Source organism: Hakea prostrata, chromosome 3 (genome assembly GCF_041222555.1).
Source record: "Hakea prostrata isolate BN-2017 chromosome 3, UWA_Hpros_2, whole genome shotgun sequence".
NCBI classification, from domain to species: Eukaryota; Viridiplantae; Streptophyta; class Magnoliopsida; order Proteales; family Proteaceae; genus Hakea; species Hakea prostrata.
Genome location: NC_142602.1, coordinates 16,724,168 through 16,832,921, shown reverse-complemented (window position 1 = coordinate 16,832,921; position 108,754 = coordinate 16,724,168). Strand labels below are relative to the sequence as shown.

Genomic DNA, 108,754 nt, shown 5'->3' with positions numbered 1-108,754 from the left:
ATTAAGTGTGAACTTGCAAGATCTTAAGACTGTTGTACTCTTTAAATTTCTCATTAAGAATGTTCGTTGAAGCCATCTATGTAATTCAATGGCTTACTAGTACCTTAAGCTTCTTCAAGAGTTAAGTTAATTCCGCTCAGTATGAAAAGCTCTCTTGATGGGACCAGTGGCTAACATTGGTTCATTCAAGTTGTTTATTTTCTGATCACTGTATAACAAGGACAACACTGTTTTCAAGAGGATCTCTTGTCAAATTAAATGAAGTATTCAAATAAAAGAAGCAACCCAACCTCAGTGAACCTGAAACTGAAATTTAAACCCTAATCAAACTCTGCAATTAGAGACAGATGAATTCTACTACAGAACTCCAATGTTGGATTAAAAGCAATTAGAGTGCTAAATACTAAAATTGCATCATATGGAATATACTATCAAGTGTTGCAGTGTTAGAATTAGAATTTTTCTGTTTACCGAAAGAAAAAGAAATTCTATTTTGTTGAACCTTCCGTTGGTTCCCTCATGGATCTTAAAAATTTCTGTCGAAAAAAAAAAAGAAAAGAAAAATCTGCTCTTACTTCCTCCTTTTTGTTCCAGTCATTTTTTTCTTCTTTTTTCTAATTCATTCACACCCTCCTCTGCAACTTTGTCCTTATTCTTAGTTAGCTATGAAAATAGTTGGGTTTAAAACCAACAACTCATTAGGTAATATAGGGTGCAGTCTTTTTAAAGTTACACTCTCATCCCTTCTAGAACTCATGATGTCTGCTGTATTATAACTTAATATCCTTGTTCATGGTTTGATTGCCAAATATTTTCAGCATATAATTTGGTCTAAAATGATGATACTTAGAATTGACTCGAAGAGTCTTCTATCAGATTTTAATATAAAGCTCATGTAATGACTGTCTATGACGGTAACAACTCACATTGGTTCGCAACTTGCTTCTCCAACATTAATGTTCATGAACTTGTGCTGCCAAGTGCTAACATGGCATCAGCATGCCCTTGGTTTAGGGAAATTGCTAGTTTATAGATGTCCCAATCATGTTCTTTGGTTATGACAAAACAGTTGCATCAAAACCCATGAGCTACAAGGTTCAGGAACTCAGTATGTGTATCCTTTGACAAACATCCCCTTCTTGGCATCCTCTGACTCGCCTTCACCTGTGTACTTTCCAAGTTGTGCTAGGGAGTTGGCCTTTGCTCGTACAAGGAGAGTTTCTTGTGCAGCCTTCACATTCTCTGGCCTTCCTGCCCATGTCTTCAGGCATGTGTTCTGAAGTGCTCTTGCATAAGAAAATGAAACATGCCATGGGTTTGCTCCTTGGTTCATAGCATTCAAGTTCAAAGTTGCTTCGACTTCTGATTGGCCACCTGAAAGGAACTATTTTGCCAAAGAAAAAAGAAAAGCAGTTACAAGGTAAACTTTCAATAGAAGTTCTTTTTTCTTCATTTTTTTTTTTAATGTTTTTGCCCCCTCTATTTTGAAACAATTAAAATATGAAGAATGTCAAGATAAGCATACCATAATTCCTGGGACAGCAGGGGGAATCCTTCTATGAAGAAGTTTCAGAGTGTATTCAGCAACTTGCTCTGGTGTGGCTCTCTCCTTACATTCAGCACCGGGTGTCACCATGCTGGGCTTGAGCAGAATCCCTTCAAACATAACATTGTTCTCTGCCATGTAGAAGAAAACCTCTGCCCACACTTTCAAGGCAACCTCAAAGGTCCTGTCAATTCCATGCTCTCCATCCAGTAAAATCTCAGGTTCAACTATTGGAACCAAACCATTATCCTACATCAACAAAATGAGGAACTAACTAGTTAGTCCTACATCTTCCTCTAAACAAAAGTACCGCCATGCATGATTCCCTCGTCTCCATTCTTAGAAAATAACTTATCTTAAGCTAAAGTTATTTGATTTGTTAAAGTTACAAGTCACGGTTTAGCATATCCTTGTTCATGTAAACTGAAGTGCTCTGTTCTTTATGCTGGACATCTTTTTAAGCAAGTTTAGTTTATTGAACCAGTGAAATCATCAGATTTTTTTGATGTCTAACATTCACATTTTTCCTTTTTGGGATCGAATTTTCCATTAAGAGGATTATATGGTACTTTTCTAATGAATGTTTTTTCAGTGTCTTTGAAATTTTGATAAATCATGGACTGATAAGTTTCTGTATCTTTGCATCCTCATTCTGTGGTTTATCTACTAAAATGCTAGGTGTGGTTGATAGTGCATCAGTGAACACCATGACCTTTGCCAGTTGCCAAAGTTCAAAGTTCACAACCCCCAGTTGTTTGTGGACCAGAAAGAAAACAGAAGGTGAGAGCAGTTCAGTGTATCAGTCTGTTGCTATTTTTTTCTTTCTAGATTCCTTGTCTAGCTACATTGGACTCTAAAATGTGGAAACAGAAATGAACTGAAGGGTCTGAGTTACCTGTGCAATAGCAGCATATCTTGCCAACCCCCAGGCAGCTTCCTTCACTGCAATCGCTGATGGCCCATTTGGAATACTGACAACAGTTCGCCTAGCATATGATCAACAACAAGAATCAGCATTTGCATATAGAAGTGTAGAAGTAAAAAGTAGGATGTTACTCCTAAAGCTTTTATGTGTATTCACCATTTGGCAAAGCGTGCCCCTTGCTCATAGTATGCTGCACAACGAGATGCCAGACCATCGAGTCCTTGGCACCATGATTCATCGTTTGATCCAGCCAGTGGCACCAGTCCCTACGTATGAAAATGGTATAGAATCATAAACATGACAAAGGGGCCAACAACTTTAATACAGAGATTTATGTCTCTATGCATGCCTTTTGTTATGATCATGCATATGGTTCATTTTCATGTAGCAGTTTGTCATCGGTTCATTGTTTCATACATTTCCTTACCTTGTCAACCTTGATTCCTGGCATTATGTTCTGGTCCTTGAGAACATCCACCATTTTCTTACCATCTACTGTAGACTGATAGAGTGTTTCCTCAAACAGGATTGCTCCTGAAATGTACTGGCCCAAACCCGGAACTGAGACAAGGAGTGTTCTGTATGCTTGGCGGTTAGCCTCTGTGTTTTCGAGGCCAATCGAGGCCAATCTCTTTCCACAAGTTGCATTTGATTCATCCATGGCCAATATACCTCTGCCAGGTGATGCAATGCTTTTCTGTAAATACATGACAGTTAGGCTCAGATTTGATGGTAATAGAATGGTTTATTGAATCAGAAAATTAAATTTGTAAGGCTGTCACGGCCAGCCATGACTAAGGCAACTGTTACTTCTAGAGAGCTTGTGATTCTTTATAGTCCTCAAGAAAATTTGTTCTCTTGTGGAGGAGAAACAGGCAACAGTGAAAGGAACATGTCTAGATAGTTCTGAATTTGGTTACTACACATATTCAGTTGGTTAAATCCTGCATCCCTAAACATGGACTAACCTAGATTCCCTGTGTGGGTCTAAGATTCATAACCTGTGCTTCATTAATTTCATTTGCATCTCTGGCTAAGAAACCTTTCTTACTCTAGTCAACTTTAGCTTTATGTGATATGAAAGTTGCTGATTCTTAATGAAGTGGTAGCAAGAAGAAAAAAAAAAAAAAAAAAAAAAAAACTATCCAGATAGAAAGAGATAAGAAGCAATGAGTACCGCAGTTTTGATAAGCTCATCAGAGTAAGCACCAGCGCGGACAGTGAAAGCCACAGAAGTAGGCTGCAAGTGAGAGGTTGACTGGTGTGAGTTGGCTGCAAACCATTCTGATCTTTTGGGAAGGAAAGAAGTCCTGAGAATTGTAGAGGAGGCCATGGTAGATGATGAAGATTGAAGCCTTCAGCTCTAGGCTCTTAAGATGCACAGGTTAAAGATGGCCTTATGAGTTGAAATTACATATTTGAGGGCAAGGTAAGATAGTGTATGTGAGGTAGATATTATTTGTTGGTTTTTGAATGGTCAAGATAAGTCACATGAGTGAAGTGATTTTGGCTGCTTCTCTGAGTTCCCAGTTGTAGATAACAGGACAATAAACCATCTGGTTTGAGAAACACTCTTGCCCACCGGAAGATATCATTTGGAAGTATAAAGCATTATTAAAAGAAACATCAATAGTTGTGTAAAACAAAGTAGTGGACCAGAATCAGAACAAGTTTAGTAGAAAAGCCAAGAGTTGATAATGGAATATGCTGGTTTGGGATTGATATTCAGGATTGGCTTGGGCTTGTTCTAGACCACCCAAGTTGCTCACAGTCCTCTCAATGAATAGATGCCTTACTCAAAAGTAATGCCAAAATGGAGATTGATGGCCATGCTTGTTTCTATATAAAATGCTGAAAGTTCGTTTTCATACAAATAGGATACCATAACCAAAGGCCAATTATAATATGCGATGATTCCTTTAGTAATTATTAGTTTATTTAAACATTTGATTTAACATTGTTCATAACTTGGAGTTCTTCTTGGTACAACTCCCACCAGAGATCCAAAGTCCAAGTTGTAACCCTATACAGTAACGATGGGATTAAATAGTTAATACGGCGCACAAGTGTTTGATCGCATTACCAGTTGTGAAAGGATTTTTACTTCTCCATAGGGATGGGGTGCCTTAATCGTTCCATTAACATAATTTGAATTACAACACAACCTTCCGAATGCAGATCTTCAGTGTTGTTTGCAAGTTCAGAACTCGCTACAGCAAAGGATTCCAGCAAAGTTTTTGCAACAAGAGGTTGGGGTAGGTAAGCAGGAACCCTAAGACATGTCAACAGAAGGATATTGAACGTCAAGAATATCACTATAAAATCGTGAGACATTCTCCCTTTTTTTTCTTTTTTCTTTTCCTTCTTTTTTTCCCCCTCTTTCCTTTTGAATGGTCAATCTTTATAAATCTGGGAACCTGAATCAAGCAGAACATCATAATCATCATAAATCTCACAGATAATTTACAATTCAATTATTTTTGCAAAAAGATGTACTGATAACTCCTCTGCTTATACATTGTTAGAATTTCCCTAAGATCTGGAACACCCCCCCACCCCAAAAAAAGAAAAAGAAAAATGCCCAAGACATAACAGAGAATGCTTTCCACTATTGTCAACCTACTAAAACTCAAGATGTATCGCATTCCATATCTTGGAACCTCTTCAGCAAGTCGCTCTTGTGGACCACGATTTCAGAATCCTCATTAGAATCTGGAGTTGACTTAATAACTGAGATTGCCCCAGCCACGTGCAGCGCTCTGACAGCTTCATCTGTAAATTTTTAGAACAAAGTTTAGTTCTTGCATAAAGAGAGGTTTTCTTCTTTTTTGGGTAAACCCTTGCATAAAGAGAGTTAAAACACTTATTTTCTTGGTGGTACTGCATTTCCAATTCATGAGTGGTAACAAGGATAAAATCACATGCTTCTTGGCATCACTGCAGTTTCTAATTCAAGTTAAGTAACAAGGTTGCTCCTAGAGGGAAATAGAAGTAGCCAAGTCCACAAAATCAACCACAGGATCCTTAAACGCCAGTTATCACTAAGTAGCATATATGCACCTCCAAGCAATGAGATGTTCACCTGCATGGTAAAATTATTTTGAGTATTCACCTGCATGGTAAAACTATTTTGCAAGCCACTAGCTTTCAGACAATCTCAGGTCTTAAGAATGGAACTAGGAAAGTCAACTGGAGACAAGATCGGTACTCGCTACAATGAGATTAACTTCTATGCTTCTATCCTTAAGAGATTAACTTTTAAGTATTTGCTCCATTGAATTTAGGATATTATGAAAAATGAATGCTATTGTCATTTGCTCATGAGAACAAAAGGGTTTGGTCTTCCGACATCAGACAGGAAATTTTCCTTACAATCTTTTTTCTCCATTTGTTTTTCTTAACTTGATCCGTAAAAAGGCCTCTGATCACTCACACAAACTCAGTAAAGCAAATAAACACTAAAACAAAACTCTTAACAGCTGTAAGTATCCTAATGTAACCCTACACTCAACTATTACTCTTGGATACTAACTTCAACCCTGCCCTATATTAGGTTGGTTATAATGATTGCTAAGTGATCTAGTTGGCGTTAGGAAGGGTGGTAACTTGCAATAGAAGAAAGTTCCACCAAGGATCCTTCTCAGAGGATGCAGTTTGGTCAAGATAAATCTAGCTGTGCTAACGATTTTACCATGTTCTGAGCAGGTATGAGTAAAACATCAAATAGAGGGTTGAGAATTTAGGATATTCTACCTCAAGATACAATTCTGCATAAATGATATATAAATTATCACCAACTCATATACAATCTCTAGATGCTACCTATGTATGGTATTTTTGTCGTTTAAAATCTTAAAAACAAAATCACTTAGTTTTGAATTGAACAACGATAAGCACGCATAACTCCAATATACCTTTTTCTCTGGCATATAATTGCAATTTGGATCAATTATGCACAATTAATAGTTAGTTCAAGGAGTAACCATTTAGGCTAAAATTTTGATATGGGGATACAATGCTAGTAAAAAAAATTTCAAAGAGCACAAGGTGGGGAAATGCTCAGAGATATGAATATGTATGTTGCTGGAGAATTGGGAAAAGACATTTGAACATTAACATTCATTGGCAGTGTAAAGGCATGCAAGTGTCAATTCTGATCCTGACCTGCGTGTGAAAGGTTAACAAGAGCCTTCAAAGCTTCTTTCCGTGTACGGTCATCCTTGGCAGTCCCTAACATATTCAAAAGTTCCTGTGCTCCACCCATCTCTACTACTTTCATTCGTCTCTCATCTAGAGAAAGATGATGTATAACAGAAACATGTTGATCAGAAATTCAAACAATGCACTGCAATGTAACTAATCAGCAACAAGCATTTCCTCACGTTTGTTGAAAAAACACCATTTACCACAATATGATGGTATGTCATTATTCACAACTCAAAAAAATATAAATGGAAAATACCATCAATTGCAAAACGGGATAATCTGGATGCTCCCATCCTTTTAAATAATGGATCCTTGACTTGCAAGAGAGACACAGACTGTTGCAACAAATTATCACCTGAATCATCAAAGAGAATAAATTTTCTTCAATCTAAAACCTTGGAAAGTATGAAGCAGAGCAATTGAGCAGCATGAAAAGGCAACCATTGTTCTAGTAAACCAATATGCATACCCATGTAAGGGAAAAACTGGTAAGCAACAACTGTAGCAGTCCCAGCAAAAATAAGTTTGAACAGCCATCCTATTTTCCTTTCCGCATCCTCCTCAAGTGAAAGCTCATCTGGAACCAAGTAATATGCACATCAAGCCTCCAGTAGCTCTCAACAGACAATGCAGCAACTACAAATTTTAATCAACTAATGTGATATCTACAGAATCTCAAGAAAAATTAATAGCAAATATTGTCTTATCTACATTCAATGTATTGCCAATGCATTTGGATACAGATAACCGTTACCACCCAGCTTATGCTAGTATAGCCCATTCCATCTGAATAGATGACAAAGTAGCACAAGGTCACCAACACTTTCTGTACCCCTTCATGGGGCACTGGAAAAGGCATGGGGGGGGGGGGGGGCAGGGGAAAGAAAAAAAAGAAAAATTAAATCTTGCACTTAGATGAGATAATGTTAGTAGAATGCTTGGTGAATGTTAAGGCATAGTTACAGAAGTTATTAAACCTAATAGGTTAAAAATCATTGGATTGCATATAATGTAGTGTACACTTGATTGATCATCATATGAAGTCACCCGATTTCACCAACCCTGGCAATGGTTTGAAAGGAATGTGTCTCACAACAGGGAAGCAGTTCCTTATCAGGTTCTCTAATTATTTTTGTACAACAACGATTCAAAGCTTAGAAAGAAGAAAACTGCGAAAGCGAAAAAAGAAGAAAATCCACCAAATTCGCTTACCTCTTCCATTGAAGGATGAGAACCTACGAGCAGGCGCAATTTCATGATTCCTTCTGCATAAATACTGAAGAAACAATCACCAGAATTCCAATCAAAGATAACCAAATTTGTTTTTCGAAATATCAGATCATTAAATACACAATCTTGCAACCAAGAGCAATAGAGAACAATCCTCTATCCCTAACTTAGAGATTAGGAGCAAATAAAGTATCCATCAGACATCAAGAATGAATCGATCACTTAACTGCTAGGGTTTACAGAGTTGGAGAAACAGAGAAGCACTTACAGAATTGAGCTGTCGTGTAAATGTACGAATCATTAGAGAAGGAACCGTGGCGGTGTTGATGCTTCCGAAGGCAAAGGTGAGAGTTACTGTGATTCACTGCTAGTCGATGCAAAACGAGCATCTTTCCCACAAAAGAAAAAATGCAAAACGAGCATTGTTGGGCTATGGCCCACGGGTGGGTTCAATTTGGCCCATACGGCCCAACCCGCCTGAGCCGAACAGGCCGAGTTTTACTACTCCTAAGGGTGAGTCAAAACAGAACTGGCTCAAGGGCCAAGGTTGGGTAGGGGTGCCAAAAAAATCCTGTTGACCCGGCCCGGCCTGGCCTGATCTCAGCTCGATTTTTTCAACCCGAAGCACATGCTTGGGATACAAAATAATCAATCCTGACAATAAGGTCGGGTCTGGTTTGGGTTTAACCCTCGGGCCAACCTAACTCTATGTTAGCGTAATTTAGTTAAAGTTATGCTTGTAATTAAATCTAATATAAGCGCAAGCAAAATAAGTGTAGCACTTATATGTTATTAAAAGTCATATTTTTCAATAGGAAGGTTCGATTCTACCATATCGCACCTTTATTCTTTTTTACAAAAATAAAAATAGGATCAGTGTCTGGGTTGGTCAAGCCAATCCGACCCTATCAGAGTCAACCAAGGCAGGCTCAGTTGGATTAGGCCTTGTCAATGTTGGGTTGGTGATTCCTAAACCCTGATAGGGTTCAAGGCTGACTTGGCCCAACCCGGCCCATTGACACCCCTAGGTTGGGTCAAAATTAATTATTTGAACCGGCCGGTCCTGTCCTACATTACCTGATTTTGATCCTACTTTTTTATTTTTCTTATTATTTTCTTTTTGCCAAAAACAGAATTCGATCTTACCATTGACTTTGTATTTAAGTTGGTACCCACTTTGTCTAGCAAGGAGGAACACCCCTGTTTTTTTGGTAGAACAGGACCACCCTTTTTGTTTCTCTTCTTCTTAATTAGTAAGACACATTTAGTCTCAAGATGTGCCTTCCATTGTAGTTGAAAAACTGAGTAACCCAAAATTCGACTATTTAAAAAAATAAATTTCAGAATTTTTAATACATTTGGGAGAGAGTGTTGTGTGTGACTATAGTTTTTGATAATCTTTTTAAATAAAAAGATTTTCATTTTTTTAAAGTAGATTTTGAGTAAAAAGATAGAACTAGAGGAAAGAGACATCTTTGTCCAAAAGAGTCCCCTGTAGCAACATGAGACAATGATACGAGCTGCCCGAATTATATGCATTGATACAAAAGCCTTGGTATTCGGCACCTCTCTTTAAGGAAAATCTTCTAGTGAATGCCAAATGAGTCCTTAGATTAGAGTATTACACGTGACAAAATCTCATAACTCATTAGGCACTTCTTGGGAGAGCCTCTCCAAAGAGAGGATCCAAACTCGGATATTCATGAACTCAAGAATGGAAGAAAAAAAAAACTATTCTAAATCAATGCATAGATCGAGACAATAGGAACATAATTGAAGCCAATTCTTTTTCATCATTTTGGCTAAGTGTTGTAAGAATACATGCCACCATACATTCATGTGGAGGGAAAGGGCAACTACGAAACCTAACAAGTGAATCTCTTGAATCTTTGGGGTATTTAATGAATTTCTAAATACAGTAAGTTGGAGTGTAGGACTTGTGAAGCATGATCGTTTATCTATACTGAGGCGGAGACATTGGAAAAAAATAACGTGCTAGATGCTTTAATACAAACAATGAAGGATGGCATTGAACACATCAAAACAAACACAGATCAAGTCCATTAAATCTGGCTGAATGACAACAGAAGAGGAACCAAGTTAGCCATGAAAACTGATGAATTATGTATGACACTTAATTAATAATATATTTTTCTTTTAAGATGAAAAAAAAGTGAATCTCTTAAATATATCGAGACTCGAGATAACGATATTATATACTATTCTTGTGGAACAATAAACTAAACCCTATACGTACGTGAAAACTTGAACATTTTTCAACCCCCACATGCAATAACAAAAAATATGACAACTATATAAAAGAAGAAAGTTGTCCCAATCCCTTGTATCTGAAAACCTTCATGGGCCAACTAACGAGAAAAAAAATGGAGAAAAATATGTAGTTTCATTATTAATTATTAAGATTTTACAAAGAAATGAGATAAGAATAATTAAAAATTTGACCAAGAAGCTTATGTACTCCATAGTCAACTATCGAACATGTAGGAAGACATGGAAGAGACTTCCAAGGTAAATCTGTTTCAAATGAAGAGAGGAAAAAAAAATTAAATAAAAGAATCCAAAAGGCAGCAATTATTTTTTTTTAATGTTATAGCCGTTGTTAATCATGTGAACCATGTCTTTGTTTGATGGCCTAGAGAAGGAGTTAGAAAGAATTTAATTTTTTTTAAAATTTTTATTGACGTATTGACTTCTTTATAATAAAAATCACAACTAAAAAGTGAAATGGTTTAGGAGAAATAATTTTGGAGAACAGGCTCTTGATTTTAAGACATATAAGCCAGAAAGGTACTACATTGCTCTTATGGTCAAAGTCTTACATGCACGCTTTAAAAGCTCAACTGCTTAACTAATGATTTTCAAAAATAATATAATATTTAATTAAATATGGTACAAGTAAGATAAATAGAAGATGGTACCAAAAACAATAAATTAATTAAAGTAAAGAATGGCCTATTTGCGCACTATGTTGAATATGATCGAGTCAAAACCATAAATGTAATAAGTATCTTTAAGAAGGCAGTCAAGTTAGTAGGCACGAGGTCTTATAGTCAACTCTTTTCATTCTTAAAGCCACTCACACGGAGGTGTTTAATGTTTTTCATTGCTTTTCATAAAATCCTATGCGAATAGTCAAGTTGATAAGAGATGATTTGTTTAAGAAAGTTTGAAATCCTGAGTTTGATTCCTTAACTTTGGAGATGCTCACATAGAGTGATTAATGCTTTCAATTGGGGTTAGCATGAACATGTAGAAAATGATTGTATTGAAGGGCTGAACACCCATATTAACAAAAAAAATAGAGACCGAAAATGTTGACTTCCACTTGAGTCTACACATGATTTGTTGAAATGGCAAGTGGTATGTTTTTGTATTCTTTTCTTGACAAAAGAATAGGTTTGTGTATGAACTTGTATATAAATTTTTTCTTTCTTCTGTAAAACAAATTTTTTTTTTTTTGGTAAACAGCATTTCATTTAGAGAACTAAAAAATGTACAAACACACCTGCATGACTACACAAGGTTCAAATCGAACCAAGGAGCGGCAAATGACCAAATTGTCGTACATGCAATAGACAGGGTCAGCCAGGGTAAGGTTGGGTCAAGCCCAAAATGGAACACGTCCACAAAACCCTTAGAACAAGAACACCAAAAAAAACACCAACACCCTCAAAGGGGGACATATTACACGCTTCAAAGGCGGACCCAAAACTCCTACAGATGTAGCGATGGTAGCAACGAAAATGCGGATAAGGTTCGGACCTCACATCCAACGATGCCGTATAGACGTACCTGTCAAACTCAACGAGAATTAAGAGAAAAATCTTTCCGAGGAGAATTAAGACAATTGTATTGACTTATAGTTAGAATTGCCAATCATATCATTAAACATGGACATATCACTTTGTAGTGATGACTTTATTAGCCACGAAAAGAATGGATGTCTTTTTTTTTTTTTTGGGTGTCTAAAGTTCATCCGGCCAGCTTGCGCGCACTCGATCACATCCTCAAAGAGAACTTTATCGTCAGTAAGGATCAAACCCGATCTCTCCACTGAGAAGTATGGATCTTACCACTCTACCAATCTTGCATTGACAAAAAAAACGAATGTCAACTTATTAGAATATTACACATGACAGAATCATACTCATCAAGATAGCCCTCTAAGACAAATACATTTTGTTTTTTTCATATTTTATTAAATCGTGTTTTTTTTAATCATGTATTGGTTAACACTCACAAGAAATCTTTAGAAAGAAAAAAAAATGAAAAAAACTCACAAGGAACCGCTGTAGCCTTTTTCTTTGTCTCCATTTTTTCTCTCACTCCCTCGTTTTCCGGATTCCAATGTGATATTTTTGAGAACAATACTTGGGACAAAAACACATAAATGTATCTTTAAAAACAGTTCTCTAAAATTTAGTAAGTCAAAGTGTTCCCAACAAACAGCATAGCTGTAGAATCTGAATCAAACATTAGCTGTTACTGAGCTGGCATGGAAGTTCATATTATATATCCATATAGAATGACTGGATTGCCCATACGAATATTCAAAAGTACCCTCTAAACCTTTCTCTAAAACCTTTTCACACTTGCCGTCAAATCGAAAGTCAATAACTAGTCTTCACCACCTCCCAAAATAAAAGAAAAGAAAAAAAAAAAAGAAAAAGAAAGAAAGTAGAAAAAAAAGCCTAGTAGTCTAAAAAGTGAGTGAGAAATGGGAATTCCGTGATGGTTAAAGATCGAGGCTGCTGATAAGTGCCATTGACTGACTTTTAAGGCCATCGAATGTTATATTTTTGATAATCAATGGTTTAAACCGATTAATAATTATTAAAAAAATATATTATTGTTATTTTATTTTGATGAATGACGTGGTTATGAATAACGTGGTTATCTTTCTGTCATCTTAGACATTGTGTCTCTAAGTCAAAATACAGAGCTTGATCACACAAATCTTATCTGGTAACATATGTAACAAAGAGAGAGAGTCATTATTGATATTATTAATTTATTATCACTATGCTCTTTCATCTTCGACCATAGATTAACACAGAGTCTCGCTCACTTTCTGGTGATATTAAGAAAATTACTAAAAATTTAATTATATTTGGATACTACTGAAAAGTCTACAGGCAATACTAATCACTTGTATTTTCTACTGAAGAAAGATACTGGTCACTTGTATTGTTTCGCCTGTATTGTCATAGAGTTCGATGATTAATGAAATTAACAAATGAATCATGCAGTATAGTCTATTCCATGGTAACACCTAAACCCATGATAATGAAGTGCAAAGAATTGAACTCATGGCTCTATTGATAATACAAATATCAAGTGCAAAGGATTTTGATACTCAATTGTTTGATTCCTTCCATTGCTTTTAATAGTTTTGGAAGGCATGGGTTGAAAAGTCTATATATAGTCCATGCAGTTGGGACCCTTATGTCTTTTCTGGTGAAAACAAGGTGCAATTTTGTCCACCTCCAATAACTCCAGTACAAATGTAGCATACCATGCCAAACGTGGATATGGAATCTTCTGAGATTTTCTATTCAAATTGGTTGAATTCCATACCAAAAATAAAATATTCATTACATTCTTTCCCCTTCGCCATTAACCCACTTTCATTCCACTATATTGACTTCCAAATTCTTCACTGTTCGGACCATGATGCCCTCACTCCAACAGAATATTCCAGAATCCGGTTTTCTTAACCGTTGATTCCGAAACCAACGGTGCACCCACATTTAAAACCAGCCTAGAGTCAATAGTCAAGGTTTATACAGATATGTACCAGAGCCAGGAGAGACGTCGGATTTGAGCCGAACATTGTATTACGTTGCGGAAGATCCAGGTCATTATAGCTCCTCTATTTCACTTATTACGTAAAAGGATCTCTTTCTCTCTACTAGTGTATATATAATTCCTTTCTCCCTCCTCTGTTCCTCACCCTCCTCCTCTGTGCTTCCCTGTTTCGGTTGTCTTTCTGAGGCGCTCGACCATGGCGAGTCTAGGAGCTTATGAGGGCAGCAACACATCTCTGTCGGTGCCTTTGTGGCTCAACAAAGGCGACAACGCATGGCAGATGGTAGCAGCCACCCTTGTGGGGCTTCAGAGCGTTCCAGGACTGGTAATCCTCTACGGCTCTATCGTTAAGAAGAAATGGGCTGTGAACTCTGCTTTCATGGCTCTCTATGCGTTCGCTGCTGTTCTCATCTGTTGGGTCACCTGGGCTTATAGAATGTCCTTTGGAGATAAGCTTCTACCTTTCTGGGGAAAAGCAGGGGCTGCTCTTGGTCAGAATTTTCTGATCAGGCAAGCGAGATTGCCGGAATCCGCAGAGTATTATAGCGACGGAAGCCTGGAGGCGGCGATGGTGACACCGTACTATCCGATGGCGACGATGGTTTATTTCCAATTTGTGTTCGCTGCAATCACACTGGTTCTCATCGCTGGTTCTCTTCTGGGTAGAATGAATTTCAGAGCTTGGATGGTTTTTGTTCCTCTGTGGCTCACCTTTTCCTACACCGTCGGTGCTTTCAGTCTCTGGGGCGGTGGTTTTTTGTTCCATTGGGGTGTTATTGACTATTCCGGTGGCTATGTCATCCACCTTTCATCTGGAATCGCCGGCTTCACTGCCGCTTACTGGGTTAGTATCTGAGTTTTTTTTTTAACTCGGTGGCCGGGTCACTATAAGTATTGGAAGGATACGTGAATCGTTGACTTTAATGGATTCTGATTTTGTTTGTTTTTGGTTTGTTTTTCAGGTGGGGCCCAGGCTTACAAAGGATCGGGAGAGATTTCCTCCTAACAACGTGTTGCTGATGTTAGCGGGTGCTGGACTTTTATGGATGGGTTGGGCCGGGTTCAATGGTGGTGACCCGTATTCGGCTAATACGGATTCGTCCATGGCCGTGTTGAATACCAATATCTGTGCGGCTACTAGCTTGTTGGTATGGACGGTTCTTGATGTGTTGGTGTTTAAGAAACCATCGGTGATTGGGGCCGTTCAGGGTATGATCACAGGGCTCGTGTGCATCACTCCTGGTGCAGGTAACTCCACTTGATCCAAATCCACCATTTAATAAACCAGTAGATTCAATAATGATGATTGCTTTCCTACGTAGACAGTAGACTAGAATCACCATTTAATATTGAAATTCAGATTCCACAACATGTGGTTGTTGATCATCCTTCATGCGAACGCACTGAATACGAAGTTTCATAACGGGTGGCCGGTTGCCGGGTTCCGGGTTCGGGGTTCCGGGTTCGGGGTTCCGGGTGTGCAATTAATTGTTCATTACCAAAAATAGCCTTCAAACCTAATTAGATAATCTAAACCTCACCCATTTTTCATACAGGTTGGGTTGGGTCGGGACTTAGGGGTGTCAACGGGTTGGCTTGGGTCTGGTCAGTCAACTCTAGCGACCTGAATCCCCAAAACTCAAAACTCTATTGAAAGGAAAAAAATTCTTACCGGTGTACAACAGTGCATTATTTATACCAAATAAAAAGTTAAGATTAAATGTTTACGGTAGATGTCCATCTTTTCTTCACACTTCTCCACTACACAATAAATGTGAGATCTACTTTGATTCATTTTATCAACATCAGAAATGAACCTATTTCTATTATATGGTGGAGAAGTAGAAGAGTAAAATAAATATCTACCTTAACAAGTACATGATCTAGACTTCCTGCCTCCCCTAACAATTCTTTATTACATATTAAGAAGAGTAAGAGGCTCACGGTATGGCTGAGCCTTATTTTAATGTGTGATGGAGAGATGTGAAGATAGCTTAGAGCTAGATCCCAATTTCGAACTTTTATAACTACTTAGGCAATTATTTGGTGATTACCAAAAATATTAATAACCTCTAAACCTAATCTAGTGGGTGAAGGGAGAATTTCTTTATTTGATGTGTTGGTTGTGGTTGACATTAATCATAAACTACATTTAATGGTTGCAGGTCTGGTTCAAGGTTGGGCAGCAATTGTGATGGGAGTTTTATCAGGAAGTGTTCCATGGTTCACCATGATGGTGATCCACAAGAGATCGAAATTGCTGCAGAAGGTAGACGACACTCTGGGTGTCTTCCACACGCACGCCGTTGCCGGAAGTTTGGGAGGAATTCTCACCGGCATCTTTGCAGAGCCAGTGCTGTGTTCCATGTTCTTACCAGTCGCAAACAGCAAAGGTTTAATCTATGATGGACAAATAGGAGGAAAGCAAGTAGGCAAACAGATCGTCGGAGCTCTGTTCATCATAGGTTGGAATGTGGTGGTTACATCTATCATCTGCATAGTGATCAAGATTTTTATCCCATTGAGGATGCCGGAAGATCAACTATTGATCGGAGACGACGCCGTTCACGGAGAAGAAGCTTATGCATTGTGGGGTGATGGTGAGAAATACGATCAAACTAGACATGGTTGGTACCTCAGCGATGATACTACACATCCAACTCAACTGGCAACTGGTGTTACCCAGGCAGTGTAAGATCGAGAGAGAAAGAGAGGAATGGAGAAGAAGAAGCGACAGATGGATCGGAGATTAAATTGTTGTGCTTTTAAGGAAAAATGGATTGGCAATTGTTCATATATTGGTGATTATTATTGTTTGTAAATGCTCTATTGATTCTTTTGCCTAGGTTCTTTGTTCATGTTTTTTTTTCCTAGAGGTTTTGAAATATCTGCTTGTTATCTCCTGTAGTTAGCTAGCTAGTTTTTTTCTTTTCCTTCTATTTTTAGGAGTAATATTATCTTTAGTAGGTTTGATAATCCAAAACATAATTTTCTTATTATGCTTACTCTATATTCTATTTTTATGGATTCACATTCTCTGTAATTAAATCGGTTTTGATTGTGACCACAGAAATGATAAAATGCTAGGTGTCACAATCTTAGTAGTGTATTACATAGAATTGCAAAAAAATGAATTATAGAAGATGTCGATCCATTTATGATGCTTAAATATTTATAAAGTTGCATTGAATCTCTCATTCAAAATATCTTGCTTCAATTTGGGAAGTGGTAGGTGAGATCACATTGATAAATCTTTCAAAGATATATTCTTCCACATACTTAGGAGGATGTCCACATCTGATCATTAATAAAACATATCATAAGTGAACCCCTCCTTAAACATGTGATAGTAAAAAGTGTGAAGCAAGCACGATCCTTGGATTCCAACTTTTTCAAATATGCCTAACTACAATGGTACGGATTTTTCAAATTGTAGGGAACGATTATCATGTGATTTAAACCTCATTGGATAGGCTGTGTTGATAAAGCCCAACAACTCATAAGTAAGATGTTGAATTCGAATCCCTGTAGACCCGGGACCTGTCTTCTATATATATGTGTGTGTGCCGGCAAGTTCTCCTCTAGTTTGGGCTTTGGATTAATACATAAGTATAAGCAAAGGTCAAAGGACTACACTTATAATATTTGTGTGTAATTTCAAAGCCTAATGCACCCAATCAAGACCATCAATTCATAATACTATCAACAACACGATTAAAGATTGAAGAATTTTGTAGAGTATAAGAGTACACTTGTCCAATCATAAAGTAGTACATTCACATTACACAATGAAATGTCACCGTTATTGTCAATGCAGGGTTGATAGAGTGGTAAGATCCGTACTTCTCACTAGAGAGGCCATGGGTTCGACCATTGCAGACGATAAAACTCCCTTGAGGATATAATTGAGGTGATATGACCGTATGACTGAACTGAACCAAGGTCCAAATAATTTTGAATGCAACATAAAAAAACGAAAAAAAACGAAGATCCTGCCAGAATGAGACATTAATTTTAATCTACCATGTCTGACCCATTCAACTACGCAACAAGCTTTCCTATTTAATCTCCCACCTCTCTCTCACAACCAGATACTAATACAAGTGGTATCCATGCCGCTACGTATGCTTGACTGCTTTTCAGATAAAACATCAAATCAGGTCTTTAAGGCTTTCAATCCATTTCTCATGGATATCAACAGACCATGAAAACAGATGATTGATTCAAATGGGAAAGAAAACATTCTCAAAGTTTCTTGTCTTCCTCTTCTCCTTTCTTCCTTTGCTTCTTCTGTGCAGCAGTGAAGATTTTCCTTTCGTCTTGCCTAATAATAAAGCTGATCACACCAAGATCCATGGGTTCGTTGATCCGTTTAAAAAACCTCTTGATGCTTTATATAATAAGGTAAAGACTGGATCAGCTGAGACCAAAGGGTTGTTTGTGTTTGGGAGCTCTCTGGTTGATAATGGAAACAATAACTTCTTGATGAACGCTTCTAGTAGGGCTGATTACCTGCCTTATGGGATAGATTTTCCTGGTGGGCCTACTGGAAGATTCTCTAATGGAAAGAATGTGATTGATCTGTTAGGAGACTTGCTGAAGCTTTCTTCTTCCATTCCATCATTTAATGACCCTTCTACAAATGGTTATAAGATCCTTCATGGTGTCAACTTTGCTTCTGGTGGTTCTGGGATACTTGATGACACTGGCTCCATTTTAGTGAGTTCAACCCACCTCCTTCCTTTCCTTCTTCAAGAGGTCAATCTGTTTTGGCTGCTGACCACGTTGATATATGAACCATCTTTGTGATTTCTTGGTGTACACATACCATTTTACATCACATCACATCACAAGAATCCATTCCTTTTAACCATTTTCAGGGAACTGCGATCTCTTTGACGAAGCAACTTCAGAACTATCAGGATATCGCATTGCCACAATTAGCACATCTGCTCGGGCATGGAAGCACTGATAAACTCATCATCTCTGGTACCCTCTCCAAGTATTTATTTGTGATTGGTGCAGGTGGAAACGATTATCTACTGAATTACTTTGTAAGAAACTCCACTCGATCTGCCAGTCTTGAAGCTTTTACTGAAACTTTGGCTGTAACACTCTCTAGTATAATCAAGGTAATAATTCTCACCTTATAACCCCATTTTCAGTTTATGATTTAAGAGATTTAGAGACAGATTAGCAGGCCAAATCAACCTAATCTTAATTAATTCTTGTTCTTGCAGAAGTTGTATCAGCTGGGAGCTCGAAAATTTGTCCTGATGTCGATATATCCACTTGGATGCATTCCTACTGTTAAGATAAAGAGCAAAATCCGACAGGGTTGCATATCAAAAATAAATCAAGCTGCTATTCTATTCAATTCTCGCTTGAAATCCTTGGTTGATATGATTAAGCCACAACTGCGAGATTCTAATCTGGTTATTGTAAATTCTTACAAGGTTACTGATGATATTATCAAGGATCCCATCCCTAGAGGTAAGCATTAATTAGCTAATTAATCACTTTCATAGGCATTAATTTCTACCTAATATATAATGAAGTAATAATCTAATTTGCTGGTTTCAAAATTACAGGTTTCAAGGATACAAGCAATGCTTGCTGTGAATTAGAAAAAGGTGGGATGGAGATACTATGCAAGAGAGGAGGGAATACATGTGAAGATAGGAATTCTCATGTGTTCTTTGATGGGTTGCATCCAACTGAAGCTTTAAACAAGATGATAGCAAATATTGCTTATGCTTCCAATTCTTCGGATGAAGCTCACCCCATAAATGTTAGAGAATTAGCCAAGCTTTAATCTTGACCATCGGTTAAACCCAGTTTAATTGTGTGTTCGTAAATTCTATTTTGTAGGCTTTAATTTTAATTTTCTGTTTGATGGTTTAAGAACTGAGAATCAACTCACAACCCATTCAACCCCAAGTCTCTAACCCATCTCTCAAGTCATGAAAATAAGCATTCTTATGGGTAAGAAAGCTTTCTCAAACTTTCTTGTCTTTCCTCTGTTTTCCTTTTTTCATTTGCTTCTTCTGTGTGGTTGTGCTGATCCTACCTCTAGGGTCACTAATAAGAGAGAATTTGGAGATGAGATTAATGGGTTGTTTGTTTTTGGAAACTCTCTGGTTGATAATATTGGAAATAACAACTTTGTGGAGAGCTCAAGGCTGATTTCCCAACTTAATGGGATTGATTTTCCTCTTGGCCCTATTGGAAGGTTCTCTAATGGAAAGAATGTGATAGATTACTTAGGAGAGTTGCTTAGGCTTCCTTGTTTCATTCCAGAAATCCCCCAAAGGGCAAATATAGAAGTCACTATGTTCCTATGTATGAAGGAAAAGGAATTTCTTACATTTTCTTTGATGGGTTGCTTCCAACTGAGGCTGTAAACGTGTTGATAACAGAGAGGAGCTCATGCTTACAGAACCCATAGTGTTGTCTGTAGCTTACCTAGTGAGCTTTAATTTCAATGAATTACACGTCCTGCTAGCTAGGCTAGGTCTGAAAAGAAGGAAGATTCTGGTCACTCTATGCAGATATACACAAGCAGTTGGTCTCATTCATGGAGACAGTTGGCCTCATTAATTCATGGAGACAGGTGTCCAAGTGTTTGACGAAATACTTCCCGAGTGTTCGACAAAATGCTGCTATTTATATTTACATAGTACTGGGTCTTCCTTCCAAGTTCCAAGTAGCCTCAGCCCTAAACATGGATTCCAAACAAAGGTCTATCCAACACAAAAAAGCGGCATTGTGGTTCTATAGAATTGTCTCCATATTCTATGATACCATTGCAAACCCTCAACATTACACAGAGGAGATGAGGGAGGAAGCCTTAGAGCCCTTAGACCTCCATGACCGAAACCTAACAGTGGTGGACGTCGGTGGTGGAACTGGATTCACTACCTGTGGTGTTGTTAAGCATGTAGATGCCAAGAATGTTACCATTCTTGATCAATCACCTCACCAGCTTGCTAAGGCAAAACAGAAGGAAGAACTGAAGGATTGCACCATCATTGAAGGTGATGCTGAAGATCTTCCTTTCCCTACAGATTATGCTGATAGATATGTATCTGCAGGAAGTATTGAATACTGGCCTGACCCACAACGAGGCATTGCAGAAGCTTATAGGGTTTTGAAACCTGGTGGTAAGGCATGTATAATTGGACCTGTTTATCCAACCTATTGGTTTTCTCGTTTTGTTGCAGATCTGTGGATGTTATTTCCAAAGGAAGAAGATTATATTGAATGGTTTAAAAGGGCTGGATTTAGAGATATTCAACTGAAGAGGATTGGTCCAAAATGGTTCAGAGGGGTTCGTAGACATGGCTTGATCATTGGATGTTCTGTTACAGCAGTGAAGCCAGTGTCAGGAGACTCTCCATTACAGCTTGGTCCGAAGGTAGAGGATGTGAGCAAGAGTCATTTTCGTTTCCTGATACGTTTTCTTGTTGGGCTCATGGCAGCATTATATTATGTTCACATAACTTGTTACATGCGGCTCAAAGATCATATTGTTCCTCAAGGCAAGCCAATTTGATAATCAAACAGAGAGAGAGAGAGAGAGGTTGTAAGCTGTAATTGCTAATCTATCACTTCTGAATGATATATAATCTTCAAGGGTTTGTAAGCTGTAATTACTAATCTATCACTTCTGAATGATATATAATCTTCAAGGGGTTGTAAGCTGTAATTACTAATCTATCACTTCTGAATGATATATAACTTCAAAATGGACAAATAATTTTAGAACTCTTGGGACCTATCAGTGCTTTGGAGCTCATTGAAAATCTAAATATTTCCTCATGCACTGAAAATAGCATCTTTCATTCAACTATGAAATTTGCAAATTTTCTTCTTCTATTGAAATGTGAATCAACAACAAGATAGAATCTTACCTAGACATTAGTCAATGAGATGCATTTCTCCTCTTATTTATGAAACAGAAGGCCATTATCATGCCTTCTTTTTATGTTCTAATAATGCCTCTCCAAGCATGAAACTGGACAGTTTTCTTGTGGAAAGATCTTTCTGGAAATTACATTAAAAAAGCTAACTAATGGACCTCCCAAACGGATAAATGGAGATGTGAACACAACATTGAATAACTTTGAACAAAAAGGCAATCTCATATTGCCACCTTGAATATTATGTAATAAAACAACTCCTTCCTCGCCTCCTCTCCTTTCGTATACATCCTTCCCCTAATGCCTGTCAGCAGCCATAGAACATCATTTTGTCACAATCTCTCTTCTTTCCCATCTCTATATGTTTGAGTAGAAGGAGGAGAGACAGGCACAGGGCAGGAACAGAGAGAAATGGGAAAACCCATAATTTTACTTCTAACTTTGATCTCTTCTGTGTCTCATCTTCTCTTTACTTTTGTCTCTGCAAATATTTCACCAGGAACTACCATAAGCCCCTCAAACTCCAATTCCAATTGGAAATCTCCTAGCGGCACTTTCTCTTTCGGCTTTCTCCCTGCTACCTCTGCCAATTCACCTTCTTTCATAGCCGCAATCTCCTACAATGGCATTCCAGTTTGGAAAGCTGGAGGCAGTTCGGCTACTGTCGACTCTAATGGAGTTTTTCAGTTCCTCCAAAATGGTGATCTTCGTCTCCTCAACGGTAATGGAAGTGTTGTTTGGGACTCCGGCACCGGCAATCGTGGTATTACGACTGCAACACTCGATGATTCAGGTAATCTTTCTTTGATGAATGGTTCTATTACTGTTTGGTCCACGTTTCAGAACCCAACAGATACCATTCTACCGAATCAGAATTTTACTACTGCGATGGTTCTACAATCTGGGTTGTATTCTTTTAATCTTCTCAGCACGGGTAATCTTACTCTTACCTGGAATAACAGCATACTTTATTGGAACCATGCTTTAAATTCGAGTTTTTCAAACTTGACTTCTCCCAGTTTGACAATCCAATCTGTTGGATCTGTTACGCTTAGTGATCCCTCGCTTTCTAGCCCTGTTATTATGGCTTACAGCAGTGATTATGGAGAAAGCACTGTTGCTTTTAGGTTTCTGAAGTTGGATTCTGATGGGAATTTTAGGATTTATAGCTCTGGTGGGAGTAATGGTGTGGATGTTGAGACATGGGCTGCTGTTGCAGATCAGTGTATGGTTTTTGGGTATTGTGGTAACATGGGCATCTGTAGCTATAACGATACAGCCCCTGTTTGTGGTTGCCCATCTCAGAATTTTGCTCTTGTGGATCCAAATGATAGCAGGAAGGGGTGTCAAAGGAAAGTGGCGCTATCAACTTGCCCTACTAGTACTGTCATGCTGCCATTGGACCATGCCCAGTTCTTGACATACCCTCCTGATACCAAGAGCGAGGTCTTCTATGTCGCAATTAGTGCTTGTCAAACTAATTGTCTTTCAGGAGGACTATGTACAGCATCCACCTCCCTAGCTGATGGATCGGGCGAGTGCTACATTAAGGTTTCAAATTTCATTAGTGGGTATGCATCCCCAGCACTTCCAAGTACTTCTTTTGTAAAGGTTTGTGGTCCAGCACTGCCAAATTCGCCTCCCTCTCATGGTGGGAGTATTACAGCATCGAATTTGCAAATTTGGGTATTCGTCGTGGTGGTTGCAGTTACTCTGCTAGTCTTGATCTTTTTGGAGGGTGGATTGTGGTGGTGGTGCTGTAGGAACAACCCCAAGTTTGGCAGATTGTCAGCTCAGTATGCACCTCTTGAATATGCTTCTAGTGCACCAGTCCAATTTTCATATAAGGAGCTCCAGCATGCCACTAAGGAGTTCAAGGAGAAGCTTGGAGAAGGAGGGTTTGGGGTTGTATACAAAGGGATTCTTGCCAATAAAGCAGTGGTTGCAGTGAAAAAACTTGAAGGGATTGAGCAAGGAGAAAAGCAGTTCAGGATGGAGGTTGCTACTATAAGTAGTACTCACCATTTGAATCTGGTGAGGTTGATTGGGTTCTGCTCTGAAGGTCGACACCGGCTCTTGGTTTATGAGTTCATGAAAAATGGATCCCTTGATAATTTTCTCTTCACTTCAGAAGAAGCATTAGAGAGATTCTTGAACTGGGAGGCTCGGTTCAACATTGCTCTAGGGACTGCAAGGGCGATCACCTATCTCCATGAAGAGTGCCGTGACTGCATTGTCCATTGTGACATAAAGCCAGAAAATATTCTTTTGGATGACAATTACAATGCCAGGGTTTCGGATTTTGGCCTTGCAAAGCTTGTAAATCCAAAAGACCATAGGCATCAAACCTTAAAAAGTATCAGGGGGACCAGAGGATATTTGGCACCAGAGTGGCTTGCTAACCTTCCAATTACTTCAAAATCTGATGTCTACAGTTATGGTATGGTGCTGTTGGAGATGGTGAGTGGGCGGAGGAATTTTGAAGTCTCTGAAAACACAGGTTGGAAGAAATTTTCTTTATGGGCATACGAGGAGTTTGATCGAGGAAATGTGGAGAGCATTGTTGATAGAAGACTGGTTGAGCATGGGATGGACATGGAGCAAGTGATCAGAGCAATTCAGGTTAGCTTCTGGTGCATCCAAGAGCAGCCATCTCAGAGGCCGGCAATGGGGAAAGTGGTGCAAATGCTTGAAGGTATTATATTCATCGAGAAACCACCAGAGCCAAAGCCCACAGTAGAAGGATCAGTGAGTGGCTCTAGCATGAATATCACAGCAAGTACTGCCAGTACCCTCTCCATTCCTGCAACTTCAGTACTAGTCACCTCATCTTCATCTTTTCAAGCCAAGGGGGTCTCATCATAGTTTGGAGGCTTTTGGTGATCTCTTACAGAAATGGCCAAGCTACCCACATACCATCATGCAACTTCATGGGTACTGATTCATCAATTATGGCTGCAACCTTTCTTTGATCATTCATTGTTGTTGTTTCTCTGATTACAAGTGGAAGTAGATTTGCCTATGATTCATTTTGACAAAGCTGCTTAATTCCCAACCAGCAATGTCTCTGTAAAATCTCATGTCAACACCTGATCTAACTTGCCCATTCTCAATCACATGTAACATTCAGTGTTGATTCACAGTCTAGTTTTTTATATGACTTCCAATTTTCAAGTAGAAATGCATGAATCTGTGATTAAAATGACTTTACACGACTAGAAATTTCTGGGTGCAGAAGTTTATCTTTATGGGTTGACCTAAGAAACCAATCAAGAGTCATGACTGATGAATATGAATTTTATTTTTGTTTTATTTTCTCTAAAATTATCCTGGGTAGAAATCATATGGTTATTAATGGTGTCACCTTCCTGTAACATTTATGAATCATAGGAAACTTGCAAAATAGTCAAGTCGTTTCCAGTTCAGGTTGGGTCACTGCTAGCTATTTGATTACCACATCCAAATTTAGAATATCAGAATCAAGAAAGGATCAAATCAACTCTCCTGAGATGACCCAGATAACACCATAATTTCCAGTTTGACTTGGTCAGAATTGGGGTTGGAACTTGGAAGGAGGAATCAAGAGATAAGACACCTTGAATTTGTGAATGATTTGACCCATTTGAATTTTCAACCCTAAAAATTCAATTTTCTCCATTCCCTGAATCAATCAATTGAACAAAAGAAGACTCCAACTTGATCTGTCAATATGACCAATTCAAAGGCACCCAAGCAAACCAAGGTCTCAGAAGTTCTTCTCTAAGTTTCCTTCTAGAACTGGGAATCAAACCATTTTTATTAAACAATTCTTAATAAAATATTATTTTTCGCTAAACCACTTTTAGGCTTCACCTCATTGTCACCATTAACCCCAATTCATGGAACTCTTCCCATAAATATTTTTTGGCTTTACTAATCTCAAATTTTAATTTTATATTTTCTTTTTTGTTTTCTTCTGGCAATTGGATTCACAAGGGACACGACATTGAAAAAGATGGAATCATATTGTAAACAAAAATTACTCTAAAATATTTGAAATTTCAATCTTTTACATAAGAAAAAGAGAAGAACATAGACTAGATCATGTATGCATAAACGTGAAAACCAAGCTAGAATGCTAGTTGTAGAACTAAATAATGTCATTTCTCTTTAAAATTGACTATTAAAATATGAAAATAAATGAAAACAACATTGAATTAATTGAGTAATTAAGTTCTTAATCTTATTATAGAATAATGATTTTGATTTTTCAGTATTGTCATCTCAAATATCCACCATCCACAACTTCATTGATATGTGAAGTTAATGACAATAGTTTAAGGTAACTAGTAGATTGACCACATCTCCCTTCCCCATAGCTTTAATTCGACATTTGTTTTCTTAATCAGAGTTAACTGGTATTGATGTATCACATTAGTTATCTGTATATAGAATAAGAAATATACAATAAAGGTAGAGATGTCATTCAAAGGCAATATTATTTTTGTTATTTACGTGCATGGTTTCATAAGCCCGCTTGCATCTATGGACATATAAGCCTTGGCAAAGGCATGAATCAAATTTCTTATTATCATTTAAGAGAATAGAACACCATTTTGTTATACTGGTTATCATGCTAAGATAGATCCATAATTTTCACTAGAATCATAATTTTTATCGAGAACGAAATGGATATTTTGAGAATGCCCAATGCAATGATGTAATTTGGCACATTAATTCTAAGATCAAAACCAAATAGCCTCCTTCAACCTATTGATTTATGGTCCACTCCAACCCAATTTGCAGATCCTACGGTTGTGAGTCAAATCAAAACCACTAGTTATTTTGAAAAAAAAATTGGAATATCAGTGGAAGGAAGAAAAAAAAAATGGAAAATTAAGATAACACACTGTTTGTTTATCTTATGTGAATTAAATCCCAACACTTAACAGGGATTTCTTTCACTTTCTTTCTTTTAAAAAATTTAATACCAGAAAAAATACTTGTCCGCCAGTCTCTTCCTTTGACTTCTCTCTCTTTCTCTCTCCCCCCTCTGTTATTGTCTAGCGTGACTTCTCCCAGCAGAACTACAAAACCCCTTCTTTCCCATCTCTCTGTCTAAGCTTTTCTTTCTCTCTTCCTCAGAGGTCTGAGCAGGAGGAGCACAGCACAGGAATAGAGAGATGGGAAAACCCATTTTTTCAATTTTGGTTTTGATTTCCTCGTTATTCCTATTTCTCTTTACTCTTGTCTTTGCAAACATTTCACCAGGAACAACCCTTACCGCTAATTCCAGCACCAGCTGGGAATCACCCAACAAAACTTTCGCTCTGGGTTTTATCTCTGCCGCCTCAGCAAGTTCACCCTCCTTCTCAGCTGCAATTTCCTACTATGGCATTCCAGTCTGGAAGGCGGGGGGCGATTCCGGCACCGTCGATTCTAATGGAGTGTTTCAGTTCCTCCAAAACGGCAATCTTCGTCTTCTCAATGGTAACGGCACCGTTGTCTGGCAATCTGGCACTGCAAATCGTGGCATTACAACTGCAGCACTGGACGATTTAGGTAATCTTTCTCTGACGAATGGCTCTGCTACTGTTTGGTCCACTTTTGAGAATCCAACAGATACGATTCTACCCACCCAGAATTTTACTACTGCGATGGTTCTTAATTCTGGGGTGTACTCTTTTCATCTTCGTAGCAAGGGGAATATTACTCTTACCTGGAATAACAGCATAGTTTACTGGAACCATGCTTTGAATTCGAGTTATTCAAACTTGACTTCTCCCAGTTTGACAATCCAATCTATTGGAACTGTTACGCTTAGTGATCCCTCGCTTTCTAGCCCTGCTATTATGGCTTATAGCAGTGATTATGGAGAGGGTACTGATGTTCTTAGGTTTCTGAAGTTGGATTCTGATGGGAATTTAAGGATTTATAGCTCTGCTAGGAGTTCTGGTACGGATGTTGAGAGATGGGCTGCTGTTGCAGATCAGTGTATGGTTTTTGGGTACTGTGGTAACATGGGCATCTGTGGCTATAACGATACAGACCCTGTTTGTAGTTGCCCATCTGAGAATTTTGCTCTTGTCGATCCAAATGATAGCAGGAAGGGGTGTCAAAGGAAAGTGGCACTATCAACTTGCCCTGGTAGCGCTGTCATGTTGACGTTAGACCATGCCCAGTTCCTGACTTACCCTCCTGAGATCAATAACGAGGTCTACTACGTTCCGGTTAGTGCTTGTCAGTCTAACTGTCTTCAAGGAGGAGTATGTACGGCATCTACCTCCCTGGCTGATGGAACCGGCGAGTGCTACATTAAAGTTTCAAATTTCATTAGTGGGTATGTATCCCCAGCGCTTCCAAGTACTTCTTTTGTAAAGATCTGTGGCCCACCATTGCCGAACCCGCCTCCATCTGATGGTGCAAAAGGTAGTAAGGCATGGAATGCGCCAACATGGGTAGTCCTGGTGGTGGTGGTAGTTACTCTACTGGGCTTGGTCCTTTTGGAGGGTGGATTGTGGTGGTGGTGCTGTAGGAACAGCCCCAAGTTTGGCAGATTGTCAGCTCAATATGCGCTTCTTGAATATGCTTCTGGTGCACCAGTCCAGTTTTCGTATAAGGAACTCCAGCATAACACTAAGGAGTTCAAGGAGAAGCTTGGAGCAGGAGGGTTTGGGGCTGTATACAAAGGGATTCTTGCCAATAAAACGGTGGTTGCAGTGAAACAACTTGAAGGGATTGAGCAAGGAGAAAGGCAGTTCAGGATGGAGGTTGCTACTATAAGTAGTACTCACCATTTGAATTTGGTGAGGTTGATTGGGTTCTGCTCTGAAGGTCGTCATCGGCTGTTGGTTTATGAATTCATGAAAAATGGATCCCTTGATAATTTTCTCTTCACTTCAGAAGAGGCATCAGGGAGATTGTTGGATTGGGGGGCTCGGTTCAGCATTGCTCTAGGGACTGCAAGGGGGATTACGTATCTTCATGAAGAGTGCCGTGACTGCATTGTCCATTGTGACATAAAGCCAGAAAATATTCTTTTGGATGATAACTACAATGCCAAGGTCTCAGATTTTGGCCTTGCAAAGCTTATAAATCCTAAAGACCATAGGCATCGAACCTTAAAAAGTGTCAGAGGAACAAGAGGATATTTGGCACCAGAGTGGCTTGCCAACCTTCCAATTACTTCTAAATCTGATGTCTATAGTTATGGTATGGTGTTGTTGGAGATGGTGAGTGGACGGAGGAATTTCGAAGTCTCTGAAGACACAGGTTGGAAGAAATTTTCTTTGTGGGCATATGAAGAATTCGATAGGGGGAATGTATTGAACATTGTTGACAAAAAGCTAGTTGAACATGGGATGGACATGGAGCAAGTGACCAGAGCAATTCAGGTTAGCTTTTGGTGCATCCAGGAGCAGCCAGCTCAGAGGCCAGCAATGGGGAAAGTAGTGCAGATGCTGGAAGGTATTGCAGCAACTGAGAAACCACCTGCGCCAAAGTCCACACCAGATGGCTCTGTGAGTGGGACCAGTGTTAACGTCAGCAGTACTGTCAGTGGCCTCTCCACTTTTGCAAATTCAGTCCCAGTTGCCTCCTCATCTTCATCATTTCAAGTTGGGGGTGTTTCTTCATCTCTGTAAGGTAGGAATATTGATAGAACCTCATCATCATCCCTAGAGTAATTGATCTTCCGACCTAACTTTGGTAATTTGTATACTACAACTGCCTTCTGGCCCCTAATTTTGTGAAGCATTTCTCCCTTGAAGAAAATGAATATAGTTATGTTTTTGTTGTTATATTATGATGTAGTCACAGTTACTTGTAATTCTTGTAATTTGTACAGTGCTATGTTTTTAAATGTTTGAGAGATTGCCATCATTAGATGTACTGTTTTGCAAGTTGTCTGAAACAAAGTCTGTTCAGTTACCTGCTACTCACTCTGTTCAGTTTCATTCATTCTCTAAAATTGGATTTTGGATTATCAATTCCTATTTCCACTGCCTCTAACAGCTAATTCAATCTTTTGTCGTTGTAAATGGAAAACCATTACCAAGAAAAGAGTAGTGGAACATCAATTAGCCGCTGTAATTCCAACTAGGTTAATGTATTCCATCTTATCAAGTCGTTAGCTGGCCACATACTCTGTGCAGGGCTTGCTGGGATTTTAATGTGCTGCAGAAACCTTTTGTCTGGGATATTTATGTGTAAATTTCTCAATTTCTTGACAATCCAACTTGTCAAGCTGCCAGCTGACCATATGATTTAAGGTTGGAAGCACCATTTCCATTCCTCCTTGGAAGGTTACATTGCTTTGTGCATTCTATTCTTTTGTATAGTTTCTAAGATGGTATTGACAGTCTAAATAGTGGATGCTTGTTATGTTCCATTCATAACAAAATTAGTAAGGCAAATTTGTTCAAGTTGTCTGTAGTTATCTTCCTATATTAGTGGTTTAGATGCCAATACAGCTACAGGTCACTGGAGAGACATATCTGAAAACAAAATCTCCCCCTAAAATTGTGCACGTTTGTGCTATTCATTTGTTGAATTTTCTTTGGTTTATTAAAAGCAGCAGCATGGATCATGGTTATATTATAAGTAGTATGAGCAGCAAGGATCATGTATGTTGGAAGTGTCTCCATCAAAACCTGTTACCAAGATTTAAACTGTTTAGTTAATTCAATTGATTGATATGATTTTTTATATTTATCCAAAAATTGATTCTGATTAGGTCAGAGTATACAAGAGTTTGGCATGTGGGTTATTGTAAGTTGATTTGAATTAAAATCCTTTTTGGTATTTTATGATGACCAGTTCTCTGTCTCCATTTTACTATTTGCCATAACCCTTCAGATGATATCCATTGGGTTGGGACCTTTATGAGAGAGATGTGATCTTAGGTCAAAATCATAATATTGATCCTCATGGTATGATTTGGAGATTTATTGGTGACCAACGCCGTATCATCATCAATATTCAAAAGGGTTTTAAGGAAGTTAGTTCAGAGAAAGAAGGAAATCTAATCAACTTAGTCTCTTTTCAATCAATATTTGAGCCTACATGAGCTTGAGTCTAACATAGGAGTTGTGCTTTAGGTGGGGCTAGAATCTAGATCTTGTGGAGTTGTGTTTTTTTCTTTTTTTTCTTGTTGAGGGGTTTTCACTTTTGCAGGTTTCCCTTTCCCTCTCTGCAAAGCCATGAAAGGGCCAGCCATGATCTTCGTTGTCTTATTGCAAAACAGGCCCCCATCTGATAAAGATCTTTTTTTTTTGGGGCTTAACTTTGCACTGAGCTGCCGCCTAGGTTTGTGATTTAAAATGGTGGTCGAGAATCTGTTTTTTTTTTTTTTTTTGGGTTTCAGTCATGTAGTCCAAAAAGTTAAAAAAAAAAAAAAAAATAAAACGAAACGGATGGTCGGCCACTACTTTTGATCCTCACCATTCCAGTTCAGCACGATTATTTTTTGGGCAAGATGATAAAGATCTCCAGTATAGTATCTCAGGATTTCAAAGCTCAGGTCTGTTGGATTATCAACAACACAATGCTGGTTTGAGCAAGGTATTGTCTGTACAGGAAAAACAAGCCTGGAAAACACCTGCTCCAGATTCCAATAGAAGTATAGAACCACATCGTTGATCCTTGAGCCACGTGGCGGAAAAAAAGATACCTAAGACGTATTCTTATTCTTTCAGAACTTGGCGAGAAGAGGTTTTAAGGCTCTTGATTTTTATACTAAGTATATGATTTGCTGGTCCCGATATAAGGTATAGTTTCTAACCAGGTGAGTTTATACTGAACTGACCTGATTTCCTATCACTTTCTCTGTATTTGACCGATATTTTAAATGTTTCACACTGTATAATATGATTTTCGTGATCCTCAAGTTTCTATGGGAATGACTTTATGATAAGGGTTACCTTGTGGTAAGGCAATCAAATCCTTGTAAAAGCTCCTTTTCATCAATTGAATCCAACATAAAAGAAGATTACCCTCCTATCAAAACTAGTTGGGATTCTCTACTCATTGAAGATTGTGTTTTTTTCACATTTCTCTGTGATATGTTTAAGAATAAGAGTTTACCTTTAGTACACTTGACAAATGCTCAAATATGAGCTTACCTTTTAAATATAAGGTATAAGAATGTAAAGGGAATTTGGATCACCTCCCAATCAAGACAGAACAATGTGCTCCTTTGACAGAGAAAAATAGTCTTACGTAGGTCCCACTCCCTATCATGTGATTCAAAAGTATCATAGTAGCCCATCGTTGTCCCTTAAGGGAGAGCCGATTAGATTGAAGAACGTGAAGGTAGCACAATCCTCTATCCATGCGAGTAAAGGATTCGAACTCGTGGTTGACCGCATGCATCCTGGTCTGAGTATTTGACCTATGACCAGGTCTGAATGAAAATATGATGATAGCCAATGGCTAGCCAGTAACCAGCTGCCACAAGTCCCAATGAGAATAACCCCACGTGGACTAATCAAAGACATTGCTGGATGCCACTCATCATCTACTTTAATATCCGTTTTCGCTTTTGTCCGAGGATCTCTTTTGCATCTCTGCATCTCTCTCTCACTCCCCTGGGTGTACTGCAGTTGACAAACTACCTTTTCTTGGGAATCATGGTTTCGTCTTCTTCTTCGAGTCCTTGTATTCAAATCAGATGATTCTTTGAAGCTAGAGATTTAGCTGCAGATCAAGGTTCAGGCTCTTGTCTCTCTCGCCATAATGTCTAATTAGTAGTGGAGATTCAACCTCAAACTCAAGCTCCAAGCTGTTGTCTTCCTCGGCTAATCGAGCCTTTGACTTGCGAAGGTCCTCTGACGGTGATCCGTTTAGTAAACGAAACGGCGGAATATTTAATCGAAGTCGAGCTAAGCTTGCTTCACATACCTTGCCTCATCGTCTAGGTTTCTCTCGTTGGGTCTCAGATGGGGGAACTCAGATGGATGAGATCAAACCGAAGCTGACTCAGTCTCCGAGATATTCTTCGCCTAGGTCTTACTCACCGTTCACTGCATCTCCTCGTAGAAGCTCCCGTCAACATAGCAGCAGCTCGTTGGCGTTTCATTCGGTAAGTACCTGAGGTTTGTACATTTGATATTTCTTTTAAAAGCTTTAAGCTCCTCTTTAATTCATCTTTGGGTTTGTGCTGCAGCTCATAGCCATTTGTGCAGTGACGTTTCTCTATGCAGTTTCTCTGCGAATTCAAATCACAGGCCTCCAGGTGCACCCCTTGCCTCTATAACCAATCTTTATTTTAAAATTTGCATTTTGAGAAAGCTAAGGCTGCGGACCGTGTGTGATTTGATTTGCTTTTCGGTTTTTCTCCAGGGAGAGATTACTGGACTTCATAGTGGGAACAGGGATGTTGGTCTTGATAACATAAAGAATTTGCCGCCTGAAGTTACTAGTTTATTTTCATATTCTGATGGTGGTGCCGGTAGAACTGTTGTTTTGTATATTGTGGTGTTAATGGTTATCGCATCATTTGCTTTGTTCCAATATCTCGACTATCTTCCTCGACTAATCAGGATTGCAAGGGGGTCAAGGAATAATGAGGAGGAAGTTTCCTTGAAGAAGAGAATTGCTTATAGAGTGGACGTGTTTTTCTCTGTCTATCCGTATGCAAAGTTGATCGCGTTTCTTTTTGCGACTGTACTGCTTATTGCATTTGGGGGACTGGCATTGTACGCTGTGAGTGACTGCACCTTTGCGGAGGCTTTATGGCTTTCATGGACTTTTGTCGCAGATTCAGGGACTCATACGGATACCGTTGCCATTGGTCAAAGGATTGTCTCCATTTCAATAAGTTCTGGAGGTATGCTGGTCTTTGCAATGATGCTCGGCCTAGTTTCTGATGCAATCTCAAAGAAGGTTGATTCACTGCGGAAGGGGAAAAGCGAAGTCATTGAGAGAAACCACATACTGATTCTTGGATGGAGTGACAAGTTGGTAAATTATTCAATATTACTTTGGAGTTGATGAACCATTTTCATATTGTAGATGACATTAAGAGATTTTCTATTGTTGATTTGATTGTTGCAAGATAAGAAAGGAACCTGAGAAAAAGAAAATCATACTTGTGTTATATTTTTACTATCACAATCTCCATCATTACAACTTCTTGAATCATGTTAATTGTTATTGACTGATAACATTGTTTTGCTATTTCCATTAAAACAAAATCTTGAGTGCTGATCTCACTAATCCACCAATTTGATGCTTGTTCTTTGTGGATATTTTCCTTGGTCATATCTAATTAGCCAAGAGGTGCCAGTAAGGAAAGAAAATACGGTTATTTCCGATCTCTGTTTGGTTGTGCAAGAGTGTGTCCCAGCACACTTTCACCCCCTTTTCCTTCATCAATTTATATTATTGTTTAGGTTTGAACACAGTGTGTCCTTGCACGCCTACACTCCTTCGCCTTTTCTTTTTCTTTCTTTTCTCAAATTTTTTTTTTTCATTTTATAAGATTTTTAAGGTTGAACCAGAACCACAAACATATAGAGGAATCCTAAATCTTGGTCAATCTTCTGTGCAGACTGCATATATACATCTGCTCCTTTCTTCCAGTTTCTGGACAACCCTTCATTCATAGTAGATTTACATAAATATGATTCACAAAAAAGGTCACACAATAAATAAGGGGAGGAAACTAGCAGAAGCTCTGGGGCAGTTAGGTTTCCACTTCTGTAAAGAAACAGTCCAATAATCATTTTTGCCCTTGACTTTATTCCTCTGTTGCTCCTCGGCCAACTTACTGATTTCATTTGTCATAGTTCCTGGGTATTTTATTTATTTATTTATTCTTGGGCCCCTTCTGCTGACTTGCATTCTTTTTCAGGATTCACTTCTTAAGCAGCTTGCCATAGCGAACAAAAGTGTAGGAGGTGGTGTAGTTGTAGTGCTTGCTGAAAGAGAAAAAGAAGAAATGGAAACAGATATATCAAAGCTGGAATTTGATTTCATGGGGACCTCTGTCATTTGCAGAAGTGGATCTCCTCTCATTTTGGCTGACTTGAAAAAGGTTTGCTATAGCTAACCATGCTTTACCATTTTTATATTCTACTCTCTTAATTCTCGTCTTCACTTGATTAGTGTTGAACTCTTGACTTTTATGGGTTATTCTTGGCTTGTTTATAGGTTTCAGTTTCAAAGGCACGTGCAATAATTGTATTGGCATCTGATGAAAATGCAGATCAGGTTGCAGTTTCATTAACAACGTAACACTATGTGACTTTTCAGAATGAATTTCTACCAAGTTATTATTCTTAAATTTTACAATGTTTTCTTGTCAGAGTGACTCACGTGCTTTGAGAGTTGTATTGAGTCTGACTGGAGTGAAGGAAGGTTTGAGGGGTCATATTGTTGTAGAGATCAGTGATCTTGATAATGAACCTTTAGTAAAGCTTGTTGGTGGGGAACTCGTTGAAACAGTTGTTGCACATGATGTGATTGGACGGCTGATGATCCAGTGCGCTCTCCAACCTGGGCTTGCACAGGTTAGTCAGCTAGCTTCAATGGTAGATATCATAAATTGTGGTCATTGAGGGATAAGTAAATGTCTAGGTAGCTTATTGTTCCTTGACTGTATGACTCTCTAGTGTATGTTCTGTTTTCTCGTTTTGAGTTCTTGACCATGTTCGTCCTAGTCATACTATTAATTTTGTGGTTCCACTCAAATTTGAGGATTTCATCAAGGTAACAACTATTAAATTCTTTGAAAAAAAAAAGGATTTCCCACTTTGGAAAGTATAAGGGTTTTGAGATTAATTGTACATAAGTATGTAAATGAACTCAAACTTGGTTTACTATTATCCCATATTCCCAACTAAATGGGATCAGCTATATGTATCCTTTTTATCTATCAGGTCCATTCATAGTGTTACTAACTAGTCTTAAGCTTTAAATGTCTTTCCTCTACATATCTAGAATCCAAGGACATCTTAGGCCTACCCTTGGCTAATTTATATCCCTCAACTTGAGTTGAACCACTCCTCCCTGTTGGAGCATTTCAAAGGCCTTCGTCGTACATCCTTGCCTTCTCAAACTATTGTCTTGCACTTATTGTTTATGGGTGGTACTCCCAAATTAAGTCGAATTTGTAAATTTGTCTTCTCTCACTCATCCATATCAACTTCCTTATCCATATTTTATACAAACTTCTTATAAATTGCTTCATTTTCTTCTGGAATTCATGATCTACAAGATTTTAGTACCTATTTAGAGGGCTGGCCTTAGTGCGACGGTGAGGGTTGCTCCATTACGGCCTGGTGGTCCCAGGTTTGAGTCTAGAAGCAGCCACTTAGCAAAGTAGGGGTAAGGCTGTGTACATTATTTTAGTCCCTATTTATAGTTAAACTTAATCTGGATGCTTCTTATATGCAGTCCAACTCAAGAGCAATGAGGATGGTGGATGAATATTCATCAAATTATAGAGTTATTGAGACACATTTGTTTTTGCTTGGCAATGCTTAGTGATTGATGAGTTTATTCCTTCTGTGCAGATTTGGGAAAATATCTTAGGATTTGAGAATGCTGAGTTCTATATCAAAAGATGGCCTCAGTTAGATGGTCTCCGATTTGAAGACGTACTGATATCATTTGCCGATGCTGTACCTTGTGGAGTGAAGGTTGCTGCCATGGGTGGCGAGATCATTATAAATCCAGATGATGATTATGTGTTAGAAGAAGGAGATGAAGTCCTTGTTATAGCAGAAGATGATGATACTTATGAACCAGGCCCATTACCAGAGGTCTGTTTTTCTTGTCATCATATGTAGCATAAGTATTACTTTAGTTTCCCAAACAATTAAGTTGTTTTCTGCAACAATGCAAATTTAAATTCGAAAGGCCCTGTCAGTAACAGCATGCACAAACACATGCTTATGCTTAGAGACCAAGCAGAGTCTAATGAAAGTTATCACTGAAAATCAGGAGCACTATGTTTTGGCTTCTAAATGCAGTAGTTTGATTGCTGACTGCAGTAGCACGCATTTTGTGAGCACCCTACTCGAATAAGGGCTGCTTTTTTTTGAAGAATGTTTATAAATTGATGCAGGAGGATTTAATCAAGAAGTAAGAAGCCCCATTGACGTCTCTTTGTCTGCAAAGAATTCTTTGATGAAAATCACTTGCCTGTCCCTGCCTAAACTATACAATTTTTTTAAGATGTCTATGTTCTGTTGTTCATGATAATATATGTTAATTTGCAAAAATTGCATCCACTTCCTTAGGCTAAAACAATCAATACTTGTAGTTATGGCCATGGAACACAGTAAAATACTACATCATTGTACATGACTCTGTGATTTGTTTCTACAACCTAGAGATCAAATGTAAAAAGACACACCTTACAGAATTACCTTGATTGAATACTAGGGGAAACAGGAAGGGCGGGCCTAGCGCAATGGTGGAGTCTCTCCATTGTGCGCTGGAGGTCGCGGGTTCGAATCAGCCTCTCTGCAAAAAGTAGGGGTAAGGCTGCCTAGAAAGTCCCTTCCCCAGACCCCACAGTGTGGGAGCTTCGGCACTGGGTACGCCCTTTTTAATACTAGGGGTAACAACAAAACAGAATTTGATAGGAATAAGAAATCCTGGTATCCAACTTCCTGATAGAGCTTGAAATCAGGTTGCACAAGACTTATATCCTGCTGAATATTTGCTCCAGGATTCAGAATGAGGCAAAGGGTTGGATCTGCACCAACCATATGAAGAACCAAAAACAGTAACCAACCAATAAAAGCAAAAGCTCTTGATCCGATAATCAGATGAAAGCCACTTGTGAATTCTAATTGAATGTCCCCTGAAAGAGTGGAATCTCTCAAAATATGAGCCCGGTCAATGGAATGATTGGTTGGAACTGCAGATTAAATGTGAAACTAGACTTGAAGAAATTGGGGAAATGTAAGATTACGTTAACTTTGCAGAAAACTGAGACAATACTTGGTTAATTAGCAGAAGGCATATCACTGGCAATTACAAAGAACTCTTAAGTCAGATATCAAAGTTTCAAAGCAGTACAGGAATCAGTTGCTGAAGAACTACTGCAAGAAGAAAAGAGGGGTATAATCTGGAGTGGTACTAGGTGATGGGGATCAATCATTGAGTCTGCAAGTTATGGGCGCACTCATGGATTTTAGCAAGTGATCAGATTTGATCTTAGATCTAATGGTTAGATCTAGATATAATGTCTGATATGGCTGATTCTGAATCTATACTTAAAAGGCTAGAATAATGGAAGGAATGATTCATTACAATTGTAACATTATAACTAGAATAGAAGGCAAATAGAATGCTGCCTAGTTGCATAGATCCTGTGCCCCACACAGGAAAGCTTAAAGTTACAGCACTACCCCTTGTTGGGGAAAAAAAGAAAACCACATCTAGGTTGATGCCTCTCAGTGTGCTTGAGAAGGAGGTAAGTAGTCGATGGGGGAACCGATGAGAGGAAGGAGAATTATTTCCTAGAAAATATATTGGATCTGAAACTGTAGAAAGGACACTATCAACTAAAAAGTGAAAAGGTAAATAGAAAGAGAACAATAAGTAGATGAGAAAAGGTAGGGAGCAGCCATCCATGGGGTTGAGAGGCGAAATGAGATTTAAAAAATAAGAAAAGAAATGAATAAGAGAAAGAAGAACAAAAAGGAGTAGAAATGACAAGAACTCAAGAAGTAAGGGGGAAGAAAGAAAATCCCTTAAACCCAAACCAATGGGGAAGAGAAGAGTTTCAGCCATCACTTGTGAGAATCAGATAAACTCATTCTATTACACTTTGTGTTTTTCATTGGGGGTGGTTTCTTGATTACCTTCCTTTTTTTTTTTTTTCCTGCTAAAGTCAGTTTTATTAAAATAAGGGAAAAAGAACGCTAGACAACAAATAAGGGATACTGAAACAATAGTCTTCAATTGCATGAGAAGAACGACCTAAACTTTAAACAAATCTACGTATTGGTATCCAAGCCTTATCCCTATCTAACTCTGACCTAATATATCTTGGCCATTTCTCCACGTTTGCTGATGTTTGTTCTTTTGGACAGAAACTGCTTAGACCAAAAATTTAAACAAATCTACGTACTGGTATCCAAGCCTTATCCCTATCTAACTCTGACTTAATTGATCTTGGCCATTTCTCCACATTTGCTGATGTTTGTTCTTTTGCACAGAAACTGCTTAGACCTAAAATTTAAACAAATCTGCGTACTGGTATCCAAGCCTTATCCCTATCTAACTCTGACTTAATTGATCATGGCCATTTCTCCACGTTTGCTGATGTTTGTTCTTTTGCACAGAAACTGCTAATAAGTCTGCCACTGAATTGGCATCCCTGAAACAGTCAGGGTCTCCACTTTGTTGATGTTCTACTTTGCATTAGATAGCTTGACAGTTGGGGATTCCACTGATGTTCTACTTTACATCACTTTACATCACCATACATTGAAACATATGAGCTTTAGTTTGTTGCCATTTGTTCCCTCTTTGTCCACTAGAAAAGAGGACCAAAATATCTTTTCTTTATGTTTTATGGTTATGAAATACCTTTTAGAATCCCTGATCTATTGGTCAATCTATTATGATTTCACTCCATGTTCCTGCTGTAGGTACACAGGGGCTATTTCCCTAATATGTTCTGTCCTTCAAAATTTCCGGAGAAGATACTATTTTGTGGATGGCGCCGTGACATTCAAGATATGATAATGGTAATTTAATTTAAAAAATTTCGTTCCTCATATGTAAGTTTGCAATAAATATCTGGTGCACCCCGAATGATTATCTTTCAAACTCTAGGTTCCTAATCATTGTGATATTTTCCTGTTTCATAATGTGTCTGTGGACTTGTAGTTCGCTACTTTTCTGTACAAAGCATTCTAGTTCAACTTGTTAAGTTTTTCCCTTGTCATAAATGCTTGGACTTGGTGGTACTCTTCATGGTCTTCAGCATTGTTCTCATCAGAAAGTTGTGGATGTTGCAGTTAGGAGACTGTTTATTTTGATGTGAAATGAGTGGGTACTTAATAAAGAAAGTAAAATATCTATTGTAGGGTTTGTATCTTAGAATGTATCAAAGAAAAAACAGATGTTCACGGCAGAGCCCACTATACTATGTCCATTGTCTATAAGATAATATAAAAAGGGAGTACCCAATGCCCAAGACTCCTGCCACTACAGAATCTGGGGAGGGTCATAATGTATGACTGTATGCGGCCTTACCCCTTTTTTGTAGAGGTTGTTTCCAAACTTGAACCTGTGAACTTTTCTGAGCTGTGGGTCACAATTGAGTGATGTTTCCATTGCTACAAGGCCTGCCTGCTCCATCTATAAGATAATATAGAGGTAGTAATATCCTCTTTATTTTACTTCAAGGTCCACGAATTGAACATCAAAATGAATGGATCCAGTGAAACATCTCTAGGTTGAATTCCTTATGGGATTATTTCTTTCAATCTGAACATCCCCCCCCCCCCCCCCCCCCCCAAAAAAAAAAAAAAAAAAAAAAAAAGAGTACCCTAACTAGTGGTAAAATGTGGGATAGGATCAGGTAGCCTACCAAAGTAATTAGAGGGAGGCTTAGTTACAGTTAGCCAACCAAAGTAATTAGGGGGAGGCTTAGTTAAGTCGAAGTAATTAGTTGTGGAAACTGCCTAATTGTCGAGGCTTGGTTATATCTTTTGTTCTAAGTAAGCTTCTAAGGAATTGAGAATATACTGGCTTGCCAAACTTTGAAGGTTTTTGTATGACATGAACTGGTTCAGTAACCTTAGCCTCGTTACCTGCTTCAGAAGAAAGTGACAGAAAATTGGCAGCTTCTACATTTGCAGGTTCTGTTATTTGGTTTACTACATAAATTGTCATACCTTTTTTCTTTTGGTTGGTCTTTGCATTAATATCTGTGGTGAAGTGCCTCAGACACTGAAGTAATCTTGATTATGTTGATGGTAGAATTTTAGTTTTCTTTTTTTTTCTTAGGTCCTTGAGTCATTCTCAGCTCCAGGTTCAGAACTATGGCTGTTTAATGAGGTTCCAGAGAAGGATAGGGAGCGCAAATTGACTCAAGATGGGGTTGATCTTAAAGACTTGGAGAAGATCAAGCTCGTGCACAGGGTAGGAAATGCTGTCATCCGGCGGCATTTGGAGAGTCTTCCCGTAGAGACATTTGATGCTGTAAGTATGCATTGCCTCTTGTAGACGATGGTGAACTGGTGACGGTTTGTTCCCTGTTTATTGTTTTAACTCCTTATTTCCATGAAATGTTGTTCTTTGGTTTTAATGGCCAATTCTACTAGTTTTTTGTTTTTGTAAATTGTTTGGTGATCAATAATCTACTTTTACAGTAAGTGATGGTTAACTTTTCAGTACATATTGACTCTATAATTTTATAGTGAAATCTAGTTTTTATACTAATCCTAACTCTACAGCATCTAGTAAGTCATAAATTTCTTACCCTATATGTGCACTGGGTTACAAACCTTTTCGGGGATTGTGTGTGTAGGTGGGAGGGGAGGTCAAGCAGTGCTCTCTTGATGAGTTTTCCATTAAATGTTCCCTCATCAATTGAATACTAACCCTAAGGAGACAGATTTTAATTCTCGCAGATGAATCTCTGGAGGACTCAAATGTGCTTTCTGACTCACGATGTCTGACTACTCTTCTTCTGATCCGTGATATTCAGGTAACTATATTGTTCAATGTTGACCTGATTCAGGAAATTGTTTTGTGGTTTTGTGTTGTTGACTTGTAAATATGAAGCTAAGTTAGTGAACCCTGCTTGTTATTCCAGAAGCTGTTGACTAGTGAAAACAATCTTAGAAGTTGCTCCTAGCAACATAAATCTGGAATTTGAATTAAGATAATTTTGCAGTTACTTGTTGGATTTTGGACGACAAATGGAAATGGAGGTTAAAGGAACACAGATATTCTAATGATCACCCCTCCAAAAATGGGGAAATTTTGATTTCCACATTCACCACCAGTTGCTTGCTGTATAAACGATTAATCCTGCAGATAAATCTAGGCATTGATGATCTGTTTTGAATCTTTTGTCAATAACAGCTAATTGCCTACTTCTTTTCATGCATTCAGTCCAAGCGTCTTCCACACCGAGATGCCAAACCACCTCCTACACTTGATTCTGAATTCTCTTACAGCTCTTGGATCTGCGAAGTGCAGCAAGCTTCAAACTCATCAATAATTATTAGTGAGATCCTCGATTCAAGGACTAGAAACCTGGTCTCTGTCTCAAGAATTAGTGATTATGTGTTGTCGAATGAACTAGTGAGTATGGCACTAGCAATGGTCGCTGAAGACAAGCAAATCAATCGGGTACTCGAGGAACTCTTTTCTGCAAAGGTACTTCATGTCCATGTGCAAACTTCTATCAAGTTATGAATTTGTGCAAACTTCTATCAAGTTATGAATTTACTGAATTGGTGATGAATTTTGGGAGAGGACACAACTCTGAGTCAGTTAAACATACCCGAATTCCCTGGGCAGTCAAGCACTGCCGACTAGGGAAAAAGAGATACAAGAACTGAAAAGGAATTTGGAAAGAAATACAGATGAGAAAATAGCACAAAGAAGGAGAAATTTTTTATTATGTCGTTACTTAAAAGGGCGAATCTGGTGCTAAAGGCGCATAAGGGGAGTCTGGAAGGGAGACTTTTCTATGCAGCCTTAACCCAGCAATTTTTGCTGAGAAGCTGTTTCATTACCTTGACCTCAGGCTACAATTGTGGTCTAGCAACCATTGCACCAAGGCCCGCCACTTTTACTACATTTACCCTAGGGAGAAAATTTTACTTACACCATGCTGGTGTAAGTCATGTACTACCAATGCCAATGAAATGGTGAGTGTGTCCAACTTAATGTGCAACTAGTTATTTTATAAGCATTCAAGTTAGTACTATAATGTATTTAGCTTCAGGGATGAATGTAGCATAGTTAAACACTTGGATGGACCAGTTGGGTCAAGAAAAGTGCTACTAGAAATGGTAGGCTTCTGGTTACCCCTTTTTAGGTTTCAATATCAGCACTGAGAATGGTGGTAAACCAGGAACAGCTCAACTGTGACCCAGTAGGTTGTCTGGGAGATGGACATCTCTTCCTTCTTTATGATGAAATATATGAATCATACAGGGAACCGCGCGGGGCGGGGGGGGGGTGGGATGAAGGCACTTACCCTGGCAGTAGAAAGAGTTTTGCCAGTGATTGCAATTAGCAATAAATTTTATGCTTTCTGAACCAGTCACGACAAAGCGCTAAAATTTGGTGTTAGAATATGCAATATATTTCTATCAGCTGAAAGTCTGGTCAACCTCTAAACTTGTCTTGTGTTTGTCTTTTCTAGGCAGATCAACTGAAAGGACATGGAATTTAAGGATTGCCAGACTGTTTATTATTCAAAACGATTATTTCCAGTAGCACTTCAATTTGTTATTTATTTGTTCATTCTCCCTAACATGCAATGGAAAAATGGTATACCCGGTGCATAAGGCTCCCACCATTGCTGGGGAGTGTAATGTGCAAAACCTTACCTCAGCTTTAGCAGAGAGTCTGTTTCCAGAATTTCAGGGAAACTGTTCACCATGCTTTGACTTGGGAAATAACAAAAACTGGAAATAGGCCCACACAACTCCACCTAAACAGCTGAAACTCTTTAGGTTTTTTGTGTGAGATTGTTTGGGAATTCTCAGATTTTACCAATGGGGTTTGTTTGCTGTAGGTGGTTTGTACTATGATTGTGGAACATACTTGTATTTGATATATGAATGTTTTGTTTCCACAGGGTAGTGAGATGTTCATCAGACCAGCAGAATTCTATCTGTTTGAGCAGGAAGAGTTGTGCTTCTATGATTTAATGAAGAGAGGTCGGCAAAAGCATGAGATTGTGATTGGTTATCGCCTAGCAACAGAAGAAAGTGCCATTATCAACCCTCCACATAAAGAACTGCCGCGAAGATGGTCCCATGAGGATGTTTTTGTTGTCATTGCACCAGGAAAATGAACAGGATAGCAACATCTTTGCTCACCATTCGATTTTCCTTGAATTGGCAGCTTCAGAGCTATTTATATTGCCACCCATTCTGCCACTTCTTCCTGTGGCTTGCATCTCTGCTACTATTCAACCTTCTCTTGGCGCATACCTGATCATTGGGTGTGGGAGCAAACTGGTTTTAAATTATAACCTGGAATGGAGTGCTGGGTTTTGAATCACGTGAGCAGCCTCTGCAATTGATTAATAAAATCTAGGGAAACAGAAATTATTGCCGCTGTAGAAGAAAACTTTTCAGTGGAAGTTGTAGCTAGCCCTCTTTGGTGCCTCCGTGTGCACCTGTGGTCTGATTTTTGTTCTTATTCATACTTACCGTATGGTACAAATGAAAGACTACCCATGTTGGCACATTCCAGTGGTTCGATGCCAATACAACTACAGGTCACCGGAGAGACATATCTGAGAACAAAATCTCCCCCTAAAATTTTCATTTGTTGAATTTTCTTTGGTTTATTGAAAGAAGCAGCAGCATGGATCATGGTTATATTATAAGTAGAATGAGCAGCAAGGATCATGTATGTTGGAAGTGTCTCCACCAAAACCTGTTACCAAGATTCAAACTGTTTAGTTAATTCAATTGTTTGATATAATTTATTATATTTATCCAAAATTTGATTCTGATTAGGTCAGACTATACAAGAGTTTGGCATGTGGGTTATTGTAAGTTGATTTGAATTAAAATCCTTGTTGGTATTTTATGATGATCAGTTCTCTGTCTCCAATTTATTATTTGCCATAACCCTTTAGATGATATCCATTGGGCTGGGACCTTTATGAGAGAGAGAGGTGATCTTACATCAAAATCATAATATTTATCCAGATGGTATGATTTGGAAATTTATTGGTGACCGACGCCTTATCATCTGAGATAATGAAGGAAATCTAATCAACCTAGTCTCTTTTCAATCAATATTTTGAGCCTACATGAGCTTGAGTCTAACATAGGAGTTGGGTTTTTTTACTTTTGTTAAGGGGTTTTCTCTTTTGCAGATTTCCCTCTCTGCAAAGCCATGAAACCTCCACGCATTGAGGAAAGCTTGAAAGGGCCAGCCATGATGTTGGTTGTCTTATTGTAAAACAGACCCCCATCTAATAAACATCTTTTTTTTGGAGACTCAACTTCAGTGCTGTGCACTGAGCTGGTGCCGCCTACGGTTGTGATTTTTTTTCGTCCAATACCTACGGTTGTGATTTAAAGTGGTGGTCAAGACTCAAGAGCCTGTTTTATTTATTTTTTAATTTTTTTAGGTTTCAGTAGGTGTAATTCAAAAAGTAAAAAAATAAAATAGAAAAACAAATCTGATGATGGACCACTACTTTTGATCTGACCATTCCAGTTCAGCACGATTATTTTTTTGGCACGATGATAAAGATCTCTAGTATCTAAGAATTTCAAAGCTCAGATATGTTGGATTATCCACAACACAATGCTGGTTTGAGCAAGGTATTGCCTGTACAGGAAAAACAAGCCCGGAAAACGCCTGCCCCAGATTCCAATAGAACCACCACATCCTTGAGCTACGAGCCACATGGTGGAGAATAAAATGAAAGATACCTAGGACGGATTTTGATTCGTTCAGAACTTGGGAGAAGAGTTTAAGGCTTTTCATTTTTATAGTAATATATGATTTGACCGATAATTCAAATGTTTCACACTGTATAATATAATATGATTTTCGTGTTCTTCAAGTTTCTATAGGAATGACTTTATGAGAAGGGTTACCTTGCGGTAGGGCAATCAAATGCTTGTAAAAGCTCTTTTTTAATCAATTGAATCCAACATAAAATGATTACCCTCCTACCCTCCCAGCATAAGAAGTTTGGAATTCTCTACTCACAAGAGTAAAAGATTGTATTTTTCTCACATTCCTCTACACTTTACCAATTCTTAAGTACAAGTCTCTCTTCTAAATGTGTGGTATAAGAACGTGACATGTGGATCACCTCCCAATCATGGTACTCCTTGACAAGAGAAAGGGTCTTATGTGGGTTCCACTCCCTAGCATATTATAGTTAAGGATGTCAATATGGTATCGAATCCGTTTAACCGTACCAAACCGCGCCGCTTAAAACCACACCATTTCAAATTCGGTATGATTTGTATCGAAACCATTTTTTGGAATTTTGTACGGTACGGTTTCGGTTTTAAATGGTATACTATCGGTATATACCATATACCGTACTAAATTACTGAATTCCGATACCGTACCGAATATTGTTTTTGTACCGTCTTGAAGGTTAGTCTTTTGTAATTCTATTTTAAAGTTTAGGCCCTACTAAGTTATTACAATAAGAATATGACAAGACACTAGATTACTTCTCTTTGTCCAGCCCTTTGCCCTTTATATGTCTTCTACATCATGCACAACAAGAAGGAGCTTGCTCCGAGGAATTTGAATTCTAGAAGTGAATCTAGGTTGGTTGAACAACTTCAAAGATTTGATTGAAGCCTACTATGGTATCATTCTATCTTGACCCATTTAAACTTTAAAAGTTGATCATCAAGTTATTGATTAAGATCAAGCACGAAGGCACAAAAAACAACACGATAACATAGGTGCATCCATTGACCAGATCAAGTTCCCAACAAGTTGCCTAACCAACACAATTTACTCCATTGCAAATTGCTTGCAACCATGCTCTTCCAAAGATTGTTTATATGATATACAAGTTTCTTTTCAAATTTATATTTATTCTTTAATTACAAAATAGAAAACATGAGCCTTGAATCCCTTGATGTCATACATGGAACGTAAGCAACTAATCACTACCTCCGTCGAATGGATTAAATGATCAATTTATTGAATCACAAAAAGAAACATGGAGACCACTTCTCGTAAGATGGATCTTTGTTTAATGACAAAAAGAATTGGTTTCATACTTTCATACCGTAACAAAACCGAATCGTATACCAAACCGTGCCATTTTTTAACACCGTTTTTATACCATATCATTTTTTAAAATACCGTTTTCATACCGTAATGTATAAAATATGTATGATAAAGTTTCGGTATGAGATTTTCAAATTCAATACCGTACTATACCATACCAAATTACTGGTATTGTACCGAATCAACACCCTTAATTATAGTAGCCCATTGTTGTCACTTAAGGACGAGCCAATTTAGAAAGAAGAATGTGAAGATAGCATAATCCTCTATCTATACGGATAAAGGATTTTAATTTGGTTGACTGTATACACCCTGGTGTGAGTATTTGACTTTGACCGAGTCTGAATCAAAATATGATGGCCCATGACTGCCCACCAGCTCCCACAAGTCCCAATGAGAATAACCCACGTGGACTAATCAAATACATTGCTGGATCCCACTCATCATCTACTTTAGTATCCGTTTTCGCTTTTGTCCGAGGATCTCTTTTGTATCTCTGCATCTCTCTCTCCTCTGGGTGTACTGCATTTTTGACAAAAAAAAAACATTTTCTTGGGACTCATGGTTTCATCTTCTTCTTCGTCCTTTTTTCCAAATCAGATGATTCTTTGAAGCTAGAGATTTAGCTGCAGATCAAGGTTCAGGCTCAGTGTCTCTCTCGCCACAATCACAATGTCTAATAGTAGTGGAGATTCAAACTCAAATCCTCAAGCTCCAAGCTGTTGTCTTCCTCGGCTAATCGAGCCTTTGACTTACGAAGGTCCTCTGACGGCGATCGCGATCCGTTTAGTAAACGAAAGGGCGGAATATTTAATCAAAGTCGAGCTAAGCTTGCTTCACATACCTTGCCTTATCGTCGAGGTTTCTGTCGTTCGGTCTCAGATGCGGGAACTCCACCGAAGCTGACTCAGTCTCCGAGATACTCTTCGCCTAGATCTTACTCACCGTTCACTGCATCTCCTCGTAGAAGCTCCCGTCAACATAGCAGCAGCTCGTTGGCATTTCGTTCGGTAAGTACCTGAGATTTTTCCGCTTGATATTTCTTGTAAAAGCTTTGAGCTCCACTTTTTAATTCATCTTTGGGTTTGTGCTGCAGCTCATAGCCATTTGTTCAGTGACGTTTATCTATGCAGTTTCTCTGCGAACCCAAATCACAGGCCTCCAGGTGCACCCCTTGCCTCTATAACCAATCTTTATTTTAAAATTTGCATACGGTGTGTGAAAGCTAAGGTTTGATTTGCTTTGTTCGCCAGGGAGAGATTACTCGACTTCATAGTGGGAGTGGGAACAGGGATGTTGGTCTTGATAACATAAAGAATTTGCCGCATGAAGTTACGAGTTTATTTTCATATTCTAATGGTGATGCCGTTAGAACTCTTGTTTTGTATACTGTGGTGTTAATGGTTATCGCATCATTTGTTTTGTTCAAATATCTCGACTATCTTCCTCAACTAATCAGGATTGCAAGAGGGTCAAGGAATAATGAAGAAGAAGTTTCCTTGAAGAAGAGAATTGCATATAGAGTGGACGTGTTTTTCTCTGTCTATCCATATGCAAAGTTGATCGCATTTCTTTTTGCGACTGTACTGCTTATTGCATTTGGGGGACTGGCATTGTATGCTGTAGGTGATTGCACCTTCTGGGAGGCTTTATGGCTTTCATGGACTTTTGTCGCAGATTCAGGAACTCATACAGATACCGTTGCCATTGGTCAAAGGATTGTCTCCGTTTCAATAAGTTCTGGAGGAATGCTGGTCTTTGCAATGATGCTCGGCCTAGTATCTGATGCAATCTCAAAGAAGGTTGATTCACTGCGGAAGGGGAAAAGCGAAGTCATTGAGAGAAACCACATACTGATTCTTGGGTGGAGTGACAAGTTGGTAAATTAATCAATATTACTTTGGAGTTGATGAACCATGCATTTTCATATTGTAGATAACATTAAAAAAATTTCTATTGATGATTTTGTTGTTGCAAGATAAGAAAGGAACTGAGAAAAAGAAAAAGGAAGAAAAGGAAAGTCATACTTGTGTTACGTTTTTACTATCATAATCTCCGTCATTACAATTTCTTGAATCATGGTAATTGTTATTGACTGATACCATTGTTTTGTGTTACGGTCAAACCCCTGAACCGAAGCAGACCACTTGAACCGAACCAAGGGCTCAAGCTTGGTCCAAGATAGTCCAACTCAATCGTGATGCTTCTCGGAGGAGATGCCAGTTGAGGAGTCCAGAATCGTGCATCACGGTGACACACAGCTGTCATCATGTGACTTCTTGAAAGAAGCAGAGACGGACAGAGATTTGATGCATATGTCAAATTCCAACATTTAATTTAGCATTGAATACACTGAGTTTCATTAAATGTGCATGGATAGCCCAGAAGTTTCTCATTCGCCGAAAGTCTCCCTCGAGTACTGTGTACTGCTGTTTTGTCCCCCCAATTGAAGAATGGCGTCACATCAAGATCAACTTAACATTGATCTCCAATCATTATTCTCCTGCATAAACTCCTGAATGACATTATCTTCTTCATTCCCTTGGGCATTTATTCTTCAAGGGGAGTCTCTGGTTTTCTTACTTGAACTGACTTAATTATTGGAGGTAGCTTCCCGTCCTCAAAGGCGGCCCACTCTCACCATTGTTTTGGTCTCAGAAACTAGACTTGGACCAGGAGCGAGCCAAGGAATCCCAAGCACATTTTCACAATAACATTTAGGGTTGTTTGTGGGAAACGCTAACAAAAAAGTTCAGTAACTTTCCCCTTGTCTGAATCTTTCGGATAACCAAAGGATGGCTGAAGATAACTCAGGTGATGGAGTTTCTAAGTCTCAGGAAAACCCCCGTCCCAGGAGGAAGGGGGCCAACCGAAGAGATGGAGCCTCAAGAGATACGCAAGCCCTTTCGGGGCATGAGCATCAAAAAATTATCCTTAAGTTACCCATTGATCCCGCTCCCCAAGGGGCAACTCATACATCTAATCCAAATCCTGTCCCACAAGTTGACATACATCAAAAAATGCTCGAGATGATCAGTTCCCTCTACTCAATGATGAGCCAATGGGGTCAAGGCTAACCTTCCTCTGTTCCTCTTACGCTTGCTGTGCCCGGAATAGCGAATCCCTCCCCTGTCAATCTCGATGATAGGGCATGAAGTGAATCCGCTTCCCGCCCGACGGATGAGGCGTAAGGACAAAGGCAAGGCCAAAGCCAAGGCCACGGGGGGAGGTGCAAATAGATTTGTCTTTGATAGACTAGGAAGCCAGGGAGACAGACTCTCCTTTCCTGGAGCTGTAGCAAACTTGCCTCAAGCTTCAAAACCCAGGAAACCATTGAAGGAACGCGTGGCTAAGTCGAAGGGACCCCTACTAATGACAGGGTCTCTAAGACTTTGGCATCTGTACGCGATGAAAGCATGTACCTAGAGGTCCAGGACATGAATGAACGACTCTTTCAACTGGACAAAAAGGTCCCTGACGAGGTCCAACTGATATTAAGCCAGGATCCTTTTGTGCCAGAAATCATGGCGGAACCCCTGCTAGTTGGTTTCCATACCCCTACCTTCACACCTTATAGGGACTATAGATCCCATGGCACACATCAGTCACTTCACTTCTATCATGACTATGTGCGGGGGAGGAGACCCCATCAAGTGCAGATGCTTTCCAGCGTCGTTAATTGGACCAGCCACCACATGGTTCTCTAGGCTACCCAAACATTCTATCCACAACTTTACGGAGCTGGGATATGCCTTTGTGGCCAGATTCAAAAGTGGGATCAAGAAGGACAAAACGGAAGACAACATGCTAGCCCTTAAGCAGGGACGTTCAAAGTCTATCAGAGAGTTCATTTCTCGCTTCAATAACATCTCCATCATGATCAAGGATCTTGATGACAAGGTAGCTTTCACTGCCTTTAAGAGAGGTGTGACTAGCGAAAAGCTGAACACCTCTATTGTGGAAAAGAAGCCCAAGACTCTAGTGGAGCTGCTGAACCTAGGGTATGAGATGGCTACGATAGAAGAAGTTCTCGAAGCAAACCGAAGCCACTACAAAGAGCAAGATAGGCCAGCCATCAGAAAGGCCCCTGAATCCAGCTCTAGAGCACGCTTCTCAAAAATGGGCTCAAGACCCAGGTAAGAGTGGCGTGGCAAGCAAGTGATAGAGGACGACGAGGAAGCATTCACTCCTCTAAATAAATCACGATTTGCAGTTCTCATGCAAATCTGAGACTCAGGAGAATTAGGGTTATTGAAAACCCCTGGAAGACTGCATGCAATAGGGCTAACATGGTAGAGTACTGCCAATACCACAAAGACAGGGTATGATGTCGTATGTTGAAAGTGGACATTGAAAAGTTGATCGCCAGAGGGCATCTAAATCAGCATGTGAAGGCCACTCACAGTCTTGAGGCCTCACCTTTGCCAAGAAGGCGCAGCAAAACCCCTCCTCTGAACAGATCAGAGCCACTTGGCAGGAAGGATGGTCACTTGGGCTATTGAGCTGAGTGAACATCAGGTTGACTTTCAGCCGAGAATTGGAATAAAGGGGTAGGCGTTAGCAGACTATGTGGTTGAGTCTACTGCTGGATGGAGTACCAGAGAAGATCAAGAGGCATCCACTGAAATGTGGATTCTCTTCGTTGATGGAGCTAGCAACACCGCGGGAAGTGGAACGGGTCTAGTGTTGGAAAGTCCCAATGGCTTTGTTATCAACTATGCCTTGCGCCTCACCTTCTCGACGACGAATAATGTAGCTGAATATGAGGCATCATTGGCAGGACTCCGCTTGGCGGCGTCTCTGTGTGTCAAAATTTTTGAAGATACACAATGACTCTCAGTTGATAGTGAGCCAAGTCAAGGGTGTCTATGAGGCCATAGAAGGAAAAATTGCCCAATACCTTGCCAAGGCAAATGGGTTAAAGGCCAACTTCAATTAGTGTGAATTTATTCAAATCCCCAGCTAGGAAAATGTGAATGCTGGCATCTTGGCCAAGCTAGCCTCTGCTGGCATTGAGGATATAGAAGCTTCAGTTGATTAAGAGATCCTTCATGAACCAAGTATTGATGCTTGGGAAATAATTGAGATCGAGGAAGCAGAACCTTCCTAGGTGGATGAATTGATTGCTTACTTAAAGTATGACCAACTTCCAGAGGATCAAGCTCACTCTCACATCGTTAAGAGGAGAGCATCAAAATTCACTCTGATAGAAGGAACAATATACAAGCGTTCTGTGGAAGGGCCACTACTGAAGAGCTTAGGTCCTACAGACGCCCAGTATGCGTTGGCAGAAGTTCATGAAGGAATCTGTGGAGCTCACATGGGTGCAAGAGTGCTGGCTTTCAAAATCTTAAGACAAGGGATCTTTTGGCCAACTATGGTGAAGGATGCTTAGGACTACGTTCGCCATTGCGAACCATGTCAACTTCACTCTTCAGTATAGAGGGTCCCTGCAGTTCCCTTGGTCTCAATTCTTAGTCGAATACCTTTTGCCAGATGGGGAATGGATATCTTGGGACCATTTCCACCTGCATCAGGGGGAAGAAAATTCTTGATAGTTGCCATTGACTACTTCACCAAGTGGGTAGAAACCGAAGCAGTTGCAACCATAACAGAGAAGCAGATGGAAAAGTTCACCCTCAACAAAATCATATACAGATTTGGCTTGCCCAAGATACTGCTGACTGACAATGGAACTCAATTTGATAACCTTGCATTCAAGGAGTTTTGCTAGACTTGTCATATTGACTTCAGAAGGGCTGCAGTTGCGTATCCCCAATGCAATGGCCAAGTAGAGGTTATCAATCGCACTTTACTAGATGGCATCAAAAGACGGTTGGAGGAAAGTCACAAACAATGGGTAGAGGAGCTGCATCACGTTCTTTGGGCTTATAGGACATCATCAAGAACACCAGTGGGGGAGACTCCTTTCAAATTGTCCTATGGCACTGAAGCACTAGTTCCTGTAGAAGTGTTAGCATGATCACTGAGGTCAACACACTTTGATGAAGTAGCAAATGAAGAAGGGCTACAGGCAAATTTGGAATTCATTGATGAAGTTCGAGAAGTGGCTTATCAGAAGAAAGTAGCAAAGTATTATAACTCCAGAGTTAGAAGTAATACTTTTCGGCAAGGAGATCTGATCCTCCGACAAGCTGATGTCTCAACTCCGAGACAAAGGAATAAGTGTCCCCTAGATAGGAAGGTCCCTACCTTGTGGTGCGTGAACTCCAACCTGAAACTTACAAACTCAAGGACATGGAGACTGATAGAGAGCTTGCTCACGCGTGGAATGCTGTACATTTGAGGAAGTTCTACCAATGAATGAGACATGTCATTACACAAGTAAGAGTTACCAACTTGTACAAATAGCTAAGTACTTGGTTATTTCTTTGGTGATTTCTTGGGCCAGTTGTATACACTCATTGGGGAGAACACCTATGCTGGAAACTCCTCCCGAGAACCAACACTTAGCCATTTTCAGAGAAATTTTGTTGGAATATACAGTTCTCGAGAGCCTATACTTAATAATATTTTGTAAACAAAATGATGTGAGCTCATCATGAATGCAAAAGTTACTAAGAAATGAGTCAGGAAGTGGTGAATCAAAATGTTTTTCATTGACGGCAACCCCAAGGTACCTACAAAAAAAAAAAAAAAAAAAAAAAGCCTCACAAGAAGAAAGAGTACAAACACAACTGAGGAATGGCATCACATCAAGATTAACTTACCACTGATCTCTTGATTCACCTGTGAGATCACCAGTTGTCTTGGGAACCATGCGTATCAACTTGTTTTGCAAGCCTCACCACCAGACCATCTCCACCATTCATCTTAGTCATCTTCATCGTAGGGCTACGGTGAATCGATCATCAGTTTAGGTATGGACCAGCTGCATATATAACCTCACTATACACGAGTAACGGTGAGATGACTTGAATACTCCAACTATTATTCTCTTGCATTAACTCATGAAGAACATTATTTTCTTCATTCCCTTGGGCATTTATTCCTCAAGGGGAGTATCTGATTTTCTTACATGAACTGACTTAATCATTGGAGGTGGCTTTCAATCCCCAGAGATGGCCCACTCTCACCATTGTTTTGGTCTTAGAAGCTCGGCGAATCCCGTCTATATTAATTATATAAAAAGCGTGCGTCTTGAGGATATAGTTGTGATGCGGGCAAGCTGCTCGGATGAACCGCATTTCCAAAAAAAAAAAAGTTCTTGAGTGCTGATCTCACTAATGCCCCAATTTTTCAACCCTCTTTTTTCTTTGTCAATTTGTATTATTGTTTAGGTTTGAACACAGTGTGTCCTTGCACACCTTCACTCCTTCGCGCTTCTTCTTCTTCTTCTTCTTTTTAAGGTTGAACGAGAACCACAAACATATAGAGGAAACCAAATCTTGTTCAATCTTTTGTGCCGACTGCATATATTCTTTTCCCCCTTGATACATCTGCACCTTTCTTCCAGTTTCTGGACAACCCTTCGTTCATAATAGATTTACATAAATATGATTCATAAAAAAGTTCACACAATAAATAAGTGGAGGAAACTAGCAGAAGCTCTGGGGCAGTTAGGTTTCCACTTCTGTAAAGAAACAGTCCAATAATCATTTTTGCCCTTGATTTTATTCCTCTGTTGGTCCTCATTCGACTAACTGATTTCATTTGTCATAGTTCCTGGGTATTTTATTTATTTATTTATTCTTGGGTCCCTTCTGCTGACTTGCATTCTTTTTCAGGATTCACTTCTAAAGCAGCTTGCCATAGCTAACAAAAGTATAGGAGGTGATGTAGTTGTAGTGCTTGCTGAAAGAGAAAAAGAAGAAATGGAAACAGATATATCAAAGCTGGAATTTGATTTCATGGGGACCTCTGTCATTTGCAGAAGTGGATCTCCTCTCATTTTGGCTGACTTGAAAAAGGTATGCTAGAGCTATCCATGGTTTACCATTTTTATATTCTACTCTCTTAATTCTCGTCTTCACTTGATTAGTGCAGAACTCTTGACTTTTGTGGTTTATTCTTGACTATAGGTTTCAGTTTCAAAGGCACGAGCTATAATTGTATTGGCATCTGATGAAAATGCAGAGCAGGTTGCAATTTCATCAACAGCGTAACACCATGTGACTTTTCAGAATGAATTTCTAACAAGTTATAATTCTTAAATTTTACTATGTTTTCTTGTCAGAGTGACTCACGTGCTTTGAGAGTTGTATTGAGTCTGACTGGAGTGAAGGAAGGTTTGAGGGGTCATATTGTTGTAGAGATCAGTGATCTTGATAATGAACCTTTAGTAAAGCTTGTTGGTGGGGAACTCGTTGAAACAGTTGTTGCACATGATGTGATTGGACGGCTGATGATCCAGTGCGCTCTCCAACCTGGGCTTGCACAGGTTAGTTAAACAGCTAGCTTCAATGGTAGATATCATAAATTGTGGTCATTGAGGGATAATTAAATGTCATGATTGCTTATTGTTCCTTGACTGTATGACTCTCTTGTGTATGTTCTGTTTTCTCGTTTTGAGTTCTTGATCATGTTCATCCTAGTCTTACTATTAATTTTGTGGTGCCACTCAAATTTGAGGATTTCATCAAGGTAACAACTATTAAATTCTTTGGAAAAAAAAAAAAAGGATTTCCCACTTTGGAAAGTATTAGGGTTTTGAGATTAATTGTACTTAAGTATGTAAATGAACTCAAACTTAGTTTACTCTTATCCCATATTCCCAACTAAATGGGATCAGCTATATGCATCATTTTTATCTAATCAGCTCCATTCATAGTGTTACTAACTAGTCTTAATCTTTAAATGTCTTTCCTCTACATATCTAGAATCCAAGGACATCTTTAGCCTACCTTTGGCTGATTTATATCCCTCAAACTTGAGTTGAACCACTCCTCCCTGTTGGAGCATTTCAAAGGCCTTTGTCGTACATCCTTGCATTTTCAAACTATTGTCTTGCAATATCGTTTATAGGTGGTATTCCCAAATTAACTCGAATTTGTAAATTTATCTTCTCTCACTCATCCATATCAACTTCCTTATCCATATTTTATACAAACTTCTTATAAATTGTGTCATTCTCTTATGGAATATATGATCTACAAGATTTTAGTACCTATTTAGAGGGCTGGCCTTAGTGCGATGGTGAGGTTGTTCCATTGCGGCCTGGTGGTCCCAGATTTGAGTCTAGAAGCAGCCTCTTAGCAAAGTAGGGGTAATGCTGTGTACAATTGCCCTCCGCTGTGTATTGGCGGGAGCCGTACGTATTTTTTTCTTCGTTTCTTACATTATTTTAGTCCCTATTTATAATAAAACTTAATCTGGATGCTTATTATATGCAGTCCAACTCAAGAGCAATGAGGATGGTGGATGAATATTCATCAGATTATAGAGTTATTGAGGCACTTTTGTTTTTGCTTGGCAATGCTTAGTGATTGATGAGTTTATTCCTTCTGCGCAGATTTGGGAAGATATCTTAGGATTTGAGAATGCTGAGTTCTATATCAAAAGATGGCCTCAGTTAGATGGTCTCCGATTTGAAGACATACTGATGTCATTTGCCGATGCTGTACCTTGTGGAGTGAAGGTTGCTGCCATGGGTGGCGAGATCATTTTAAATCCAGATGATGATTATGTGTTAGAAGAAGGAGATGAAGTCCTTGTTATAGCGGAAGATGATGATACTTATAAACCAGGCCCATTACCAGAGGTCTGTTTTTCTTGTCATCATATGTCGCATAAGTGTCATTTTAGTTTCCCAAACAATTAAGTTGTTTTCTGCAACAATGCAAATTTAAATTCAAAAGGCCCTGGCAATAAAAGCATGCACAAACACATGCTTATTCTTAGAGACCGAGCAGAGTCTAATGAAAGTTATCACTGAAAATCGGGAGCACTATCTTTTGGCTTCTAGGTGCAGTAGTTTAATTGCTGACTGCAGTAGCACGCATTTTGTGAGCACCCTACTTGAATAAGGGCTGCTTTTCTTGTGTCCTTTTTTTTAAGAACGTTTATAAATTGATGCAGGAGGATTTAATCAAGAAGTAAGAAGCCCCTTTGACGTCTCTTTGTCTGCAAAGAATTCTTTGATGAAAATCATTTGCCTGTCCCTGCCTAAACTATACAATTTTTTTTAAGATGTCTATGTTCTGTTGTTCATGGTAATATGTGTTAATTTGCAAAAATTGCATCCACTTCCTTAGGCTAAAACAATCAATACTTGTAGTTATGGCCATGGAACACAGTAAAATACTACATCATTGTACATGACTCTGTGATTTGTTTCTACAACCTAGAAATCAAATGTAAAAAGACACACTTACAGAATTACGGTGATTGAATACTAGGGAAAACAACAAAACAGAATTTGATAGGAATAAGAAATCCTGGTATCCAACTTCCTGATAGAGCTTGAAATCAGGTTGCACAAGACTTAACATTCTGCTGAATATTTGCTCCAGGATTCAGAATGAGGCAAAGGGTTGGATCTGCACCATCCATATGAAGAACCAAAAACAGTGACCAACCAATAAAAGCAAAAGCTCTTGATCCGATAATCAGATGAAAGCCACTTGTGAATTCTGATTGAATGTCCCCCTGAAAGAGTTGAATCTCTCAAAATATGAGTCCGGTCGACGGAATGATTGGTTGGAACTGCAGATTAAATGTGGAACTAGAGTTGAAGAGAATTCGGGAAATGTAAGATTACGTTAACTTTGCAGAAAACTGAGAAAAGACTTGGTTAATTAGCAGAAGGCATATCACTGGCAATAACAGAAACACTCTAAGTCAGAAATCAAAGTTTCAAAGCAGTACAGGATTCAGTTGCTGAAGAACTACTGCAAGAAGAAAAGAGGGGTATAATCTGGAGTGGTACTAGGTGATGGGGTTCAATCATTGAGTCTGCAAGTTATTATCGCACTCATGGATTTTAGCAAGAAGATTCTATCTGTGATCAGATCTGATCTTAGATCTAATGGTTAGATCTAGATATAATGTCTGATATGGCTGATTCTGAATCTATACTTAATGGCTAGAATAATGGAAGGAATGATTCATTACAATTGTAAGATTATAACTAGAATAGAAGGCAAATAGAATGCTGCCTTGTTGCGTAGCTCCTGTGCCCCACACAGGAAAGCTTAAAGTTACAGCACTACCCCTTGTTGAATAATAATAATAATAACTACAGGAAAAAGAAAAAAGAAAAGCACATCTAGGTTGATGCCCCTCCATGTGCTTGAGAAGGAGGTAAGTAGTTGATGGGGGAACCGATGAGAGGAAGGAGAATTATTTCCTAGAAAATATATTGGATCTGAAACTGTGGAAAGGACACTATCAACTAAAAAGTGAAAAGGTAAATAGGATGAGAACAATAAGTAGATGAGAAAAGGTAGGGAGCAGCCATCCATGGGGTTGAGAGGGGAAATGAGATTAAAAAAAAAAGAAAAAAAATGAATAAGAGAAAGAAGAACAAAAAGGAGTAGAAGTGACAAGAACTCAATAAGTAAGGGGGAAGAAAGAAAATCCCTTAACCAAAACCAATGGGGAAGAGAAGAGCTTCAGCCATCACTTGTGAGAGCCAGATAAACTCATTCTATTCCATTTTTGTGTTTTCCCTAGGGGGTGGTTTCTTGATTGCCTTCCTTTTTTTTTCTTCCTGCCAAAGTCAGTTTTATTAAATTAAGGGAAAAAGAACGCTGGACAACAAATAAGGGATACTGCAACAATAGTCTTCAATTGCATGAGAAGAATGACCTAAACTTTAAACAAATCTACGTATTGGTATCCAAGCCTTATCCCTATCTAACTTTGACTTAATTGATCTTGGCCATTTCTCCACGTTTGCTGATGTTTGTTCTTTTTCTCAGAAACTGCTTAGACCTAAAATTTAAACAAATCTTCGTACTGGTATCCAAGCCTTATCCCTATCTAACTCTGACTTAATTGATCTTGGCCATTTCTCCATGTTTGCTGATGTTTGTTCTTTTGCACAGAAACTGCTAAGAAGTTTGCCACTGAATTGGCATCCCTGAAACAGTCAGGGTCTCCACTTTGTTGATGTTCTACTTTGCATTAGATAGCTTGACAGTTGGGGATTCCACTGATGTTCTACTTTACATCACCATACATTGAAACACATGAGCTTTAGTTTGTTGCCATTTGTTCCCTCTTTGTCCACTAGAAAAGAGGACCAAAATATCTTTTCTTTATGTTTTATGGTTATGAAATACCTTTTAAAATCCCTGATCTATCGGTCAATGTATTATGATTCACTCCATGTTCCTGCTGTAGGTACACAGGGGCTTTTTCCCTAACACGTTCTGTCCTTCAAAATTTCCGGAGAAGATACTATTTTGTGGATGGCGCCGTGACATTCATGATATGATAATGGTAATTTAATTTAAAAAATTTTGTTCCTCATATGTAAGTTTGCAATAGATATCTGGTGCACCACAAATGATTATCTTTCAAACTCTAGGTTCCTAATCACTGTGATATTTTCCAGTTTCATAATGTGACTGTGGACTTGTAGTTAGCTACTTTTGTACAAAGCATTCTAGTTCAACTTGCTAAGTTTTTCCCTATTCATAAATGCTTGGACTTGGTGGTACTCTTCATGGTCTTCAGCATTGTTCTCATCAGAAAGTTGTGGATGTTGCAACTAGGAGACTGTTTATTTTGATGTGAAATGAGTGGGTACGTAATAAAGAAAGTATAATATCCGTTGAAGGGTTTGTATCTTAGAATGTATCAAAGAAAATACAGATGTTCACAGCAGAGCCCACTATACTATGTCCATTTTCTATAAGACAATATAAAAAGGGAGTACCCAATGCCCAAGACTCCTGCCACTACAGAATCTGGGGAGGGTCATAATGTATGACTGTATGCAGCCTTACCCCTGTTTTTGTAGAGGTTGTTCCCAAATTTGAACCTGTGAACTTTTGTGAGCTGTGGGTCACAATTGAGTGACGTTACCATTGCTAAAAGGCCTGCCTGCTCCATCTATAAGATAATATAGAGGTAGTAATATCCTCTTTATTTTACTTCAAGGTCCACGAATTGAACATCAAAATGAATGGATCCAGGGAAATATCTCTAGGTTGAATTTTTTATGGGATTATTTCTTTCAATCTGAACACCCCCCCCCCCCCAAAAAAAAAAAAAAAAAATAAATAAAAACAAAAATAAAAGAGTACCCTAACTAGTGTTAAAATGTGGGATAGGATCAGTTAGCCAACCAAAGTAATTAGAGGGAGGCTTAGTTACAGTTAGCCAACCGAAGTAATTAGGGGGAGGCTTAGTTAAGTCAAAGTAATTAGTTGTGGAAACTGCCTAATTGTCGAAGCTTAGTTATATCTTGTGTTCTAAGTAAGCTTCTAAGGAATTAAGAATATACTGGCTTGCCAAACTTTGAAAGGTTTTTGTATGACATGAAGTTCAGTAACCTTAACCTTATTACCTGCTTCAGAAGAAAGTGAGAAAATTGGCAGCTTCTATATTTGCAGGTTCTGTTATTTGGTTTACTACATAAATTGTCGTACCTTTTTTCTTTTGGTTGGTCTTTGCATTAATATCTGTGGTGTAGTGCCTCAGACACTGAAATATTCTTGATTATGTTGCTGGTTGAATTTTCGTTTTTTTAATTTCTTTTAAAAAAAAAATTTCTTAGGTCCTAGAGTCATTCTCAGCTGCGGGTTCAGAACTATGGATGTTTAATGAGGTTCCAGAGAAGGAAAGGCTGCGCAAATTTTCTGATGCTGGGTTTGATCTTAAAGAATTGGAGAAGATCAAGCTCGTGCACAGGATAGGAAATGCTGTCATCCGGCGGCATTTGGAGAGTCTTCCAGTAGAGACATTTGACGCTGTAAGTATGCATTGCCTCTTGTAGACGATGGTGAACTGTTGAAGTTTTGTTCCCTGTTTATTGTTTTAACTCCTCATTTCCATGAAATGTTGTTATTTGGTTTTAATGGCCAATTCTACTAGTTTTTTATTTTTGTAAATTGTTTGGTGATCAATAATCTACTTTTACAGTAAGTCATGGTTACTTTTCAGTACTTTTTGACTCTTTAATTTTAAAGTGAAATCTAGTTTTTATACTAATCCTAACTCTACAGCATCTAGTATGTCATAAATTTTTTACCCTATATGTGCTCTGGGTTACAACCTTTTCGGGGATTGTGCGTGTAGGTGGGAAGGGGGTCAAGCAGTGCTCTCTTGATGAGTTTTCCATTAAATGTTTCCCCCATCAATTGAATACTAACCCTAAGGAGACAGATTTTAATTCTCGCAGATGAATCTCTGGAGGACTCAAATGTGCTTTCTGACTCACGATGTCTGTCTACTCTTCTTCTGATCCGTGATATTCAGGTAACTCTATATTGTTCAATGTTGACCTGATTCAGGAATTTGTGTTGTTGACTTGTAAATATGAAGCTAAGTTAGTGAACCCTGCTTGTTATTCCAGAAGCTGTTGACTAGTGAAAACAATCTTAGAAGTTGCTCCTAGCAACATAAATCTGGAATTTGAATTAAGATAATTTTGCAGTTACTTGTTGGATTTTGGACGACAAATGGAAATGGAGGTTAAAGAAACACAGATATTCTAATGATCACCCCTCCAAAAATAGGGAAAGTTTGATTTCCACATTCACCACCAGTTGCTTGCTGTATAAACGATTAACCCTGCAGATAAATCTAGGCATTGATGATCTGTTTTGAATCTTTTGTCAATAACAGCTAATTGCCTACTTCTTTTCATGCATTCAGTCCAAGCGTCTTCCAGATCGAGATGCAAAACCACCTCCTCCACGTCATTCTGAATTCTCTTACAGCTCTTGGATCAGCGAAGTGCAGCAAGCTTCAGACTCATCAATAATTATTAGTGAGATCCTTGATTCAAGGACTAGAAACCTGGTCTCTGTCTCAAGAATTAGTGATTATGTGTTGTCGAATGAACTAGTGAGTATGGCACTAGCAATGGTCACTGAAGACAAGCAAATCAATCGGGTACTCGAGGAACTCTTTTCTGCAAAGGTACTTCATGTCCATGTGCAAACTTCTATCAAGTTATGAATATACTGAATTGGTGATGATTTTGGGAGAGGACACAACCCTGAGTCAGTTAAACATACCCGAATTCCCTGGGCAGTCAACCACTGCCGACTAGGGCAAAAGAGAAACAAGAACTGAAAAGGAATTTGGAAAGAAATACATATGAGAAAAGAACACAAAGAAGGAGAAATTTTTATTACGTCGTTACTTAAAAGGGCGAATCTGGTGCTAAAGGCGCATAAGGGGAGTCTGGAAGGGAGACTTTTCTATGCAGCCTTAACCCAGCAATTTTTGCTGAGAAGCTGTTTCATTACCTTGACCTCAGGCTACAATTGTGGTCTAGCAACCATTGCACCAAGGCCCGCCACTTTTGCTATATTTACTCTAGGGAGAACATTTTACCTACACCATATGCTGGTGTAAGTCATCTACTACCAATGCCAATAAAATGGTGGGTGTATCCAACTTAGCGTGCAACTAGTTATTTTGTAAGCATTCAAATTAGTAATATAATGTATTTAGCTTCAGGGATGAAAATAGCATAGTTAAACACCTGGATGGACCAGTTGGGTCAAGAAAGGTGCTACTAGAAATGGTAGGCTTCTGGTTACCCCTTTTTAGGTTTCAATATCAGCACTGAGAATGGTGGTAAACCAGGAACAACTCAACTGTGACCCAGTAGGTTGTCTGGGAGATGGACGTCTCTTCCTTATGATGAAATATATGAATCAAATACAGGGAACTGCGCGGGGCAGGGGGGGGGGGATGAAGGCACTTACCCTGGCAGTAGAAAGAGTTTTGCCAGTGTGATTGCAATTAGCAATAAATTCTATGCTTTCTGAACCAGTCGCAACAAAGCGCTAAAATTTGGTGTTAGAATATGGAATATATTTCTATCGGCTGAAAGTCTGGTCAACCTCTAAACTTGTCTCGTGTTTGTCTTTTCTAGGCAGATCAACTGAAAGGACATGGAATTTAAGGATTGCTAGACTGTTTATTATTCAAAAAGATTATTTCCAGTAGCACTTCAATTTGTTATTTATTTGTTCATTCTCCCTAACATGCAACGGAAAAATGGTATACCCGGTGCATAAGGCTCCCACCATTGCTGGTGAGTGTGGGGAGGATCATAATGTGAAAAACCTTACCTCAGCTTTAGCAGAGAGTCTGTTTCCAGAATTTCAGGAAAACTGGTCACCATGCTTTGACTTGAAAAATAACAAAAACTGGAAATAGGCCCACACCTCTCCACCTGAACAGCTGAAACCCTTTAGGTTTTTGTTTGAGATTGCTTGGGAATTCTCAGATTTTACCAATGGGTCTATTTGCTGTATTGGAGGTGGTTTGTACTATGATGGTGGAACATACTTGTATTTGATGTATGAATGTTTTGTCTCCACAGGGTAATGAGATGTTTATCAGACCAGCAGAATTCTATCTGTTTGAGCAGGAAGAGTTGTGCTTCTATGATATAATGAAGAGAGGTCGACAAAAGCATGAAATTGTGATTGGTTATCGCCTAGCAACAGAAGAACGTGCCATTATCAACCCTCCACATAAATCACTGCCGCGAAGATGGTCCCATGAGGATGTTATTGTTGTCATTGCACCAGGAAAATGAAGAGGATAGCAACATCTTTGCTCGCTATTCGATTTTCCTTGAATTGGCAGCTTCAGAGCTATTTATATTGCCACCCATTCTGCCACTTCTTCCTGTGGCTTGCATCTCTGCTACTATTCAACCGTCTCTTGGTGCATACCTGCTCATTGGGTATGGGAGCAAACTGGTTTTAAATTATAACCTGGAATGGAGTGCTGGGTTTTGAATCAATACGTGAGCAGCCTCTGCAATTGATTAATAAAATCTATGGAAACAGAAATTGTTGCCGCTGTAGAAGAAAACTTTTCAGTGGAAGTTGTAGCTAGCCCTCTTTGGTGCCTCCCTGTGCACCTGTGGTCTAATTTTTGTTCTTATTCATACTTATGTAGCTAGTTGCAGAGCTTAGGTTGAATGAAATAATGAGGAAACGATTTAGATACCTCAATTAATGTGCGTGAACCAATGATTTATATAGGCTTTATCTTTCCTTTCCAACCGCTGGATTCATCTGTATCTTCCCTTGGTGGCGGTTCTATCTTAGGGTTTTACCAATCTTTTCATTGATTAGGACAGTTACCTTAATTAGTATGATCGCCTACCTCATGCCAGTTGTAGTTACTTGTTATAACTTAATCACATATCCTGAATTTGTTAGGATCGCGTTTATCTCCATAAATGTAGAGTTCCTTCATTCTCTTGTAACTGATGGGTTCCAACCCAAAACTAGTCCCAACTGCGAATGAGCCGCTCCCGACCGGAATCTATGACCCAACTGTGGTTAAACCCAGTTCAGTGCTGTTTTATCCACATCAGGTACAAAGGAAAGACTACCCATGTTGGCACATTCCAGTGGTTTCGATGCCAATACAGCTACAGGTCACCGGGGAGACATATCTAAAAACAAAATCTCCCCCAAAAATTGTGTACGTTTGAGCCATTCATTTGTAGAATTTTCTTTGGTTTATTGAAAGCAGCAGCATGGATCATGGTTATATTATGAGTAGAATGAGCAGCAAGGATCATGTATGTTGGAAGTGTCTCCATCAAAACCTGTTATCAAGATTTAAACTGTCTAGTTAATTCAACTGTTTGATATGATTTATTATATTTATCCAAAAATTGATTCTGATTTGGTCAGATTATACAACATCATGGCATGTAGGTTACTGTGAGGTGATTTGAATTAAAATCCTTGTTGGTATTTTATGATGATCAGTTCTCTGTCTCCAATTTATTATTTGCCATAACCCTTAAGATGATATCCATTGGGTTGGGACCTTTATGAGAAAGATGTGATCTTACATCAAAATCATGATATTGATCCACATGGTTTGATTTGGAAATTTATTGGTGAACGAACGACTCCATATCATCATCAATATTCAAAATGGTTTTAAGGAAGTAAGTTGAGATAAAGAAGGAAATCTAATCAACTTAAGTCTCTTTTCAATCAATATTTGAGCCTACATGAACTTGAGTCTAACATAGGAGTTGTGCTTTAAGAGGGGCTAGATCTTGTGGAGTTGGGTTTTTTTTGTTGAAGGGGTTTTCTCTTTTGCAGGTTTCCCTCTCTGCAAAGCCATGAAACCTCTACTCATTGAAGAAAGCTTGAAAGGGCCAGCCATGATCTTCATTGTCTTATTGCAAAACAGTTCCCCATCTGATAAAGATCTCTTTTTTTGGTAAGATGATAAAGATCTCTAGTATCTAACTCAGATATACTGTCTTCTATGTGGGGACCTTTTGATAAAGCCTAGATTTTACAGCTTCAAAAGCAGAAGAATTGCTACCATTGCCCTGTATGTTCTGCAGCGCGTACTCTGGCATCCAACCCATGAACTTCAAAGCTCAGATCTGTTGGATTAACCACAGCACTAAGCTGGTTTGAGCAAGATATTGCCTGTACAGCAAAAACAAGCTTGACAAGATTCCAATAGAACCACATGGTTGAGCCACGAGCCACATGGTGGAGAATAAAGCCAAAAGATACTTGTAAACGTATTCTGATTGGTTCAGAACTTGGGAGAAGAGGTTAAGTCTTTTCATTTTTATAGTTGTATATGATATATGATCTGGTGGTCCCAATATGGGATACTACTAACCTGACTTCCTATGACTTTCTGTATATTTGATAGATACTTTAAATGTTTCACACTGTATAATATGATTTTCGTGTTCAAGTTTCTGTGAGAATAACTTTATGATAAGGGTTACTTTGTGGTAGGGCAAATGCTTGTAAAAGCTCCTTTTGAATCCAACATAAAAGATGATTACCTCCTACCAAAAGGAGTCAGTTATCTTGAAAAGAAGAACATGAAGATTAAAACTGGGCCTCAATAAAGTATTTTGATGAACTAATATGCGTTTGATTATAAGAAAAATTAGGAACTCCTTCTAATCCTATCAATCCCTGCATAATAAGTCTGATGTTATATTTAACCTCCGTGCTCACAATATTTGTACAGACATTGAGCAATTTACGAGTTGGGATTCTCTACTCACGAGGGTGGAAGAGTATATTTCCCTCCCATTCCTCCATCATATGTTTAAGAAGGGTAGGTGAAGTCTACCTCTAGTACACCTTACCTGTGCTCAAATGTGAGCCTCCCGTTTAAATGTGCGGTATACCCTCATTAACTTTACCCATCATCAAGAATCATCCAACCACCACCAGTACCTTAACCGCAAGTCATCATTCGTACACCATCAAAAGAAATTCGACCACTTCAACCCAAGCCACCACTCGGCCCTCACCAGGAACCCAAGCCCCACCCCCACCCCTAAAGTATTACCAGAGTCAGGCTCAAATCAATGCAGCATTAAGATCAGTGCAAATCTATGCCAGGCCACCCATGCCAAAATAGTCACAACCAAAAGCTAGTCAAGGAGAGCTGGAACGGCCCGTTGTAATCGAGACAAGGAAGGAAATTTTCTAGGAGACATGAGCAAAGTCCCAGCAACAAGGAAGGAAATTTTGAGACAGATATAGAATGTGGAGTTTGGATCACTTTCCGATCAGGATATGTTTTTTTGACGCTTTTTCACCACACAATAATTGTGAAACTCACCTAAAAAATCTCAAAATTTCGATGGATTTTATATGGGTCCCACCCCTTACATGTGGTTCAAAAATATTATAGACTTATGGTAGCTCATTGTTGTCCCTTAAGCCCTTAAAGGAGAGTTGATTCCGACTGAAGAATGAAAAGGTAGCATAATCCTTTATCCCTGAGAGTAAAGGATTCCAACGGTTAGCGGTTGACTGAATACGTGTTAGTCGAGTATTTGACCTTTGACCTCCAGGGTCTGAGTCAAAATAGAATGGCTAATGGCTACCCACCAGCTGCCACGAGTCCCAACGACAATAACCCCACGTGGACTTATCAAAGAGATTGCTGGATCCCACTCATCATTTACTTTAACAGTCCAATTAATCTTTCTCCGCTTTTGTCCGAGAATCTCTTTTGCATCTCTCTCCTTTGGGTGTACTGTGAACAGTTCACTCGCTCGAATACCCTGTAAGGCTGTAACAAATAACGATCGATAACTGCAAAAACCGAATTCACTTCACTTTCAGATTCTTCTGCTAGAAACTTGAAATCTGAACCCTAACCTGACAACCTTTTCTTGGAATCACTCTCATGGTTTCTTCTTCTTCGTCCTTGTTTCCAAATCAGATGCTTCTTCGAAGCTAGAGATTTAGCTGCAGATCAAGGTTCAGGCGCTGTGTCAGTCTCGCCACAATGTCTAACAGTACTGGAGATTCAAACTCCAATCTGTTGTCTTCCTCGGCTAATCGAGCCTTTGAATTACGAAGGTCCACTGACGGTGATTCGTTAAGTAAACGAAAGGGCGGAATATTTGATCGAAGTCGAGCTAAGCTTGCTTCACATACTTTGCCTCATCGTCGAGGTTTCTCTCATTGGGTCTCAGATGCGGGAACTCTCGAGATGGATGAGACCAAACCGAAGCTGATTCAGTCTCCGAAATATTCTTCGTCTACATCTTACTCACCGTTCACTGCATCTCCTGGTAGAAGCTCCCGTCAACATAGCAGCTCTCCTTGGGTAGGTACCTGAGGTTTGTACATTTGATATTTCTTTTAAAAACTTTAAGCTCCTCTTTAATTCATTTTTGGGTTAATTTATGCTGCAGCTCATAGCCATTTGTACAGTGACGGTTCTCTATGCAATTTCTCTGCAAACCCAAATCACAGGCCTCCAGGTACACCCCGTGCCTCTATAACCAATCTTTATTTTAAAATTTGCATTTTGAGAAGCTAAAGTTGCGAACCGTGTGTGATTTGATTTGCTTTTGGGTTTTTCTGCAGGGAGAGATTACTCGACTTTATAGTGGGAACAAGGATGTTGGTCTTGATAACATAAAAAATTTGCCGCCTGAAGTTAGTAGTTTATTTTCATATTCTGATGGTGGTGCCGGTAGAACTGTTGTTTTGTATACCGTCGTGTTACTGGTTATCACATCATTTGTTTTGTTCAAATATCTCGACTATCTTCCTCGACTAATCAAGACTGCAAGGGGGTCAAGGAATAATGAAGAGGAAGTTTCCTTAAAGAAGAGAATTGCATATAGAGTGGACGTGTTTTTCTCTGTCTATCCGTATGCAAAGTTGATCGCACTATTTTTTGCGACTGTACTGCTTATTGGATTTGGGGGACTGGCATTGTACGCTGTAGGTGATTGCACCTTTGCGGACGCTTTATGGCTTTCATGGACTTTTGTCGCAGATTCAGGAACTCATACAGATAGGGTTGGCATTGGTCAAAGGATTGTCTCAGTTTCAATAAGTTCTGGAGGCATGCTGGTCTTTGCAATGATGCTCGGCCTAGTTTCTGATGCAATCTCGGCCAAGGTTGATTCACTGCGGAAGGGGAAAAGCGAAGTCATTGAGAGAAACCACATACTGATTCTTGGATGGAGTGACAAGTTGGTAAATTATTCAATATTACTTTGGAGTTGGTGAACCATTTTCATATTGTGGATGACATTAAGAGATTTTCTATTGATGATTTGGTTGTTGCAAGATAAGAAAGGAACCTGAGAAAAAGAAAAGGAAGAAAAGGAAAATCATATTTGTGTTATATTTTTACTATCATAATCTCCATCATTACAACTTCTTGAATCATGGTAATTGTAATTGACTGATACCGTTGTTTTGCTATTTCCATTAAAACAAAATCTTGAGTGCTGATCTCGCTAATCCACCAATTTGATGCTTGTTCTTTGTGGATATTTTCATTGGTAGTATCTAATTAGCCAAGAGGTAACAAACCAGTAAGGAAAGAAAATACTGTTATTTTCGATCTCTGTTTGGTTGTGCAAGATGTGTCCCTGCACACTTTCACCCCCCCCCCCCCCCATTTTTTTGTCAAATTATATTATTGTCTAGGTTTGAACACAGAGTGTGTCATTGCACACCTTCACTCCTTTTTTCATTTTATATGATTTTTAAGGTTGAACAAGAACCAAACATATAGAGGTAACAAAATCTTGGTCAATCTTGCAGACTGCATTTATTCTTTTCCCCCTTGATACATCTACACCTTTCTTCCAGTTTCTGGACAACCCTTCATTCATAATAGATTTACATAAATATGATTCAAAAAAAAGTTCACACAATAAATAAGTGGAAGAAACTAGCAGAAGCTTTCCTCTTCTGTAAAGAAACAGTCCAATAATCATTTTTGCCCTTGATTTTATTCCTTTGCTCCTCATTCTTACTGATTTCATTTGTCATAGTTCCTGGGTATTTTATTTATTTATTTATTCTTGGGCCCCTTCTGCTGACTTGCATTCTTTTTCAGGGTTCGCTTCTAAAGCAGCTTGCCATAGCTAACAAAAGTGTAGGAGGTGGTGTAGTTGTAGTGCTTGCTGAAAGAGAAAAAGAAGAAATGGAAACAGATATATCAAAGCTGGAATTTGATTTCATGGGGACCTCTGTCATTTGCAGAAGTGGATGTCCTCTCATTTTGGCTGACTTGAAAAAGGTATGCTATAGCTATCCATGGTTTACCATTTTATATTCTACCCTCTTAATTTTTGTCTTCACTTGATTAGTGCAAATCTCTTGACTTTTATGGATTATTCTTGGCTTGTTTATAGGTTTCAGTTTCGAAGGCACGTGCTATCATTGTATTGGCATCTGATGAAAATGCAGATCAGGTTGCAATTTCATTAACAGCGTAACACCATGTGACTTTTCAGAATGAATTTCTAACAAGTTATAATTCTTAAATTTTACTATGTTTTCTTTTCAGAGTGACTCACGTGCTTTGAGAGTTGTATTGAGTCTGACTGGAGTAAAGGAAGGTTTGAGGGGTCATATTGTTGTAGAGATCAGTGATCTTGATAATGAACCTTTAGTAAAGCTTGTTGGTGGGGAGCTCGTTGAAACAGTTGTTGCACATGATGTGATTGGACGGCTGATGATCCAGTGTGCTCTCCAACCTGGGCTTGCACAGGTTAGTTAAACAGCTAGCTTCAATGGTAAATATCATAAATTGTGGTCATTGAGGGATAACTAAATTTCAAGGTTGCTTATTGTTCCTTGACTGTATGACTCTCTTGTGTATGTTCTGTTTTCTTGTTTTGAGTTCTTGGCCGTGTTCATCCTAGTCTTACTAATAATTTTGTGGTTCCACTCAAATTTGTGGATTTCATCAAGGTAACAACTATTAATTTTTTTTAAAAAAAGGATTTGCCACTTTGGAAAGGATAAGTGTTTTGAGATTAATTGTACAATTTTATTGAATGAGTATGTAAATGAACTCAAACTTGGTTTACTCTATTCCCATATTCCCAACTAAATGGGATCAGCTATTGATGCGTCCAAAATCTGCTCAGCCCTTAGATCTCCTGTGGATGACCTGCAAAAACGAACGTCAGATGTGGCCCGACCGCTGGGATCGGGAGTCCACCTCCGAAGGCTAAGTCAGTTGATGCACTTAATCACAAACGACTCTACTTGAGCACACGAGCTAAGGAAAGAATAACGAGAATACGATTCAGATTGTATGTGTCCTTCTACCTTGTGAATAGGTGATGTCTTATATAGTGTACCTTCGAATCTCCTTCGTTGGATGTATTTGAGCCTTCTTCGGATAGTTGTCAAATCTTAACGGATAGATCCGTTGAGTGATAGATCCCTACTAGGTTGGACTAGTAGATGACTCCTTTGATAATACGATCGTTATATGGTAGTTATCCATATAATAGCGATAAGCAACAGCCGCAAATGCTGCTACCCGTCTCTTTGATGATTAGTCCATTCCAATTGTAGCGGATTAGGGCGTGCTTGTGACTGAGTTATTTTCTTCCTCAGCAAACTATCTCCTGGACCCGGCTTGCTCGAAAGCGAGTCGATTCCTTTCTTCCCGACCGGGGTCGAGGATTGAACCAAGGTTGAACCAGGTTCGGTTATATTTTTTCTCCATATCACGAGCCCCCCAGACCAACCGTTCGGACGATTTTAGGGCTTGGTTTTGAACTGGGTATTCTGTCGAACAATAGTTTTGCGTAATCCCCAACCCATTAAATGTCGTATCACATTTAATGCGGCTGTATTGCTTTTTCCTCGAGCATCGTGAATATTTTCACTTTTTGTGGGGGTGACGCCACGCATCCTCTGCAGCTGAAACTATCGTTGCTCACGAAATCGAAACGATGGTTTTTGAACGCCTGTTTTTGATTCGTGAGTTCAAACTTTCGAACCATCTCCAAATCTCGATCGTTGATGTTGAATCCATCTCGATCGTACACGTCCTCGATCACTCATGCGAGTGCTTAAAAGCGGTTCGTTGTCTTCGGAGATTTCATTCTCTTTGTCTGGAACTTTGAAACCTCATTGTCTTCTTCGCACTCTAACGATCTTCTCACTCTCGAGCATTATGCTTCTGTGATTCAGTAAGTCTACTGACTCCTTTGCAATCTTTACTTTCGTCTCCAGGTTTCTTTTTTCTTGTTAAAAACCACAACCAGACTTTTTTAGTAATGGAAGGCGGTAGGGTTTCTTATGAAATTCCTCCTGAACTTAGTGCTGGTAAGGGCGACTTTGGTGACGAGGCCTTTGCCTCAGTCCCTTTTGAGCAATCAGATAGTGACCAAAAAACCTTAACTGCCATATGGCATGACTTCAAAGAAGTTAGCCAACAGAAAAGAGCAGAAGAAAGTGGTAAGGCTCCTTCTGCGCTTCCTAAGTCTGGACCATCCAGAATTCCAAAGGCGACTGCCGAATCCTCTGGGCAGTCCAAACAACCTATCAAATCCACTGATGGACCTGGTTCTATTGCTTCCTCCTTTACCGAGGAGAACCTTCCTTTAGCCATCGAACGCTTCGACTTTCCTTCCTCGTACCGTCTTAAGGCCCCCACTCCTAATGAGATGGTTAATTCGATCCTTCCTGACGAATTTTCCCTGTATATAGATACTTTGGAAAGCGGGGTTCGCTTTCCTTTCTTCAATTCTTTGTTTTCTGCCGTTCAAAATCACTGGGATATATGTCCTGGCATGCTTCTTCCCAATAGCTGGCGTCTCATCATCGGCTTTTTGGGTTTATGTTTTGAACTTGGCATCACACCTTCTCTTCCTCTTTTTGTACATTTTCATGTTATTTCTCTTTCCCATCCTCTTGGCTGGGTTGTTCTTTCCAAGCGCAACAAAGTTTAGCTTGACTGGTCGGGCAACATTCTTGCCAGGGGAACCTGCCCTTCCAATCATAAGGGATGGCACAAACGGTATTTCTTCTGCCGAGCGCCTCAATCGGATCTTAACTTCCTGACCACCTGGAAACTGTACACTTCCTACTCTGAGGGCAACCGAGTCCCTCAACTATCCAAGGAAGACAGAGCTGCTGTCAGGAAGATCAAGTCAATTCCATGGTATCAAGAGATACATAGATATGAGATGTAATACAACTCCATTCTTCAATATTGGGGACTGGCTCAATGTGAGCTTTCTAACTGCCACGTTTCGCTTTCTTGAATGTACTGCAAACTTATTTCAATTTTCTGATCTTTGTCCTTCTTTGCAGTGCCTCCAAGAATTAATCCAGACAACCTTCGGGTGAAGGCTGCTGAGGCCGTTGTGACTGCAGAGCAACGGTCTCCTCGAGCATTGACTGCAGAGCCAGTGGCCTCTATGCCTCCCCTAGACCCTTCTTATAAGGGTATAAGAAACTTGAAGCCAGTGGTTGAGGCTTCGGGGAGAGGGAAAAAACCAATGGTGGAAGAGGTCAAAGTCCCCTCTCCCGTCCGAACCAATAGGAAGCATGACTCGATCGATGCTTCTGCCCTAAGAAATCCAAGAAGAATAAAGATTCTGAGGAGATCTTCGTCCCTCAATGGTCATTGGCGGTGATTGACCGAGTCACGTAGGACCATGAGAAGGCTGCTAAGTGGAGCTCTCTCAGCCTTATGCCTGCCGATCGACAAGCCTTTGAAACCCTGCAAGACAACGCTCTCGTTCGTCTTTCCACGACGTATTATTTTTCTTGAGTTTTTTGCTACTTGCTTTGTAATCTCTCCTGGGATTTCTGATAATTCTCCTGCATTCCTAGGAATGCCGTGTTGAGCTTCTACCAACACATGGAGGCCTTGAGCCGAGTTAGTCGTAGCGGCTCCTTGCTGCAGACCCGTGAAGAGAATTTGGCGAAGGCCAATTCTGAGGTGGATCGGCTGAATAAAGCAGCCGAAGAGTCAAAAGAGGAGAATGACCAGGTCATCAACTCTTTGAAAAAAGATCTGGACTTGTTGATCAGTCGTGCTGCTACTGCCAAACGAAGCCAAGAAGCAGAAAAATCTTGCTACCGCGTGCGTTGGGAGCCTCGAGCTTCAAGCCATTGATAACGAACGTCTGAAGAAGATGGCCGTTCCCAACAAACCTAAACATCTTTCGCAAGATCTTCGGAGGGACTGCATTCGGAAGTATCTGAACAACGTTCCCTTCAGCGATCTGATGGCTTCATTCAACCTTCAAGCTTATCGAGAGGGGCAGAATGATGTCTGGAAAGATATTCTTGAATCTAACCCTTCCTTTGACACAACTCCCTTCCGGGGCGGGAAATCTTTGAGAAGCTTGAGATGCCTTTCCCCAATTGGGTTTGGGAGGAAGAGGACCCCATTCCAGCAGATCGAGATATCGAGAAATATCTTGATGATTCGCTGCCTCTTCCCGAAGAACCCCCAAAGCCTACCTCAGACAAAGATCCTTCTGCCGAAAATGAGAAAGAACAATAGGAAGCTATCTCTCTCTCTCTTTTCTTTTCTTTTTTTTGTAAAGGTTGGCCCCCCACGACCTTTGATAATGAAATAGAGGTTTGCCTCCTTCTCGAACTCTTCCAATGATTGCCATAATACTTTCTCATATCGTACCCAGGGAATTGTCTCTATTCCCTCACGTAAGAGATATTTAAGAATGAGATAAGTTATCGTGTAGATAAACTTGTACCTTAATTGAAGATGATGCTTGGGACATCAGAGGGATACGTTTGGGAGCATTGATTTGATTCTTACCAAACCCTTTATGGCTCTTGACAACTTTATCTCCCGACTGCTCCTTCTTTATGATGAAGCCCAAACGTTTCCTTGTATTCGCGTACAAGTTGCTCTTCCCAAGGAATTGGGAATATTCTCTTATTTAATACCGGTGTGATGGTTGGTATTTGGCAGTATCCTCGTATCAGGTGCACATTGCTCCACGTGGAAACTTAGGACAGCCTTTAGGTTTCGAATTTGAAGCGCCGTTATCTTTTGACCGTTGATCCTGCATTTTTCGGTATTCGAAGCGTCTCTTCCATCCTACCCTTGATTAACTTGGGCTTTCAACTGTCGCATCACCCCCTGAGGCTATTTAAGTTCCTCAAGGGTGCTTCATCTTTATCCTCACTATCTGCAAGTTATTCTACTAAATTTGCAAAGTAGTATTTTGTCTTCCTTTGCCGTCTCTGTACTCTTATCCTCCAACAATATCTTCGATCAAAACCTGAACAAGTAAGTTTTCTCCTCTGTCATTCAGTTTTATCACGAACTTCTTCTCCCTGAGTAATCTCCACAGTATTCATACTTGGGGTTTACTCATTACAGAAGCTCCCTGTTGGATATTCCTTGCTTCATCTGTTCGTCAGAAATCTAGGGTTTTCCCTTTTCTGCTATATTTTGGTGGATTTCTCGTATTGACGATGCTTGCCTTTCATTTGTAGTGCCTCCAAGAATTAACTTGGATAATATTAGGGCGAAATCTTGCAAGAAGACTGCTCCAGTGCTGATGAAGGTTATTCCCTCTGAGGTGATTGTTGTTGGTGAATCTTTTAAACGTGGGGAGATTGCTGTTGGTGAATCTTCAGTTCAGTTTCCCACAATTTCTGCTGATGCTTCTTCTACGCCTCCTTTGCCTAGAGAGACCGTTCGGTCTTCTAAGGAGGATGTGGCTCCCTCCATCGCTGTTCACACTGCTGAAACTCCTGCTGGCACTACGCCGGAATCCTCTTCCATGATGAAGACCCTTCGGGCTTCTAAGGAAGATGTGGTCCCTGCAGTCGTTGTTCAGGCCTCCGAACTTGACTCTAGTGCTTGTTTGGCATCCTCCTTCAATCCTTCTACTGTGGAGGTTTTCGAGGAGGCCGAGGATTCTGCTTCTAGGAAGCGCCCTCGGTTGGCCGATGATGTGTTCCATCCTTCCTGGTCGCTGAAGAGATCTGACTTGGTGACAGGCGATTTTGACAAAGCACTAGAATGGTGCACTTCGTTCAAATGCCTTGGCGAGAGCAGAGCCTTCGGGCTTATCTTTCATTCTGAAGATTTTTCCTTTGCTCTTGACTAACTCTTAAGTTGTTGCAGGAGTCTTACTGGTAATTTCCACAATCAAGTGGAAGCAACCTTTAGACTCAGTAGACCTTAGTGATGAGCTTTCCAGGCTTCGGGAAGAATCCAGAGCCAAAGATTTTGAGATTGCTCGTCTTGGAAACAACGCTTGGGAGATTGCCCGAGTGAAGAACTCCGAGAACGAGCGTCTTCGTTCGGATTTGGATGGTGTCAGGGAGAAGATCCGACAGCTGGAGCGGGAAGTTGGAAAGCTTTCAGCAGGGGCGAAAGGGTCTGAAAGGCAAGCTGTTACCCTTTTGCCCGAGTCCCTTCCGACTGATGTTCGCAAGGCTTGCATCTTCAAATATTTGCAGAGTAAGCCTTTTGTTGACATGCTGAACGCTTATAACTTGCAGGCATACCGGGACGGTGAGAACGAGGTATGGGAATCGATATTAAGGAGAAATCCTTATTTCAACACGACTCCCCACCGCGCCAATTGTCATCCTGAAGTGTTTGCAAAGTTGGACGTGATGGACTTTCCACCTCCAGATCCGGATATAATGCATCATCTTGACGACTCTCCTCCTTTGTCTCCTCTTAAAGGATTCAGCTATGAAGAGCTTGCCTTGAATACATGTTTGATCAAAGGCCAGGCTTCTTCAGGAAAAGCTGGATAAAGAGTATGGAATTGCGGAGGATTTTGTAAGTTGGAATTTACAGAATGCTTCGCAATCCTCGAGGGAGATAAACAAATGATAACATATGTTTTTCCGACTCTGTTCTTCTTGAGTCTGTGTTGCTTCTACAAAGCTGCTTCGATCTTGTTTTAAAGTTCTTGATGATCATCGGCGGTGATTTTCCTTCTTGACCAAACGAAGATTGTATCTCAACATTTGTTATCTCATATGTATATTTGATGTAAAGGTTGGCCCCTTCTGGTCATTTAAAGGAATCAAGAATTAACTTCATCTTTGAACTTTGTCAGCCACTTGAGTCTTTGTTGCAGTAGGTCTTAGTTGTTTTGAAACAATGCCTTTACTTAGAGATTTCCGTAGAAATTCAATAAGTTTGAGAAGGAACTCACTCGGGTTTTAAACCGATGCTTTGTAGAAGGTCCCACACGAGTTTTAAACCGATGCATTTACTTAAGGATTTCCGGAGAAATTCAATAAGTTTGAGAAGGAACTCACTCGGGTTTTAAACCGATGCCTTGTAGAAGGTCCCTCACGCCCTCACGGGTTTTAAACCGATGCCTTTAATTAAGGATTTCCGGAGAAATTCAGTAAGTTTGAGAAGGAACTCACTCGGGTTTTAAACCGATGCCTTGTAGAAGGTCCCACACGGGTTTTAAACCGATGCCTTTTGATTTTGTCGCTGGCTCTGATCTTGAGTGTTGTGTGTTGCCCCCAATCAAAAGACAGTATGTTGAAAACTGAGAATTGTATTGATTGAGTTGAATTTTGTTACATTATGAATGAAAATGATAATCTCCTCAAGGATAATATTTCTTCAAGTGTCTGGCATTCCACGAACGATCCAGCTCTTTTTGTGTTGTCATGTTCTTCAGCTTATAAGCTACCGAACCGACTGGTTTAATAACCATATATGGGCCTTCCCATGAAGGGTCCAATTTCCTCTGATGGCGTGGATCTGAAGCTAAGGTATTCCTTAATACCAAGTCTCCCGTTATGTATCGATGATTCTTCACTCGGGAATTATAATGTGACGCTATCCTTCGTTGATAATGTTGAGTTCGTGCTATTGCCTTTGCACGAACTTCATCTAACAAGTTAAGGCTATCTAGCAGTCCTTGTTCGTTCACTTTTTCTTCGAACTCTCTTTCCCGTAGTGTTCCAGCCATTACTTCAACAGGTGCCAATGCTTCAGATCCATAAGCCAGTTTAAAAGGAGTTTCTCCTGTGGGTGTTTGAACCGTGGTTCGATAGGCCCACAGAACGTTGTGCAATTCTTCGACCCATAAGGCTTTATCAACTTCGAGTCTCTTCTTTATCCCCCCAAGTAATGTTCGGTTTGTAACCTCCACTTGGCCATTGCTTTGGGGGTATGCCACTGATGACATACGATGCTCGATCAGATAAGTACTGCAAAATTGTTCAAATTGTGGATTATCGAACTAAGTTCCATGATCGGTCACGATTATTTTTGGCATCCCAAACCGGCAAATGATAGACTTGAGCACGAACTTCTCCACCTTTCGTTCAATGAGAGTTGCCAGGGCGCTAGCCTCGACCCATTTGGTGAAGTAGTCAATCGCTACTATAAGATATTCTTTTCCGCCAAATGCCTTGGTGAATTTTCCTAAGATATCGATTCTCCACATCGCAAAAGGGATGGGGTCTAGAATTGAAGTCAAGGTTTCAGCCGGGCTTTTAGATACCGTAGCATGGATTTGACAATTGCTACACCGACAAACATATTCCATAGCAACTTGTTGAAGCTTAGGCCAATATAGACCGAGCCTCAAAATTTTGTGTGCCAGGGCCCGACCGCCCATATGAGCACCACAAATTCCTTCATGTACCTCGGCCAGAGCTAATTCCGATCCTTCAGGACCCAAGCATCTTAAGAGGGGTCCAACATAGGATCTTCTGTATAGCCTTCTGTTCTGCATTGTGAATCGTGCCGATCGCACCTTGATCAATCTTGCTTCTTTCGGATCTTCTGGTAATTTATCATCTCTCAAATATTCCACGATCGGATCCATCCAGCACCGTTCAGCTTCTATATAGGATATCTCCTTCTCGTGATAACTTGGGAATGTTACTTCCTCGATATAGACCGAAGGGTCTAAATTCTTTTCCTTGGCATTAGCTAATCTTGATAGCTCATCTGCCATCGTATTTTCTTTTCTTGGGATCTAACATAGTGTCAGATTCCTAAATTCTTTCTACAATGCTTGCACAATCTCTTGATATTTTTGTAATCGGGGTTCTTTGACGCCATACTCCCCTTGTACTTGATTGACAATAAACTGTGAGTCACTAAAAATAATTACCTCCACTATCGCCAGTGCTTTTGATAATCGAAGTCCAGCTATTAGAGCCTCGTACTCTGCTTCATTGTTACTTACTTCGAATGCGAATCTTAATGCATACCGAATAATAAAACCTGCTGGACTCTTCAAAAGAATTCCAGCCCCTGCTCCTTGCTTATTACTCGAACCATCCACATATACCTCCCAAACGGTTGGAATAGTGGGTTCGACAATCTCCTCCACTGGTGTAGTAGTTTCTACTACCAAATCGGCCAATGCTTGGGCTTTAATTGTTGTTAGAGGCTTAAAGCTTACTTGGAACTTGCTGAGTTCGACCGACCAAGCTACCATTCTTCCAGACAAATCAAGTTTACGAACAACTTTACAAAGGGGAAAAGTAGTAAATACCTCGATTGGATGAGCCTGAAAGTATGGTTGTAGTTTTCTAGCTGCTATCATAAGAGCCAAAGCCTGCTTTTCGATTTGAGAGTACTGTGTCTCTGCGTCGAGTAATACGTGGCTGACATAATAGATTGGCCACTGCTTTTTGTCTTTTTCCCGAACGAGTACCGCTTACTGCCGAAGGGGATGATGCTAAATACAGTTGCAAAATTTCTTCCTTTTCGGGTCGGGACAATAGCGGTGGTCTTCCCAATGTTTCCTTCAGCTCTTCGAAAGCCTTTTGACACTCTTCAATCCATTTGGCCTCCTTACTGCTCCTCAAATCTTTGAGTGCTTTGAAAAAAGGTAGACACTTTTCTCTCGACTGTGAGATGAAACGGTTCAACGCGGCTACTCTCCCCGTTAAGCATTGCACATCTCGAACAGTCTTGGGGGCTTCCATATCAATCAAAGCTTGTATTTTGGCCGGATTAGCCTCAATACCTTTTTGTGATACCATAAAGCCCAAGAATTAGCTCGACGAAACTCCGAAGGCGCACTTTTCCGGATTCAGCTTCATTTGATATTTCCGCAGTACTGAAAATACCTCCGCTAAATCCTCAATGTGCTTTGTCCTCGCAGTGCTCTTTACCAACATATCATCAACATATGCTTCCACGTTCTTCCCGATCAAGTCTTTAAAAATTTTGTTGACGGCCCTCTAATAAGTAGCCCCTGCATTTTTCAAGCCAAACGGCATGACCTTGTAATAAAAACTCTCACGATCAGTCATGAAAGCCGTAAACTTTTCGTCCTCTTTGTTCACGAGGATCTAGTTGTATCCTGAGTATCCATGAAACTCAATGTTTCATATCCTGCTGTTGCATCTATCAACAGATCAATCCTAGGCAACGGATAACAGTCTTTTGGGCAAGCCTTGTTGAGATCTGTGTAATCTGTACACATTCTCCACTTTCCATTTGCCTTTTTGACCATTTCCACGTTGGCCAACCAGATCGGACATTCAATGGGTTCAATGAAACCAGAGTTCTTCAATTTTTCAACCTCACCCCGAACGGTTTCGTACTTTTCTATGGAGAAATTTCTCCTCTTTTGAATTATCGGTTTCACCTTCGGATCTATCCAAAGTTTGTGCTCTGCAACTTGCTGATCAATTCCCGGCATATCGTCCGCAGACCACGTGAACACATTGTTGTTTTGTTGAAGAAAAGACTTCAACTCCTTGAATTCTTCTAGCTGCTCAGACCCGATATAAGTAATCCTTTTTTCGTCATCGAGATACAACTGAATTTGTTCCAACTTTTCTACCGGCTCGGGCCTTTGCATCTCTGCCTCGTCCCGATCATCTCGTACTTCTATTGGTAACGCAGTTACCTTTCTCGGGCCCTCCTTATCCTTTTGATATGCTACATAACACTGTCGAGAAATTCTTTGGTCAGATGAAACCTGACCAATTCCCATTTCTGTCGGGAATTTTATTTTCAGGTGCTTTGTTGAGACTATAGCACCTAACTTCGATAGGGATGGCCTTCCGAGGATGAATTATAAGCCGGAAGTTCTCGAACCACCAAGAAGTTTACCCGAACGGTAGCCTCTTTGGGGAAGCTTCCAATCGATAGATCTAGCTGTACAGATCCTTCTGCTATTGCGGACGATCCCGCAAAGCCATATAGGTGTGTGGATGATGGCTCCATCAAGTCTTCATTCACTTTAAGCTTTTGATAAGTTGTATAGGATAAGAGGTCTGCAGCAGACCCGGTGTCAACTAACACCCTATACACTTCTCGGCGTGCAATTTCTACCTTGATGACTATGCATCATCATGAGGTAAACAGACGCTTCTTTCATCTTCTTCATAGAAGGTGATCGAACCCTCACCATTCGGCCTCTTTCGCTTCTGTGTTTCTCCAGTTCCAACAAACTTGGATTTGGCTTTCAGCTTCCGGAGCGACTCAGGTTTGGGACCTCCAAATATTGTTAGTATGGGTGACCGAGTGGCATCGATCACTTCCTTACCTTTCTTAGATTTAGGAGCCTCCATTGGTTGTTCTGGACTAACCGAACGTTCCCTCTTGTTACATGTGTCTCGTGGTTCCGCTAGTCTCCCTTTGACGAAATTGGACAAGTGCCCTTGAGATATCAATCTTTCAATATCCGCCTTTAAATGTCTGCAATCGTTGGTGTAGTGACCGTAATCCTTGTGGAAACGGCAATATCTTTCTCTATCTTGCTCCCCAGGTTTGGTGGGAAGCTTTGGAGGTCATTTCAAGATATTCTGCTTCTTGATAATAATTAAAATATCAGCCCGAGGAGTATTTAACGGAGTATACTCACTTTTACCGGGAGATCTTTGCCGCCACACCTGATGAGGCTTTCTAACTCGATCACGAACATTCTGCTTCGGCCTTTGCTTGTTCTCAGGGGCCTTCTGTTCTTTAGTAGAGGCTTTATTATCCCCCTGGCGCGCGTCTAGGATCTCCGTCACCTCTGCCTGCTCCTGACACCTTTGCACCAGTTCAGCATAAGTGGTAGGCATGTCTTGAAGTAATAACTCCAAAAGCCGTCGGTTAGTGAGTCCAGTGAACAAAGCAGTTTTAGCCACTTGTTCATCTAGATTCTCTATCTCCTTCATGACCTTGTTAATCTTTTCAGGTATTCCCGAATCGATTCACATTTCCCTTGTCTGATAGTGAACAAGGTATCCTCTCGGTCTTTTTTATCTAGATTCCGCTTTGGAATCGTCCTATGAATTTGCGCGCCAATTCTTCAAAATCCACGACCCATCCCGAAGGGAGGTTCGAAAACCATTTCTGTGCTGCTCCAGTTAAGGATTAACCGAAAACCCTGCAAAGGATTTCATCGGAATTACCCGCAACAGCCATAGTCTACTGATAATAAATGATATGAGTGGTGGGATCTCCCGAACCATCGAACGTGGAAAAGGTTGGCAAACGGAAATTGTGAGGAAACTGATATTCGGCTATAGGCCCGGCAAACGGAGTTTTTCGAATAACTGAATAAATATCATCGGTTATTCTCCCTCTTGCCAGTTGTCCGAGTTTTTTATTGGTATTGGCCAATTCTTGACTAATATGCGCTGACCGATCTCCGACGACACAATCATTCTCCTAAGCTGCACGCCTGATAGTTGGTGAGTGAGTTCGTACTCCTGCACCTAACCTCGTATTTGAATCGGTCGTACTTCCTTGCGGTCCTTCGAACCGATCGTCTCGCCTAGGGAGTTCTCCAGTTCTCCTAGGTTCTCTTTCTCGCCACCGGTCGCCTTCCCAGAAATTCTGACCGACATTTTGGTCATCGATCAGTCTTTGCTCCCTTTGTAATGCGCGCCTTCCCGCATCACGGTGATCAGGTGCTTGCGGTGCCACCACTTGTCTGGTCAGCATACGGAGCGTCTGACTCACCTCCAATAACTGGAGTTTCAGTTGATCTAGTTGATGTTGGAGTGGATCTGGAAGAATATTACCTCCTTGTCCACCATCTTCTCGTACTTCAAGAGGTCGACTCCCCTCAGGGATATCTGGATTATCTGCTCCGGGAATTTGAATGCCAGCATCTCGCTGGGCCGCAGCAGCCGCCGCTGCCGATGATCTAGTAACCATGGCTTTCTCAAGCGTTTCCCACAGACGGCACCAAATGATGCGTCCAAAATCTGCTCAACCCTTAGATCTCCTATGGATGACCTGCAAAAACGAACATCAGATGTCGCCCGACCGCTGGGATCGGGAGTCCACCTCCGAAGGCTAAGTCAGTTGATGAACTTAATCACAAACGGCTTTGCTTGAGCACAGAGCTAAGGAATGAATAACGAGAATACGATTCAGATTGTATGTGTCCTTCTACCTTGTGAGTAGGTGATGTCTTATACAGAGTGTACCTTCGAATCTCCTTCGTTGGACGTATTTGAGCCTTCTTCGAATAGTCGTCAGTTCTTAACGGATAGATCCGTTGAGTGATAGATCCCTACTAGGTTGGACTAGTAAATGACTCCTTTGATAATACGATCGTTATATGGTAGTTCTCCATATAATAGCGATAAGCAACAGCCGCAAATGCTGCTACCCATCTCTTTGACAATTAGTCCATTCCGATCGTAGTGGATTAGGGCGTGCTTGTGACTGAGTTAGTTTTCTTCCTCAGCAAGCTATCTCCTGGACCCGGCTCGCTCGGAAGCGAGTCGATTCCTTTCGTCCCGACTGGGGTCGAGGATCAAACCAAGGTTGAACCAAGTTCGGTTATATTTTCTCCATATCAGCTATATGCATCCTTTTTTTCAAATCAGCTCCATTCATAGTGTTACTAACTAGTCTTAAGCTTTAAATGTCTTTACCCTTGGCTGATTTATATCCCTCAACTTGAGTTGAACCACTCCTCCCTGTTGGAGCATTTCAAAGGCCTCTGTCGTTCATCCTTGCCTTCTCAAACTATTGTCTTGCACTTATCATTTATAGGTGGTACTCCCGAATTAAGTTGAATTTGTAAATTTATCTTCTCTCACTCATCCATATCAACTTCCTTATCCATATTTTATACAAACTTCTTGTAAATTGCAATATTTTCTTCTGGAATTTATGATTTACAAGATTTTAGTACCTATTTAGAGGGCTGGCCTTAGTGCGACGGTGAGGTTGCTCCATTGAGGCCTGGTGGTCCCAGGTTTGAGTCTAGAAGCAGCCAATTAGCAAAGCAAGGTAAGGCTGTGTACATTATGCCCTCCGCTATGTATTGGTGAGAGCCGTGCGTATTTTTTTTCTTTGTTTCTTTCTTTATTTTATTCCCTATTTATAATAAAACACAATCTGGATGCTTCTTATTTGCAGTCCTACTCAAGAGCAATGAGGATGGTGGATGAATATTCAGCAATTATAGAGTTATTGAGGCACTTTTGTTTTTGCTTGGCAATGCTTAGTGATTGATGAGTTTATTACCTCTGTGCAGATTTGGGAAGATATCTTAGGATTTGAGAATGCTGAGTTCTATATCAAAAGATGGCCTCAGTTAGATGGTCTCCGATTTGAAGACATACTGATGTCATTTGCCGATGCTGTACCTTGTGGAGTGAAGGTTGCTGCCATGGGTGGCCAGATCATTTTAAATCCAGATGATGATTATGTGTTAGAAGAAGGAGATGAAGTCCTTGTTATAGCGGAAGATGATGATACTTATGAACCAGGCCCATTACCAGAGGTCTGTTTTCCTGTCATCATATGTCGCATAAGTATTATTTTAGTTTCCCAAACAATTAAGTTGTTTTCTGCAACAATGCAAATTTAAATTCAAAAGGCCCCGGCAATAAAAGCTTGCACAAACACATGCTTATGCTTAGAGACCAAACAGAGTCTAATGAAAGTTATCACTGAAAATTAGAGACCAGGTGCAATAGTTTGATTGCTGACTGCAGTAGCACGCATATTGTGAGCACCCTACTTGAATAAGGGCTGCTTTTCTTGTGTACTTTTTTTGAAGAACATTTATAAATTGATGCAGGAGGATTTAATCAAGAAGTAATAAGCCCCTTTGACGTCTCTTTGTCTGCAAAGAATTCTTTGATGAAAATCACTTGCCTGTCCCTGCCTAAACTATAAAATTTTTTTAAGATGTCTATGTTCTGTTGTTCATGATAATATATTATATTTGCAAAAATTGCATCCACTTCCTTAGGCTAAAATAATCAATACTTGTAGTTATGGCCATGGAACACAGTAAAATACTACATCATTGTACATGACTCTGATTTGTTTCTACAACCTAGAGATCAAATGTAAAAAGACATGCCTTACAGAATTTCGTTGATTGAATACTTGGGGAACAACAAAACAGAATTTGATGGGACTGAGAAATCCTTGTATCCAACTTCCTGATAGAGCTTGAAATCAGGTTGCACAAGACTTATATCCTGCTGAATATTTTCTCCAGGATTCAGATTGATGCAAAGGGTTGGTTCTGCACCAACCATATGAAGAACCAAAAACAGTAACCAACCAATAAAAGCAAAAGCTCTTGATTCAATAATCAGATGAAAGCCACTTGTGGATACTGATTGAATGTCCCCTGAAAGAGTTGAATCTCTCAAAATATGAGTCCAGTCGATGGAATGATTGGTTGGAACTGCATATTAAATGTGGAACTAGAGTTGAAGAGAATTCGGGAATTGTAGGATTACGTTAACTTTGCAGAAAACTAAGACAAGACTTGGTTAATTAGCAGAAGGCATATCACTAGCAATTACAGAAGAACTCTTAAGTCAGAAATCAAAGTGTCAAAGCAGTACAGGAATCAGTTGCTGAAGAACTACTGCAAGAAGAAAATAGGGATAGAATCTGGAGTGGTACTAGGTGATGGGGATCAATCATTGAGTCTGCAAGTTATGGGCGCACTCATGGGTTTTAGCAAGAAGATTCTATCTGTGATCAGATTTGATGGTTAGATTTAGATATAATGTCTGATATGACTGAATCTGAATCTATATTTAATGGCTAGAATAACGGAAGAAATGATTAGATACAATTGTAAGATTATAACTAGAATAGAAGGCAAATAGAATACTGCCTATTTGCATAGCTCCTGTGCCCAACACAGGAAAGCTTAAAGTTACAGCACTACTCCTGCCTAAAAAGAAAAGAAAAGAAAACCACGTCTAGGTTGATGCCCCTCCATGTGCTTGAGAAGGAGGTAAGTGGTTGATGGGGGACTGATGAGAGGAAGGTGAATTATTTCCTAGAAAATATATTGGATCTGAAACTGTGGAAAGGACACTATCTACTAAAAAGTGAAAAGGTAAATAGAAAGAGAACAATGAGATGAGAAAAGGTAGGGAGGAGCCACCCATGGGGTTGAGAGGAGAAATGAGATTTGAAATAAAATAAAATAAAATAGAAGGAATGAATAAGAGAAAGAAGAACAAAAAGGAGTAAAAGTGACAAGAACTCAAGAAGTAAGGGGGAAGAAAGAAAATCCCTTAACCAAAACCAATGTGGAAGAGAAGAGCTTCAGCCATCACTTGTGAGAACCAGATAAACTCATTCTATTCCACTTTGTGTTTTTCCTAGGGGGTGGTTTCTTGATTACATTATTTTTTTTTATTTTCTTTCTGCTAAAGTCAGTTTTATTAAATTAAGGGAAAAAGAACGCTAGACAACAAATAAGGGATACTGCAACAATAGTCTTCAATTGCATGAGAAGAATGACCTAAAATTTAAACAAATCTACGTATTGGTATCCAAGGCTCCAAGCCTTATCCCTATCTAATTCTGACTTAATTGATCTTGGCCATTTCTCCACCTTGCTGATGTTTGTTCTTTTGCACAGAAACTGCTAAGAAGTCTGCCACTGAATTGGCATCCCTGAAACAGTCAGGGTCTCCACTTTGTTGATGTTCTACTTTTCATTAGATAGCTTGACAACTAGAAAAGAGGACCGAAATGTCTTTTCATTATGTTTTATGGTTATGAAATACCTTATAGAATCCCTGATCTATAGGTCAATCTATTATCATTTCACTCCATGTTCCTGCTGCAGGTACATAGGGGCTTTTTCCCTAACATGTTCTGTCCTTCAAAATTTCCGGAGAAGATACTATTTTGTGGATGGCGCCGTGACATTCATGATATGATAATGGTAATTTAATTTCAAAATCTTTGTTCCTCATATGTAAGTTTGCAATAAATATCTGGTGCACCACGAATGATTATCTTTCAAACTCTAGGTTCCTAATCATTGTGATATTTTCCTGTTTCATAATGTGACTGTAGACTTGTAGTTAGCTACTTTTCTTTACAAAAGCATTCTAGTTCAACTTGTTAAGTTTTTCCCTTGTCATAAATGCTTGGAGCTGATGGTACTCCTCATGGTATTCAGCATTGTTCCCATCAGAAAGTTGTGGATGTTGCAGCTAGGAGACTGTTTATTTTGATGTGAAATGAGTGGGTACTTAATAAAGAAAGTTAATATCTATTGTAAGGTTTGTATCTTAGAATGTATCAAAGGAAAAAACAGATGTTTACAGCCCACTATAATATGTCCATTTTCTTAAAGATAATATAAAAAGGGAGTACCCAATGCCCAACACTTCTGCCACTCCGGAATCTGGGTGGGTCATAATGTATGCAGCCTTATCCCTGTTTTTGTGGAGGTTGTTTCCAAACTTGAACCTGTGAACTTTTGTGAGCTGTCAATTGAGTGACGTTACCATTGCTCCAAGGCCTGCCTCCTCCATCTATAAGATAATATAGAGTTAGTAATATCTTCTTTATTTCACTTCAAGATTCACGAATTGAACATTAAAATGAATGGATCCAGGGAAATGTCTCTAGGTTGAATTGTTTATGGGATTATTTCCTTCAATCTGATTCCCCCCCCCCACCCAAAAAAAAAAAAAAGTACCCCAACTAGTGTTAAAATGTGGGATAGGATCAGTTAGCCAACCAAAGTAATTAGGGGGAGGCTTAGTTAAGTTGAAGTAATTAGTTGTGGAAACTGCCTAATTGTTGAGGCTTTGTTATATCATGTGTTCTAAGTAAGCTTCTAATGAATTGAGAATATACTGGCTTGACAAACTTTGAAAGGTTTTTGTATGACATGAACTGGTTCAGTAACCTTAGCCTCGTTACCTGCTTTAGAAGATTTTGACAGAAAATTGGCAGCTTCTATATTTGCAGGTTCTGTTATTTGGTTTACTACATAAATTGTCGTACCTTTTTTTCTTTTGGTTGGTCTTTGCATTGATATCTGTGGTGAAGTGCCTCAGACACTGAAATATTCTTGATTATGTTGCTGGTTGAATTTTAGTTTTTTTAATTTCTTTTGAATTTTTTTTTCTTAGGTCCTTGAGTCATTCTCAGCTCCAGGTTCAGAACTATGGATGTTTAATGAGGTTCCAGAGAAGGAAAGGGAGCGCAAATTGACTCATGATGGTCTTGTTCTTAAAGAATTGGAGAACATCAAGCTCGTGCACAGGGAAGGAAATGCTGTCATCCGTCGGCATTTGGAGAGTCTTCCAGTAGAGACATTTGATGCTGTAAGTATGCATTGCCTCTTGTAGACGATTGTGAACTGGTGAAGTTTTGTCCCTGTTTATTGTTTTAATTCCTTATTTCCATGTAATGTTGTTCTTTGGTTTTCATGGCCAATTCTACTAGTTTACTGTTTTTTAAATTGTTTGGCGATCAATAACTTTTACAGTAAGTCATGATTAACTTTTCAGTACATATTGACTCTATAATTTTCTGGTGAAACTAGTTCTTTATACTAATCCTAACTCTACAGCATCTAGTAAGTCAATAAATTTCTTCCCCTAAATGTGCACTGGGTTACAACCTTTTTGGGGATTGTGTGTGTAGGTGGGAGGGGGGGTCAAGCAGTGCTCTCTTGATGAGTTCTCCATTAAATGTTTCCCCCATCAATTGAATACTAACCCTAAGTAGACAGATTTTAATTCTCGCAGATGAATCTCTGGAGGACTCAAATGTGCTTTCTGACTCACGATCTCTGTCCACTCTTCTTCTGATTCGTGATATTCAGGTAACTCTATATTGTTCAATGTTGATCTGATTCAGGAATTTGTTTTGTGGTTTCGTGTTCTTATAATTTTCTTACTACGGAGTCATTCATCGTTTCAACCTCTCTTATTATTATTATTTTTGGCGGGTATAATTTAAATTTTTGTAGCCTTGATCATTTCTTTCAATAAAGGTATAAGTGTGCTATGCTTCAGCGGCTGCTTGTGTTGTCAACTTGTAAATATAAAGCTAAGTTAGTTAACCCTGCTTCTTATTCTAGAAGCTGTCGACTAGTGAAAAGAATCATAGAAGTTGCTCCTGGCAACATAAATGAGGAATTTGAATTAAGATGATTTTGCAGTTACTTGTTGGATTTTGGATGAGAAATGGAAATGGAGGTTAAAGGAACACAGATATTCTAATGATCACCCCTCCAAAAATGGGGAAATTTTGATTTCCACATTCACCACCAGTTGCTTGCTGTATAAATAATTAATCCTGGCAGATAAATCTAGGCATTGATGATCTGTTTCTAATATTTTATCATTAACAGCTAATTGCCTACTTCTTTTCATGCATTCAGTCCAAGCGTCTTCCACATCGTGTTGCAAAACCACCTCCTCCGCATCATTCTGGATTCTCTTACAGCTCTTGGATCTGCGAAGTGCAGCAAGCTTCAAACTCATCAATAATTATTAGTGAGATCCTCGATTCAAGGACTAGAAACCTGGTCTCTGTCTCAAGAATTAGTGATTATGTGTTGTCAAATGAAATAGTGAGTATGGCACTAGCAATGGTCGCTGAAGACAAGCAAATCAATCGGGTACTCGAGGAACTCTTTTCTGCAAAGGTATTTCATGTCCATGTGCAAACTTCTATCTAGGTTTGGATTTACTGAACTGGTGATGAATTTTGGGAGAGGACACAACCCTGAATTAGTTAAACATACCCGAATTCCCTGGGCAGTCAACCACTGCCGACTAGGGCAAAAGAGAAACAAGAACTGAAAAGGAATTTGGAAAGTAATACAGATGAGAAAAGAACACAGAAGGAGAAATTTTTTATTACGTCGTTGCTTAAAAAGGGTGAATCTGGTGCTGAAGGCTTCCGCACAAGGGGAGTCTAGAAGGGGGACTTTTCTATGCAGCCTTAACCCAGCAATTTTTGCTGAGAAGCTGTTTCATTACCTTGACCTCAGGCTACAATTGTGGTCTACGAACCATTGCACCAAGGCCCACCCCTTTTACTACATTTACTCTGGGGAGAACATTTTGCCTACACCATGCTGGTGTAAGTCATGTACTACCAATGCCAATGAAATGGTGAGCATGTCCAAATTAACGTGCAACTAGTTATTTTATAAGCATTCAAGTTAGTACTATAATGTATTTAGCTTCAGGGATGAATGTAGCATAGTTAAACACCTGGATGGACCAGTTGGGTCAAGAAAGGTGCTACTAGAAACAGTAGGCTTCTGGTTACTCCGTTTTGGGTTTCAATATCTGCACTAAGAATGGTGGTAAACCAGGAACAGCTCAACTGTGACCCAGTAGGTTGTCTGGGAGATGGACATCTTTTCCTTCTTTATGATGAAATATATGAATCACATACAGGGACTGGGCACCCCCGCGGAGGGGGATGAAGGCACTTAACTTGCCAGTTGAAAGAGTTTTGCCAGTGTGATTGCAATTAGCAACAAATTTGGTGATAGAATATGCAATATATTTCTATCGGCTGAAAGTCTGGTCAGCCTCTAAACTTGTCTCGTGTTTTTCTTTTCTAGGCAGATCAACTTAAAGGACTTAAATTTAAGGATTGCCAGACTGTTTATTATTCAAAAAGATTATTTCAAGTAGCACTTCCGTTTCTTATTTATTTGTTCATTCTCCCTAAAATGCAATGGAGAAAAATGGTATACCCGGTGCATAAGGTTCCCACCACTGCTGGGGAGTGTGGGGAGGATCATAATGTGCAAAGCCTTACCTCAGCTTTAGCAGAGAGTCTGTTTCCAGAATTTCAGGAAAACTGTTCACCATGCTTTGACTTGGAAATTAACAAAAACTGGAAATAGGCCCACAACTTCTCCACATGAACAACTGAAACCCTTTAGGTTTTTTGTGTGAGATTGTTTGGGAATTCTCAGATTTTACCAATGGGGTCTGTTTGCTGTAGTGGAGGTGGTTTGTACTATGATGGTGGAACATACTTGTATTTGACGTATGAATGTTTTGTCTCCACAGGGTAGTGAGATGTTTATCAGACCAGCAGAATTCTATCTGTTCGAGCAGGAAGAGTTGTGCTTCTATGATATAATGAAGAGAGGTCGACAAAAGCATGAGATTGTGATTGGTTATCGCCTAGCAACAGAAGAACGTGCCATTATCAACCCTCCACATAAAGAACTGCCACGAAGATGGTCCCATGAGGATGTTTTTGTTGTCATTGCACCAGGAAAATGAAGAGGATAGCAACATCTTTGCTCGCCATTCGATTTTCCTTGAATTGGCAGCGTCAGAGCTATTTATATTGCCACCCATTCTGCCACTTCTTCCTGTGGCTTGCATCTCTGCTACTATTCAACCTTCTCTTGGTCCATACCTGATCATTGGGTGTGGGAGCAAACTGGGTTTAAATTATAACCTGGAATGGAGTGCTGGGTGTTGAATCAATATGTGAGCAGCCTCCACAATTGATTAATAAAATCTATGGAAACAGAAATTGTTGCCGCTGTAGAAGCAAAACTTTTCAGTGGAAGTTGTAGCTAGCCCTCTTTGGTGCCTCCGTGTGCTCCTGTGGTCTGATTTTTTTTCTTATTCATACTTACCGTAAGGTACAAAGGAAAGAAAGAAGTCTGAAAAACTTTGGTAAAACATCAGTTCTCTCAATATTGTATGGTGCATCCTCCATAAAACCCAGACTAACACCCCTTTGAATTGTTATGAACTTCTAATAATTTTCTTCTCTTGAGACATTATTACACTGTACACAAGTACATTTCTTTTAGGGGAGTAGAAGTTCATAAATATATTTGAGGCATCTATACAGAATCATCAGAGATGGGTCTTAAATGTTGGCTTCTTTCCAAATACTTCACATCTATACATGTGCATGAAGAATCGATGGACTTGCTTTTGGATTATAAAACTTAAGTAGGCATCTAAGTATACTCAAATAGGAGTGTCAATCAAATGGAATTTGAGTAGATGGGTGAAGGTCATCTCATCTTTTTTCAAGAAGGAAATCGTCACCTACAAATAAAGCAATTTGAGTTGCCAAATGTAAGAAACTTAGCAGCCTCAACCGTTTCTCAGGACCTGGGTGTGCTTCTCTATGATCCACATCCGCGATTAGCAGTTGCTGGGTTGAGGAAAAATGTTTTTGAGTATTGCTTGTGCATATTCTGAATTGGATTTTTGTGTACATGTAATGTTATCAGAGAAGAAATAAATCCTCAGTTCATCTGTTGCCAAAATACCAGAAACAGGCATTATATAATTCGTTTGTAAAACAGTTAATGCAAATGCAGAGTTTCTCATCAAGTTAATTCAATTCAATCACTCTTCTTATTCATTAGGGGTGTTAAGCACCTATACAGATTATACTCTCAACTCTAAAACTTGGTTCCCCTGTCTGTGTTAAATTTCCTTTTTCTGGAAGGGATTATATACATCACCTTGAGCTTGATGATTCTTACATTAGTATTTGGATGATCCACATCAAATGAAACAGAACGGCCTTCCAGAGTGAAAAATGGAGTGGAGAGATAGTTCCACCTCACTGTTATCATAAATGTTGTCCACAGCAGATCAAGTTATGTGCTTGTTCTACTTCAATTCTTTATCAAATTCATCTCTTACCCTTCATTGGTGGAACCTATTCTGCCTGAATTGATTTGCCCCTACAGGGTTTGATAATCTGAAATGAGCATAACAAACTTGCATCCACACTCATCATTGCACCTGCATTGTTGAATTCCCCACAATAGTTTGGAGCTGAGAATATCGTAACTAGTTGCCTGTCTGCAAAGAACTCGTACCCATCTTCAACAACCTGTTCATCGGGTTCCACACAAATAAACTGTCAATCAATTGGAATATATGTTTTCAACATCAGGGTATCCTCTATGTAGGTTAATAATAGTGGCTTCATCCAGAAGTTCATTTTATTGAGGGTTGTAGTCTGCATTATTAGACAGTCTATTATTAGAGAAATCTCGTGCAACCATTTCACTCTATGGGATAGAAGCAGCAGTTTTTTTTTTTTTTTTTTTTTTTTTTTTTTGATAAAAACAAAACAAAAACAGCAAATATTGAGTACCCACACAAGAAGGATTAACTCTGCCTCACTCCAGGAATGAGCAGCAGTGTGTAAGCAGAAAATGTGTTTACCAATGGTTCTAATCGTCCGGCAGCACATGTTGGAACCACAAGCGGCAGACAAGTATATGACAAAAGAAAGACAAGACCACCTTTAAAAGAAAAAAGGAAAAACATACACAGATATTTTGGCTTAAGGGGTGAAATACCTGATGAGCTCGACAAACTAGATCAAGGTCATGCTTTGTCAAGAACTCAGTCACCTTGTCAGCACCAAAAGTATAGGAAACCCCTCTATCATTTTCACCCCATCCTTTCATTTCTCTGTCTGGATCTGCCCAAAGTAGATCACACAACAGCCCCTGATCGGGCACATCAATTGGCCTCTCAATTGCTCTTATCTGATCCAAGCTACTCATTTCTGGAGACAGCCCACCATGCATGCATAAGATCTTGTCATCAATGATTGCTGAAACTGGTAAACAGTTGAAACAGTCTGTGAAGGTCTTCCAGAGACGAACGCTGAAACGACGCTTACACTCATCATAGAATCCATAGATTCTGTTGATGGAAGCACATTCATGGTTTCCTCGAAGGAGGAAGAAGTTATCTTGGTACTTGATCTTGTAACAAAGGAGAAGGCATATGGTCTCAATGCTCTGTTTTCCTCTATCCACGTAGTCCCCAAGGAATAGGTAATTTGCTTCTGGTGGGAAACCTCCACGTTCAAACAAGCGTAGGAGGTCCGGGAACTGTCCATGTATGTCACCTGATGGTAAAAAATTATCAATTTTCAGTACAACCTCTTCCTGGTGGTAAGAGCTGTTGACTGTTTGAATCCTCCATCAATGTGATGGAACATAAGGTATTAAGAATTGTAGTATGAAGCACTGCATCCCAATGATAAACTTCTCTTCAATAATAAACTATGTGGCATTTGACAATGATTTTGGAAAGCCAATTACAGTGCATCTGTTTCAGATTGTGATAGGTGATTGCCTGGTTATAAGAATGTATCCAGACACTGGACTGGATTGTTATTTGTTCTAGATTACTGCTTCTTAAATTAGAATTAATCAACTCCAAACTCCCTCTTATTCGCAGGATCCAGTATTGGCAAGTCACCAGAATCTGATCCTAAATATTAATTCTGGAATCCTTGCCAGATGCCTCAATAAATCATGCCATTCATGGGACATGAATCTGAGTACATATTATGAAGAGATCTCAAAGAGGGCTGTATTATATTTGCCAACAGATCTCATCTTACTGCTCTATATAATTCCTCTAGAATCAAACTGGTGAACATCAAAGAAAATTTAAGATCAAGAATAAGTACCCCCCACACACACACACAAAAAAAAATAATAATAATAAAATAAAATCCTGTCATAGGATTTCTCCCCTATAGGTTTGATGGGAAATGGAAGACCAATCAAAATAAGAATACTTTCTATCTTCAATGATAAAGCAAGATCAAGAATGCACATCATAAACCATTCAAATTAGAGGGGCTAAAGCTTTTTCAGATGGAAACGAGCCTCTACAGGCTTGAATGAGGAATCAAAATTGAATAATTGTCTTCTCACCCCAAACATGCAACCGCAAGGTAAAAACACATTTGGTAGAAAACTCAAATTCGAACAATACAAAAAAAATCGAAAAGCTGAATTCACCTAGTCATATATATAGGGCATGTATTAGAATCCTGATCAAGACATACCACAAACATTCATGGGTGCTTCTAACTCCAATAAATTGGGTTGACGCAGGATAATCCCCTTGGCTGTAAGGCAAAGCTGACGAATCTCTGATTCGTTTAGCTGAACACGTTTTCCTTTGGTTTTCCTCCCTTCCAATAGCCTTTCAACCAGTTGGTCCAATGCAGTTCCTTCCATCGCAGGCAAGCACTCCCTCGCAACGGCAAGAACAAAAGAAAAAGACCCAGAACGAAGAACAAGGAAAATATGAAGAGGGAAATAGAGGGAAGAAAAATCCTAGAGAAGCGGGATTTGGATATATTGGTGAGAAATTGATGTCTTACTTAGACCAGGAAAAGAAGGAATCGATTTGGGCAAAAAGAAAAGAAGGAATCGATGGCAAAAAGAGAAAGAAAGAGAGCTTCTGACAACTCATGGCCATGGAGTTAAGGGGGTTGAAGACTCGTATGCCCTCCATTCCCGAATTACTCGCGCTTTCTATTTCCGTCTTCTTTTGAATCCACGTGAAGCGACCATCTTTACCTCATGAAGCAACCTATAAGGCTGTAACATGCCTCGTCATCTCTCTCCTTCCTACCTGTATAACTGTGCTTCTCTTGTTTCTCATTGCTTGCAGAACTTATTGGTATCAAAAGCCAAGTAGGTATTATCCAGAGTTTGCAACATGCAGTGGCACAAGGATTCTGAGTCATGAACATAGATGCGTGGATGGACTGATTTTGAGGTTTACAAATGAGCAGAGGCAGGAGCATCAAAAATGTCTTTTTTATGAGGAGTTGTATTCTCTATTATTCCTTCCATAGAACTGAAGGGAAATCACAGGCTGTACTTATTGTTATTGACATTGCTTACCCCAACATGAATTTCTGAAGAACTTAGCTTTAAGTACTTAGACTCTAGATCATCCATTTGTATGTTTTTTTTAATATCTTTTTATTGGAGGTCAAATTTAAATATTAATAAAATAAATAAAGGTAGATATTTTTTAATTTATTTATTTATTATTATTATTTATAAATAAGGATCTCTTTCCTAAATCCTCTGCCTTTCTCAATTATAGTATCCATCATTAAGAAGCTCAACCACATTTAGGATTAAGGATTAAGTTGAGTGATTGGCTTGGCTTAATTTTGCTTAAATCAATCTAATCCTACCACTATATAAGATTCTTTTATAATTGTATCACAAGAGTACGGATTTATGATTTTATTTTTATTATAATTTTGTGACTAGAGTCATGTCGAATATTTGACCTCTTTTATCTTGCCCAACTTAGCTTGATAGGTGAGAATTTCAACATGAGCATGTTATAGTAAATTGCAAATTGCAAGAAAAGAGGCACTAGCCTCTAAGGGGTTAGTTAAATTGACAAAAAAATCAATGCCAGTTAGTGTTAGATTAATAGTTCCAATCTTTTTGAGATTACAAAAAAATCCCACCTTAATGAGTGGCGAAGTAAGCTTGTGCAAAAGAAAACAAATAAAAAAGATAACCAAGGTGTTTGAATTCTATAGATTTTTTTTATCTTCTTTGTAAGCTACTAAAGAGTTATAGCTATATGGATTTTAACAATGCCAAAATTAAAAGAGGGGTCCTCGTAATTGAACTTCATTTTTTTGGGTAGTGGGGTTCTACTTGATAAATGTATATATAATATGAATAGTATTCAAGGTTTAAAGTATTGGTATGTGTCGGTTTCAATCTGGTATATACATATCGGCATCATGAAACTACAATATATTATGTGCGATACATATATGGGTTTTAAATATTCCATATCATTTTTCATCAGTATTTTTCTTTCTAAAATATTAATTTATTCAAGATTTCAATAACGCGATATAGCCACAATGAGTTGTTTGATTAATAAAACCAACACTTTTTTTTTTTTTTTTTTTTTTACAAAGGGGCTTTATTAAATGGGGATATTAAGGGTTGTATGGTAAAGATTCTGGCACATTTATTCTGTGCCATTTGCTATTTCAGCACAGAAGTTTAGCAAAAATATAAATGGTAGATCGGTTCAATTTTTTTGTTCTGGTTCAGCAAAAGGCATTTGGCACAGTTTTTCCTTGTGCCAAATTAGGGCTTCACACAGAAAAATTTTGTTTGAAAACGCGGGGCAAAGTGACGGTACTTAGGTTATCGATGTAATTTTCACGATAACCCTAAAAAGCTCCTCATCCTCATCACTCTCACGCTCACTCTCGTATCTCTCTACTCTCTCGACGCTCTGTTATCGTCTCTGTCAACGGTCATCTCTCGTCTCTCTCAACTCTCTCAACTGTCTCGTCTCTCTCTGCTCTCTCTCGTCTTTCTGCCCCTCTATCGTTTCTCTTTGGCTCTGTGTCGTCTCGCTCAAGGATCTGGGTTCCTGGACTCTCTCGAGTTTGTCTGTGCCTGCTTTGTATTGGAGGTTGAAGAAGAGCATCAAGTCGGGCAAACCGATTTCGCGAGAAGAGAAGCCCTTGCATCTGTGACTGCCATCCTCCTTTGTCTCTCAGCAATATCGCCCGTGGTATGTTTTTTTCTACTCCTTTTTTCCCCAAATAATTTATGTTCGGATTGGAGTGAAATTAGGGCTTACCCTGACCTCTGGTTGTGGATTCTGCGCTGTAGTTCGAGCAAGGTTAGAGCTTTTGTTTGTGGATTCTGCTCTCAAGGTCAGAGACCTCGTCTCTCGCTCAAAGGTGTGTATGACTCTGCTGTGCGAGCCCAACTATTGAGCTAGTGTAACCTCCAATTTTGCCCAGATAAGGCCATCTTCAGTTCCTGTTTTTGAATTGTATGCTAATCCTGTTACGACTTCTGTGCTTAGACTACGATCGAGAGGTTAAAATGCAATTTCCTTTCTATCACCTGTTTATGAGTTAAGCTTTTGTACCTACTGCTACTACGGCTCTTTAATAGTGTGATTTGGACAGTAGAAAGCTAGAATTTTTCCGTGTTCTTTGATTAACTTAATTAAGTTGATGTTGCTTGTTACTTTGCACTTTTGATCGTTTCTTGTTATTTCTGTGCCTCCATTACTATCCCTTTTGTGTTGGCTGCTATTTACTTGTGGGTGTTGAATTATGAGTTATGGCCGCTGATTAGGATGGGTTTCATGTATTCCATCTAATGAGTAGAGGATATGCTGCTCATTTGGATTTTGAACTGCTATGTTGATGCATGGATACTGTTAGTTTCTAATTCTAATCTTATAGTTACTAGTTTCAATTGTTTTATAATATCTCCAAGTCTGTTGATTGGATTGAACCCACACTTCAAAAAGTTTAAGGAGTTGAGGACACCTTTTAATCATATAAATTTGATGCCTATTGGATGTCTGGATTGGGAGGGATTATCTCAGAGCTTAATCCTGCTGGTTGCCTGATTATGCACTTCAAGATCTAGTTGTGGGTGGGATTCTAAAGTACACCCTTTAGTTAGATTGAAACCATTAACATGTATAAATGTTCCAAAGCCAAAGGCATTAATGGTTAGTGGTCTTTTTATTGTAGCAAAATCTTTATAATACTGAACTGGAGTTCAACTGTTGCTGTCAACAAAATCTCCTTTTAACATATTTTAACTCTGGTTGTATTTTCTAGATATTTTGTCAGATTTCTTTTTTAAAAGTGAGAATATGATAGTCAGTAAGAACTATTGTTTTTGACAGTCATGGAATTTCTAATGCTGTATCTTTTTGGATTTTTATTAAATGGGTGGGATGTTCTTGATGGTTTGCCTAGTGTCACTTGTTTTCTTCAATATTCTTGATTGTATGTGACCACCTGTGTATGAATTGAACCAGCATATTTACATATTTTTAATTATTTTATATTTATCTTTTTAAATATTTTATTAAAAAAATGTATCCATTTTGGCACAGAAGTTGTACATACCATACAAGATTCTATGCCAAGATGGGCCAAAAAAAGTGCCCATCAATGTCCAACCATACAAGATTTCACTACAGATTCTATGCCAAATTTGCCCACTTCAGCTTAAAAGCATAAAAAGTGGATTTTGTGCTGAATTGAGAATTTTGGCATAGAATGGTTGCCATACAACATCAGCGAGATTCGAACCCACAACCTCTTCACTAAGAAGTGTTGGTTTCAACCACTAGAACAGCTTCTGTGTTAAAAGGGGTGCAACACAAGGACTTCCCAGGAGGTCACCCATCCTAGTACTACTCTTGCCCAAGCACGCTTAACTTCGGAGTTTTGATGGGATCCGGTGCATTAGTGCTGGTATGACCACACCCAAACCAACACCTTTTAGTGAAGAAATAATGGGTTCGGCTCTTCGTGATGATATATGCAATATCTCTATCCCATATATATACACATATATAAAAGCGTGAGTGTACAAAAATATTAGGCGATATAAAGCGTTATAGAACGGATGATATGATACAACAATGTGTGTCGATACATATCAATACATAACGAACGGAGGGGAAAACAAGGGTTTCTCTGCGGAGACGGAACTCTTAAGTCTTAACTCTCGACCTCTCTCGCTACGAGTTGCAGAGCAGCCTCTTCCTCCTCCTCCTCTTTCTCTTCAGCTGCTGTTCGGGTGACTTCTCTTACCGTAGTAAGTAGTAGCCACCTTCTACTCTTCTCCTCTCTTCTTCTTCGCCCCCACTCTCATCTGCTCTTTCTTCCTCCTCCTCTTGCTACCGCATTGCCCACTCTCCCTGCTAGGCTGCGACAGCTATCTCCAGCGTTCAACGACAGAAGCCCATCTCATGGTTTCCTCCCATATATTTTCAGGTGAAACTTTAAATTGCAGTCATATATTATGCATTATTAGTAATATTAATCTGAGTTTTGTCACTTCGGTTGTAATTTGTTGTTCTCCAGTTTGGTGGGTTGCGGTCTCAAATGTGGTTTGGAATTAAGATGCAATGGCTTTCATGTTGTGGTTTGATATCGGTCCATTTTTTTTAATACAGGAGGAAATTCTTGCATGTAAGCACTTGTTCAGAATATAATATTCTTTAAGCAATTTGTGGGATCAATCCGAATTCTTCCTTTTAATGTTGATCCTCCCCCCCCCCCCTGTTTTTTAGTCCATCAATTGGCATAGTCAGTTCACTGGTTTTTGAAAACCGATAGCAAATAGCAAAGGGATATTTGATTATAGTAGACCAGTAAAGAAATCAACTACAGGAAAAAACCAATTGGACCAATAGTTGATTGGTTTATCCATGTATAGGGTGGTGGAGAATACAAAGGACTATATTTGCAGGGGACTAGTTACTGTTTTTGATTACCTTGTTAGTGTTTCCATGAATTTTGAGTTCAGGTTTTCAAACAGTACTGTGGTTCCAAACGCAGAACTTGGGATTGATGGTTTAAATCAGGTTTGTGTCATCTATCTACAGAAAAGTTGTCATTTAGTTACTAGATGTTACAAGAGGGGGAAAACTCCTAAAAGATGGCTGATTACTTGAAGGCTCCATTACGGTTATGAATAAAACAAACCATATGCCCAGTCAACAAACACTGCTATACACCAGGAACCTTATGGATGATTGTAATGTCTTTCTGTCTTTGTTTTATGTATTTTACCTCTTATAAACAAAAAACACAGCTGAAGTTTCATTATTACAATCTTGGTTGCTTTTACTTATGATGAACTTGAATGGATGTGTTTGAGTAGAATAAGATATTTCATAAGTATACTGAATAAAATCTGATCTAGAGGTGTCATGTCTTATTGGTGGCTATGAATGACATGATAGAATGATTATTTATTAGCTATAGCTATTGTTTTATGTTTAAATTAGACCTCATCTTTACATACTTTGATCATTTCATTCAATTCCACACCCATTGATACGTAGCTATGATATGATACGATAAGAAGCAACATGTGTCTTAAATTCATCTAAGCGATTAACGATACTTTGAACCTTGATAATTCCCAAGAAGACGTATATAATACCTGGATCGTATTAAACTGCGTTTTGTATACAACCTAATATGAAACTCTAATTAAACGCACATTCATAATTCTCCTGAGAGGAGGAGGAAAAATATTAATAACGGAAAAAGCTTCGACCCTAATGGCTGTTCTTTGTAAAGGCAACTCCTCTTCTTCATCTTCCCTGTCTCTGCTGAGGTGACACAGTCCATCCTCTCTGTCTCACTCTGTCTCGCTTGCAGCAGTGCATCTCTTCTCCATCTTCTCAGTCTCGCATCTCCTGGTAGTGATATTGGGAGGTATCGAGCAGTTAACTGAAGGTCAGTTAAATAACTCTCAGGATTGATTGAGTATTTGAGGTTTTTACTGTTCACAGCCTCACGGTAGAGTATACCTGAAAATCAAGGCTTGTAGTGAAACTAGTATGTTGTAGAGTTACTTTTTGATATTTGTAAATAGACAAAAGATGAGGCCTTCCACGATATTTTCCTGTGTCACCTATTCATCCAAATAGAAATACCTGAACATTCCCAATATTCAACACTTAAATCCTACACAGTGGAACTGTAACTTACTCAACTAGTATAGTATTGCATTTCATGGAAAGAGTAACTGTATACTCTAGCCATTAGCAATCACTCAAATTTACAACAAGCTTTTGGTTTACTTACCGGCTGCTCTGGGTATCTCATCACTTACATGGAGTGTAACAAAAATTAGCAAAACAAAGCCAAATGCAGGGAAATTCTTGCATTCTTTAACTGAAACAACCAACACGAAGACAAAAGTATGAGTCAGTCAGATTAGGGAGAGAATTTCCATCTATGGGGGAAACCAAATTCTAGCAAATGAATAATGTTAGCACCTGGCTAGGTACATAAACCTTTCCATCATATTTAAAGAGCCTAATGGACTCCCACTAGCAAAAATTGCACAGCCCTGTCCATTGGGAGAGATATCAGATTTCAATTTTATTATTTACAATGTTCAAATCATCATATGTATATCTTGGTATCATGTCTTGTGAGACATTGTTGCACGCATATATTATTACCATATGCATTTTTTTTTGGATGAATAAATTACCATACGTATGTTATTGCATCGGATTTGTGAAAAATATCATTGCCATCTAGCCATTTAATTTCCATCCTTGAAGCACATGATTGCCATTCGGAAACTTACTAACTGTAGTATCTCCTAGATTTTGACATGGCTGAGGATGAACAAGATCAAAATGGAAGCAATCCCTCAGGAGCAGGCGATTCACTGGGGACAGAAGTCAATGATAAGAAGACCCAAAAAAACAAAAGCAAGAGGAAAAGGCGATTATTAAAGGAAGCTGCCCAAGCTGACAAGCGTGGAATTTGCTATCTGAGTCGGATTCCTCCTCACATGGATCCTTTGAAGCTTCGTCAGATTCTTTCCCAGTATGGAGAGATACAACGGATTTATCTTATGCCTGAAGGTAGTCAATGGTGCTGTTTCTCTTCAGTGTATACCTGTTATTGTAGTTCAATTTATAAACAACGTCGTGTTTCTATTGTTCTTATGATCATTGTTTTTGTGCTACTCTCTCTGTAAAATTTCAAATGTTCAAGTCTTTTAAATTTGCTTGTGTATGGTTCTTCTCATAGGTTTGGTTCTCATGTTCTTCTTCTTAATTTCTGTGACAGACCCTGCAGCACAAGTACACCGTAAGCGGGCAGGTGGATTCCGTGGCCAACAGTTTTCGGAGGGGTATTGACAAACTGAATTTTGTTCTTGAAAAGAATGTTAGTTATTATAGGCAAATACGTAGTGCTCATCAGCATGTGCTCATGCAACAATCTTGTATATGTAGGTGGGTTGAATTTACCAAGAAACGTGTTGCAAAACGGGTTGCAACTATGTTAAATGGTGAACAGATAGGTGCGTCTAAAACATTAGCATTTTTATTCTTCGGAAATTCATCCTTTATCATGTTAAGCTTATGTAGTTGCTTCATCAAAATTACTTTGCACCTTATTTCATAGTCATACATTTCTTTAGGAAATAAAAGTAGGTCATCACAGGGGTTCTTGTATTTGCTTCTGTCTGGGGCAAATCTATTTGTAATATCAATAATCTAGTTTTTCATTTTCCTTATTTACTATCTGAAAATTTCATTAGGTTTTCTTATTGTGCTGTCCTTTTTAGTTTCTTAGTAGATAAGGCAGCAAATTCGCCTACTTTATTTTTTAAAACTTAAGTAATTGTTTGACACCCATTTTATGGATGAGTATTCTCAGGCTTACCACTTTTCCATAACTAGGTGGGAGGAAGCGATCATCATTCTATTATGATCTTTGGAACATCAAGTATTTGAGTAAATTCAAGTGGGATGATCTTACTGAAGAAATTGGTATGCGACTATTTGAGTTGTGTTTTATGATACATTCTGAAGCTTAAATGCTCAATTATTTGTCAAGTTAATATAATTGCAATGCAGCTTACAAGAATGCTACTCGGGAGCAGAAGCTAGCTTTAGAGGTATCTGCTGCCAAGAGGGAGCGAGATTTTTATCTCTTGAATGTTGAGAAGTCCCGTGCTCAGTCTTCTATTCAAGAGCGGCTGAGAAAGGTACAATTACTGTTTACTGCATCTTTTTTTTCTTTCAAGTGACTGATTCTCTTTCTTCCCCTGTCCATGTTTTTGCCTTTCTCAACACTAGAATTCTTCAAAGAGGGGGAAAGCCCACAACTAGCATAGGATAGCAATAATAATAAAACAAAACTACCTTTACAACAGAAATCTCTCACAGAGTAATATAATTTCCATCACAAACAGTGGTACACTTTTCCATGTTGCCATTTCATCAGCCATCTTATTATGGTCCTTTGATCCAATGAAGAGTACAGACCTATCTGGACTTTAGATATATTAACCTGATGAGTTGTGCAAACCTTGATGTTACCTCCAACTATTTCAGTATCCTTCGATAGTCGGTCAATCCTAACAAATTTAAAGAACAAGATTAATCACTGTTCTAAATGATAGCACTTCAGTCCTTTGGAAAGTTCATGTTGAAACTCTAAAATGATAAGTTTAAGACTTTAGCCACTGGAAGGAGCACTTTAGAGTTGAAGAGTTGCAGATCCTTATCTTTTGTTTGTGGTAGTGCTCTACTTAGACTATAATTGTTTATTGGATGGTGAATGATCCCATTTTTATAGACAATTGTTTATTGGACGGTGAATGATCCCATTTTTATAAACAACCTCATCAGCTCTTGTTTGCCAGGTATCAGCCCAGACTTTGAAAGAGAGGAGAAACAGAGCCTGAGCTGTTGGATTATGTTAAACTAAATTTCAATTGGTTTCCCTTGTGAGTTTTTTTATCCCCTAATGTTGAGAGTAGTTGGGAATATTGCTGAGATTATTCTTGGTGTCTTTTTATGCGCATAGGGGAGTGTGATTGACCAAGTGTGGAGTTTTTATCCTTCAGAGACAGCTTCAGATTTGGTTCTTCTGATATTGTAGTGAATCATGATGCATGTTAGGTTTATCACCAAGAGTTGGATTTGGCCGTAGGACTAGGAAAGATCATACTAGAGCTGATTTGGGAGTAGACTGGTTCATTAAAAGCTATGAGAAAGTCATTTGAGGAGACATGACCATGTTCAACTAAGGCCTTTGGACTTATCTAGTTTGGAATTTGGAGTGACCTGATTCAGATTGAAGGCACTAGAAGAGCTAGGGGCTTTGCCTAAATTGACTATCAAAATAAATTAAAGGCTTTAAAGATCATACTCCGGGTAGTTACATCCTCTGTAGGTTTTTATCTGTTATTTCTGATATATATATATATATATATATATATATGACGGTAACCCCAAAGGTTTCCCGCTTCCAATGCCCTTGCTTTCGCTGGTACCTAGACCACTGGTGTGGGTTTGCCCCAATCTACTAGCACAGGATCTAGAGACCAACCCTGGATCTCCAACTGGTAGCTCGGGAATGGGTTCTCCAACTGAAGGCTCTACTCCCGCTCTGGGCACTTTGTGCTTTGGTGCAGCTTCCTACCCGGTCAAACATCAATTGGATCGCTCAATCTGGAACTGGAGAATCTGAAATGGGCTCTCGACCCAGCCCAGAACTGCTATTTTATGCTTTGTTTACCTGTCATGCCTATACCTAAGCGCATCCCATTGCAAGTTCTCTGATTCCGCATAAGATCCTCCTTCTGATTCAATATCATTGCTTAGTTCAGATCTAAGTGGTTCTTGATGCGTCTTGACTCGTTGCATGTTTTGCTACGAGATCTAGGCCCTTCATTCAATAAAAGACAAAAATACCCCTATTCAAACTAAAATATCCCTAACAACCGATGCTCCTGCATCAAAAAGGTGTGCATATGCCCAAAGACGATATCTTTGAGATTTTTCAACATTTTCATGCTAAAGTTGAAAGGGAAAGAGGAAAACCTTTAAAGTGTATTCGCCCCTATAGAGTAAGCGTTGGTGGGGAATATACTTCGAAGCAGTTCAAAAAAAAAATGGATAGTTATAGCATCAGACATTAGAACCCCAAGGGTTTGGGATCAAAAGTGGATAGCTGTGGCCATTAAATAAGTCTCTTCAGCTTGAATTTTGCTGAAGACATTACTGATTGCTTCCTGGTTATACTGTGTTGCTTTGCAGAAGCAGAAGGTCCAGCAAGATTCAGGCGCAAGCCCTGCTTCCCCAGTTGTTCAGGCAGAGGTCAAGGCGATCCGTCGATTCTCTCAGACACGACCAGTTGCAGATAAGGGAGCACATACTAGAATCTCCAAAGATGTCCTGGCTGGGGTAAGTGTCCTCTAATCTACGATTTCCATTTAACCCAAGCATGAGTTTCTTGACTTTTTGATGATGGAATGGAACCACCACTGTCTGCAGGTATTTGGTGGTGCTTCTTCATGATGTTTGTCCATTAATTGCTTTCTACCCATCTAATCATGAGCTGGATAACTGCAACTTGTGATCTTTCAAGGAGGCCAAACAATGAAAAGGTCAGTGGCAGCCTTGAGTGGCTCATGTAATTCTGGAATTAGCAATGCTGAGCCTAGTATGTTCCTCGAGAACTTGTTCACTTGTGCCCGTTGGTACATATTGGCCCTTGTTGGTGGTGTTGGCTGGTACATGGATCATTTTTGTAATTGCATCTGATCCTGGACAAATACTGCTCGATACCAGCCCAACATAGTCTTATTGGTATTGCTGCAAACTGACAAGGATACCAGAGACTAATACAACAGCTGTAATTATACTTATAACCCTGTTTCTTAACGGAAGAGAGTAACTTATGATTAATTTGATTAAAGATTGCTGCTGTCTATACAAATTTGTAATTGCAGCTATTAATTTATGTTTCATCTGGTAAGTCGTGAAAAAAGTGGTTGACATTGCTAAACTTAAGGTCTTCGTTGCTGGATTTTGTTGTTGAAGTTCAAAAGTTTTCCTTGTTTGGAGATTGAGTAAATGGTTATAACTTCTGGTAAGACTTGATTTAAACCAACCAAACCAGAAAATCCTTTCCTGTTGCCCATATTCATGAAATCTCCTTTCAAGGATTTTTCACAAAGAAGCATGAATTTTCATTTCATAAGCAGTCACATAACTATGGTTAGCATACTTGTTTCCTTTGTAATTGTGTTGTGAATTATTTATACTATATATGTATTTCTTTGTATATATATATATATATATATATATATATATATATATATATATATTTGTCAAAGGCGCTTTATATATTGTGAAATTTTTATTTGATCAAATTGCATTGTCCCCCCAAAATGGAGGCTTTAAAGTATTGACACCCTATTTTGTTTAAAAAACACTGACACCTCAAAATTGGATTTTCATTTGGACAATTTAGTCCAATTTGTCATTGAAAACCATTAAATTACTGTTTTTTTTTGTTTTTTTTTTTCTTCATATTTTGTGGGGGTGTCAATTTGCAGTCTGAATCGTTAAAATCGAATTGCACAGGCCTATTATAACCTGAATTGGTCCGAACCAAACTTTAATGGACTATACACCGCACCAACCTAAGCCCATTTTACAACCTGTTTTATAGTTTTACATTAAATATTGTTTGAATAATCATATTACCATTCCGTAGTTAGTATAGACTATCATAAAAATTGAGCATGAATTCAAAGATCAAATAGTCATTCTACTACTTGTAAAGGACAATTAGAAGGATTATGTATGAATGTCCAATTAAATGTACCTAAGTTTGTTTAAATTAAATAAATATTTATCCAATCCAGAGATATTTGTTTTGCATATCAATAAAATATGGATTTCATAAAAATGAAAAAAATCAACATTCTCACGAAACAAAAACCAAATTTCAAGATAATTTTATTCACAGCACAAGTTGGAATTTAAAAGAATTTTTGGTTTGAAGATTTATACTTCAAGTAGAGCCCAAGGAATGAACTTTACAATTTCTATTTTACTACTTACTATTTGGTTTCTTGATTTCTAAGGTGGATGGGATTTCTATAATGTGGAATGACTTTTTATTTTTTTTAATGGAAATTGATTAATAACAATTTTGTTTTCTATAGAATTTCGGCTCTTGTTGTAGGATGTTCAACTATTTCTTTTTTTTGTTTTTCTTGCATACCTTAAATTATTAGCTAAAACAGTTAATCAACCAGAGTATAGACTGTTAGCCCAAACCTTTAGTTAGCCCGAACCCAAACCGACACCAGCTCGAAACCTTTATTTTGCTAACAGGTCAGCCCGAAACCGTCTCAAACAGCACTATTGAGATCCTTAATATTTTGATAGAGATATTTTGGAATTGAAACAAAATAAATAGTAATTTAATAGTTTTCAATGACAAATTAGACTAATGTGTCCATTGAAAATCCAATTTTGAAGTGTCTGTGTTTTTTAAATATAAAGTGGATTGTCAGTGCTTTAGGGCCTGTTTGGTTACATGAGTCTGGAGATTTCAAATATCTAGAGATTTCAAATCTATAGACTTCAAATCTATGGAGTCATAATTTATAAAATTAAGTGTTTGGTTGTGGAATGAAATCTGTGGATTCATCCTAAAAAACTATTTGATCGACGTGATTTTTGTGAATGTACAATTGTATAGCTTTTTGAAATCTCGGATTTCACCCCTTACCCATAAATCCGATTCACCTTTTTACACTAAAACGTGAATCAGAATTTCATGAATCTAGAGATTTTTACAACCAAACGGGTATAATTCTCAGATTCATGAATCCAGAGATTTGAAATCTCTAGATTCATGTAACCAAACAGGCCCTTAAAGCATCCATTTTGAAGTGTCGATGCAATTTGTTCTTTTTATTTAGAGCAAATTGCACTGGCACCCCAAAATGAAAGCCTTAAAGCACTGACACTCCACATTATGTTTAAAAACACTTAGGTCCTATTCCCTTAGAATGGTTATTACTTGGTTAATCATATTTTTCCAAAGACTATTATACCCTTACTTATTTTTCAAAAAATCTATTCTCATTTGAAAAAAAAAAAAAAAAAAGAAAAAAAAAAAGAAAAAGAAAAAGAAAGAAGAATGAAGAAGTAACGAAAATGGAAGAGAATAGGGAACATTAAAGAAAAAGTTCATTTGAGTCTCACCCACTCTCCCAAGAATAAAATAGTCGCAAAGGAACTAACGGTTTAACAAATCATGAACTTTCATTCTCATTTTCATCACCCCTCATTTCATCTCCTCATCTCCCTCCGGTCTCATTCGCTAAAACTTAAAAAGTTTCATTTTAAATCTTCCGATTTGGACTCTAAACAAGAAAAAAAACGTGATGCTAGTCGCTTCAAATTAACGGCTTAAGCTCTATCGTAAAAATCTTCACAGAGATGACGAACATAGTCTTCGGCTCTCTCTCTCTTTCTCTCTCTCTCTCTTCTCTCTCTCTCTCTCCTTCAACGATCCAAATACGCAACTACCTCGTCCTCTCTCCGTAAATTCCCGAGCTCACCGGTCCGATTCCATAGAGAAAAGAGGGTTCAAATCCGGTCTCACACCAGAAGAGAAATTAATAGAAAACATAAAGAAGTTCAAAGCCTGAAGGAAATTCATTGACCAACCACGCACCCAAAGAAAACAAACCAAATCACCTCTCCCTCTTCTCCATGAACCGCTCTACCGCCCCAACATCCAAAGCCCTCATTCCCAAAACAAGTACGGATCCAATCTGTCGTATGATAAATCAAACCCCAACCCCTCAAGAAAATCAACACCCAACGAGTGTCCTTGACTTTACAGATCCAAGATTCCGCTAATCAAATTTACATTGGATAACTTTACAAATCCAAGATTCATATACGTGATTCGCGTTTTCAATTAATGATTACGAGTCATTTCGATTTGGCAGTGATGTCTCCAATCAATTTTGTTCTCCATCTCTTTGTCTTGGTTTATTTGCACTACCATTCGCCTTCCCCTCTCCTCTCTCCTCCTTCACCACGTGATTCCCGGAAAATCGTTCCGGCGACATAACCATTCCAAAATCGCCATATTTATAGAGAGTTTCATAGCAAAGAGCGGGAGAAACCCACCAACCATCCATAATTCCGATTTTAGTAAGGGTATTTTTGGAATTAAATTTTTTTAAACGGTTGGTTAACAGTTTTACTAACAGAATGGACTAGTGTGTTTATTGAATTGGGGTGTTTGTATTTTTTAAATATAAAGTGGGGTGTCAGTGCTTTAAGGCTTTTATTTTGGGGTGTCAGTGCAATTTGCTCTTTTATTTATGCTGATTTTTCAATATGGGATCGGTCGGGAATCGATGTT

The 108,754-nt window shown here is 39.1% G+C and overlaps 9 protein-coding genes, 1 non-coding gene and 3 pseudogenes across 13 annotated transcripts; 9 read left to right on the top strand and 4 right to left on the bottom strand.

Annotated features, from left to right (window-relative positions):
* Positions 1-825: 825 nt before the first annotated feature.
* LOC149021245 (fructose-bisphosphate aldolase 1, chloroplastic-like) lies at positions 826-3,879 on the bottom strand. The gene is made up of 6 exons (XM_089149505.1): positions 3,649-3,879; positions 2,899-3,168; positions 2,628-2,737; positions 2,442-2,532; positions 1,526-1,795; positions 826-1,384 (listed from the first exon to the last, which is right to left on the bottom strand). Exons 1-6 carry the CDS (start codon positions 3,802-3,804, stop codon positions 1,106-1,108), a joined length of 1,176 nt encoding a protein of 391 aa, XP_089005631.1. The 5' UTR covers positions 3,805-3,879; the 3' UTR covers positions 826-1,105.
* A 954-nt stretch (positions 3,880-4,833) lies between these two features.
* Positions 4,834-8,275, bottom strand: LOC149021244 (ARM repeat superfamily protein). The gene is made up of 6 exons (XM_089149506.1): positions 8,176-8,275; positions 7,890-7,953; positions 7,147-7,254; positions 6,934-7,032; positions 6,636-6,761; positions 4,834-5,243 (listed from the first exon to the last, which is right to left on the bottom strand). Exons 1-6 carry the CDS (start codon positions 8,206-8,208, stop codon positions 5,101-5,103), a joined length of 573 nt encoding a protein of 190 aa, XP_089005632.1. The 5' UTR covers positions 8,209-8,275; the 3' UTR covers positions 4,834-5,100.
* Positions 8,276-13,873: 5,598 nt separating this feature from the next.
* Positions 13,874-16,821, top strand: LOC149021243 (ammonium transporter 3 member 1-like). The gene is made up of 3 exons (XM_089147074.1): positions 13,874-14,580; positions 14,699-14,984; positions 15,902-16,821. The coding sequence occupies exons 1-3, from the start codon at positions 13,933-13,935 to the stop codon at positions 16,429-16,431; spliced, it is 1,464 nt and encodes a 487-aa protein (XP_089003200.1). The 5' UTR covers positions 13,874-13,932; the 3' UTR covers positions 16,432-16,821.
* A 1,139-nt stretch (positions 16,822-17,960) lies between these two features.
* LOC149021242 (GDSL esterase/lipase At1g29670-like) lies at positions 17,961-19,714 on the top strand. The gene is made up of 4 exons (XM_089147073.1): positions 17,961-18,455; positions 18,617-18,868; positions 18,977-19,229; positions 19,328-19,714. The coding sequence occupies exons 1-4, from the start codon at positions 17,964-17,966 to the stop codon at positions 19,549-19,551; spliced, it is 1,221 nt and encodes a 406-aa protein (XP_089003199.1). The 5' UTR covers positions 17,961-17,963; the 3' UTR covers positions 19,552-19,714.
* A 614-nt stretch (positions 19,715-20,328) lies between these two features.
* LOC149021241 (2-methyl-6-phytyl-1,4-hydroquinone methyltransferase, chloroplastic pseudogene) lies at positions 20,329-21,308 on the top strand (annotated as a pseudogene).
* A 633-nt stretch (positions 21,309-21,941) lies between these two features.
* On the top strand, positions 21,942-24,773 carry LOC149021240 (G-type lectin S-receptor-like serine/threonine-protein kinase At1g34300). The gene has a single exon (XM_089147071.1). It carries the CDS (start codon positions 22,070-22,072, stop codon positions 24,521-24,523), a length of 2,454 nt encoding a protein of 817 aa, XP_089003197.1. The 5' UTR covers positions 21,942-22,069; the 3' UTR covers positions 24,524-24,773.
* A 1,866-nt stretch (positions 24,774-26,639) lies between these two features.
* Positions 26,640-29,518, top strand: LOC149021239 (G-type lectin S-receptor-like serine/threonine-protein kinase At1g34300 pseudogene; annotated as a pseudogene).
* Positions 29,519-32,375: 2,857 nt separating this feature from the next.
* Positions 32,376-44,352, top strand: LOC149021238 (putative ion channel SYM8; the record flags this gene model as incomplete). The annotated part of the gene is made up of 12 exons (XM_089147432.1): positions 32,376-32,717; positions 32,802-32,870; positions 32,978-33,598; positions 34,491-34,673; positions 34,790-34,849; positions 34,945-35,148; positions 36,154-36,402; positions 39,250-39,348; positions 40,616-40,810; positions 41,226-41,318; positions 41,729-41,995; positions 43,431-44,352. Coding segments are annotated over 12 exons (2,601 nt in total), but the record flags the coding sequence as incomplete, so codon positions are not given.
* A 2,893-nt stretch (positions 44,353-47,245) lies between these two features.
* On the top strand, positions 47,246-63,701 carry LOC149021237 (putative ion channel SYM8; annotated as a pseudogene). The gene is made up of 12 exons (XR_016172305.1): positions 47,246-47,598; positions 47,685-47,753; positions 47,842-48,468; positions 54,337-54,519; positions 54,631-54,690; positions 54,786-54,989; positions 56,061-56,309; positions 58,895-58,993; positions 60,276-60,470; positions 60,884-60,976; positions 61,376-61,642; positions 63,063-63,701. The product of XR_016172305.1 is annotated as a putative ion channel SYM8 (transcript).
* Positions 63,702-66,723: 3,022 nt separating this feature from the next.
* Positions 66,724-91,272, top strand: LOC149021236 (putative ion channel SYM8). 3 transcript variants are annotated; one of them, XM_089149500.1, is made up of 12 exons: positions 66,724-67,327; positions 67,416-67,484; positions 67,591-68,211; positions 69,086-69,268; positions 69,384-69,443; positions 69,539-69,742; positions 83,433-83,681; positions 86,013-86,111; positions 87,316-87,510; positions 87,921-88,013; positions 88,575-88,841; positions 90,232-91,272. In XM_089149500.1, exons 1-12 carry the CDS (start codon positions 67,004-67,006, stop codon positions 90,448-90,450), a joined length of 2,583 nt encoding a protein of 860 aa, XP_089005626.1. In that variant the 5' UTR covers positions 66,724-67,003; the 3' UTR covers positions 90,451-91,272. The 3 variants fall into 3 exon arrangements, 2 of the variants coding, with proteins under 2 accessions (XP_089005626.1, XP_089005628.1); XR_016172304.1 differs by lacking the exon at positions 90,232-91,272 and having other exon boundaries at positions 87,917-88,013; positions 88,575-88,595; XM_089149502.1 differs by lacking the exon at positions 90,232-91,272 and having other exon boundaries at positions 87,937-88,013; positions 88,575-88,659.
* Positions 91,273-91,328: 56 nt separating this feature from the next.
* On the bottom strand, positions 91,329-94,865 carry LOC149021235 (serine/threonine-protein phosphatase PP1-like). Its single transcript, XM_089149503.1, has 3 exons — positions 94,031-94,865; positions 92,517-93,076; positions 91,329-92,041 (listed from the first exon to the last, which is right to left on the bottom strand). The coding sequence occupies exons 1-3, from the start codon at positions 94,203-94,205 to the stop codon at positions 91,865-91,867; spliced, it is 912 nt and encodes a 303-aa protein (XP_089005629.1). The 5' UTR covers positions 94,206-94,865; the 3' UTR covers positions 91,329-91,864.
* Positions 94,866-96,127: 1,262 nt separating this feature from the next.
* LOC149021233 (RNA-binding (RRM/RBD/RNP motifs) family protein) lies at positions 96,128-105,570 on the top strand. Its single transcript, XM_089149499.1, has 9 exons — positions 96,128-96,546; positions 96,648-96,718; positions 101,152-101,415; positions 101,624-101,687; positions 101,791-101,858; positions 102,241-102,330; positions 102,418-102,548; positions 104,608-104,754; positions 104,845-105,570. Exons 3-9 carry the CDS (start codon positions 101,160-101,162, stop codon positions 104,866-104,868), a joined length of 780 nt encoding a protein of 259 aa, XP_089005625.1. The 5' UTR covers positions 96,128-96,546; positions 96,648-96,718; positions 101,152-101,159; the 3' UTR covers positions 104,869-105,570.
* On the bottom strand, positions 98,162-98,280 carry LOC149021234 (5S ribosomal RNA). The gene has a single exon (XR_016172539.1). It is a non-coding gene; the product is annotated as a 5S ribosomal RNA (ribosomal RNA).
* Positions 105,571-108,754: the final 3,184 nt, after the last annotated feature.

Bases quoted from the DNA above. Each gene is read 5' to 3' on its own strand.
- LOC149021244 (XM_089149506.1), bottom strand. From the start codon at position 8,208: ATGATTCGTACATTTACACGACAGCTCAATTCT. The intron at 7,954-8,175 runs GTAAGTGCTTCT...TTGTTTCTTCAG, and splicing joins TTACACGACAGCTCAATTCT to TATTTATGCAGAAGGAATCA. The intron at 7,255-7,889 runs GTAAGCGAATTT...ACTTGGTTCCAG, and splicing joins CTCATCCTTCAATGGAAGAG to ATGAGCTTTCACTTGAGGAG.
- LOC149021243 (XM_089147074.1), top strand. From the start codon at position 13,933: ATGGCGAGTCTAGGAGCTTATGAGGGCAGCAACACATCTCTGTCGGTG. The intron at 14,581-14,698 runs GTTAGTATCTGA...TTTGTTTTTCAG, and splicing joins GCTTCACTGCCGCTTACTGG to GTGGGGCCCAGGCTTACAAA. The intron at 14,985-15,901 runs GTAACTCCACTT...TAATGGTTGCAG, and splicing joins GTGCATCACTCCTGGTGCAG to GTCTGGTTCAAGGTTGGGCA.
- LOC149021233 (XM_089149499.1), top strand. From the start codon at position 101,160: ATGGCTGAGGATGAACAAGATCAAAATGGAAGCAATCCCTCAGGAGCA. The intron at 102,331-102,417 runs GTATGCGACTAT...ATTGCAATGCAG, and splicing joins TGATCTTACTGAAGAAATTG to CTTACAAGAATGCTACTCGG. The intron at 102,549-104,607 runs GTACAATTACTG...GTTGCTTTGCAG, and splicing joins TTCAAGAGCGGCTGAGAAAG to AAGCAGAAGGTCCAGCAAGA.
- LOC149021236 (XM_089149500.1), top strand. From the start codon at position 67,004: ATGTCTAACAGTACTGGAGATTCAAACTCCAATCTGTTGTCTTCCTCG. The intron at 67,328-67,415 runs GTAGGTACCTGA...TTTATGCTGCAG, and splicing joins AACATAGCAGCTCTCCTTGG to CTCATAGCCATTTGTACAGT. The intron at 83,682-86,012 runs GTCTGTTTTCCT...TTCCTGCTGCAG, and splicing joins AACCAGGCCCATTACCAGAG to GTACATAGGGGCTTTTTCCC.
- LOC149021240 (XM_089147071.1), top strand. From the start codon at position 22,070: ATGGGAAAACCCATAATTTTACTTCTAACTTTGATCTCTTCTGTGTCT.
- LOC149021242 (XM_089147073.1), top strand. From the start codon at position 17,964: ATGGGAAAGAAAACATTCTCAAAGTTTCTTGTCTTCCTCTTCTCCTTT. The intron at 18,456-18,616 runs GTGAGTTCAACC...AACCATTTTCAG, and splicing joins ATGACACTGGCTCCATTTTA to GGAACTGCGATCTCTTTGAC. The intron at 18,869-18,976 runs GTAATAATTCTC...TTGTTCTTGCAG, and splicing joins CACTCTCTAGTATAATCAAG to AAGTTGTATCAGCTGGGAGC.
- LOC149021235 (XM_089149503.1), bottom strand. From the start codon at position 94,205: ATGGAAGGAACTGCATTGGACCAACTGGTTGAAAGGCTATTGGAAGGG. The intron at 93,077-94,030 runs GTATGTCTTGAT...TTTTACCATCAG, and splicing joins AGCACCCATGAATGTTTGTG to GTGACATACATGGACAGTTC. The intron at 92,042-92,516 runs GTATTTCACCCC...CCCGATGAACAG, and splicing joins TAGTTTGTCGAGCTCATCAG to GTTGTTGAAGATGGGTACGA.
- LOC149021245 (XM_089149505.1), bottom strand. From the start codon at position 3,804: ATGGCCTCCTCTACAATTCTCAGGACTTCTTTCCTTCCCAAAAGATCA. The intron at 3,169-3,648 runs GTACTCATTGCT...ATGTATTTACAG, and splicing joins ATGAGCTTATCAAAACTGCG to AAAAGCATTGCATCACCTGG. The intron at 1,796-2,441 runs GTAACTCAGACC...TTGTTGATGTAG, and splicing joins GATATGCTGCTATTGCACAG to GATAATGGTTTGGTTCCAAT.